Source organism: Canis lupus, chromosome 5, assembly GCF_048164855.1.
Source record: "Canis lupus baileyi chromosome 5, mCanLup2.hap1, whole genome shotgun sequence".
NCBI classification, from domain to species: domain Eukaryota; kingdom Metazoa; phylum Chordata; class Mammalia; order Carnivora; family Canidae; genus Canis; species Canis lupus.
The window spans coordinates 73,220,975-73,353,104 of record NC_132842.1 but is presented as its reverse complement, the minus strand read 5'-3'; the positions used below and the strand labels follow the sequence as shown (position 1 = coordinate 73,353,104).

The 132,130-nt window shown below is 42.1% G+C and overlaps 4 protein-coding genes, 1 long non-coding RNA gene and 1 other non-coding gene across 10 annotated transcripts; 4 read left to right on the top strand and 2 right to left on the bottom strand.

The window, feature by feature from the left end:
* Positions 1-4,474: 4,474 nt before the first annotated feature.
* IFI6 (interferon alpha inducible protein 6) lies at positions 4,475-8,450 on the bottom strand. Of its 2 annotated transcripts, none has more exons than XM_072827573.1 (5): positions 8,312-8,450; positions 6,627-6,727; positions 6,220-6,417; positions 5,990-6,139; positions 4,475-4,681 (listed from the first exon to the last, which is right to left on the bottom strand). In XM_072827573.1, exons 2-5 carry the CDS (start codon positions 6,694-6,696, stop codon positions 4,584-4,586), a joined length of 516 nt encoding a protein of 171 aa, XP_072683674.1. In that variant the 5' UTR covers positions 6,697-6,727; positions 8,312-8,450; the 3' UTR covers positions 4,475-4,583. The 2 variants fall into 2 exon arrangements, with proteins under 2 accessions (XP_072683674.1, XP_072683675.1); XM_072827574.1 differs by having other exon boundaries at positions 6,220-6,306.
* Positions 8,451-29,667: 21,217 nt separating this feature from the next.
* FAM76A (family with sequence similarity 76 member A) lies at positions 29,668-56,234 on the top strand. Its single transcript, XM_072827572.1, has 9 exons — positions 29,668-30,126; positions 31,411-31,475; positions 34,992-35,046; positions 35,761-35,913; positions 39,290-39,444; positions 44,415-44,501; positions 50,488-50,623; positions 53,329-53,430; positions 53,949-56,234. Exons 1-9 carry the CDS (start codon positions 30,046-30,048, stop codon positions 54,033-54,035), a joined length of 921 nt encoding a protein of 306 aa, XP_072683673.1. The 5' UTR covers positions 29,668-30,045; the 3' UTR covers positions 54,036-56,234.
* Positions 56,235-64,428: 8,194 nt separating this feature from the next.
* On the top strand, positions 64,429-101,783 carry STX12 (syntaxin 12). Its single transcript, XM_072827571.1, has 9 exons — positions 64,429-64,695; positions 79,825-79,894; positions 81,422-81,521; positions 86,657-86,794; positions 92,667-92,710; positions 94,220-94,325; positions 97,717-97,789; positions 98,489-98,571; positions 99,768-101,783. Exons 1-9 carry the CDS (start codon positions 64,578-64,580, stop codon positions 99,858-99,860), a joined length of 825 nt encoding a protein of 274 aa, XP_072683672.1. The 5' UTR covers positions 64,429-64,577; the 3' UTR covers positions 99,861-101,783.
* LOC140634091 (uncharacterized) lies at positions 89,231-109,682 on the bottom strand. 2 transcript variants are annotated; one of them, XR_012031640.1, is made up of 3 exons: positions 109,088-109,682; positions 98,586-98,734; positions 89,231-89,450 (listed from the first exon to the last, which is right to left on the bottom strand). It is a non-coding gene; the product is annotated as an uncharacterized lncRNA (long non-coding RNA). The 2 variants fall into 2 exon arrangements; XR_012031641.1 differs by lacking the exon at positions 109,088-109,682 and adding an exon at positions 106,453-106,836.
* On the top strand, positions 106,822-128,599 carry PPP1R8 (protein phosphatase 1 regulatory subunit 8). Of its 3 annotated transcripts, none has more exons than XM_072827568.1 (7): positions 106,822-106,953; positions 110,745-110,805; positions 116,571-116,724; positions 118,241-118,461; positions 119,966-120,110; positions 124,461-124,525; positions 127,142-128,599. In XM_072827568.1, exons 4-7 carry the CDS (start codon positions 118,396-118,398, stop codon positions 127,493-127,495), a joined length of 630 nt encoding a protein of 209 aa, XP_072683669.1. In that variant the 5' UTR covers positions 106,822-106,953; positions 110,745-110,805; positions 116,571-116,724; positions 118,241-118,395; the 3' UTR covers positions 127,496-128,599. The 3 variants fall into 3 exon arrangements, with proteins under 3 accessions (XP_072683669.1, XP_072683668.1, XP_072683670.1); XM_072827567.1 differs by lacking the exon at positions 106,822-106,953 and adding an exon at positions 108,639-108,793; XM_072827569.1 differs by lacking the exons at positions 106,822-106,953; positions 110,745-110,805 and adding an exon at positions 113,733-113,757.
* LOC140634551 (small Cajal body-specific RNA 1) lies at positions 112,293-112,458 on the top strand. Its single transcript, XR_012031990.1, has one exon.
* Positions 128,600-132,130: the final 3,531 nt, after the last annotated feature.

The following is a 132,130-nucleotide window of genomic DNA, read 5'->3' as shown; positions in this document are numbered from 1 at the left end:
TTCTCAGTCTTGATCCTCTTCATTTATGAAGCAAGGATCCTAATAACACCCAAGAGGGTTGTTGTCAGGATTAAATGAGTTAATATATCTAATACCTTGGATCTAGAGGTCTGGGACTGGACTCTGAGGCTTAGTACTTGGACTTGGCTACTTGGGGCTGAGTGCTTGGGATTGCTTCTCGAAGTAACCCAGGCTCCATTTCTTGACTGGCCTTAGACAAATGAGCCTGCCCCTAACCTGCCTCTTCTCTGTGGCTTCATAACACATGAGAAGAGTGTGACCCTACCTGTCTGCACTGTTTGCTCCATGGAAACCTCGGAGGGAAGGGAAGCCTGCTCCGAACTTCTATATGGGGCCTTCCTGGGGCCCCTTTCTTTTTCCCTTAAGCCAGGAAGCCCACACCTCCTACTCTTCTGCCCCTCCCCCACAGCAATCTGCTTAAAGGAAGTGGCTCTTTAGTTCTTCACAGGAAGCCACAGGCCTCCTCTGCCTCTGCTCCCTCCAGTTACTGCTGACCCAGGCCCTCTGCTGGCCCAGGCCCCTTTCAAGGTTGAATCCAGGGATACCCTGTATCTGACATCACTCTCTACTGCCCAGCCAAGGGGAAGTGTTTGTGGAGTGTTCTCATGTCATTTAAATCCCTGTAGCAGCGGTCTGGAAGCACAGGCTATAGGCCTGAAGGTGAGATCTGATTGCAGAGGGTCCCTAATGCTCTGTTGGGGAGTTTGGAGATCCTCAGATCCTCAGAGGGCTGAGGGCCTGCAGTGCAAGGGAGAGGAGGGGCAGGCCCTGCAGGGATCCTCAGGATTCACTACTCCTGCGAGCTTCAGGAGCTCCTGCGGAATAGCAGGGGCAAGGTCGATTCATTTTGGTCTTCAGCATCCACTGTGGGGTCTGCCCCTGGGAGGGCTGTTGGTAATTGTGGAGCAGCTAAAGGATGATTCAGGCTGAGGAAGATTCAGGGTGGGGCTGTACTGCCACCTGGTGGCCACAGTAGCACATCGCACCATGGGATGCGGGGAGGGCTGCCCTGAGAGGGACGGAGCTGGCTTTCCAGGGTCTGCGGGCCAGGGAGGCTCTTGAATAAAAGGAATCCCTACGTGAAGGGATTTTATTAAAGAGAAAGGCACCTCTCACTTGAGTACTAGGGAAAGACATTCGAGGTCTAGATGAGAGTCCAACTCCTCCCCTCCTCCATTTCATAGACTAGGATACTGAGAGGTCTGGAGAGAAATGAGGAGGACAGAGGACCTCAATGTTGTTTTCCATCAAGTCAGCCACACAGATGGGATCTATTTTTGGACTCGTCTTAGGGTGTGGTCTCAGAGTGAGGAACTGCCCTGTTGGTTTCTAGTCACCCTCATTTGTGACCAAACATGGCAGCCCTCGGCACCATCACCCACCTTAGTCACCAAAGTTGGCACCACAAGGTGGCTTTTGGCAGCTTCTAAAAATAAAATCCACTCTCAGAGGGCTGGGACCAGACAGGACTGAGAGGATTCTGAAGCATGTGCTTCAGGCTCAGCAGTTTTAGAGCAGGAAGTACCTCAGAGGCCATACTATCCAAGCCCCCTTGTTGTGAAAACGAGGAAGCTAAGACTCAGAGAAGGCAGGTAACCTGCCAGCAGCACCACCTATTGCTGGGCCAGGACTCAGTTTTTTGTCTCTTTGACGGCCATTGCCACGGCGGAGTCTAAAAATGCACTAGCATCTCCTGATTTGTTGAGTTAGTGAAATCTGGTTTGTGTTCATCATTCTGCCTCACACTTTGTAGACAGGATGATTGTGATCCATGATGGCTCACAAGGGTCAGGATGCGCGAAAGGAGATGGGGGCAAGGAGGTCGAAAGAGGTTGTAGATGCTTTGTGGAGGCTCCTAGTGTGTGCACTGTGGGCTCCAAGGAGGTAGGAACTGGGTCTCTTCCACCATTGTGTTCTCAGCAGCTGGCACAGTGCCTGACACAGACCGAGTGCCCAGTGAATGCCTGCAGAATGAAAGCAGGGAGTTATCCTGCACAGACCCAAGGGATCCTCTGATAAGAAGAGTGTCTCCTTAGAGACGGGTCATTTTCAGTGTCATTCAGCCTGAGAAGTGCTGAGGCCTCAAATCTGAAATCCTGGGGGCAGAGCTGTCTGTCTCTCTCTGGCCTTGAAGCTATCCAAGGGAATAAGATGCCAACGGAAGTGGCGCCTGGGTGACTTAGGTGGTTAAAGCATCCACTTGTGGTTTCAGCTCAGGTTATGATCTCAGGGTCCTGGGATTGAGCCCCAAATCAGGCTCCACACTCAGCATGGAGTCTGCTTAAGGATTCTTTCCCTCTTCCTCTGTCCCTCGTGTGTGTGTGTGTGTGTGTGTGTGTGTGTGTGTGTGTGTCAAATAAATGCTTTTTTTTAATGCCAAGGGAATAAGTGCGGGGCAGTATATGCTCTCCGGGGTAGGGTGCCCACCCTTGGGAGAAAGAAAGAACAGGGTCTGTGAGCTCCTGAAAATAAACCCTGACCCCAAGATCATGTGATCTAGTTCCTGGCTATTATTTGGCTTTTTCCTCTCTGCTTTTTTTTTTTTTTTCAAGATTATATTTATTTATTCATGAGAGACACAGAAAGAGAGGCAGAGACACAGGCAGAGGAAGGAGAAGCAAGCTCCATGCAGGGAGCCTGATGTGGGACTCGATCTTGGGAATTGGGGATCATGCCCTGAACAGAAGGTAGACACTCAACCACTGAGCCACCCAGGCATCCCTCCTCTCTGCTTTATGCTTTAATCTTAAAAAGGAAGAAACTGAGTAACATGAAGTGAAGGAACTCATGTTAGGTGTATAGGACTCCAGAGGAACTTCCTAACTATTATGTTCCACTGCTTTGTTTGAAAACCCCAGCCTTATCTATGCTGGAGGATGCTGATTAAAAGGTTTGAGGCCTGTGTTTACTCATACCACAGTGTAAAAGGGGTTTCAGGTCTCCCACCCCCACACCTACATGATAGTGACAGTGAGTATTATCAAGAGTCACCCAGGGAAAGAACAAGAGGTCCAGTCATCCTTCCCATGAACAGTGAGGAAGGTGAAGGGACAGGTAGATGGGAGGAGACTGACCTCAGGTTTGATTCTACCCACATATATTAGCACTTACTGTGTGCCAGGCCTGTGCCAGGCACCGGGGAGGAGAGATAAATTAGAGACAATGCCCTCCCTGAAGGTGTCAAGGGATACATAGTATGTCTCTGGGATGTCAACCTTATAGACAAACTGGGGTACAGGCCTCAGTAGAGTGTGATGCCTGAGATTCCACCTCCCTCCATAGGCAGAAGTCCACTCTCTGCTCCTCTGTGGATGGCCGTCACCAAGACAGGACTCTGCTGAGGCCCTCTGGTGAGTATCAGGTCAGGGGACTCAGCCCAGCTTTTGCTCTTGGACACAAGCCATGAGGAGTGTGTGAGGAGCAGGTGGTGCCTCTACCGCCTCTGGACCTCTTCCACAGGCAGTGCTTCTCTGGGGCCTGGGGCAAGCCAGCTGAGGCAAGCAATTGCCAGCTGCAGAGATGGCATTAGATCTGGGGGCAGGAGCAGGCAGGATGGGAACTCTTACCCATCCACCCGCCCACACACATCAGTAATTGAAGAAGAATTTCTGGACTATAAGTGGGGGGATGGCGCTGAGCACAGCTGCTGTGGCCCTTTGGTGACCAGCTTCTGTGGTTCACACATGACTACTTCCCAGGGTGGCCAATTTGGCATGGAGGCTGATGTGCCCGCTCAAAGACCAGAACTATGGTGCTGGCACAAGCCCTGTCTTCACTGCTATTTGATTTCCAGGACCTCTGTGCCCACCCCATCCCCACCCCCAGGTCCAGGCACCCTGGGTTCACCTGGACAGGCCTCGCTAACTTTGGATCTCCCCAAAGCTTTGGGTTGCCCTTCCTGTTCCACTCAGAAGGTGTAAAGGCTCCATATGCAAACTGTCCACTTTATCCTCAGAGTTCTTGGAGAGAAGGAAACCTTACTGAGCCCTCAGAAAGCTGCTGTTACACACTTTCCCCAAGGAAAATTTCTGGCCTTATATTCTCCATCTCAGGGAGACCACTCTAGAGCTTCTTCAGAGAATGGAGATCAGTCTTCTCCATCTCTGCCTAATCAGAAAAGTAGCTGGAAGCTTCTCCCACTGAGAACAGACTGAGCTCTGCCTCCCCAGGCACCCTGTGAAATCGAGCCTGAGTGTTCACGCTGTGGCAGGAGGCTCTGCTGGGAAGGAATCCCAGAGGAGGGGATGTCTCAGCTGGGTTATGAGCTTCAGAAGGACATTTGAGGCAGAGAGAACAGCATGTGCTGAGGCCCAGAGATAAAACCACTTGGTTGTGTTCTGGGAGCTATGGTTGGCTTTAGGGGAGAAGGGCTTGGAGGTGTGTGGATAAGACAAATCAGAGCCAGATCTTGCAGGGCTTCTCATAGCAAGGGTGACTCCAGAAGGGCAAAACGTTTTCTGATAGAATTTTATTCTGTGTTTTCACGCAGGTCACTGCTGAGTGTGACAGAGAAAGCTCTGGGCTATGACAGGAAGAGGGATTGGGTTCCTGGTAGGCACTGGCTACTCCTCATCCTCCTCGCTGTTTTCCAATTGTTTGTGGACGACGTAGCCCAGAAAGGCACCAATCTTGCCCATGAGGGCACTGCCACCACCAGTCCCTGGAAAGCAAATACAGCCAGGTCACTTGGGGCCCGGGGAACCAGAACTGGGAATTCAAACGCCTAGAAACCATTAGTTAAGTCCAGCCTCTTTATTTCCAGTTAGAGGAACAGGGGCCCTGAGAGGGAACAGGACTTCCACAAAGAGAATCCTAGCTCCCCCTTTACTTGCCATCTCAAATCAGAGATGTGTTTCAGAGATGGAAAATACACAAATCACAGCTCATTGTCACATCTGCTGTAAACACACTGTGTTTTTTTTTTTTTAAGATTATTTATTTATGTATTCATGAGAGACACACAGAGAGAGGCAGACGGAAAGCAGGCTTCCTGTGGGGAGCCTGACACGGGACTCAGGATCAGGACCTGAGCCAAAGGCAGGTGCTCAGCCACGAAGCCACCCAGGTATCCCCACACTGTATTATTAATAACGCTAATAGCAGCCACCTAGTGGAGACCTCCCTGTGGGGTCTGGGGGCTCACCAGTAAGAGCTTTCATCCTCCTCACCACCCTGTGAGCCACATGCAGGAGCACAAGCATCTTAAGCACAGGACTGTCCCTAGCTTTGCCCACACCCTTCACCTCCCACTGCTGGAGTGTGGCCTGATTTGTCTTCCCTTCTGCCCCTTCTGTGAAGGGCTCTATTTTTCTGGGCTGATTCTTTGAGCTTTTGTCATCAGGAATTGAGAGCAGATGGAAGATTCAGGAAGGCAGAGGGGAGCCTGTCAGGGACAACTTTTCTCTAGGATTTTGGAGGCCTCAGAGAGAGAGGGAGAGAAAGATAAAGGGGTGGGGGAGAGACAGAAGTGAACGCATCTTTTTTTTTTAATTAAAAAATTAAAAAAAAAATTAAGTGTAATCTCTACACCCAACACGAGGCTGGAACTCACAAGGGGGAGATCAGGAGTCACATGCTGTACTGACTGAACCAGCCAGGAACCCCTCTCCACCACCTTTTTTTTTTTTTTTGCCACTGCACCATCCTTCTTTGCTCCTCTGGCTCTCTGGGATGGGGCAGATTCATAAAATGTCATACTGAGGTTGGCCACCCCTGGGAACAGATGGGGAAACCGAGGCTTGTTGTGACCTGGCCGGAGCATCAGTGCAGCACGTGGCCTTAGTGGCTAACAGCGAGGAATAAGAAGAGGTTCGAATCCTGACTCTGGTGCGAATTAACTGGGAGAACCCGAGTACGTGACTCAATCCCTCGGAGCCTCCGTTTCCGCGCTGCAGGACCGGGACTGCCAACACCCACGCGGAGTCCCCCGGCCCCCGCGTCCCCGCCCGAGGGCGCGCCGCCCACTCACCGAGGCTCTGCAGCGTGGCCACCAGCCCCCCGGCGGGCACCCCGCCCGCGTTCGCCACCGCGGACCAGCTCATCAACGAGGCGGCCACCGAGTTGGCGGCGATGCCGGTGCTCATGAAGCCCAGCGCGGGCAGCACGGCGGCCAGGAGCCCTGCGGGAAGAGGCGGCGGTGAGGGGGCACCCGCAGGGGGCGCCCGCCCCCCTCCCCAGCCGGCCGCCCTCCCGACCCACCTCCTCCGACGGCCGTGTAGGTCAGCGCTCTCAGGAACCCGGAGCCTCCGCCTTCCGAGCCATCTTCCTTGTCTTTTTTTCTTTTGCCTATCGGGAGGGGACAGCGGGGTCCTCTGTGCCTGCTGCTCAGGACCAGCCCCAACCTCCCATTTCGGGGAGCCTTGCTGCAGGGAAGAGGCTTCACCCGCGGCGCCGCGCCTGGCACGTAAATGCACAGAGCACATTTCGGTGGGATGGAGGGATGGACGTGTAGGGATTCGAATCCGGGACTCTGGCCACAGCGACCCGGGGCTGTGCACTAGAATAGCCCTTCCCGTGTTGGAACCAGGGACCCGAGACCCTCTGTCGGGATTCCGAAACTCTCGGCTTCTTTATCCCGCAGCCCTCGGGTGTGCGCGGATCCCTACCTGCGTCCACCCCGCCGCAGGCGAAGAGTAGCAGGTAGCACAGGAAGAGCGACACCGCCTTCTGCCGCATGGTGGCGCCGCGCGCAGGCTCGGCCACAAGCCTAGAGAAGGGGGAGAGGGAGATGGTCCCCAGTGCCCTTTGGGACGCGCTCGGCAAGAACGAGGTGCTCCGGATGGAGCCCGGGATCCTTCTAAGGAGCCGGGGGCTTTCAGTTTCAGCGTGGCAACAACAGTCACACAGCAAATTGTGCAGCCTAGACACACACTCAACACTGTCAGATTCAAACCTTAGGCTCTTGGGGATCCCTGGGTGGCTCAGCGGTTTAGCGCCTGCCTTTGGCCCAGGGTGTGATCCCGGGAGGGATGGAGTCCCGGGATCGAGTCCCACATCGGGCTCCCTGCATGGAGCCTGCTTCTCCCTCTGCCTGTGTCTCTGCCTCTCTGTGTGTGTGTGTGTCTCTCATGAATGAATAAATAAGTCTTTAAAAACAAAACAAAAAAACACCTTATGCTCTTAATGTTATAGCACAGAATAGGAAAATACATATGCCCCCAAACTTACCTCTGATGTGATCTTTGTCAGCTCAAGGCATTTTCCTTGAATTAAAAACAAATAATCTCCCACATATTGAGGACTTAGCACTTTATGGCACAAGGTTACTTATAACAACTCCATGGGGTATGTACCATTGTTCTCAACCATGTGTTATAGATAAGGAAGGTGAAACTGGGGGAGGTCAAGTAATATTCCTAAGATTGCCCAGCAAGGAAGTCTCAGTCAGGATTTAAACCCACAGTTAACTGATGCCCAAACCCACACTTCTAACAACCACTCCAGATAACTTTATCCCCAAAGATGAATTCACTGTCACATCAGATCCTACATTAAAGGGGTTACAGGGATCCCTGGGTGGCACAGCGGTTTGGCGCCTGCCTTTGGCCCAGGGCTGGATCCTGGAGACCCGGGATCGAATCCCACGTCGGGCTCCCAGTGCATGGAGCCTGCTTCTCCCTCTGCCTATGTCTCTGCCTCTCTCTCTCTCTCTCTGTGTGTGACTATCATAAATAAATAAATAAATAAATTTATAAAAAAAAAATAAAGGGGTTACAGAAACCGTCCAGTCCTATAGGCAGGTAAGGTAGCTTGGGCTCCATTTTACAGATGACAAACTAAAGCCCAAAGAAATGAAGTGCCACGGTTAAGGCCACAGATTGCTGAGTTGGCACCTATAAACTAAGTTTCATGCCTTTTGGAGTTTTATACCACAAGCCCCTAAAAACCCCAACGCATCTCCTTGGATCAGTCTTAGCTCATGACACTACAAGGGACAAGGCATACCCTCCCTGAGGAATGGGTATCCTGGTTCTCGAGGTATGAGGCCCTGGCAAAGGTTGGCAGCTTGACATCCATTCTCCCTAGCTCCCTTTTTTTTTTTTTTTCAAAGATTTATTTATTTATTTGGGACACACAGAGAGAGACAGACAGACAGAGAGAATAAGTGGTGGGGAGGAGCAGAGGAAGAGAGAGAAGCAGATTCCCTGCTGAACAGGGACCCCCCCCCCCCCAGTGCGGGGATGCAGGGTGGGGGCTCGATCCCAGGACCCTGAGATCATGACCTGAGCTGAAGTCAGACACTTAACTGACTGAGCCACCCAGACACCCCTCCCCTAGCTTCTGAGATTACCTTGGAGGAGGGGAGAAGAGGACTCTTCCTTCCAGGAGCCTGATGTTAGATGGGAACAGCAGTGAGGTACAGTGAGGTAGCAGCTCTCTGGCTGCAGGCTGGTTTTATGTAATCACATTTGGACTGCCTCCTCTCCTCCCCCAGGCCACCAACCAATCCTAGTCTGAGTTTTCATTTACTACACTCATCCTGTGTTTTCTTTTCCCTTTCCCTTTCCTTCCACCCGGCTCACTGACAGCATCTCTGCCTAATCCACTGGCAGAAACCTGTAATTGAAGCCAGGGACTTTCTTTTCTTTTCTTTTTTTAAAAATTTTTATTTATTTATGATAGTCACAGAGAGAGAGAGAGAGAGAGAGAGAGAGAGAGAGAGAAGCAGGCTCCATGCACCAGGAGCCCGACGTGGGATTCAATCCCGGGTCTCCAGGATTGCGCCTTGGGCCAAAGGCAGGCGCTAAACCGCTGCGCCACCCAGGGATCCCCAGAAACATGTAATTGAAGCCAGGGACTTTCTGAACAGCTCAGAGTATTTCAAGCAGACCATGCTAGAGTAGGGATCCACGGCCCTGCTGGGTTTAGTGAAGCCCCACCACCAGCTCCTCTTGGGATGCAGAGGACTTTCACAATTCCATTCATAATAATGCCTCCCATTTATTGAATACTTTCTGCATACCAGGGCCTGTGTAAAATACTCTATATACATGATGTCTTTCCTGTCCCACAACAGTCCTGTGAAGTATCATCTATTGTTTATAATTCTACAGAGGAGATGAAAGCTTGTGGAAATGAAGCTCATTCAATTCCATGTGTTCTCAGGCTGGCTCCTTCTGGGTGATAGGCATCTGGTAAGACCAGTGAAGCCTATATGCATGACACCGTTGGCACACAGGTCCTCTGATCCTGGTAATGGATTGAGTATTCTTTAAACTTTTGGATAGTAATGCTTGCAGACACACTATGGGTAAGAAATACAACCGGTGTTTGGAGTACATAACAATTCCAATGAGGATGAATCATTGCCTTTTCCAAAGTGGAAGGGGGCTGACATAATTGATCTGCCACCAAGTGGCTGGCTGTTGTTCTCTCTGACCTATGTTGCAATACTGAAGCCTACTGCCCGCTGGTTGGCTATATTGGCAGTTGCTGGATTAACTTTGGTGAGAGGGAGTCAAGTTGCAGTGTCCCCTCATAGCCTCCATCTTTGCTACCATGGCCATTCTTTTATGGATCTTTCACAAAGCAATAGAGTTGCTAAGTTAGAGCCTGGTTGACATCCACAATACAGGACAAATGACCATCTGGCTGGACAAACTCCTCTGCAGTAGGTAGTCTCTGGTAAGTCGTTTTTTTTTTTTGTTTGTTTGTTTTTTTTAAGATTTATTTATTTGTTTGTTTATTATTTAATTATTTATTTATGAGAGACACACACAGAGAGAGGCAGAGACATAGAGGGAGAAGCAGGCTTCCTGTGGGGAGCCTGATGTGGGACTCCATCCCGGAACTCCGGGAGTGTCCCTCTGGTGAGTGTTAACATGAGACACAAAGATCCTCATGCCTAATGCCTACTCCTACCTATGCTCCCTATCCAGATATGCTTTTCTTTAAAATTCAAATCTTGCTCTTTCCAAGCCATTTGCCACTTTTAGGAATTAGTGTCTGTCTACACCTCAATTTGTCTCTTGCAAAAGGAGACAAGAGAGCACGCTGCTCATGGTTCTGCGCCTGAGTTTACACTGCCCAAGGCTACCCAACTGGGGCTATAGTAGAGTAGTCCATTTCCAGCTAGTGCCAAAATATCATACTGACCTGTCTGTGAAATGGATTTGACTCCTTTCCTTTTCTATAAATCGATTGCAGGGAATCCTTCATGAGACCATAGGTATGAGTTACAGGAGTGATGTCAGATCAACAGAGATACAATGGGAGTCTGAGCTTCCTGTTCATTTACTTCTGCCTTCTGAATCCTGTGGGTCCAGCCCTGAATATAACACTTCCATCATATTGGATTGCTGCTATTCCTGTCTGATAACATCTAGCTTAAGACATTTAAGTCACCTGGCATCTGGTGGTCACAGTGGGGCCTAGTTTCACATCAGGACTTTTTTGTTTAAATGGACCATGGTTGGGATCCTTGGGTGGCTCAGCGGTTTAGCACCTGCCTTTGGCCCAGGGCATGATCCTGGAGTCTCGGGATGGAGTCCCACACCAGGCTCCCTCCATGGGGCCTGCTTCTTCCTCTGCCTGTCTCTTTCTCTCTCTCTGATTAATAAATAAAATCTTTTAAAAAAATGGACCATGGTGAGTATATCCTTGCTGTAGATCTCAGGGGTCCTCACTGAAACTCTCCTTTTTGAGCTTCCATAGGCTCCCTACAGAAACTTTATCCATCACAGATGCCTCCAGCCACATTCAGGATCATTTCATCCACCGGATTTGGGCTAAACTCCATCTATTACCTGACCTCCATTAGTCCCTACTCTAACCAGAAAGCTGTCAGTATTTTGTGTCTCTTACTTTCTGTGTCAGCTCAGACTCCATGTCTTTAACAGTCTATGAAAATCTTGAATAGTCTTCTCTTTCCAATGCACAGTTACCCAAGCAAATGTCAGCAGATCCCTTTGGGGAAGGATTGGAGGGACATTTACTACTGTAGCGATGATAGCATTCACTGCAGAGTTGTTCCTTAATGGGGCATGGCCTCTCCTGTTTTCAAGTGTTCTGGTTATGTGAACTTAGATCTAGGATCTGGATGAGAGATTGTGATTTTTCCATTTGCGGCAGCTAATGTCAGTCTTCTGCTTATCACCTCTGAGTTTTTTTTTAATATAAAAATTGAGAGGAGCAACTGGCTGGCTTAATCTATAGAGCATGTGACTCTTGATCCCAGGGTTATAAGTTCAAGCCCCATATTGGGTATAGATATTACTTAAAAATAAAATCTTTTAGGCTTTTTAAAAAATTTTTTTAAAGATTTATTTTATTTATTTATTTTAGAGAGAAAGAGAGAGCGCATGCTGTCCATGAGAGTAGAGGGAGGGACAGAGGGAGAAAATCTCAAGCAGATTCCACATTGAGTGTACAGCCTGATATGGGACTTGATCTCACAACCCTGAGATCTTGACCTGAGTTGAAATCAAGAGTTAGATGCTTAACTGACTGAGCCATTCAGATGATAGCAAAATAAAATCTTTTAAATAAATAAAAATGAAGATTACCCAGTCAGCTGTCCATCCATCCCATCCCCATAGGCAACTTGCCATAGATCCATCCCTGGAGATCAAGGCACCCTCATTGTCACTTTGGCCTTGCTGCCCTTGACAGTAATCATACTCACCTGGCCTTGGATGCCACCTCTGCCATTCTGGAATCTCAACATTACTATTGATATTAGGGATCCCAGTTCCATGGCGGCATCTCTTATTCTTCATCTCAGCCTACCAAAGACAAACACCACTGAGCTACCCAGAGATGCTGATGCCCCCTTTCTCAGTGAACCCTTTATTGCCTTAGTAAAGAGAGTCCTCTGGGCTCTCCTAGAGAACATAGTCAGGGGCTGAGTTTTTGGATTTTACATTCCCACCTCCTTGAACTTTCTGACCTCTTCTTAAATAGTCTACTATGGAAGTTCTAGCATCTTGTAGGCCACCATCCTGCTTTAAGGAACCATCCTTGCAAACTATTAAGACCATATTTCAATTATTTATTGCTGAATAACAACCTCCCGTGCTTAAAGGCTTAAAGCAACAGCAATTTATTATTTCTCACAATTCTGCAGTCTGGGTTAGACTTAGTTGGGTGTCCGTATGCTTCATGTGGTATTTACAGGTATTTGTAGAAGAAATGTCTAAGATGTCCTTTCCACTTACCCAAATGACACTTCAGCTGGGATGGATAGAATACTCGGGGATTCGTCAATAATCTCTCTCTCTCTCTCTCTCTCTCTCTCTCAGATTTATTTATTTATGCGAGAGAGAGAGAGAGAGAGAGCAGGAAGGAAGGGCAGAGGGAGAGGGAGAGAGAATCCCAAGCAGACTCTATGCTGAGCATGGAGGCAATGTGGGGCTTGATCTCACAACCATGAGATCATGATCTGAGCTGAAACCAAGAGTTGGACATGGATGCTTAACCAACTGTACCATGCAGATTCCCCAGTCATCTTTCTTAATATGGTGTGTCCACGTGGCTAATTTATACTTTTTCAAAGGATGAGGAAGTGCCAGTTTCTTATATGGTGGCTGGCTTCCAAGAGGGAGGAAATGGAAGTTTCCTCTTGTTGAAGTTTACGTCTGAAACTGGAACAGTGTCACTTCAATCATATTCTGTTAGTTAAGGCAAGTCACAAGGCCAGTCTAGACTCAAGGAGAAGAGGAAAACAGACTCCCATCTCTTGATGTGAAGAGTGGCATGTATATAAGGGAAGGGAAAGAATTGATGGTGATCATCTTTGGAAACTATCTACCAGAGATGAAAGCTAGCCATCCTGGAAAGAATATTGGAGACTATGAGGTGTCTGGCTGGCCCAGTTGGTGGAGCATGGAACTCTTGATCTCAGGATTATGGCTTTGAGCCCTGCATTGTGTGTAGAGATTACTTAAAAATAAAATCTTAAGAAAAATATTGAAGTCTGAGCTATGGGACAGTGGTCCATGACATGATCCCTATTAGCTGGTCTTATATTCTGCGATGGCTGCCCCCTCACTGCCATGTCTAAAACCAAAATCTCTCCCACATATATTAGCTAGGTCTTTTGATTCCTTTGCTGTGTACCTTGTTTTTCCCAGGTAAGGACTAAAATTTTCCTACTCAGGACTTGCCAGGAACTGACCCTGGTTATTTGAGGAGGTGATGGGAGTAGGTCTTGAGGAGAATAAATATCATCTTATGAGGCACAGGCTTCATGTGAGATTATTTCACGTCTCTAGAGAAAGAGAAATTGTTCTTTCTTGGCAAGAGGACAGGGAAACCACCCAGGAAAACAGGAGAATTTATGAGGTAAAGATTCATAGGTTTGTCTTCCCTAATGTCCCTATTCCAGGTTTCAGGGTCCTACTCTTTCCCTGTCAGGACCTTGATTTTGACATAGGAGATCTACTAAAGTCGCACATTAAAAATTTTTATTTATTTATTTATTTATTTATTTATTTATTTATTTATTTATTTTAGAGAGCATGAGTGGAGGGGAGGGACAGAAGCAGAAGCAGACTCCCACTAAGCATGGAGCCCGATGCCAGGCTCCATCCCAAGACCCTGGGATTATGAACCAAGCTGAAGGCAAATGCTTAACTGACTGAGCCACCTAGGAGCCCCTAACACTGCACGTTTAAAGTCCTTTGCAACTGTGCCACTTATAACCAGCCTGATCTTGGATGTGGTTTGTTTTGTTCTGTTCTGTTGTTTTTTACCTAGTCTTCCCTTCACAAGAGAAAGCTTTCATATTTGCGATGCCAACTGAAGGCCAAGGTTATTATCACTCCACTTGCTACCATCAATGAGATTCCCTATTGCTTTCACATAAATGAGAAAAACAACCACAGAATCATACACTGAAGGTCTGTTTTCTAGGACTTCTTCTGGTACTAAATGTCAGCCTATGTTCCCTGGAAAACGGAGCCGGTATCTAAGGTTGTATGCTAATGCTTTCTTGGGAGTTACAATCTCCAAAGCCAGGGGAAAAAAGAAATGAAACAGAGAAGGAAGGAAGGAAATACAAGCTAGTGCATTACTTAGCTGGCCAGAGTCCCACAAATCTCAAAGCCAGTTGCTCAGTCACATGGGATCTCTTCAAAGAGGTTGCATAGAGCCACTATGTCTTAGAATAGTCTGTAAGAAGGTAAGAGGGAAGAAGAGTGAGGAATTTACCTCTCAGCAACTTTTCACTGTCTGGTCTCAGGGTCACCAACAGGGTCTTAACAGTCTGCACTTTGGAATTGTGTGAATTCATTCCACTGGGCTGTTTCTGGGCAAGCCAGAGCCTTTATGGGTCCAGTTGGGTCAGACATGAGTGCCAAAGCTTCTGTGCTTACCACTATAGCAGGCTTCATTGAGTTCATGCCAAAGACTAGCATTTGCCTCCTGATAATGCCGAGGCAACCAGTAACATTTGGAGACAGGAAAAGATATAAACTGCCGGGAGACATCTAAACTGAGTCTGGGACAGTGAGAATAAAGACTGGCATTAACTTAGAGTGAGATGGAAAGCTACTGCAAGGATTTGAGCAGAGCGACATATCTGACAAGTTTTAGCAGGATTACTCTGGCTACCCAGGGGTCAATTTCGAAAGTTCGGGTATATCAGTCAGGGTTCTATCAGAGAAGCAGAACCATTAGGGACAATATAAAATTAGGGATTTGTTTACGTATTTAACCTTATACAATTATGAGGGCTGCTTAAACTGATTATGCAGGTTGTTGCTTGTGTATCTGGTGTTGGGCTAGAAGTTAACAAGGAAGTTTTGAAAGATAGGTGTTCTCTTTCTTTTTTTTTTTTTAATATTTTATTTATTTATTCATGAGATACAGAGAGAGAGAGAGGCAGATACATAGGCAGAGGGAGAAGCAGGCTCCCCGCTAGGAACCCAGTGTGGGACTCGATCCTGGATCCCAGGACCAAGACCTGAGCTGAAGGCAGATGCTCAACTGCTGAGCCATCCAGGTGTCCCGAAAGATGAGTGTTCTGAAAGAAGGACATGAAGTGATGGATGTCAAGGTCAAATTGGACCCCTGAAGATGAACTGGAACCCATGAGGACAAACTAGATTTCCTGTTGGTCTCTCCACCTTCAAGCCTCCAATTTTGATGACCAACAATAGAAACTGATGCCCTTCATAGACACATACTTAACCCTGGGTTTGGAGAAGGCAGAGAACTGGGGGTTGCAGAGGAGCTGCTGCCTTATACCAACCAGGGAAGCCAGCAGATTAGTGAAAACATGCATGAGCTACAGCAGCATCTGACCCTGTATCAGTCTTCCAAGAGTAGGCCTGACTACAGCCTCACTTCTTCTTTTTTTTTTTTTTTTAAGATTTTATTTATTTATTCATGACACACACACACACACACACACAGAAGTGGGGACACAGAGAGAGAGGCTCCTGCAGGGAGCCTGATGTGGGACTCCATCCCAAGTCTCCAGGATCACACCCTGGACGGAAGGTGGGGCTGAACCGCTAAGCCACCCACGCTGCCCTACGGCCTCACTTCTGCCTCCAAATCCTGCTTGAGTCTTCTTCTGTGGCAAATTCTCACCCAAAACTACACAAGAAATGGAATTCTGGGAAACATAGTTCCAACTTAGCTAAGTTGACAAAATATAAAGTACTTGAAATCTGGAGGTATCAGGAATCCCTGGGTGGCTCAGCGGTTTAGCGTCTGCCTTTGGCCCAGGGCGCAGTCCTGAAGTCCCGGGATCGAGTCTCACGTCAGGCTCCCGGCATGGAGCCTGCTTCTCCCTCCTCCTGTGTCTCTGTCTCTCTCTCTCTCTCTCTCTCTGTCTATCATAAATAAATAAATAAATCTTTAAAAAAAAGAAATCTGGAGGTATCTTGAATATCTCTCACTACCTGAATCTGTTTGCTTGGAGCTTGGGTGGTGAGTTCTGATGCAAAAGTAGCATGTGTTGAGCAAAAAGCAAATGCCCACCACTCACATCTACAGACCCTGGGACAAAGGTGTAAACAGAGCTGCACCTATTACATGTAAATATTTAAAAACTCTAAATGAAGACATAACTTACCATTTTTAAAAATATTTTATTTATTTATCTACGACAGACACAGAGAGAAAGAGAGAGGCAGAGGGAGAAATGGGCTCCATGCAGGGAGCCCAACGTGGGACTTGATCCCAGGTCTCCAAGATCCAGGCTGAAGGCAGCGCTAAACCGCTGGGCTACCAGGGCTGCCCTAACTTACCATTTAAAATATATTCTAGCTTGGAGCAGCTAGGTGGCTCAGTTGATTGGGCTTTTGGGTCTTGATCGAGAGTAGTGGGTTCAAGTCCCACGTTGGGCTCTCTATTGGGCATGGAACCTACTTAAAACTAAATAAATAAATAATAAAAATAAAGTATATTCTATCTTTATACCTTAAATTTACCTTAATAATGACAAAACAAAAGATATGTGTAGGCCTATAGCTTTTATATGACCCAAAGTCTATCAGAATGAATGCTTTTCATTATCAGTCTACATATCTGTGTCCTAGTGATGGACTGGGAATATTTGGATAAGAAATAAAGAAAATATATAAATAATTAATACATTATTATATGTTTATTCCATATAAAAGAGAAAGAAAAAAGGGCTAGCCTGTAACTCACAGCTAGACCATGTTATTGAACATAAATGATCTCACAAAATACCAATCTCAGATGTTACTCTGAGACCATGATAAAATAAGACAAAACAAGGCCACTTTATATTTTATCTTAGCCCAGACAACAACAAGGTCACTGTGCTCCCTCAGAATATGAAGCTACCCTTTCCTCCTTAGCTAAAATGAGTGACTGCTACTTCTCAACAATTAGTTTTACCTTTGTGCGAGGCTCATTTCCCCATGGATAAGATTTATGTATTGAGATTCCTAATCATAGTATTGCCCTTGCTTTCTGACATCCAGAAAGTGAGAGCAATCCCTCACTATCTTAGACTTTCTCCTGTCATTCAATCCTAGTCCAGATCCTATAAAAGGCTGTTTGTAACACCCTGATTCCCAGTGTGTCTATTTTCCCTCACCACAAAGGATAATAAATCCAATTTGTTTATCTATAGTTTTTTTTTTCTGGTGGTCTTTGGTTAAAGAGCATTAACACATACATACACACACACTCACACACAAACAAAAGAGCATTAACACACCTAGAACATATTTTTCTTGACTTTTTTTCACCAAAATTACTAACCTTTCTTTTCCTTTTTTAAAAAGGTTTTTTTTTTTTTTTTAAAGATTTTATTTATTTATTCATGATAGTCACAGAGAGAGAGAGAGAGGCAGAGACACAGGCAGAGGGAGAAGCAGGCTCCATGCACCGGGAGCCCGACGTGGGACTCGATCCCGGGTCTCCAGGATCGCGCCCTGGGCCAAAGGCAGGCGCCAAACCGCTGCGCCACCCAGGGATCCCTTAAAAAGGTTTTTATTTAAATTCCAGTTAGTTGACATACAGTGTAGTTGCACTGCTTGTGCTTATGCTCAGCTTCTGGAAATCCCCTTGTGGCCTTTCCTATTCTGTTAGCCCTTATAGGTGGCTCTGAAGATGTGCCTGTTAATCCTGGGAGGGGAGGAGTGTGGTCAGCATCTGCTTTATACCTCCTCCAAAATGCCTAACTAACTGCTTAACATTAGTTTCAGGTGTACAATACAGTGATTCAGCCCTTCCATTCTACATCTGGTGCTCATCATAAGTGCATCCCGGGATCCCTGGGTGGCGCAGCGGTTTAGCGCCTGCCTTTGGCCCAGGGCGCGATCCTGGAGACCCGGGATCGAATCCCACGTCGGGCTCCCGGTGCATGGAGCCTGCTTCTCCCTCTGCCTGTGTCTCTGCCCCTCTCTCTCTCTCTGTGTGACTATCATAAATAAATGAAAAAAAAATTTAAAAAAAAGTGCATCTCAATCTTTTTTTTTTGAAAATATGCTAGCATTTTAAAAAAGATTTTATTTATGTATTCATGAGAGACACAGAGAGAGAGAGAGAGAGACAGAGAGAGACAGAGAGACAGAGAGAGAGGCAGAGACACAAGCAGAGGGAGAAGCAGGCTCCATGCAAGGAGCCGGATGTGAGACCTGATCCCAGTTCTCCAGGATCAGTCCCTGGGCTGAGGGCAGCGCTAAACTGCTGAGCCACTGGGGCTGCCCCCAATATTTCTTTTTTAAGTTTTATTCATTTATTTGAGAGAGAAGAGAGAGAGAGAGAGCGAGAGCATGAGCAGAGGGTCAGATGGAGAAGCAGACTCCCTACTCTCCAAAATATTTAAAACATCTATTAAAATAATCTATTAAAAATAAAAATCATCTAAAAAAGCAAACTATACACATTAATATAACATTTAAAAGGAAAATTTAAGGGGCACCTGGGTGGCTTAGTAGTTGAACGTCTGCCTTTGGCTCAGGTTGCGATCCCAGGGTCCTGGGATAAGTCCCACATCAGGCTCCTGGCAGGGATCCTGCTTCTCCCTCTGCCTATGTCTCTGTCTTTCTCTGTGCCTCTCACGAATAAATAAATAAAATCTTAAAAAAAATAAAATAAAACTTTCTGATATTTTAGTATTCAATATCCATCTAAATGCCAATAAAAAGAATTGGTACTGGGCAGCCCTGGTGGCTCAGCGGTTTAGCTTCCCCTTCAGCCCAGGGGCCTGATCCTGGAGACTTGGGATCAAGTCCCACCTCAGGCTCCCTGCATGGAGCCTGCTTCTCCCTCTGTCTGTGTCTCTGCCTCTCTCTCTCTCTCTCTGTGGGTCTCTCATGAATAAATAAATAAAATCTTAAAAAAAAAAAAAAGAATTGGTACTAAGCTTCACACACGTTACATCGAGATCTATGCATACTCAGATGAGTAATAAGATTTGTTCAATTGGAAAACATCCCTCAGCTGCCATGTGTGACTGTTGTGAATGCCGAGGTAATTTATGAGTATCTCCAGTTTGGAATTGAAATTGGAAGAGAAACAAGAAAATGGACACTGGGCACTACTGGGAAATGATACTTTGTTGTGCCATAATTTATTACATTCATGCTATCAGAGAGGAAAGTTTTGGCTAGGCAATTAATTTGTCTGTTCTCTTGCCTAAGCTCTATCTTTCAGTCTTCCACAGGCTCTAAAGCAGTGTCTGTTCTCTGATGTTGCAGTGACGCAACCTATAAACCTTTATAGCAATCAACACAATTCACTTTTGTTTTGGGAACACAGGACACAAGATTTTGGAAGCATTCCCTGGGGCCTGAATGGTGCTGGTCCTAGATGTTTATGATTTCAGGTTGTGCTGTGCCAGGGCTGAGCTTCAGATCCTGAGCCATGGAAGCATTCATGTGTTCTTTATCTGATTTGTGTTTGTGATATGCAGGGTTCTCTAAAACACAGGGCTTAGATCTAAGGATGGTAGTAGTAAGGTCTTGGATTTTGAAGGATATTCCAAAAATTTTATTTGTGGGGGCACCTGGGTAGCTCAGTGGTTCAGTGTCCGCCTTTGGCTCAGGGCATGATCCCGGGGTCCTGGGATCGAGTTCCACATCAGGCTCCCCATGGGGAGCCTGCTTCTCCCCTGCCTGTGTCTGTCTCTCATGAATGAATAAAAAAAATCTTTAAAAAAATTAGAACTAATCAATAGTATTTATAGACAGATCGGATGTGATATATGAGAGAAAGTGAAGTCAGGGATGACACCAAGACTTTTGAGCCAAACAACTGGGAAAATGGAACTGTTGTTAACTAAGGTGAGGACTGCAGAGGGAACTGGACATTTTTTGGAGATACCAAGTTTGAGATGTTTATCAGACATCCAAATAGAGATGTTAAGTTCAGGGGAGAGGCCAGACTAGAGATAATTTCAAAGTCATCAGTGGTTAAAAGCCAAGAGTTACATGAGACCTCATAGGATGAATGAAGAAAGAAAAAAAGTCCAAGGACTTTTTATATTCCCTGCCAGTTGTACCCCACATGAACTAGCCTCAACCATGCAGACTGTGGAGCAACTCACTAGAAGTCTGGGTGCCTGGATGACAACATGGAGCACAGCCACCAGTTGACCTAGAACATTAGTCCTTAGACCATTATTGTTAGTTTCAGCTGCTGTAACAGAATACCATAGACTGGGTGGCTTTTAAACAACAGAAATATATTTCCCACAGTTATGTAAACTGGAGAGTCCAAGATCAAGGTACCTGTAGATTTGGGGTCAGGTGAACCAGCTTCCTGGTTGCTCTCTTCCCCCTGTGTCCTCACTTGGTGGATGGGGAAGGGAGTTCTCTAGGACCCTTTTTTTTTTTTTTTTTAAACCAGGGCACTAATTCCATTCATGGGCCTAAGCCCTCATGAACTAATCGTGTCTCAGAGCCTTCACCTCCAAATACTGTCACGCTCGGGGTTAGGTTTCAACATGTGAATTTGGGGAGGACATAAACATTGTCCATTGCAATTATATTATTTTTAAAATTTTTATTTATTTATTCATGAGAGACACAGAGAGAGGCAGAGACATAGGCAGAGGGAGAAGCAGGCTCCATGCAAGGAGCCCAATGTAGGACTCAACCCCAGAACTCCAGGATCACACCCTGAGCCGAAGGCAGACACTCAACCACTGAGCCACCCAGGCGTCCCCACTGCAAATATATATATATATAAAAGATTTTATTTATTTATTTATTTATTTATTTATTTATTTATTTGAGACAGAGAGAGAGAGAGAGAGAGAGAGAGAGAGAGGCAGAGACATAGGCAGAAGGAGAAGCAGGCTCCATGCAGGGAGCCCAATGTGGGACTCGATCCCAGGACTCCGGGATCATGCCCTGAGCCAAAGGCAGACACTCAACCACTTAGCCACCCAGGCGTCCCCCTACTGCAATTATATTAGAGGAAAGTAGACATTTAGCTTAGTCAACCCACTGAATAATTGTTCATTCTTGTTACAGCAGCCAAGTCTTACCCTAGATGGCAAAGCTCATGGAAGTCCCTGCATCCAACACAGTCCAGGAGCAGTAGACAGGAATGATTGAAAGGAGTGTGGCTCCTTATGCTGGAGAGTGGCACAGGGAGCAGTGGAACATTGTCTCCAATCTCCTTGAGCAAAGCAGCTATGGTACATATTCCTGGCAGACATGAAGATGCCTTGTGGTCTAGATGAGGAGGACATGGCAGCGAGCCACATGGACAAATGACTTGACACCAGATGGGAAAGAGGACGTCAGTATGGACAGATGACAAAGACCAGATAATCCTTACCCTGCTCCATTCCACCTGTGCTTGTGGCTCAAAAAGTTCCCAGAATTTATTTATTTAAAATTTTATTTATTTATTCATGAGAGACACAGAGAGAAGGCAGAGACATAGGCAGAGGGAGAAGCAGGTTTCCCGCAGGGAGCCCAATATGGGACTCCATCCTGGATCTGGGATCATGACCCGAGCCAAAGGCAGGTGCCCAACCGCTGAGCCAACCAGGCATCCCCCCCCCCGCCCCGCTTTTTAAAAAGATTTTATTTATTTATTCATGAGTTACACAGAGAAGTTCCCAGAATTTAGATGCAGCCCATGGGGAATGTGTGGGGCAGACTCTACATTATACCTGCCGCTACTGTTCATGGCCATCTTTCAACTTGTACACTGGATCCCATTCCCCATTTATTTACTCAACGGCTTTGTTTCTTCCACTTTCTCCTGCATCATCAAGTTTCCCCTTTACCTTTAGCCCCCACTGAAGAAAAGAAAAAGATAAATCTTCCCTTGTCTCTCATAGCCTTTTAAAATTATCCTTTGTTGTTGTGTTCCAAATCCTCTAAATGCTTCTCTATAGTCATTGACTCCACTTCCTCACCTCTCATTCTCTCAATTTTTTTTCTCCTGTTCCATCTGTCCTCAGCCTCTCTCCATCAGGGTTTTCCTCCTGCAAGCCCAGTGCAACCACTCTTGTCAGGGTTACCAAACATCCATCCTGCCGAGGCTCTTAGCAGCCTTTACTGATGCTGATGACTTTTTTTCCTTAAAGTTTGCTTATTTATTTATTCAAGCAATCTCTACAGTCAACAGGGGGCTTGAACTCAAAACCCTGAGATTGAGTCATGTGCTCTTCCAATCGAGCTAGCCCGGGGCCCCAATGGTCACTTCTTTCTTGAAGACCTTTCTTTACTTGGCTTCTGAGACCCAACACTCTCCTGAGTTTCTTCCTAACCTCACTGACTGTACCTTCTAGTTTCATTTGCTGGATTACCACCTCTCCCTCTTCCATCCCATCCTTCATTTGGGTGCCCGTTCATGTGCCACTTCCTCAGGGAAGTCTTCCCTGATCATTCCATCTAAAATAGAGCCTTTCCCAATATTCTCTCTCCCTTTTCCCTGCTTCATTTTTATCTGAGCACTTAGCATCACCTGAGATTATATTATACATTTGCTTACTCATATATCACGTGTCTCTCCAATCCCTAAAATGGAAGCTTCATGACAGCAGGGACTTAGTTATATTTATTGCTGTACTTTTTAAGAGTAATCTCCATGCCCAGCATGGGGCTCAAACTCACAACTTCAAGATCAAGAGTTGCGTCCTCAAAATAAAATAAAATAAAAAGAGTTGCGTCCTCTACCGAATGAACCAGCCAGGTGCCCCTTGTCTATGTACTTTTAAGGCCTAGCACTGTGCCTGATACTTACTAGATTGTCAATGCATGTCTATTGGATAAATAGTATAGAGAGTAAATCCAGTTATATGTCAATATATCTCAATAAAGTCAGAAAAATAATTTAAGCCAGAAAAAAATTCTTTTTTTAAAGAAATTACAGTTTTTTAAAAAAATTTCATTTCAGAATTTGTGGACCAAGAAGTCATACCTGCAATAGAAGCCAGTTCTAATTTTTGTCAACTCCCCCTTCTCCACCTCAGATGTACACCATTCTCCTTAACATGAAGATTTTCTGGAGATTGTGACTAGGAGGTAAGTGGTCAACTGGGAGAGCTGATCCAGTCGAAGCTAAGTAAGCCCTCTCTGGACTTCCATGGTCCCCTAGGCACAGCACAATTTATTCATCCACTATTCTGTCAAGAGTTATTTCCTTCTTTCTCCCTTTCCTTTTGATACTATGAACAATATTGCTAGAAAATTGTCTTCTCCTTCTGCTCCCTCAGGAGCACACCCTGCTGCTGCCAAAGACACATGGAAGACTCGATAAGGGAAGAGGGACAAGTTTTGACAGGGCAGACGTTCAGCAAACACAGGTGTGTGTCCAGGTCAGTTCAGGAAACATCCATCACTGCCCTCACTTCAGTCTCCCAGTGGCTGATGACACTATTGACTAATGTCTCTAGCTTTTCTCTTGGCTTCTGTGAAATCACTCTCTCCTCTCTGCACTTTCTGGCTCATGGCTGCTCTGCAGGCATCTTCTCCTGAGCAGACCTCTGTGTTGGATGGACTTTCTCTTGACTCAGGAGGGGGAGCACTGCTCTCCTCTTCCTATGGGCTTCCAAGGTAACATCATCCAGTTTTAAGGCATTAAATAGTATATGTGTGTGTGTGTGTGTGTGTGTGTGTGTGTACACACACACACACACATACACATATATATACTGATAACATGCCTCAAACTCTATTTGTCCCAGACCTCTTCTATAAGATAATATAAAAACTATAGAATGTCTCCCCCTGGATGTCCCATAGGAATCTAGAACTTAATACAGGCACACCTTGGGGATATTGCCAGTTTGGTCCCAGACCTCCACTATAAAGTGAATATCACAATAAAGTGACTCAATATTATTGGCTATATTCCCTATGCTGTGCCTTTCATCCCCATGACTTATTTATAACTGGAAGTTTGTACCTTTTAATTCCCTTCACCTATGTTGCCCATTCTCCCAAGCCCTTCCCCTCTGGCAACCATCAGTTTGTTCTCTGTATTTATGATTCTGTTTCTGTTTGTTTGTTCATTTGTTTTGTTTTTCAGATTCCACATATAGGTGAAATCATATGGCATTTGTCTTTCTCTAACTTATTTTACTTATGTGTTAATAGCTGCTGACCAATCAGGATAGTGGGTGCTGAAGGTTGAGTGGCTGTGGCAATTTCCAAAACAATGAAGTTTGCCACATCAATTGCCTCTTCCTGTCACAAATGATTTCTCTGGAACATACGATGGTATTTGATGGTATTTTACCACAGCAGAACTTCTTTCAAAATTAGTCATCTGGGATGCCTGGGTGGCTTAGCAGTTGAGCGTCTGCCTTTGGCTTGGGCCGTAATACCGGGGTCTGGGATTGGGTCCTGCACTGGGTTCCCTGCATGGAGCCTGCTTCTCCCTCTGCCTGTGTCTCTGCCTCTGTCTGTGTCTTGTGAATAAATAAATAAAATCTTTTAAAAAAATTGGAGTCATTTCTTTCAAACCTTGCCACTGCTTTATCAACCCAGTTTATGTACTATTCTAAATTCTTTGTGTCATTTCAACGGTCTTCACAGCAAGAGTAGATTCTATCTCAAGAGACCACTTTCTTTGGTCATCCATAAGAAGCAACTTGTCCAAGTTGGAACATGAGGTTGTGGCCATTCTTCCATCTCCACTTGCTGTGAACACCACATCTGCAGCTACTTCCCCCAATGAAGTCTTGAACCCCTCACAGTCATCCACGAAGGTGGGAATCAACTTTTTCTAAACTCCTATCAATGTTGATACTTTGACCTCTTCCCATGAATCACAAATGTTTTTAATGACATATAGAGAGGTGAATCCTTTCCTGAAGGTTTTCAACTTACTTTTCACAGATCCACCAGAGGAATCACTTTATGGCAGTGATTTGACCTTAAGAAATGTATTTCTTAAATAATAACACCTAAAAGTTGAAATTACTCCTTGATCCATGGGCTGAAGCATGGACGATGTGTTAGCATGCATGAAAGCAACATTAATCTTGATGTGGTACATCTCCATTAGAGCTCTTGGGTAACCAGGTGGGTTGTCAATCAGCAGTAATATTTTGAAAGGAATCTTTTTTCTGAGCAGTAGGTTTCAAGAGTGGGCTTAAAATATTCAGTAAACCACATTGTAAACTGGCATCCTTTCATCTAGGCTTTGTTTTTGCATTTATAGAGCACAGGCAGAGTAGATTTGGCATAGTTTTTAAGGATTTTTGGAATGGAAATGAGCATTGGTTTCAACTTAAAGTCAACAGCTTGCATTAGCCCCTAAAACAAGAGAGTCAGCCTGTCCTCTGAAGCTTCAAAGCCAGGCATTGACTTCTCCTCTCTAGCTATGAAAGTCCTGAATGGCATCTGCTTCCGGTAGAAGGCCGTTTCATCTACACTGAACAACTTGTTGTTTAGTGTAGCCACCTTCATCAATTATCTGAGCTAGATCTTCTGGATAACTTGCTGCAGCTTCTACATCACCACTTGTTGCTTCACTATGCATTTGTATGCTATGGAAATGGCTTCCTTCCTTAAATCTCATGAACAAACTCAGCTAGCTTCTGACTTCCCTCTCTCACCTTCACAGAGTTAGGGTCTTGCTTTGCATTAGGCTTTCACTTAAAGGAATGGTGTGGCTGGTTTGATCTTTTATCCAGACCACTTGAACTTTCTCTAGCAATAAGGCTATATTGCTTTCTTATTATTCATGTGTTCACTGGAGTAGCAATATTAATTTCCTTTAAGAACTGAACCTTTGGGCATCCCGGGAGGGCTCAGCGGTTTAGCGCCGCCTTCAGCCCAGGGCTTGATCCTGGAGACCCAGGATCGAGTCCCATGTCAGGTTCCCTGCATGGAGCCTGCTTCTCCCTCTCCTGTGTCTCTGCCTCTCTCTCTCTCTCTCTGTGTGTGTGTGTGTGTGTGTCTCTCATGAATAAATAAAATCTTTGGGAAAAAAAAACTGAACTTTTCCTTTGTATTCACAACTTGGCTAACTGACACAAGAGGCCTAGCTTTCAGCCTATTTCAGTTTTTGACATGCCTTTCTCACTAAGCTCAGTCATTTTAAGCTTTTGATTTAAAGTGAGAGACATTTGGCTCTTCCTTTCACTTGAATATTTAAAGGCCATTGGAGGGTTATATATTGGTCTAATTCCAATAATTCTCCCTGTGTCTCACGGAACAGGGCGGCCTGAGAAGAAGGAGAAGGAACAGCCAGTTCATAAGCAGTCAGAACACACATTTATTGGGACACCTGGGTAGCTCAGTTGGTTAAGCATCTAACTCTTGATCTCAGCTCAAGTCTCGATCTCAGAGTCACAACTTCAAGTCGCATGTTGGGCTCCACACTGGATGTGGAGCTTACTTTAAAAAAACACACATGCATTTATCAATCAAGTTCATCCTCTTATATGAGTGTGGCTTGTGGCAGCCAAAACAATTACGATAATAACATGAAAGATCACTGATCACAGGCCACCATAACAAATATAATAATGAAAAGATTTGAAATATTGCAAGAATTACCAAAATATGAAGACATAAGAAGTAAACAAATATTGTTGGAAAAATGTTGCATACAGACTTGCTTGATGCAGTATTGCCATAAACTTTCAATTTGTAAACATGCAATACCTGCAAAGTGCAATAAAGCCAAGCTCAATAAAATGATGCATGCCTGTATGTCAAAAATAAAACACTTGATTTTGTCTCCAAAACCTGTTCTTCTTATCTTTTGCTGGAAATGAAACCATCATTCACATAACTGGGTATTTTGATCATAATTTTTTCCTTTCTCTTACTGCCTCCTAAATCCAATCCATCCCTAAATTCTGTTGACTCTCTTTCCAGAATATATCTTGATTCTATTTCTCTCACTGCAACATTTTAATTGTGACCTCTCACCTGGAAGAGGTAGCCTCCTCACCAGTCTCTGTGCTTTTATGCTGGTCCCCTACAGTCTATTTTCCTCATAGTAGCCAGACAAATCTTAAAAATACAAATCTGTCACTTATCTGCTTAAGACTGCCAATGACTTCTTTCCCATTATACTACATACATTGTACTTTGAAAAAAAAATCCATATCCATAACAGAGTCTACAGATTCTACACATCTGGCCCCTGCCAACCCCTCCCGACTCCTCTCTTCTTGCCTTTGTCCCACTAAGCTCTAGCTATAGTGGCTTCTTCTTCATTCTTGTACATGCCTAGCTCTATTCTACCTCAAGTTCTTCACTTTTCCCTCTGCCCAGAACATTCTTGGTTAAGTCATATGGCTAAGTTCTTCTTGATCTTCACGTCTTGGCAGCTCCTCAGAAAATTATGCCATGACCTTCTCTATCCAGGTGACTCCCTTTACCTTCTCCCCTACCCCAACATTGTTATCCCTGCAATATGTCTCATCATTCATGGTCCTTGCTATTTGGCTGTCCTTGTCATCAGACTTTTGTCTTCACAAGTGCAGGATTCACATTGTGCATCCCCAATGCCTAAGCCAGAGGCTGGTATATAGTGAATACTGAATAAAGATCTGCTGAAAGAATGGATTAGTTCACATACACTACTCGGTAAAGAGGATACAGAAATGACCTAGGTATGGTCCTTATATTCCATAATGCTATAGTCCGATGGGCAAAAAGTGTATAAATAGGCAATTAGAAAGCTGGTGAAGTAATACACTAGAAATTAGAACTAGAACACAGAGAGGCCCATATGTATGTGAGTAGAAGGGATGCTATATTTACATGACCCAAGGCACCAGGATCTCTCTAATAAGAAACACAGTTTTTTTTTTTTCTTCTTCTTCTTTTTAAAGATTTTATTTATTCACGAGAGACATAGAGAGGCAGAGACACAGGCAGAGGGAGAAGCAGGCTCCATGCAGGGAGCCCGATGCAAGACTCAATCCTGGGACCCCAGGATCACACTCTGGGCGGAAGGCAGGTGCTAAACCACTGAGCCACCCAGGGATCCCCATTTTTTTCTTCTAAAAATAAACATTTACCTAGCGTACCAAGTTCCATGTATGGTTTGGTTTTTACTGTTCCTTGTTTATTTTGTTTGTGTTTAATATGCCCAGAGTAATACAGCTTCTAAGCAATAGAGCTGGGATCCAAAGCCATGCAGTCTAGCTATCAAACCTACATTCTTCTTTTTTTAATGATTTGAGATGAAATTCACATAATATAAAATCAACCATTTTAAAGTGAACAATTCAGTGGCAGTTAGTACATTCACAATGTCATGCAACCGCTACCTCTATCTAATTCCAAAATATTTCCATCACTCCAAAGTAAAATCCCTTACTTTTTTTAATTTTTAAAAAGATTTATTCATGAGAGACACAGAGCGAGAGAGGCAGAGAGACGCAGAGGGAGAACCAGGCTTCAGGCAGGGAACCGGAAGTGGGACTCGATTTGGGGACCACTGGTTCACGCTTGGAGCTGAAGGTAGATGTTCAAGGCTGAGCCACCCAGGCATCCCCCTTACTTATTTTTAAAAGATTTTATTTATTTATTTGACAGAGAGAGAACTAGCACAAGCAGGGGGAGCTGCAGAGGGAGCAGACTCTGCTGAGCAGGGAGACTGATGTGGGACTCCATCCTAGGACCCTGGGAATAACCAACTGAGCCATCCAGGCACCCCTAAAGCCCTTTACTTACATACGTTCCCCTCATTACCCTCCATGTACTGTTTTTGATTCTCATAATGATCCAGTTGTACAACTGAGGAAAGTGAGGGTCTGAGAAGTTCAGTGAGAAGTCCAAGGTCACACAGCTAGTAAACGTGGAGTGGTGATTTTGAACCTTAGTTTTCTGACCCTAGAGCCTAAACCTTTGATTAACACACATCTTTGGGCAAACCCCCAAGAAGAGGGCTGGATTTGGGTCTCAGAGGTAAATTTTGTTGGGGCAGGGATTAGAAACTCTAAGCGCGTCCTCAATTGTAAAGAAACACACGTTGAAGTAATACTGCAATTAGTACTGTATAGGTGGTTAGCAGAACCCAAAACAGTCTAAGTCCAAGAGCAGTTATAGGGTAGGGACTTGGAAAGGTCAGCACTGCAGGAAACTTTGCCAAAGTCTCAAGAACAGGAAGTTCATAATTCCTTGGGCAGCCCCTATAAGTGCGAAGCTGAGAGCCGAAGAGAGGCGGCGGAGGAGCCAGGAGGGTGCGGCTTGCTTTGGGGTGGGGGTGGAGTCGGCGTCAGCCAGGAAACCTCAGGTGATTGTTTTGCAAGAGAAGCTGGGAGTGCAACTGGGGAACACAAGGTAGGAAACAGGTCTCAGGCCAAATATATCCCACTCTGAGAGAGGCCACCAAAGCAGGAAGACTGAGGGGTGGAGGGCCTCGCCTTAGTATTCTCCTACTTCGTCCTGGAGGGGCTGTCATCACTCTAGCGGCCCTCTTCCTCAAGATAGGGGTCCTCTCTCTGGAGCTTCCCCTTTCCTCTCTGGAGGTCAACGATCCTCGAATTCTTCTCCTTTTTAGGGATCTCCGACAGAGAGCACACTTCTTATATTGTCTCTCATGGTTTCCTCTTCTTCCTCCCTGTGTGTTCTCTTTACAAGACCCCCACCCACACACACACCTTTTTCAGGCACGGGATCTTGCCCGAGTTCTAGTTCAACAATGCCCAGCTTTCCGCCCAACCGCACCCCTCCGACTCCCAGAAGGCAGCTCCATGGAAACCAAAACATCACAACTCCGCGGAGGTATCGCGAGAGGCGCGATTGCGACCGCGACCGGGGGAGGCGGGGCGAGGGCGGGAACAAAGAGCGAGGTGGGCGGAGCCTGGGCGCTTCCGAGGTCCCGGGCGGGAGAAGGTACCTCCTAGTGGCGCCCCCGCGTGACTGCGCTTTACATAATCGAGGCCGCGCGCGTCAGAAGTGGCGTACTCCAGTCCCGACCCAATCAGGGGTGTCATAACCTCTGTGTTCCGCCCCTTCGTGCTTGATGGACGTCGAGGTGAACCAGTGACCGGGCGAAGAGCGCCGCCGCGCCCGCCCTGATCCGCCCGCACTCGCCGGCCCGCCCGCCCGCCGCAGCCGCAGCCTGCCGCCGCCGCCGCCGCCAGCTTGTCCCTCAGACTGTCAGATAAAGCGGCGGGCCGGGCCGGCTGGGCGGTGAGCGCGGCCCGGGCGGGACATGGCGGCGCTCTACGCCTGCACCAAGTGCCACCAGCGCTTCCCCTTCGAGGCGCTGTCTCAGGGGCAGCAGCTGTGCAAGGTGCGCGGGCTGGGGCGGCGGCCGGGAACTGGGACGCTGGAGGCGCGGCCCGGAGCCCCCTGTTCTGCGGGGCCGTTCGGCGGGGTCCCCCGGGCAGGGCGTGGCAGGCCCGCCTAGCTGAGGCGCCTCACCCGCTCCGCTGGGGGCCAGCGGGGCACGTGGGGACTCCCGGGCCCCCGCGGCCGGCGTGTCCGGCTGCTTAGCAACCGCGAGGGGATTGTTCTCGGACCCCTTGAGGTCCCGAGAGCGGACAGCGGGTCCTCTGCTCGCCCCCGACCAGCCGCACCGAGATCCATCCTGGGCTGGCTTCGCCGCCGCTGGTTGCAGACCGAGGGACCCCCTGCCCCGCCGGGAACTGAACTCCAGAGTTGGGTGCTGCCTGGGAGGAGAGTCTCCCAACTCGGGCGCCTCGCGGGCACTTTCCAGCCAGTCTCAGAGTTGGAGGTGGCGAGGCTTTATAGAAAAGCCCCACAGCGAAGCGTACAAAGCAAAAGGATTTTTCAGCATCCAGTTGATGACCTTCGCCCCTGGCCCTAACCAACTACTCTTCACTTTTTATTCCTGAAGGTCCAAGTTCTTTTTATCGTTTGAGTTGCTTCATCCTGCTTTGCCTATTTAATAGAAGTGCTGTGAGGCGACAGTTTAAAGTCACCAACCCGGCCTGAGAGTGATTTTGAGATAGTCCCAGATAATCCAGAGTTTGTGACTCTGATAGGGGTAACTCATCACTGTATGTCACTATTGCCTCAAATGGCCATGATTTTGTCACTGTTTACCCTGTAGGAGAGCTCAGATTTTATATGATTAAAATATATTATATATATATATATATATATGTGGCTTTTTTAGGCCATATATATATATATATATATATATATATATTTGAAATATATATATTGATTTTAAGGAACTTTGTTATAGGTAAGCAATAATGGTTTTAATTTAGCATTTTCATTTCACAAGTGAACCTGTTCAAAAAATCAAACAGTGCAAGTGGCAGAACCAGAACTAGAATCTGGGGCTTCTGATTTCTTGTCTGAGGCTTATTCATACATACTTTTGTTTTATAGTTTATGACTAGTTCCATATAAATTCTCAATTCTCACATCAGTGCAGCCTAGTAATGCCAATATGACAGAAGAGAAAAATAAGGCCCAGAAAGTTCAAGTGACTCACTCAAGCACAGTGGATATGCTGGGAATAGTACCTAGGTCTTCTGCCTCCTACTGAAGGCTGTTGCCATTTCTGACTGCCTTTTAAAATTATATCCTCATTTCATTTCAGGAATGTCGGATTGCACACCCTGTTGTGAAGTGCACCTACTGTAGAACTGAGTACCAGCAAGAGAGGTACAGTTTTTATTGACCATGAAGATGTTAGTTAATAGGCTTTTTCCTCTTAAAATCTGTAATTAGCTGCTTTTCAATGGACAGATGTGTAATTGATTGCATTATACACAGATTCTGCAGTTTTTCATTATAACACATTGACAAATACAAAATACACATATTGTTCCCTAGTTCTCCATTGATTGCTTAAATTTTTAAAGTTATCTTTTTTTTCAGATCCTTGATCATTTTACATTGTGTATATAATCTTTATGACACTAAGAAACCACAACAGTAAAATATGAGTCTCCTGTTTCAGTATGTTTATGTTCAGAGCTCCAAGAATTTATAAGCCAAAAGAAGATACTTTTGGAAATGTGATAATTGTTTTTTTTTTAATATTTTATTTATTTATTCATGAGAGACACAGAAGGAGAGAGGAAGAGACTTAGGCAGAGGGAGAAGCAGGCTCCATGCAGGGAGCCTGATGTGGGACTCGATCCCAGAAACAAAGGCAGAGGTTCAACCACTGAGCCACCCAGGCGTCCCAGAAATGTGACAATTGTGATAAAGGGTTTGTGAGCCCTAGTCACACTTGAAACTCATTTGCCTGATGTAAATCTCATTTTTAAAAATGTGAAAAACATTTAGGTGTGAGTAAACACAAATCTTTGGAAGACTTTCAATAGCAGCAAAGTAATTTATTGGTACAGTAAGTTCTGTGGGACTGCAACTGTAAATAAGTTCCTTAACTCAGGGTGAGACCTATTTGCTGGCTCACACATAGACCTAGAAACCTAGTTTTAATCAGTCTTATTTCAGTTCCAGGAACATTTTCCCCAACATTTTATTATGGATGTTTTCAAACCAGAAAAGGTTGAAAGAATTAGGCAGTAAACACTCATATACTCACCACTTAGATTCTACAATTTACATTTACTGTATTTGCATCTACGCATCAGTGTATTAACTTGTTTGTGATGCATTTTAAAGTTGTGGACATCAGTATATTTGATCCTAAGCAGTAAGCGTGCATATCACCAATGAAGTCTGATATTTGTTTATAGTTCATTTTTTTAGAGGTAAAATTTGCACACAGTGAAATGCTCAAATCTTGAGTACATCATTTGATGAGTTCTGCAAACAGTATACATCTGTATAACCCCAACCCCTTTCAAATGTAGAATATTACCATCACCCTCAGAGAATCTTCTCATCCCTCGTCCCACTCAATCCCTACTCTTCTTGCCTTTCCCATACAGCTACGGTTCTGATTTTCCTTTCCACCATAGATCAGTTTTACCTGTTCTAGCACTTCATAGAAATGGAAACATACAGGGCATACTCTAACAGCATACTCTAGAAGTTTTAGATTTTACATTTGGGTCTATGATCCATATTGAATTTATTTTTGGGTGTGGGGTGTGACGTGAAGTTTAACCATTAATTCACACCACATTTAAAAATTGATTGAAGAAGAGGGCACCTGGCTGGGTCAGTTGGTGGAGCATGCAACTCTTAATCTCCAGGTTGTAAGTTTGAGCCCCATCTTGGGTATAGAGATTACTTTAAAAAATTAAATAAAAAAAATGGATTCAAGATGGATCATAGAAATAGTTTTTTTTTTTTTTTAATTTCAGGAGTGTGTGTGTGTGTGTGTGTGTGTGTGTGTGTATCCCACTTCTTCAGTAATAAATGTAAGTATAAACCAAAATGTTCAACATCACAGAATCACTGAAGTGAATCTTCTTTCTAAAAGAGCGTCCTTTAGGTGGCTCAGTTGGTTAAGCATCTGACTTCGGCTCAGGTCATGATCCCAGGTTCTGGGATGGAGCCCTGCATCATGCTCCCTGCTCAGTGGGGAGTCTGCCCCTCCCTCTGCTTATGCTCGCACGCGCTCTCTCTCTCTCTCTCTCTCTCTCTCACATGCTCTCTTTCTCTCAAATAAATATTGAAATATTTATTGAATAAATAATGAAATCTTTTTTTAAAAAAGTTTCCTTTAAATACACTGCACTTCTTGTACTGCCTTTTTTTTTTTTCTAAGATTTATTTATTTATTCATGAGAGATAGAGGCAGAGACACAGGCAGAGGGAGAAGCAGGCTCCTTGCAGGGACTCCGATGCGGAATTCAATCCCGGATCCCGGGATCACAACCTGAGCCGAAGGCAGGCGCCCAACCATGGAGCCACCCAGGTGTCCCTTTGTACTGCCTCTTTAAAATGGTAGAAAATAGAAAATTGCCCTGGAAACTATTTCGTTTGAATATTTCATTTTATTTAAATATTTTCTACTTTGCGGTTTTTCTTTGTTTTAACTTTATGGTCACTTTTATAGGACTTTATGAGAAAATAATCACAAAATAGCTAATAGACTGGATTTTTATGTGATTTTATTTTCAGCCCCAGAATATTGTTTATTGTTGCACATCAAGCATTTGTGAAGAATTAGACTTTGTTTGAAGATGATTTTTTTCCCCAAGGCAGTTTATCAGTTTTGATATTTATTTAGGTCATGTTATGACCTCTGGACCTTCACAAGACAGAAGATGTTTTTATTTTTGTCAGTGCTTAGTTCTTAGAGAAATTGGAAATATTGACAAAATATTTGGTCATAGCATCTATTTCCTCACATCTGGGATTTTCCTATGCTTTTCCTTACAGAGGAGAGTGTAGACAGATTAAGGTCAACATGGATAGAATTACTAACTTTGTATTCCAAACATATATTATATTTTATTTCTCACCTCAGGTTTCTCAGATGTTTATCCAAATTGAGAATTACTGCTAGTCCATTTCAGTCTAACATAATATTCTTTTGAGAGTTGTGTCCATATTTGATCATTTTGTTTAGTAATACTTGGAGATGTGATAATCAGAAATAACTCACCACTTGGGATCCCTGGGTGGCTCAGGAGTTTAGCGCCTGCCTTCGGCTCAGGGCATGATCCTGGGGTCCCAGGATTGAATCCCACATTGGGCTTCCTGCATGGAGCCTGCTTCTCCCTCTGCCTGTATCTCTGCCGCTCTCTCTCTGTCTCTGTTTCTCATGAATAAATAAGTAAAATCTTTAGGAAAAAAAAAACACCATTTTTTTTTTAAGATTTTATTTATTCATGAGAGACACACAGAAAGAGAGAGAGAGATGCAGAGACCCAGCCAGAGGGAGAAACAGGCTCCTTGCAGGGAGCCTGATGTGGGATTTGATCCCAGGTCTCCAGGATCACGCCCTGGGCCGAAGGCGGCGCTAAACTGCTGAGCCACCCGGGCTGTCCCATAACTCACCATTTTAATGAAAGTCTCATTTTATCTGAGCTAATAAACTTAACAACCTGGATAATTAATAAAAGAGTTAGTGGCCAGATACTCAACCTTCAGTTAACCAAGTATCCAGACCACATATCTCCTTGGCACTTAGCAATGAGTAAATTCTGTGGGCTTAAGGAGGAATCAGTTTTCAGATGTTGTAAGTAAAACAAGTTTTTTTCTTATAAAAGCCTCTTTTTTTAAAAAAAGTGTCTCTTTTTTCCTTAACAGTAAAACCAATACAATATGCAAAAAATGTGCTCAGAATGTGCAGTTATATGGAACGGTAAGTAGAGTTTCTCTGTACTGAACAATGAATACTCAGGCCTCTTGGAACCTTACATTCTGTGGATTATTAATGTAATTATAATATCTTTAGTAGAACTGGTTATGGGTAAATATTTTCTCAGAGTTTATTTAGTGTTTGAGCTTTTAAGCTTAGCTAATACTTCAGATTGAGTTGTTCTGTGTTTATGGTCATGATGGCAAGATTGTCATCATAATTTTCTTTGAGAGCTTCAGTAATCAGTATGAAAAGAAGAATCCAAAGATGGATCTTACAATGTGACCTCTTTGGTAGCAGTTGACTATTTATTTTGATGAATGGATTTTTTTTCGTCTCTCAGTGTTAGGATTCTGGATACTATGTCCTTCCAGGCATTCTCCTAACCTATAATAAAATGATAATGGCAAAATGGCCTTTTGAGAAATTTGGAAGCACATGCTGATTTCTTCAAAGCATGGGTTCTGTTGAGTTTCTTATAGAAGTCCCAGTGTATACACTAATGGGATTTTGTTATTTTTTTGTTTGTTTTAAAATCAATAGCTGTGCAGAAAAACACTTTAAATAGTGTTAGGAATTTGATTGGTATAGAAGGAAATGTATGAAGTTGGGAATACATTTTTACAGTGACTAATGAACTGTGTAATAGGAATTATTGCTTTTAAAAATGCACTCATATTTTATAATGTACTTAGTTGACCTTTTTTTCTCTTTAAGCCCAAACCTTGTCAGTACTGCAACATAATTGCAGCATTTATTGGCAACAAATGCCAGCGATGCACGAATTCAGAGAAGAAGTATGGACCACCATATTCATGTGAACAGTGTAAACAACAGTGTGCATTTGACAGGAAAGATGATAGAAAGAAGGTAAATCTCTGTTTCTGTTGATTTTTTTTTTTTTTTTTTGTCTTTCAGAGAAATTAAGGTGGGTCACTTGTGTCAAACAGCGGTGCCTGTTGGGCTCAGTTGGTGGAACATGACTCTGGATCTTGGGATTATGGGTTTGAGCCCCATGTTGGGTGTAAAGATTTCTTAAAAATAAAATCTTTAAAAAGGGGGGGTGGGGTACCTGGGTGACTTAGTTGAGCATCTGGCTCTTAATCTCAGCTCAGGTCTTGATCTCAGGGTTATGAGTTCAAGCCCCATGTTAGGCTCCATGCTGGATGTGGAGCCTACTTAAAGCCTACTTAAGGGATCCCTGGGTGGCGCAGCGGTTTAGCGCTTGCCCTTGGCCCAGGGCGCGATCCTGGAGACCCGGGATCGAATCCCACGTCGGGCTCCCGGTGCATGGAGCCTGCTTCTCCCTCTGCCTCTGTCTCTGCCTCTCTCTCTTCTCTCTGTGTGACTATCATAAATAAATAAAATTAAAAAAAAAAAAAAAAGCCTACTTAAAAAAAAAAAAAAAAAAGCCTACTTAAAAAAAAAAAAAAAAAAGACCTATAATAGAGAATTCTCAGTTCTTCTAGTTTTTATTGACCTTGAAGATTTTCAGCCTTTGTTTTCTTCATTTACCAAATGTGGACAATTATATTCTTTTTTTAAAAAAAATTTAAATTCTTTTTAAAAAATATCTGTGTTTATGTTTAAGTATTTATTTAAGTAATTTCTGCATCCAAGGTAGGGCTTGAATTTATGACCTTGAGATCAGTAGTTGCATGTTCTTTTGACTGAGCCAGCCAGGCACCCCTGGGCCATTATATTCTAATATTTCATAAGTTAGTATTTCATAAGAATCTAAATGACAGTGGTCAATATCCCATATAAGTGAAGTGGTGATTCACAGAATTTTATTTAATTCTATAAAGGAGAGATTGTGACTTAAGCAAGATACATTACCAATTTCACTATATGACTCTTTAAATGTTTCTATCTGTTGGGGATCCCTGGGTGGTGCAGTGGTTTGGCGCCTGCCTTTGGCCCAGGGCGCGATCCTGGAGACCCGGGATCGAGTCCCACGTCAGGCTCCCGGTGCGTGGAGCCTGCTTCTCCCTCTGCCTGTATCTCTGCCTCTCTCTCTCTCTCTGTATGACTATCATAAATAAAAATAATAAAAAAAAAATTAAAAAAAAATGTTTCTATCTGTTGAAGTTAAAAATCACAAGATGACATAGAGGAGAGCCCTATGTGGAGTGATGATGATACGTTGGTAGAATAAAAGTGATATAGATTTGTTCTGTTAAAAACCCTCCAGTATAAAACCCAAACCTCTTTCCTGGCCTGCATGGCCCACACCTGCCTCTCAGTTTCATCTGACATCACATCTCCCACCCCTTGCCTATTTCGGCCACACTGGCTATCTTTCAGCCCTTCAGGTGTGCCAGTGTCATTCCCACCTTTGTGCTAGCTGTCATTTTGCCTGATAACATCATTTTCTAAAGCATCTTAATTGGTTTCTCAAACTCAGATGCCACTTCTTCACAGAGACCCTTACTAACTTACTCACCCCTTGTTATATTGCCTTCATAGCATGTAACATTGTGAGAAATTATCTTGTTTATTTGCTTCTATGTTTGTCCACCTGCACTAGAACATGAGCTCTTTGTCCATCTTGTTCTCTGCCACATTCCCAGTGATCTGGCACATAGAGAGTGCCCCCCTTGTATTATAGTATATAAATTATGTAAACAAATTTATACATGCATATTTAGATTGATAAGAGTGATACTTTTATTGAGACCTATTTCCTCTCCCTTTTAGTTGTTTTACCAAACATGGCCAAAATGTTAATCTGAAATATATCTCCAACTTGCTGTTATTTATTGTGAAAATTTGTACTTCTACTTTTTGAAAAGTGACTGAGGGAAGCCTGGATGGCTCAGTGGTTTAGCGCCGCCTTCGGCCCAGGACGTGATCCTGGAGTTCCTGGATCGAGTCCTGCGTTGGGCTCCCTGCATGGAGCCTGCTTCTCCCTCTCCCTGTCTCTATCTCTCTCTCTCTCTGTGTCTCTCATGAATAAATAGATAAAATCTTAAAAAAAAAAAAAAAGGAAAAAGTGATTATTTTATATATTTTTATTTTTATTTTTTTTTTAATTTTTATTTATGATAGTCAGAGAGAGAGAGAGGCAGAGACACAGGCAGAGGGAGAAGCAGGCTCCATGCACTGGGAGCCCGACGTGGGATTCGATCCCGGGTCTCCAGGATCGCGCCCTGGGCGGAAGGCAGGCGCTAAACCGCTGCGCCACCCAGGGATCCCCTATATTTTTAAATTTGAGGTATAATTGACATACACTAGCTTCATATATATAGCATAATGATTCAATATTTGTATGTATTGGAAATTGATCACCACAATAAATCCAGTTTACATCTATCACTATACACAGTTATAGAATTGCTTTTCTTGTGATGAAAACTTTTAAGATTTACTCTCTTAGCAACTTTCAAATATGCAATATAGTATTATTAACTATAGTCATCATACTGTATATTATAATCATTTTGTAAGTAGATATTTATACCTTTTCACTACTTTCACTCATTTCACCTATGTCCCACTCTCCACCCCTGGCAACTATCAATTTGTTCTCTTCAATAAATATTCTTTTAATGAAAGAATATAGTACAGAAACTTTTTCAGTGTCCAGAGGAACTCTTTGGAGATGCTTAGGCTCACAAGAGCCGATTCTTGCTAACCATATTCATTAATTTACAATGACTCTGCAATGATCAGAATACTTTTTTTTAAAGATTTTATTTATTCATGAGAGACAGGCAGAGAGAGAGGCAGAGACACAGGCAGAGGGAGAAGCAGGCTCCATGCAGGGAGCCTGATGCGGGACTTGATCCCAGGACTCCAGGATCACACCCTGGGCTGAAGGCAGATGTTAAACCTCTGAGCCACCCAGGGATCCGGATGATCAGAATACTCCTGCCTGACAACCAGAGCACCTTTCCCCTGAATCTGAAAAGCTGTTTTAGGAATCAGGAGGTAGCATATTATAATCATTGGAATATAAACTTTGCAATCCCATAGGCCTGGGCTAGCAAAATGATCCTGGGCAAGTTACTTACTTTTATTATGCATCAATTTCATAATTTTTCCAGTGGGAAATAACAGTAACTGCTTCACAGGACATAGGGAGATTTAATTGAGGTAGAAGACTTGCCTAAGTTCACATACCACATAAATGACAGAATTGGGACTTAACCCAGAGGTTCTAACTCCCAATACCTATATTCTGTAGTACCGATGTACTACATTCCCTCTTCTTTATCTTTATCTTTGTCTCTTTGTCTCTCAGGTAGATGGGAAATTGCTGTGTTGGCTGTGCACACTTTCATACAAACGGGTCCTTCAAAAGACCAAAGAGCAGAGGAAACATCTGAGCAGCTCTTCCCGTGCCAGCCACCAGGAGAAGGAACAGTATCGACTGAGTGGTGGCAGCCATTATAACAGGTAACCCCAAGATGCGTAAGATGGGGCTAGAGGTACTGGTTGGTCGGATAGAAACACAATTAGCCGGGATGATACCATTTGGTGTACATTTTCCTAGTCTTTTCTCTCTAGTTACTAGCCTTAGGAGGAATCTCCTTTACCGTAATTTACAGTTCATGTGTCTTCCAAGCGCCAGTGAGATTCATAAGGTATCAGGATTTCCTGACTTGGTTTGTATTGTGTCTAAAAAGTTTATGGAACTTGTTCTACTTTCCCTGTGATGTTCTCCTCACCCTTGGAGTGGGTTATCTCCTTAGAGGATTGGACATTTCACTTTCTGAGGGATGCAGCTTTTTTTTTTTTTTTTAAGATTTTATTTATTTATTCGTGAGAGACAGAGAGTGAGAGAGAGAGAGAGAGAGAGAGAGAGGCAGAGACACAGACAGAGGAGAAGCAGGCTCCATGCAGGAAGCCTGATGTGGGACTCGATCCCAGGATTCCAGGGTCACACCCTCGGCCGAAGGCAGGCGCCAAACTGCTGAGCCACCCAGGGATCCCCTGTATGCAGCTTTTTTTTTTTTTTAATTTTTATTTATTTATGATAGTTACACAGAGAGAGAGAGAGGCAGAGACACAGGCAGAGAGAGAAGCAGGCTCCATGCACCGGGAGCCCGACGTGGGATTTGATCCCGGGTCCCCAGGATCGCGCCCTGGGCCAAAGGCAGGCGCCAAACCGCTGCGCCACCCAGGGATCCCTGTATGCAGCTTTTTTAATGCACATTTGGCCAGGAGGTTAATGTTCTAGGTTTGTCCTGATGAGATCTAGTCAAAAAGATGTCCTTTCATTGCAGTCTTAGCTTCCTTTCAGAGTATCTGAAGTTTTTGTTAAGAGTTTTGGCTCTGAATTGAATCCCAACTCTACCAGGTTCTCTGTGTGGGATCTTGGGCAAGCTTTTTCATCTGTAAAATAGGGAAATAAGAATATCACCTGATAGAATTGTTGTGAAGATAAATTATATAGTGCGTGCATAGTGGTTAGTTTTATCACTGGCATAAAGGAAGCATTCAGTATATTTTAGTTACTGTTTGTTATTGTTACCATTATGATTTTGTTTGTTCATTTAGCAAACATTATTAAGTACTCCCATGGGCCAGGGATTCTGCTAGGAAGGCAGAGATGAATAAAAGAATCATGCTGCTTACCAAGAGTATGCAGTCTGGTAGGGAAGACAGGCTTGTAATCAAATCATTGCAATATAATTCAATGAACACCACAGTGGAAACATCAAGATACAGGCATGAGAGGCAGTAGTAATTAACTGCCTTGGGAAGTCAGGCAACAGACAGAGGCTCAGAGAGAGCTCTGAGCTGGTGTTGGAGCTGGATTTTAGGATGAGTTGGAATTGTCAGATGGAATGGGCAGAGGCATCCTAGGCTGAGGGAATAGTGTTTGCAGAGACACGGAGGGCATGAGACCATATGGAACCCTGGGGAACTGCAGTCCTTTTATGTTGCTGGACCTTATGTTTGGGAGCCAGGGAATGGGAGTAAAAGGGATTCTGCAGATGTGTTAAGGAGCATGAACCTGATCCTGTGGTCCATAAAAAAAATAACTCTGATTATTGTAGTGAATACATTGGAAGAAAAAGAGACTGGGGGCTAGTTAAGAAGCTTTTTTTGTAAGAGTCCAGGGTAAGAAATGTTAATATTAGAATCTCAACTCAGGCCATAGCACTACAGGTTAAAGACACAGATTCAGGAAAATAGTTTAGAGGGAAAATTATGAGAAATTTAGGTAATTTGATGAATAGGTAGATGGACCGGAGCTGGGTGAGCAAAGGATAATTCTGAGGTTTTTTTACTTGGATAAATAGTAGATTCCTAACCGAGAGAGAATATAGGAAGAAGAGAAGTTCAGTTTTAAAAAGTTGATTATGTGGGGCACCTAGGTGGCTTAGTCAGTTAAGTGTCTGACTTCAGCTCAGGTCATGATCCCGGGGTTCTGGGATCGAGCCCCACAAGGGGCTCCCTGCTCAGCTGGGAGCCTGCTTCTCTCTCTCCCTTTGCTCCCCACCCCACCCACTTGTGCTTTCTCTGTCTCTCTCTCAAATAAATAAAATATTTTTTTAAATTAAAAAAATAAAAAGTTGAATTTAGAGGATCAAGAGTTATTATTTTGTGGGAGCTCAGCTTAGAACTCAAAAGAAAGATTTGGATATGGCCCATTGGTAGCACATAAGAGTCGGTGGGAATAGAAGTTGTTATAAAGTGTGGATTCCTGCTGCTCTACTCCAGGCTTTAAATTCAATAGAATCTAGGATAGAGTCCATGAAATCACATTAAGGGAACACCCTTTCCAACCCATGTAAGTAGTTGTTAAAACCACGTTCTTGGATGATATAATTCAAGTTGGAGGCTGAGAACAGAACTCCAGAAGCACTCAAGAGGGATAGAGTATTTGCAAACCATATACCTGATAAAGGGTTAATATAAAAAATATATGAAGAATTCATACAACTCAATAATAAAGTGAATAACCCAATTTAAAAATGGACGGAGGACTTGAATAGACATTTTTCCAAAGAAGACATACAGATAGCCAATAAATGCATGCAAAGGTGCTAAACATCACTAATCATCAAGGAAATGCACATCAAAACCACAATGAGAAATCTCACATCTTTTAGGATGGCTCAGTCGGTAGAGCATGTGACTCTTGATCTGAGTCATGAGTTTGAGTTCCACTTTGGGTGTAGAGATTACTTTAAAAAAAAAAAAAGAAAGGAGGGAAAAGATAAGAAATAACAGATGTTGGTGATGTTGTGGAGAAAGGGAACCATTGGTAGGAATGTAAATTGGTACAGCCATTGTGCAGAATAGTATGATGGTTCCTCAAAAAATTAAAAACAGAACTATCATTTGATCCAATAGTCATTCCTGGGTATATATGCAAAGGAAATGAAATCAGTATCTTGAAGAGATATTTACACCCTATGTTCACTGCACCTTTATTCATAATAGCCAGGAGATGGAAACAATGTAAATGTTCTGCAGTGGTTGAATGGATAAAGAAAATATATTCACCCCCCCCCCCACACACACACACATACTGTGTGGTATCACTTCTACATGAAATCTTTTTAAAAGGCTAATTTCAGGGACGCCTGGGTGGCTCAGAGGTTGGGTGGCTGCCTTTGGCTCAGGTCGTGATCCCAGGATCTGGGATTGAGTCCCACATCGGGCTCCTATGAGGAGCCTACTTCTCCCTCTGCCTGTGTCTCTGCCTCTCTTTCTCTGTCTCTCTCATGAATAAATAAATAAATCTTAAAAAAAAAAAAAAAAAAGCCAATTTCATGGAAACAGAAACTGGAATGGTGGTTGCCAGGGGCTGAGGAAAGTGGGAAGTGGGGAGGTTAGGTCAAAGGATATATAAACTTTCAGTTATAAGAAGAAAAAGTTCTGGGAATGCCTGGGTGGCTCAGCGGTTGGGTGTCTGCCTTTGGCTCAGTGCATGATTCTGGAGTCCCAGGATCGAGTCCCACATTGGCTTCCTGCGTGGAGCCTGCTTCTCCCTCTTCCTGTGTCTCTGCCTCTCTCTCCGTGTGTCTCTCATGAATAAATAAATAAAATCTTAAAAAAAAGAAAAAGTTCTGAGGATCTAATGTACAGCAGAGTGACATTAATATGGTATTATAGGGACCCCTGGGTGGCTCAGTGGTTGAACATCTGCCTTCGGCTCAGGGCATGATCCCATGGTCCTGGGATCAGGTCCCATATTGGGCTCCTCACAGGGAGCCTGCTTCTTCTGCCTATGTCTCTGCCTCTCTCTGTGTATCTCTCATAAATAAATAAATAAAATATTTTTAAAAATGGTATTATATATTTGAAAATTGCTGAGAGTAGATTGCTATAAAAAGCAAGGTAACTGTGAGGTGATAGATGTGTTAATTATCTTTTTTTTTTTTTTAAGATTCTATTTATTTATTCATGATAGTCACACAGAGAGAGAGAGAGGCAGAGACACAGGCAGAGGGAGAAGCAGGCTCCATGCAGGGAGCCCAACATGGGATTCGATCCCAAGTCTCCAGGATCGTGCCCTGGGCCAAAGGCAGGCACCAAACCGCTGTGCCACCCAGGGATCCCTGTGTTAATTATCTTAATCTTGGTAATCATACCATAGCATATATGTATATCAAACTGTCGTATTACATACCTTACATATATAGTTTGTCAGTTACTCCTCGATGTAGTTGGAAGGGGAGAAGGTTAGCAAGGTCAGTGGTATCAATTATTGAAGAGATCAAGTAAGAAAAGGTCTTACTTGAGGATGAACTCACTGGGGCCAAAATGATTTTTAGTGGTGTTGTGGGACTCATTAGATTCACAGAACTGTAGTGAAGAAGAATTGGACTAGGAGTTCAACCTGGTGTCTAGTCCCAGCTTCACCGTTGACTAGCTGTATATCCTTGGGTAGTTCAGATAACCTTGATGAGCATCAGTTTCTGCAGACTAGAAATAGTACCTTGTATATACCTCACAGAATTGGAGGTGCATATGAATCATTAAATGTAAAAGTACTTTTTAAGGGGTGGCTGGCTCAGTTGGTGGAGTGTGTGACTCTTGATCTCAGGGTTATGAATTTGAGCCACACTTTAGGGATGGATCCTACATAAAATTAAAAAAATTTAAAAATGTTTTAGAAGATTACTTTTTAGCTATAAAGTAGATTATACTTCTTACTAAAATTTTAATAGGTTGTTAATAAAGTAGGTAATATTTAATTAAAGCTAAGAATTTGGGGGGGAGCCTGTGAAAGTGAGCTGCCCATGCACCTATAAGACCTATGAAATCAACACCGTGGTAGATTTTAGTAATCAAGAATAACTGTATGGAAGAGCTATGATATGTTGGTCCCATTTAACAAACTTTTATTGTGGTGTTTTATAAATCTTTGATTTCTAATATGTATCTCTCTATTTTTGCATTAAAAGCCAGAAAACACTTTCTACGTCTTCAATTCAAAATGAAATCCCAAAGAAAAAATCCAAGTTTGAGTCAATCACAACTAATGGAGACAGGTAAGCCAGTTGGTGTGTGTACATCCTTCCATTTGAGGTGCTGCATATACAGTTACTGAAACAGGGTATGCCTTGGACCTTATCTAGGATTGTTATTGAGGTTCTGAGGAACATTATTACATTAGCCACTTGATAGCTTATGAATAAGCAGCGCCAATATTGGTTTATAACTCTAATCCTGTCATTAAAAGACAAATACATATAACTGGATTTAACAGCAACTGAATTCTATTGTCCACAAATAACTCCCCCACACTAATTCTAAGAAGTTAGGAGCTATATGCTTTTTACTTTGATCTGTGCCTGTGGCCTCCTCCAGGCAGGGCAGGAGTTGGTCTTGAGAGGTGGAGCAGTGACAATTTGGAATTAAGGCAGTATTGCTTAGTCTATGAGTGCAGATACCAAATCAGCAGAGAACAAGATGTATTTAAATATTTTTACTTATTTTTAAACCTGTTTAAATGTATATTTTTATTTGTTGCTTTCCCTTCTCCGTCTGAGCAATGCTTTCTCTTGTAAGCTACTTTATCCCAATATCTAGAGTGCCCCATCCATGTTGGTGCAGTGACTGCTTCCCAACCAAGTCTTGGGGCCACCCATTTTTCTGTTTCTGCATCCCAGGCCCAGTGAGACACTGACATACTCTCCCCCAAAATCCTTGGAATCATCTCCATTCTGAAAACTCCCAGTGTCAGTTCTCCTTCCCAGCCAGTGGTAGGTATGGGAGTAGAGTAGCACATAGGCTTACCAGGGCTTTTGTTTAGGGGAGCACAGAGCACCTGTGAAATTTATTCTTTCCTATTACCTTTTTTATTAACTTGCTTTCAGATTCAGCAAGGTTTGTTTCTTTCTTCTTTCTTTCTTTCTTTCTTTCTTTCTTTCTTTCTTTCTTTCTTTCTTTTTTTTTTAAGATTTATTGATTTATTTGAGAGAGAGAGTGTGAAGTGAGGAGGGGCGGAGGGAGAAAATCTTCAAGCAGATTTCCCACTAAGCACAGGGCCAACACAAGACTCAATCCCAAAACCCCTGAGATCATGACCTGAGCCAAAACCAAGTCATGTGCTTAACCGACTGAGCCACCCAGTCACCACTACAAGGTCTTTTTATCCTCTAGTATCATTGATTTGTATTTCTTGAAATGAACCTTCTGGAAATGTTGGACAAATTATGAATTATGTATTCAAATTATATTGGGGAAGGAACTATGAAGACCATCTTTTCTGGTCAGCTTTAGTGTTCTCTCAGCAGATATTCTGGCCATTATGAAGATTGCCATCACTTCTGCCAGGGTGCATGATCCTCCAAAAACCATGTCTAGGGGTGAACCTTTCTGAGATTCCTGCCTTTGTAGAGGTCTAGGCCAAGACCCAGAGCATTTAGATTCATCATTTCTATTTTGTGCTCATTTATGACCCAGACTGTATATGAATGACCTGAAAAAAACCTTTAGTTGAGCCAATGAGCCCTTAAAGTTTACCTTTGAGCTTTTGTTCTTAAGATACTGCCATTATTCTTGTTGTCTATTGCTTTGGATATACAAAGCTAAACTTAAGTTTTCTTTTTTTTTTGAAGATTTATTTATTTATTCATGAGAGACACAGAGAAAGGCAGAGACATAGGCAGAGGGAGACACAGGCTCCTCACAGGGAGCCCTGTGTGGAGCTCGATCCTGGATCCCTGGATCATGCCCTGAGCCGAAGGCAGATGCTCAACCACTGAGCCACCCACGCGTCTCTGAAAACATTTTTTTTAAAGATTATTTTAGAGAGAGAGTGAGTGTGTGCATACACATAGTGGGAAGTAAAGCGGGAAAGAATCTCGAGCAGACTCCTCACTGAGCATGGAGCTCTGCATGGAGCTGGATTCCACAACCTGAGTGGAAACCAAGAGTGGGGACACCCAACTGACTGAGCCACCCAGGTGCCCCTTACTTTGAAAACATTCTGGCAAGCCTTTTTTTGATGGCCCCCTTTGTAATGTCATGTAAAGCCCTAGTCTTTTTTTTGAGTATCTGTCTTGAATTCACTTCTGTACCAGATGTAAACAGGCTCGCTTCTGAGCGCTCCACTGTAGCTGCCTCCCCATTTTCAGTGCATCACAGTCTACTTTCCTGGCCCCACTTTTAAAATATCCACATATGGGGACGCCTGGGTGGCTCAGCGGTTGAGCATCTGCCTTTGGCTCAGGGTGTGATCCTGGAGTCTGGGGATCGAGTCCCACATCAGGCTTCCTGCATGGAGCCTGCTTCTCCCTCTGCCTGTGTCACTGCCTCTCTCTCTCTCTTTCATGAATGAATAAATAAAATCTTAAAAAAAAAAGAAACATATAAAAATAATATCCACATATGCTCTTTTCTTTGCCCTTGTCATCCCCTCCTATCTTTTGCAGGCTTCTCCTGACAACTTTCCATTCACCTCGCTGTTCTCCCACATTCTCCTCTCTTAGTTTGTAAGGTTTTTTTTTGTTGTTTTTTTTTAGTTTGTAAGTTTTGAGGCATGTTTGATTTTTTTTTCTCTTCTTTTTACTTCTCCATTAGCCTTCCGTATCATACAGGAAGAATGCATCGCTTTAGGTTGGTTTTCTTTTTTTTTTTTAATATTTTATTATTTGAGAGAGAGAGCATATATGAGCAGGGGGTGGGGCAGAAGGAGAGGGAGAAAAAGAAGCAGATTCCACAGTAGCATGGAGCCTGACATGGGGCTTGATCCTAGGACCCTGAGATCATGCATGACCTGAGCTGAAGTCAGATGCTTAACCAATTGAGCTACCCAGGCACCCCTAGGTTTTTTAATAAAACCTTTAATTGAATAGTTTTATTTAATTTTTTAAAGATTTTTATTTATTTATTCAGGGGGCAGAGGGTCCAGAGGGAGAGAGTCCTAAGCAGACTCTGCATTGAGTGCAGACTTTGACATAGGGCTCAATCTCATGACCCCGAGATCAGGACCTGAGCTGAAACTAAGAGTCAGACACCCAACCAGCTGTGCCACCCAGGTACCTCTTGAATAGTTTTGTACTTCTAAAATGGGTTTTTGCCTTTTTTTTTTTTTAAGTATCTTGCAGAATTCATAGCCTCCCTCTCATATATTCTAGTTTGTTACATTGTAGGAAAAACTTCAATTTGAGGAAAATCTGAGTTCATTTCTATCTTTCCTTACCAGAGAAAATATACCAGCTACTTTTTTTGTTTGTTCTGTTGATGATAATAAAGCACTCTCAACAATGGGACGCCCAGGCTCACCTTGTGGTTTATTGTTTCTAAAGGATATTCCTTTCCTTTCCTCATAGTTTTTTAAAATTTTATTTATTTATTCATGAGAGACAGAGAGAGAGAGAAAGAGAGAGAGGCAGAGACACAGGCAGAGGGAGAAGCAGGCTCCATGCAGGGAGCCTGACGTGGGACTTGATCCTGGGTCTCCAGGATCAGGCCCTGGGCTGAAGGTGGCGCTAAACTGCTGAGCCTCCTGGGCTGCCTAGATTTTATTTTAAATAATCTCGGGATCCCTGGGTGGTGCAGCGGTTTGGCGCCTGCCTTGGGCCCAGGGCGCGATCCTGGAGACCTAGGATCGAATCCCACGTCAGGCTCCCAGTGCATGGAGCCTGCTTCTCCCTCTGCCTGTGTCTCTGCCTCTCTCTCTGTGTGTGTGTGACTATCATAAATTAAAAAAAAAAAAAAATTAAATAAATAAATAAATAAATAAATAATCTCTACACCCAGTGTGGCGCTTGAACTCTCAACCCCAAGATCAAGTCACATGTTCCACTGTCTGAGCCAACCAGGCACCCCTCTTCATTGTTTTATTTCATTCTGCATTTGAAGTATGCCTGAAAGATTAGCCTTACTTTGTGTGGTCTTTGAGGTCTTATATTAAAAGGTTTGGAAAAGACAAGAAGCTTCCTAGAGAAATAGTGAGTTCCTTCTCATTAGAGATACTTGGAAAGAGACTGAATCTGATTTTCTGCCTTGATAATCTAGCCATCTGCTTTCATTTGCTTTCCAGAAAAAAAAAAAAAAAAAAAAAAAAAGCTTAGAAAGTTAGAAAGGTCAGGCCGTAACATAGGATAAACACAACTGGTCTTGTCAGTAACATATTGGTATGGAAAGAATCCTCTCAAGAAGCAAATAGAGAAGGGCATTTTTGGGACCCCAAGATTTATACTACCCCATTACTCCGTTTCATTTTCATTCTGGTTATGGGTTTAAGTAAATTCTTTGGATTGAGGGAAGAAAGTCCCTTGGCAGGTATTGAAATTGGTGGAGACTTTGATGGGTTCCTTCAGTATTTTCTCCTGCGTGCCTTGTTTTATTATATGACATTTATTACTTTTTGTCACCCAGTAATTCTGGACATTCATCATTTATGAAAGCACTGGTACATTCTTCTGACATTCTCCTCGTGTGCTTCATGTATACCGAGAGAGAATATTCTTTTTTTTTTTTTTTTTTTTTTTAAGATTTTATTTATTCATGAGACACAGAGAGAGGCAGAAACAGGCAGAGGGACCCTGATGCAAGACTCAGTCCCAGGACCCTGGGATCACGACTTGAATCGAAGGCAGACGCTAAACCAATGAGCCACCCAGGCATCCCAAGAGAGAATATTCTTATCAACGGACTGTGTCTTCTAGTCATAGAAATGTTTGGTAACTATGAGGATGTCCAGTGATTCCGCTTGCTCTTTTGAGTTTCTACCTAAATAGAGAAGTACTGGTTATTAGATATAGTTCAAGAAGTAGGAACGAACCAACAGCAAGGGGGAACTAGAGTCATTGCTATATTGATATAGGGAGCTGGGAATTAATATTCCAGTGTCTGCTTAGGAAAAACAGGTTTGTGTTTTACTTTAAAGGTTGCCCTGGGAAGAGTAAGAACCACCTTTGGGAAGACTCTGGACACTGACAGTATATGACTTTCATGGCAATGATTCCTTAACTTGTTTTGAGTTTAAGACATCTCTGACCAACCGGGAAAGCTATGGAGTTTCACCCTAAAAACCACTCATTATATGTATACACTGAATTATATGTACAATTTCAGGGGTTTACAGGTTAGATTCCCTGGCACTGGGCCTGGTTAGAAGACACTGCTAAAAAGACAGAGTTCACTTGGCACTTTGAAAAAATGAAGTGCTCAGGTACTGTTACTGAGAAGAATCTGTTGCAAATCCAGGTTGTGGTGTGACTCTGGGTTTGCCACCTCTTTGTTCCTTTTCTAACTAAATATCACTGAATTCTTGATACTGGAAGTGGTGGTCAACAGGCCAGTTACAGTGTAGGGGAAGTTGGCTTCCTTCCTGTTAATTTAAAAGGGACTGACTGCTTCTGGTATGGAATGCAGTAGGGGTGTGTGTGTGTGTGTGTGTGTTTATTTATTTGAGAGAGAGAGAAAAAAAATGAGTTGGGAGAGGGACAGAGGGAGAAGTAGACACTCCACTGAGCCAGAAGCCCAACATCAAACACTTAACTGACTGAGCCACCCAGGCACCCCATGCAACAGCTTTTTAGCAGTTGTACCACATCATAAAAGCTTTGCGGCAGAAAATAACCAAAAGATGAGCTCTGTGGGGAGCTCTAAAAGAAAAATACATGAGCTTACAATTGATAACTTACCCAGATTCTAGGGTAATTATTTAATTACAAAAAAATGACTGTTTCACCCATGAATAATTGGGGATTTTCAATGCACCTGAAACAAAATGTCCTTGGCTTTTAGAAAATGCGTTTGTTTTCATCTTGAATGTGAGAGGAGATGCTGCAGAAATGCTATGGGTTTTGATTTGGTTGGTGTAGTTATGATCACCTTGCCTGTACAGTTTAGCAAAGTCTGTTGAGTCTGGCATATATGGAGCATTGTGCTTACCACTGGGAATTCAAATAGTTGTTCTTACCCTTGAGCTTGTAGTCAAGTGGCCTATGGTGTGTCCTCAAGTAGACAAAGGTTTATCCCTCCAAGTTACTATTTTTCCCCCTCTATATTTCTACTCAGCTTTTCCCCAGACCTGGCTCTGGACTCACCAGGCACTGACCACTTTGTCATCATTGCCCAGCTGAAGGAAGAAGTGGCCACTTTGAAGAAGATGCTGCATCAAAAGGATCAAATGATTTTAGAGAAAGAGAAGAAGGTACAGTTTTGTTAATACCTTTCAGGCCAGAATGATGCAAGGGTAAGCATGTGGTGCAATAGGGCACGGTGCTAACTGATGTTTATTTGGTACTGATACCAAATAACTGATATTTATTTGGTACTGACCAATTAAAACGACAGTGCCCCTCTTAATTCACAGTGGGGGCATAACTCACTACTATTCTCAGCATGAGTTGCTTTGGAAGGTTGTAATCAGAAGGTGCTGAATAAGCATGGAGTCGGGACAAGAGGAGGTAGTTATATAATTGGAATTTTTAATGCTCTCAGGCTAAGAGAATCTGATGTCTCCATCTCTATTATTGGGATGACCATATCTGTGGGACACTAATACTCAAAATATGTGGGCCAGGTCTCCCTCCTTCCTGGACAATGTTCAGGTAGGCCTTCCTCCATGACTCTTACATCACTTTGCTTCCATTACTGACAACTCCCTTCCTGAGTGACCCATTCTTTAAACACCTTAGTATCTTCAGTAAAGTCTTACTCTGGTCTAACAGTTATTCTCCCTCTTTAAGGGAATTTTTTAAAATCCTTCTTCTATTCAGGTCTATTTATCTTATTGGGTTTGTAAAGAATATCTCATTTTTGTCTTAATATATTAATAACAATAATAGCTAACTTTTATTGGATACTTAACTGTGTACCTAACACTTCTGCATACTTTCCATGTATTAACTCATTTATCCTCATAATAGCCCTTTGAGGGCAGCCCTGGTGGCTCAATGGTTTAGCGCCGCCTTTGGCCCGGGGTGTGGTCCTGGAGACCCGGGATCGAGTTCCACGTTGGGCTCCTGGCGTGGAGCCTGTTTCTCCCTCTACCTGTGTCTCTGCCTCCCTCTCACTCTCTCTCTCTGATGAATAAATAAAATCTTAAAAAAAAATAGCCCTTTAAGAGAGGAATTATTGTTATCATCATGTCATAGATGAAGGGAGCCTCCAATATTTTTCCTCTTAGGCTTCCTTCTCCTAGTTGTGTTTTCTTCCTTGAGGCTGTATGTTTTCTTGCTAGGATTCAATCTGAATGGCTAGCCAAAGGCATTTATAATATTAAAATATTTACATTCATTCTTTCAATCTAATTTCGACCTCATTTTACAGATGAGGAAACAGACCCAAAGATATTAAATGATGTACCAAATCACACAACTAGTAAATGGCAGAACAGAGTAACTCCAGTTTTTCTGACTACTGCTCTTTCTACTAGCCTGTGCTTTCTTCTGCTGGTAAGGTGGAGATTCATGGGGAGAGACCAGTATTCTTTCCACTTTACTACATGACTGTTAGATGAAAGTAGACTTAGGTATATTTTCTTCATGGACTAAGTGAAAATGGCACATAAAAGGATTTTGCAAAATAGAGATAAAATGAACACTTGTTTCTATTACTTTGCGAAGTTTGGGTTTTTAAAAGGGCCAAAAACAAATAGGTTGTTTCTCATCACTTTCAGGATCAAGGTCACACTCCTTGGCTTGGAACATAGGTCCTGCTACCTCATGCCTGCTTATCTGTAGCATCATCACCTGCCACTTTCCATGCTCATTAGTCATTCGAACAAGTTGTTGGTTACCTCAAACCTTCTGGCTACGCCCATATAGTTTCTTTTGCTTGGATGCCCTTCTCCTTGTCTTGTGTGCCAATTGTACCTCATGTACCTTAAAACTCAGCTCACACATCACTTCTCAACATAGACATCTCTCGGGCAGCCCAGGTGGCTCAGCAGTTTAGCGCCTGCCTTCATCCCAGGGTGTGACCCTGGAGACCCCATATTGAGTCCCACGTCGGGCTCCCTGCATGGAGCCTGCTTCTCCCTCCGCCTGTGCCTCTGCCTCTCTCTCTTTGTCTCCTCTCTGTGTATTCTCATGAATAAATAATAAAATCTAAAAAAACAAAAAACAAAAAACAAAAACAAAAACCTAGACATCTCTCTTTGCTCCTTGAATAGCATAGTCAATAGAAGAAGGCCTGGGGTTTGAATTCTAGCTCTGCCACTTGATAACATGTATGATCTTGGCCATGTTACTTAACCCTTTCTAAGCCTCAGTTTTCCCATCTATGAAATGGGAAAAATAATATTGCCTCCCCAAAGGTTTATCATAGGATAGAATGAAATAATATAATCAAACAGTTTAGGGCACCTGGCTGGCTCAGTTGGAGGAGCATGCAACTCTTGATCTTGAGGTCGTGAGTTCAAGCTCTATGCTGTGTATAGAGATTACTAAAACAAACAAACAAAAACTACATGTATATATGTATATATAGTATATATTCTCAAACATTTTGCCTAGAATAAGTTAAAAATTCAATAAATGGCAACAGCTGTTATTCTCCTGGCTTCTCTCAAACCGTCGGTCATATTGTATTATAATCACTGATTTTTTGGAGGATTATTGGCATGTATTAAATACATAAAATCTTTAAAACCTGCCAGTGATGAAATATGAGAGATGATATGTCAGGATTTTGTGTAATTTTCAGGAAATCTTTAGAAAAAATAGGATACAGAATCCCCTGGTTTTGATGTAGTTCTGGATCTTCAGGAGAGCCCTGGATTTCATTCATTTGGAAAACCGTTAGTTCTTTGGTATCAGAACATTTTTTGTTGACATTCTCACAAGTGGAGCCATGCACAGAATTGGACACAGCTTTCTTCTGGTCACTCTGCCTTTTTTGTTTCCCCCTCAGATCACAGAGTTGAAGGCTGATTTTCAATACCAAGAATCTCAGATGAGAGCCAAAATGAACCAGATGGAGAAAACTCACAAAGAAGTCACAGAGCAATTGCAGGTGAGTCTGCTTATTTTATGTGGTAGCCCTGGTGTATTTAGCTGATTGTGTTTTAAGTGATTATCTTTCAGACTTCTTTATCTCAGGGTATTGACAAATTCACATTAATCCACCTTGTAGCTGTCTTTTATTGTTTCATGGTTGGCTGTATTCTGATCTTTTTCCCTCAAAAAACAGTGGAATTAATAAATGTGTGTTTTGATTTTTGGGTAAGCCAGATGTGATTCCAGATGTCTGGTTTATGAATTCTGTTTATCCAGCATGTGAAGGCACTCTGGTTTGTTTGTGTTCATAAAGCACCCTTTTGTAACAGTGGATCCCAGGAGATTGAAGTGTGCTGATTAGCCTCCAGCAAACACTGTCTTCCCCTGAACCAAGCCCTAGAGCTTTCTGTTGTTTTCTATCTCTAGAACTTGTTCTCTTCCTGACCCTCTACATTGTATGCCTTAGCATCTGCATGAAAAACATGTCCTGTCCTGTTAAAACATCCTTCTTTTTCTGATTTTTTGTTTGTTTAGGCCAAAAACCGAGAACTCCTGAAGCAGGCAGCTGCCTTGTCCAAGAGCAAGAAGTCAGAGAAGTCAGGAGCTATAACTTCTCCATGAGAGACCATAAGGAGGCTTCCAGCCACAGCAAAGGGGTTTCCTGGGTTAGGGTTGGTGGCCTGGCTGTTATCTGGGAATTGCAAGCTTTCTTAAGAAATCTCTATTTTATTACAGTTATCCTTCTTTGTGGGATTGCAGTGGGCTGAATGGAAACACCTGGTTCATGCTGTGTCATGACTGCATGCTTGGATGTTTGGGGTTCCAAGCTCTCTGTCTCATACTCTCACTCCTCCCCCCGCCTACCCCCATACTACTCTGTCTCTCTCTTTGGGTACTACTGTGTGTGTGTGTGTGTGTGTGTGTGTGTGTGTGTGTGGTGGTCACTGCTCAGTGTTATGTGCAGAATAATTTTTTTTTTTCTGGTCCATCATTGCATCCTGCCATACCCATGAGCAAATCGTTTGGCATTAATTACATATCACTGCCATCCTCTGAACTTTGAAAACTGCCACCTTAAGACTTGGTACAAGGGAAGAGGCCTTCTCTCTCCAATAAATCTTTTGCTTCAGGGTATACTCTTGGGTTTTTCTCCAGGTATATTATGTATGAACTTTGTACTATGTATAGCCAGAGTTTTATTTATTTTTTAAAAAAAGAAACTTTTTCTTGATAAAGGAATAATGATTAGCCTAGCTTGTTCTTGTAAAAGTGATGCCTCTTTAAAAAAAAAAAAAGGTTCTACTCTCTACCTTTTAGTAAAGGAATAAGACCTTTTCTTGTTACCTTGGAGTCTTAAAAACTGATTGCTGAGGTGAAATAATTCAGTGTATAAGTATGAAGTTAAGTGCCTTTTGGAAGATTTCTTGGAAGAGCATTTAAGAAGATACTTAAGGGAGATTTGAACAGTCTGTCTTTTTAAATAAGGGCAGAAAGAAAGGTTGTCCAGGTTTTACTGGACATTTCCCTCCTCTACCCCTTTCTTGATTGTTTTATGTGACTGATTTTAAATTCTCACACTGCCACTTCTTTTTAAAAAAGAAAAATACCCTTGTATCAGTTGTTATATTGGGCTGTTGTTAGAGAACATTTTTTTTAATGAGCAGATCAAAATGAGATAATATTTGAACTACAGAGCATTTGGGGAGTCAGTGCAAGCTGCTCAAGTATGGATTCTGAATCTGATTGGGAGAAATAATATCACTGTATCTTCTCCCCACTCCTCCTCACCCACCCCAGCCTGTACACTCCCTGCTTTTAACGGAAATGTATTGAAAACAGGTGCTTGTCAGAAGCAGCTTGGCCTCAGCTAGAATTGTTTGTGTCCTGTTTTCCCTTCTTGACCCAATAGGCACATGGATTTACTTTTCCAGGAGAGGAGATAGATTTACACTTCTAGCCATTCTCTCAGGTCCTCTATGGGATGTTTGTGAAAGAAATGAGAGATGTGTAAGTGCCACGAAACACAGTAAAATCAACTACCTTGAAATTAGTGCACAGGGGAGGGGTACTATGGCTAGAGGTAACCACGAGGGCAGATGACATTTGTACCTCAGTGTACCAAAATTGTAAGCAGTCAGTGTAACGTGCTAGGCATTTCCTAGAGGCAGATGCTTATAATTTATGATGACATTCTCACAAGTGGAGCCATGCACAGAATTGGACAGAGATGTGGAAATAGGTAGCTTCTTTCTGAGAAGAAACAATGGACCATGTTGCTTCAATCTCACTCTAGTGGGGGAGGTCATTTTCCCTTCAAAGCAAGGGAAATGGCAGTGCTAAATAGTTTTGTAACTTTTTGAATGAGAAACTTTTAGGTAAAGATAAACTGTCAGATAATATTTTTCAGATGCATTTACGTTTAACTATGGGGAAATGATTGTGGAAAAATATTAACAGTCATGGTTTTTTGGGTTTTTTTAATTTGGAAGACTTGAGAAATTCTGTTTCATGAAGTGACAATATAAAAACACATACTTAGTTTTATACTAAATCTTTTTTTAAGGTCTTGGCATTTAATATAAAGCAGATTCACACATTTTCTAACTTTCCACAAGTTCCAAAAGGTGAAGGAAGAAACCTCAGTCTTGAAATTTTGGTTTTTAAAAATCATGACACTGTTTTACCATGAAATTGAGTAGCTAACTTTTGGTAACACCTTTTGTTCATTTGTATGTTTGTATAATGGACATTTTGAAACACAGGAATGTTTTGGTTTGTACAAACTTTGAAAAATGTGTGTTAATAAAAATATTGACTCAAGTACAATGGTTCGGTGATTGATTGCTGGTTTACCAATGGACATATCCCATTATGTCCTTCAGCCTAGAAAACATTTTGTCTTGTAGACTTAAACAATTAAAAGCATAACTGTGGCAGCGCCTGAGCGGCTCATTTGGTTGTGAACGCCTTTGGCTCAGATAATAATTCCAGGCTTCTAGGATTGAGCCCTGCCTGCTGCTTCCTTTCCCTCTGCCTGCTGCTCCCCCTGCTCGTATTCTCTCTGTCAAATAAATAATTAAATCTAATAAAAAAATAAGGGGCAGCCCAGGTGGCTCAGCAGTTTAGCACCACCTTCAGCCTGGAGGCCCAGGATCGAGTCCCATGTCGGGCTCCCTGCATGTAGCCTGCTTCTCCCTCTGCCTGTGTCTCTGCCTCTCTCTCTCTCTTTCTCTCTCTCTGTCTCTCATGAATAAATAAATAAAATATAAATAAATAAAAGAATAAAAGCTGACCTGTGGTAATAGGGAGTTTCATATCCATCAGAGAATAAACTCATTCTCTTTTTTGTTCTATGATTTTATTTTCCAGTTTAAGTGCTTGCTTTGTTATAAACCCTATGCTAGGCAGTGAAGATACAGAAGTGAAGAAAATTAACAAATTACTGTCCTCATGGGGCTTCCATTTATGAAATACTGGACAACATTGTTCCTTGATTTTGTATTCATTAATTTTTTTTAAGATTTTATTTATTCATGAGAGACGCAGAGAGAGAGTCAGGCAGAGACATAGGCAGAGGGAGAAGCAGGCTCCAATGCAGGGAGCCTGATGTGGGACTCGATCCTGGGACCGTGGGATCATGCCCTGAGCCGAAGGCAGATGCTCAACTGCCGAGCCACCCAGGCATCCCTCACCATTAATTTTCAAAATATAATACAGGATGAATCTTTATAAGGTATATGTGAAAGGATTTTGAGATGCCATCTCAAGAAGGAGAGGAATGTATTAGTTTGAAACTTTGGCACTGGTAAGTTTTAAAATTAATAATGGGTGTTCTCTCAGTGTCACTGTCACATCCTGGTCACTCTATAGTCTCTTTGACAACTTATTTTCTCTAAATTGAAGACAGTTTTATTTTGTAGGTACTATGGTCTGAATGTTTGTACCCCCCTAAACTGACATGCTGAAATTTTAAGCCCCAAAGATGATAGTGTTAGAAGGTGGGGCCTGCCTTTGGAAGGTGCTTAGGCTCTATCCTCATGAATGGAATTACCTTGCCTCTATGTGAGGACACAGCCGGAAGGCACTGACAGTGGCCTAGAAAGAAGGCCATCACTAGAATATAACCATGCTGGCACCTTGAACTTCCCAGACTCCAGAACTCTTGATAAATAAATGTCTGTTGTTTATAAGCAATGCAGTCTGCGATACTTTGTTACAGCAGCCTGGAAAGACTAAGACAGTAGGCTATGTTTATGGCCATCTATTGTGTGAATTAATTTAGCCATTTACTCTGCCTTAAAAACCAGTGTAGGGGGCAGTCCGGGTGGCTCAGTGGTTTAGCACCGCCTTCAGCCCAGGGCGAGATCCTGGAGACCCGGAATCGAGTCCCATGTCAGGCTCCCTGCATGGAGCCTGCTTCTCCCTCTGCCTGTGTCACTGCCTCTCTCTCTCTCTCTCTCTTTCTATCTCTCTCTCGAATAGGTGAAATCTTAAAAAAAAAAAAAAAAAGCCACTGTAGGGGAAGTATAAACAGTTTTTCAAAAGGTCTCCAACCACTTGAAATAACCCTCAAAATTTAGAACTTTGGTTCCATTTTTTGCAGTTTAATATCATATGTCACCTGTAGTATAGCCGTCTTCAACTGATGGCCAACTCAAGGGTCTTGGAGGAGTGCCCACTTCCGGGAAAGCCAAAACTGTCAGGAGTTGCAGGGTATCCTTGTTATTATTCCTACAAAAAAAACTACCTTCAAATTTAAATATGCCCATAGACCCTGTTGATCAAGTATTTGAACAGGGCACTGTGGGGATGACTGGTCTTTGTTCTACAATGTCTAGGTCCTCAGTTGGGAAGATTCAAAAGCCAAGGAATGCTTTCTGAGGCTGGAATCATCCCTAAAGCCTGTTTACATATATCTGGTGCCTGGGCTGGGATGACTGGAAGCCCAGTAATACTGACTGCAGCACTGTATGGGACCCCTCCATATATAACAGCTTTCTCCAGCATGGTGCTTCAAAGTAATCAGACTTCTTCCATGGTGGCTCTAAACTCCAAGCACAAGTGATCCAGTGAAAAAGTTGAAGATGCATTCATTTTCTGAACTATCTTCAGGGGTCACATTACCTTATTTGTGTAGTACTCTATTGGTTGAACAGTCAGAAGCCCATCCAGACTTGAGGGGGAAGGGGACATAGATCCCTTCTCTTTATGAGAGGATGACCAAGTATAAGAGCAATGTTGGATGGAAGCTATTGTGGTAACTAACTTAAAAAATATAATCTGCCACATAGGGAATAGATTCTGCAACCAAACCAAATCCAAGAGAGCAATGAGCAGAAGCTGTAAGATTTTTGATGGTCTACTTTCAGATGTGGCTCTCATGTCTGCAATACCTTACTGGTTACAGAGGTCAGATCACTGATACTATTCAAGGTGGAATGGTGCCACCCATGTGGGTCCATACCAGGAGGGAAAGATCATTGGGGTCTGTCTTGCAGAATGGCCACCACATTGCCCTTCAGCCTATAGGATTGGGTAAAAATGATGTGAAGCCAGAAATGAAAGCTGTCAGTTTGGGGAAAGTAGTTCATATACCTCAGCTCTTCCTGGAATCAATGACTACCTTCCCTACCCCACCCCGCCCAGTGTTTGCCAGGTTGTCACTGCAACTGATTATCACTCTACTTGAAAAGTGGCACTGTGTCATGCCATGGTTAGTTCTGAAGTCAGACTGCCTGGGTTTGAGTTGGGTCTCTTCTTACCTTATGGTTGTTGTGAGGATTAAGTAACATCTGTAGAAGTCATTAGAACAGTGCTTGGCACATAGTACATGCTAGATTTTGTAAGCAATTTTTATGCGTGACTTCTATTGAACCTACATTTTCTGTTTCTCAAGAGGGAAAGTAATAGTTGCAAATTAGAATAAACATGGATGTTCACTTGTTCTTGGCTTCATTATTAATTTATCCCAGGATGACATTTAGGCCCTCAGAACATTCATGCAACCCAGAACTGACATGTCCTTTTTTTTTTACTCCAAACCACCCACCTCATGCATGCCACATCACACTGGTTCTTAGACTGTCATTAAAAAAAAAAAGTTTAATAAGATATAGTTTGCATATACTAAAATTTACCCATCTTTATTTTTTTATTATTTTTAAAGATTTTATTTATTTATTCACAAAAGACAAACACACAGAGAGAGGCAGGCAGAGGGAGAAGCAGGCTCCACGCAAGGATCCCGACGTGGAACTTGATCCTGGGACTCCAGAATCACACCCTGGGCCAAAGGCAGGCGCTAAACCACTGAGCCACCCAGGGATCCCCTCCATCTTTATATATAAGGTTCAATTCGAAGGTTTTGATTTATAAACAGTTGTGTAATCATCACAATCAAGATATAAAACATTTCCACAAACCTTAAAACTTCCTTTATGGGGGCACCTGGGTGGCTCAGAGGTTGAGCATCTGCCTTCGGCTCAGGTTGTGATCCCAGGGTCCTGCGATTGAGTCCCACATCAGGCTCTCCACAGCAAGCCTGCTTCTCCCTCTGCCTATGTCTCCGCCTCTCTCTTTCTCTCTGTCTCTTGTGAATAAATAAATAAAATCTTAAAAAAAAAAGAAAAACCTTCCCTTCAGCCCCTTGGTAATTAATTCCGCTTTCCCAACTCCAGCCCATGGCAACCATTAATTTGATTTCTACCCTGGTAGCTTTGCCTTTTCCAGAATGTCTCATAAATGGAATCATACAATATGATTTTAGTGTCTGGCTTCTTTTCATTGAGCACATGCTTTTGAGATTTGTCCATGTTGTTGCATGTCCCAGTAACCAATTCCAAGGTTTAAGTAGTGTGTTGCTTTTTATAGCTGAATAGTTTTCCACTGTATGAACATACCACAATTTGTTTATTCAGTAGCTGTTGGACATTTGAGGTATTTCCAGCTTTTGGGCATTATGAATAAAGCTGCCTTACACATTTATGTACAGATTCTTTATATAAGCATGTGTTTTCATTTCTCTTGGGTGAAAGCCTAGGGATGAGATTGCTGGATTGCTGGATTGGACAGTAAATTTGTTTGATTCTCTAAGAAGCTACCAAACTATTTTTCCAAAGTGGCTCTACGGTTTTGCATTCCCACTAGCAATGTACAATGAGTGCTAATTTGAATGCAGTCTTCATTGCAACGTAAGTGAATTGTCTCCATTGACTCCTCCCTACCATTCCCAAGAAAGCTTTACATATTGGTGATAATGATACTTTATTTTTAAAATATGAAATTTATTTACGGACATATAGTATACTTCAGAAGAGGACACATCACACATCACACGTACATGACTTGATGAATTTTCATAAAGTAAACACACCTATGTAATCACCATCCGCATCAAGAAAGACTAATATCAGCATCCTAGAGGCTCACCTCATGTGCTCATTCCTGGTTACTCTCTCTGTGAAAACTAAGTACATACTATCCTAATTTTTAATAATTATTTGGCTGGTTATGAATCTAATAAAAATTATTAATACAGAATGTACTCAATTTTTTCTACCTTCTTCTGCTATGCATTGTGTTTGTTATTTTTTATTTTTTAAAGTAGGCTCCATGCCCAACATCGGACTTGAACTCATGACCCCAAGATCAAGGGTCACATGCTTAACTGACTGAGCCAGCCAGGCACCCCTCTATGCATTATGTTTGGGTGATTTCACCCACATTGCTCACATAGCAGTAGGACATTTATTTTTGTGTTCTATAACATTACTACAATCCTATTGTTGATGGACATTCAGATTGTTTCCAGTTTGGAATTAGTAAAAATAAATGCTGTTCTGGTCTTCATCATAATAGCCTCAAACTGGAAACAATTCAAATGTCCATCAATAAGAGAATGGATAATCAAATTGTATATTCATATGATAAAATAGTACACAGCAATAAAAAGACCAAACCACTGATTTATGCAACATGATGGATAAATCTCAAAAATATTATGTTAATTGAAGTAAGCCAAGCACTAAACAACACATAAAATATTATTCCATCTCCATGAAGTACAAGAATAGGAAAAACAAATACATAGTAATAAAAATTAGAGAGTAATTTCTGGGGATGAAATAAATTGATTAGAATGGAGCACAGTTTGATACAGCAATATGTACAAACCTGCAGGTTATAGGTGTTTTTGTGTAACCCTGACCCACTTGCTACATTCCTTCCCCCTGCCCCCTGCCCCTATAAAATATGTGATAAGAAGGGGCACAGTTCAAGGAAATTTCCCTGGGTGACGATGAATGGTCTATATCTTGATATCTTAGATGTATAGAAGTGTCAAAATTCATTGAATTGAACACTTAATATCTGTACATGATGTCAGTTATAAATCAATAAAAATAATTAATACAGAAAAACCCTGCTTAGGCTTAAAAATGCTATTATGAACATTCCTATACTCGTTTTTTAAAAATATTTTATTTATTTATTCATGAGAGACACAGAGAGAGAGAGAGGCAGAGACAGAGGGAGAAGCAGGTTCCATGCAGGGAGCCCAATGTGGGACTCGATCCTGGGACTCCAGGACCACGCCCTGGGCTGAAGGCAGGCTCCAAACCGCTGAGCCACCCAGGGATCCCCTTATACTTGGTTTTTGGAACACATAGGCGTTCATATCAGTCGAGTACTTAGGGGTAGAATTGCTGGGTCATAGAATATGTATGAATCACGGCTCCGCAACTTAATAGCTGTATAGCATTGGGCAAGTACCCAGAACCTCTAGAGAACACCAGATTCCTTATCTGTTACCGAGGAGCTAATATCACGTTGATGGATGCAAACCATGAAAACTGCTTTTGTCAATTAACAAAAGGACATAACGCTGAGAAAAATTACAGATTTTCAGAATATTTGCTATTTGAAATATCAGCAAGAATGGAATATTCCACTCCTGCCTGGAGGATTTGAGTTACTCTGACACAGAGGAGCAGGCTTAATTTCCAACCCAGGTGCAGAGCTTCAGATAAGGGGTTTCCAGATACAACATTCCACATTTATCTTCATGTTGTTGTTTCCAAGGAAACAAGATCCTGAATCCTCTTGTTAGCTCAGGACTGATGATAATCCCCCTACATGTAGCTTCATGTGCTTTGAGGCTATCAAAACACTGCTTTTAAATTTTACCTATACTCCATTTTTCCCCAAATCCTAGGATAACTCTATCTCCTCCTGTGCTTGGTGAGATGCCCCATGATTCCTCTGGTGTGCAGTCTCCCTTGTAGTATTAAGTTAATAAGCCTAATATTGTCAGACCACAGGTGGCCTTTATCAAATAGGCTTTATCTTGGGGGGCACCGATAAAGTTTGTAAAAGGTGTTCACATTGCCTGGATAGGCTTTTAAGAAATGGTAGTTATTTTTTATTATTCATGTATAAATATAATAAACGTTCATTTGACATTTAGTATTTGCAAGACATAAATGTATTGCTATGACAGATAGCACAAGATAGCACAAGGCACAGATGGAAAACCACTTTTTATTTTAGATAAAGAAAACAACAATAACAAAGCCCTATGTCTTCAATTACTAGGAGAAAAATACATTTACTGAACTTCACTTTAAATAGAGTCAAACGTAAATGAAAAAATACTCAAGGCTATTTTAGAAGTAAAAAAAAAAGTACAATTTACATGATTAGCCATAAGATTTTACATAAAACTATGGCTTCTAATAAATGGTCGTGTTTTAATAACCAGAACAAGAGCCCCCAATGTCATCTGTCCCTTTCTATAGAGAAATAAATGCTCTTATAAATGCCAAAAAGAAAATAGAAATAGCTTTTTAAATAAAATCTTTAAGGCTGAATGCAGGCTCATTCACTCATTTCGGGTCTCCTCCCAAACAGGCAAACAGCTTCCTCTCTTGCCATTCCCCAGAGATTGCAAAGTAGGCTGGGGTGGGGTTGGGTGGAGAACACATGAAACAAACACTGCCAGTTTCCCCTTCATTTCTTCCTATCTTGATCCCTTCCCAAACCCAAATCCTACCCACGTCTGTCCCTTTATGATAAGTTCACAAAATGCAGTCTTCTGTGGGAACATTGAGGTCATATGCTCAAAATTAGGGAATGATTTTTCTCCCATCCTCAAGGGAATGTTTTTTAAAATTTGAGAATCTAGTTCTCTAAAAAAAAAAAAAACCTGGTTTGGGATATACAGTAAATGAAGAGGCTGTTTGGGAAGGATTTAGATGGAGAATGAATTTGGGAATATGAGAATGCGTTTTAGGGAAGTAGCAAGATGAAGACGTAGTTAGCTTAGTGTTTGGGTTTTGCAGTCAAATCTCAGAAAAGCAAATTAACCCCTCTGGCCTTAGTTTTCTCCGTTTTGTAAAGGGGTAAATAACTCTTGACGAGTTACTTTGCTTCAACATTAAAAAAAAAATCGATTTTCCATTATCTATTCTGAACGTAAAGATAGTTAGAACATTGTCCCTTGTCTATGAACAAGTGAATTGCGGTGAAGATTGATACATAGCATGTGCTCAATAACTATTATTATCATCGCTTTATTGTTTGGATTAGAAGAGGGGTGGAGGGAGTAATGAAAGCGACCTGTACACCTTAGAGGTGCTCCGCAATTACTACCAAAGCCCTACAGGATGGAAGTAGAGTGGGGAATTTCAGGAGTTCGGTTACCGCTCTGAGTTACAGGGGTGTGGAATTCTCCCATATATGGGCCCGACTTCTCAGTATAGAACAGAATAGGATGCTAGGGCTGAGGTCATCTGGTACAGTATTATGCTAATCAAGAATCCTCGCCTCCCGTCGCCGTGCTCTCGGCGAGAAACAACACGGTCACACCGGCTCCTCCAATCCGAGCCCTAACCGCGTGACGTCATCGCCCCGCCCCATTTCCCCAAGGCCCAGGCGGCCAGTCTCTAAGCGCCTCTCCGCGGCACCAGTTCCAGCGGCGCCTGCGCACGCGCGGCGGGGCGGGGCGGACGCGTGCGCGCGGCGTGGGGGCGGAGCCAGTGCGCACGCATCCCGAGCCCCTTCCCCCGCCCTTTCTCTTCTCGGTTTCCCCGTCAGGCTGCGGGTTCAGTCTGGCGGCTGCTTCCGGTAGGAGCGCGGTGCCGGGAGAGTCGGTCTCAGTTCCTCGTCATGTCCTACGGTCCCTTAGACATGTATCGGAACCCGGGGTCCTCTGGGCCCCAGCTCCGGGACTTCAACAGCATCATACAGACGTGCAGTGGCAACATCCAGCGGATCAGCCAAGCCAGTGAGCTGGGGGACGGGGCTGGGGGGCGGGGGCCGTCCCGGGGCCGGGCCTGGGTGAGGTTGCCGGGATGCGGAGCCCGGCCGAGGCTACGGGCTACGGCCAAAGCCACACCTGAGGCAGTCTCGGGCTCTCCACTGCGGGGGCGGCAGCTGTCATCCTTGAGTGTGTCAGGCCCAGGCTCCCCGAGGGTCCCCAGCCCCAGCTGAAGCTTGAATTTCTTCTCAGGTGTCCTGCCCTCATGATATTGGGGCCGAAGCAGCAGTCCTGACAGCCCTGGGGTGGGAGGGGTGTGTGTGTCATCTCGGGAGTAGTGAGTGAGTTGACTTGGCGCAGTGGTCAGCCGAGTTTTTCCTGTCATTTGCCTTACCCCCACCCACCGCCCTTTCCTCTTTGGCCAGCTTGGATCAGGAGTTGTTTACTGATCTAGACTTTAAGTTTACATTCTGCTCAGCTTTTTGCTCCTTGGAAATCAGCTTTCAGTTAAGGGAAGTGGGGAGTGCATGTATTTGGGTGACTTAATACCCAGCTCTTCCTCTAATGAATTTGGAAATCAGATATAATGACTTGTGTTTGAGGAGTGAAATGACTTATGTTTTAATAAAGAGAATTCACCGAAAACATTCCCCTTGACATGGTTTTGTCTTTTGTAGCAAAGATTTGCACATTTATTTGGATTTCAAGCTGACGAAGCTTCTGCATTCCTTCCCTATTTAGCTGCTTTTTTGAACAAATCTCATACACAGAGAAGCTCAGGATCACAATCACACAGGAAGTAAGACATGGTAGAGTTAGTGGTGGATTTCAGAATGTCGTTGCTTGTCTTAAAACTACTCCCCCACCCCCATCATTGGGTCTGAGTAAGACTGAGCTGATTGAGACAAATACAGGCAGGTTCTTGTGCCTGAAGATCATTGCAGAGAGCCCTATAATCAGGTTAGTGGCACAACTTTACTTGGAAAGAATGGTGATCAGCATCCTTTATTATTGTGTTTTTGTGAGCTTGGCTCTACTCTGTTGATAGAACTCAGTTGGTCCTAAATTATAATTATGTTCTATATATAAAGAGGGGGAAAGTTTCTGATGGAAAGAGTGTGAGACCAGGTGAATTGGAAGTGGAAGGAAAAATATGTGGCCTGTTAGGATAGAAATTTAAAAACATTAATATGACCACTGATTTGAAAGTGTAGTACTTTGTGTTCCAATGTCTCCTTTTGTGAGGGAGCTGTAGTACCAGTTAGGTCAGGAAGATTCTGGTTCAAGGCTGAAAGTTTATTGTTGAGGCTAAATCTAACCTTAATGTCTGTTTGAGAAATTTTCATTCTACAAATGTTTGTTTGACTATTAGATATACTCATATTGAGTATAGGAACTGTCATAGCCTGGATTCTTTCAACAGGGAGCCTATGGAGTACGTAACAACTGAAGTATAAAGTTGAAAGGGTTCAGTACTGAAGAATAGGTATAACAACATTGAGTAGGTATTCAGGGGGAAAAGATACCAATTTCACTTGGGAGGGATCTGGGAAACCCATTGTGGCATTTGAGCAAGTCTGGAAAGTAGTAGAAAGGATTTGAACTTTTAACAGTGAGGAAGGGAAGAGGAGGGAATAAAATGAACAAGGCGTGGTAGTGGGAAAGCATGGGGTGTATATAGAAAAGTAGAGTGATTTAATTTGGCTAGAAGGGATTCTAGAAAGTTGTGGAAAATTGCGTTGGAAAGGTAAGTTGAGGGCAGCCCAGGTGGCTCAGCGGTTTAGCGCTGCCTTTGGCCCAGGGTGTGATCCTGGAGACTCGGGATCAGGTCCCACGTCGGGCTCCCTGCATGAAGCCTGCTTCTCCCTCTGCCTGTGTCTCTGCCTCTCTCTTTCTCTCTGTGTCTCTCATTAATAAATAAAATATTAGGAAAAAAAAAAAGGAAAGGTAAGTTGGGGCCCAAACATGAAGGGCTTTAAGCGCTAAACTAAAGGGGGGTGGATTTAGTCTTTTTTTTTTTTTTTTTTTTTTTGAGTATTTATTTGTGAGAGAGAAAATGAGTGGAGATGAGGGTGGGAGGAAGGGACAGAAGGAAGAGCAGACTCTCCACTGAGCAGGGCGCCTGACCCAGGGACCTTGAGACATGAACTGAGCCAAAGGCAGCTACTTAACCAGCTAAGCCACCCAGGAGTCCCTTGGATTTAGTTCTTTAGGAATGTATAAATTGAATTGGAAGGGAAAAACTGGAATTAGAGACACCAGTCAGGAACTGTGAAAATGAAAAGGAAGGAAAGGATAGGCTTCTGTGGTGACAGAATTGATAAGATTTAGCTGTTGGTTGGGTATTGGGCTCAAGGGATTATTGGAGTCAACCATTAATAACACTAATAGCTAACATTTGAGTACATTCTGTGTGCCAGGCAATTTGAAAAGTGCTTCATATGCATTATCTTACTTAATTTTTTAACAACTCCGTTTAAGTAATTACCAATATTATTTCTTTTTATGGGTTAGGAAACAGATTGATAAAGTTTAAATAATTACTGAGCAAACAAATGACAATTTCTGAATTTGAAACCAGATCTGTCTCTTATGACCAATAATTAGCCTTTTTATACTTTTTAATTAATATTATATTTGTAGCAGTTAGCACTTTTAAAAAAATATTTTATTTATTTATTCATGAGAGAGAGAGGCAGAGACCTAGGCAGAGGGAGAAGCAGGCTCCATTCAGGGAGCCCGATGTGGGACTCGATCCGGGATCCCGGGATCACACCATAAGCCAAAGGCAGATGCTCAACCGCTGAGGCAGGCATCCCAGCAGTTAGCACTTCAAGTTACAAGTGACATTTTTTCCTCTCCATAGAAAATTGGGGAATGCCTGAGGCTGTAGAACTTTCTCATGTGGTGTGTCTAACCTCCCCTGCTAGATTGTTAGCTCCTTTGAAGAAACATGGGGCATGACTTATTCATCTTTATATTTCTAGTACTTATCTCAGTCCCTAATATCTGATAGATTCATACATTTACTATTAACAAATATCCTTTGAGCCACCCTCTGTGTGCTGGGATTGGAGTGATGAATAAGACAGACGAAATCATTGCAAGAACGTGTGTGTACATATGTGTATACACACGTATACATATCCAGTAATGACAAATGCTGTGAACAAAATGGCAGGTTAAGGGGACGGAGGTGAGGAGACACAGAGGGTGGGTGTGCTATATTATAGATCAGATGGTTAAGGAAGGGCTGTGTGAAAAGGTGACATTTGAGTAGACTCCTGGCTGAAGTGAGGGAGAAAGCCATGTGAGTAGCTGGAGGAAGGCATTCTAGGCAGAGGGAATAGCAAGAGCAAAGATCTTAGTGTGTTCTTTTTTTTTTTTTTTTTTTTTTTTAAGAATTTATTTATTTGTTCATGAGAGACCAAGAGAGAGGCAGAGACACAGGCAGAGGGAGAAGCAGGTTCCGTGCAGGGAGCCTGATTGGGACTTGATCCCTGGACTCCAGGACCATGCCCCGAGCCCAAGGCAGGTGCTTAAACTGCTGAGCCACCCAGGGATCCCCCCCCCGCCTTTTTTTAAAGTAGGCTCAGTGCCCAGTGTGGAGCCCAACACAGGGCTTGAACTTACAACCCTGAGATCAAGACCTGAGCTGAGATCAAGAGTCACACGCTTAACCAACTGAGCCACCCAGGCACCCCTAAAGATTTTATTTTTAAGTAATCTGTATACTCAATGTGGGGGTCAAACTCACAACCCTGAGATCAAGAGCTGCATGCTCCACCAACTGAGCCAGTCAGGTACCCCCCTTAATGTATTCAAAGAATAGCAAGGAAGCTAGTGTAGCTAGACTGTAGTTAAAGAAGGAGAGCATAGTAAGAAGAGAAGTTAGGGAGGTAGCCAGGGATCATATCATTTAGAATCTTAATGCTTAATAAATAGTACATTTGAATAAATGAGGTTTTTCTCCCATCTTTGAAGTCTTCCTGCCTCGTTCTTGTACTGTGTGGTACCTACCACATCTTGTGACCCTAGGTAGTGTCAGTTGGAATTCTTCTCTTAGGGTTGTTTGATGAGGAATTGGGGATTTAAATTTGCAGGGTAACCCTCTTTCTACCCTGTTACCATAGGTTAGTGACTTTCCCCAAAATCTTCTCCAAGATGTGACAGGCATACTAAGTATACACTCTGCACGTGAGCTCACAGACATATACCCATGTCCACATAGTCCTGCAAGGACTGTACCCATTGAAAATTTGAGAGAATAATTGTTTTTTTTATCTGCTGTTCAGCCACAGTTGTGGGTTTGGAATTGCCAAGCATATCAGCTGAAATATGGCAGGGAACCACGTGGGTTGTTATAGATACAGCGAAGGTTGACTGCCTGGTACAGAAAGGGTTGTTATCAGTATGTGTAGGGTACAGAAGAAATATACTTGACTGCCTATTATGGAATGGAGGGTCTGGCAAGTATTGCTGTGTCAGATATAGGAAAAAATCTAATAGCCTCCAAGTTATCTCTGAAGAGATTAAAGAACGGCATTTCTGTTCTTTCTTTTTTTTTTTAAAGATTTTATTTATTTATTCATGAGAGACAGAGAGAGAAAGAGAAAGAGAGAGAGAGAGGAAGGCACAGACACAGGCAGAGGGAGAAGCAGGCTCCATGCAGGGAGCCCGACATGGGACTCGATCCCAGGTTTCCAGGATCACACCCTGGGCTGAAGGCGGCACTAAACCACTGAGCCACCCGGGCTGCCCTGCATTTCTGTTCTTTAATTTTACTTATTTATTGCTATGGTTTTTTAAACTAAAAAAATGAAAGACAGTTGAATTTGTAAAGCCAATTATCAGGAAATCCCATGCATTGTTCTTTCAAAGGTTATTTTCAGATTTGCCATTTGCTTTTAATTTCTTTGCCATCTCTTAAATCTTCATGATCTCAACATCTGTATCACAGCAGCATACTCTCTGTGTCTCTGTTTCCACTCTTGTTCATCCTGATAATAGTATCAGTGGTATGTCTAATAGTATCAGTGGTATGTTTTGATTATACCATTCACCTTCTCAAGAGCCTGCAGTGGCTCTTTCTTGGCTGTTGCATCAGATTGTAACTTTCTACCTTGTTTTCACTCTCTGTCATTTTTTTCAAAAAAATATTATAATTTTAAGATCTCTCTATGCCCAACATGGGGCTCAAACATACAACCCTGAGACCAAAGGTACACTCTACTACCTGAGCCAGCTAGGCACCCCTTACTCTCTGTCATCTTAACCCAGATTAGCTGTATTGTCTACTTCTCTTCACCCTTCATTGTAAGCAGACTGTTTTTCTTAACATCCTTAAACACTGGTTTTTCCTCCCAAGTTTTTGCTCATTCTGTTCCTCCTTTCATTAATATCTTTACCTAACTCACTAGCTATCTAAATTTACAAATCCTCTGAGTTGTGCTTAAATCCTGTGTCTTGTAATTCTGTATATCTTAGCTTTTGAAAGAAAGTGAAGTCAGAAAGAGATGGGCTTTAGGGTCAGTAGTTCTGTGACTGAGTTCTTGCCCCTCTATGCACTGTTAACCTTGGGCAGGTTATTTCCCCTTTTTGTCTGTAACTCTATCTGTAAAATGAATAGAATTTTTTTTTAGATTTATTTATGTATTTGAGAGAGAGCCAGAGAGCACAAATGTGTTGTGGGACGATGGTGAGGGGGAGAGAATTCCAAGTAGACCTTAGCTGAGTGTGGAGCCTGACTTGGAGCTCGGTCCCAGGACCCCAAGATCATGACCTAAGCCAAAATCAAGAGTTGGCCACCAAACCATCTGAGCCACCCAGGTGTTCCATGAATAGAATTGTTAAAATGGGATGTTTGAAAGTAGAGTGACTAGCGTATAGGAGACATTCAGTAACTGGTGATACTGAGTCTCTGACCCCACTATGGTTTAGTGATTAGGTGAGCAGGCTCGGGAGTCAGACTGTCTGGGTTTGAATCTTAGTCTGCTTCTTACTACCTGTGTAAGCATACTGCTTTACTTCTATATTTTTCAATTTCCTCATCTGTAAAGTTCAGTTAAAAATGATACCTACTTGGGGATCCCTGGGTGGCGCAGTGGTTTAGCGCCTGCCTTTGGCCCAGGGCATGATCCTGGAGACCTGGGATCGAATCCCATGTTGGGCTCCCGGTGCATGGAGCCTGCTTCTCCCTCTGCCTATGTCTCTGCCTCTCTCTCTCTCTCTCTGTGTGACTATCATAAATAAATTAAAAAAAAAATTTTTTTTAATGATACCTACTTTATAGAGTTGTATAGAATTAAATGAGATAATTATGTAAAGTGCTTAAAACAGTGCCCGCAACATAGTAAATGTTTAAGAAATGTTGGTTATCCTTTTGTTGTTTTTTCTTTGAATTTGCAAGCACTTTAACTCACAGTTTAGCACTTTTACTCAGTATTCATTAATTTTTTTTTGACCTTGTCATTGTAACTAGAGAGATTACTTTTAGTTTTCTAGGGATAGAGATAGCATGCATTGTATAGTTCTCTTTAGCTCCAGCACCTGGCACAGCAATGGATATGTAGTTGGCATTCAATATGTACTTAATTGATATTATCATTGCTGAGTATATTGTTCTTGGTCTTGAGTTTGATAATTCTAGCTATCCTTAATTGAGTTCTTTTATATGCCAGACACTGTTCTAAACTTAGCTCCATATTATCTCATTTTATCAGTTCAAAAACTGTATGAGAGTTTTCTTGCTATTCCCATTTTTTTAGGTGAGGAAACTGAGGCACAGAGAAATGAAGCCTTTTGCTCAAGATCAGAAAGCTAAGTTGGGGTGCCCAGCTGGCTTAGTCAATGGAGCATGTAACACATGATCTTGGCGTTGTGAGTTCAAGCCCCACATTGGGCATAGAGCTTACTTTAAAAAAAAAAAAATCATAAAGCTAAGAAGTAGTGGAACCAGGAATAACACACAGGCAGTCTTAATTCAGAGTATGTTCTTAACCATTACATGTTCTGTCTCTGGTAGGGTAAATGGAAGATTGTACTTTTGATATTTAGCACTCATGTTCAGTTTAGTTTAGACCTTATAATATAGTGGCTACTTTTTTAAAGTCAAGTAATTTTCATTGTAGCTTTATGAAAACAATATAAACCTGATTTTCAGAGTAGAACACTGGGATGACTTCGTTGACATAATCACCACATAGGCTATCATTTTCCCATTTGGTATAAATAATGTTTTTTTCTTTGAATTTATTTATTTATTTTTAATATGCTATGATGATAATTGCTTTGATATGACTAGACTTTATTTGGATTAAGGTTCATTTGGAAATTCAGGGGTGCCTGGGTGGCTCAGTTGGCTAAGCATCCAACTCTTGATTTCCACTCAGGTCATGGTCTCAAGGTGATAATGTTAGGGTTGTGAGACTGAGCTCTGCATCAGGCTCCATGCTCAGTGCAGAGTCTACTTGATATTCTCTCCCTCTGCCCCCCTCCAAGTAAATAAGTAAGTAAGTAAATAAATAAATAAACGCTTTAAAAAGTTTATTTAGGGATTCAGATTCTTTTTAAAGCTGATATCAGCTAAAAGCACACAAAGAGTGTTCAATTTTGAGTAGTTGATAATGTGGATATCAGCTGTAATGTACAATAAATTGATTTGTTTTGTAGTCTTCATAAAAGTTTTAGCCAAGACATGCTTTTAAAAATAGGAGGTCAATGATAGAAATTGAAGCCTAGTTTTAAAAATAACAAAATTGCTTACACAGAATTTTTTTTTTTTAAGATTTTACTTATTTATTAGAGACACACACGCAGGGAGACAGAGAGAGAGAGAGAGAGACGGGCAGAGGGAGAAGCACGCTCCATGCAGGGAGCCCGACATGGGACTCGATCCCAGGTCTCCAGGATCACGCCGTGGGCTGAAGGTGGTGCTAAACCGCCGAGCCACCCGGGCTGCCTGCTTACACAGAATTTAAGGACTTGTCTTTATGTTTGGCCTAGTCATCTGATTTCCAGGATATATAGCATTTCAGAGACTATTATTTTCATCCAAAATGTTGTAATAAGTCAATATAAGGGAAAGATTTTATTTACTAGAATGCTTATTAGAAAAGGAGTTTTTGGGATCCCTGGGTGGTTTGGCGTTTAGCGCCTGCCTTTGGCCCAGGGCATCATCCTGGAGTCCCAGGATCAAATCCCATATCAGACTCCTTGCATGCATGGAGCCTGCTTCTCCCTCTGCCTGTGTCTCTGCTTCTCTCTCGCTCTCTCTCTGTCTCTCATGAATAAATAAATAAAAATTTAAAAAAAAAGAAAAGAAGAGTTTTCTCATTAATCAAGTTGACCGCAAAACTCTTAGATTCAACCCATTTTTGTAAAAATCTTTCCAAAAAGTATCACTTCACTTCATTGTAAGTACACTCCAGTGAAAATAACTGTGTATGGGAACATTCTGTTCCTTTCTGTGTTTTAGGTTTACTAAGAGATACAATTCTTAGATATAAAATAGATGGGTCATCGAGTCATTATTTTTGAATAAATCCCTGGTAGTGGTGGTTATGGAGGGAAGTATACAAAAAGTTCTGTTTCTTTGGATTCCAGTAAAGTAAGATGCTACTATTCTTATGATTTGAGTTTTGGAGTATCTTATACTTGAATCTTGCTGGAAACTTTTAGGAAAATATCTTAATATTCAGAAATTTAGAAAAAGTTGATGGAGCCTTCGATTAATTCTGGTGTTTAGCTAGCAAATGACCCTATAAATCCCGTTCCCCCACACTTCTGTAACTACCCCCCCCCAACACATTCAGGTAACCTCAACAAAGTCAGAAAAGTCTAGATGAAAAATATTCTCAGCTGAGAAAACACAAAGAATAGCTGATTATTTTAAAAAAAGATCTATCTATCTGAGCACAAGCAGGGAGTGGGAGGCAGAGGGAGAGGGAGAAGCAAGCTCTGTGCAGAGCAGCTGCCTGAAGTGGGACTCGATCCCAGGACCCTAGGATCGTGACCTGAGCCGAAGCCAGATGCTCAACTGACTGAGCCACCCAGGTGCCCCAAGAATAGCTGATTTTTAATAGATTTTTTCCATGTTCTATAAAATCTCCATTGTTCTCTGGGGTATTTAATAAACTTTTTTTTTTAAGTTTATTTTATTTTATTTTTTAGTAATCTCTACACCCAGTGTGAGGCCCGAAATAACACTGAGATCAAGAGTCACATGCTCTTTCAACTGAGCCAGCCAGGCACTCTGGGTATTTAATAAATTTTCATAGATGATTAATACCTTGATACTTTGACATATCTCTAGAGTTTCTAAGGAGAGTTCTTTATAAAGACAGTCAATAAGATGAGATCTGTTTCCTTGAACTTTTTGTAAGATCTACCTTAATGTGTCTTCGTATATTCAACTAACTATTTTTTGGAGGGGTGTGTGTGTTGTTATACAAATTCAAAAATGAGTAGAATGTGGTCCAGGCCCTCCTGAGGCACATACTCTGTCCAGTCCCATTTGTACACAGGTGGAACCTCTCTAAGCCAAACTGTGGTTTGCAAAAAACATTCCTTGGTTGCATAGCATCATTCTGGTACTAGAGCTTATTTATTGTTAAATTTTAGCATTGAGCAGTTATGGGAGAACGTTTATTCCTCATATAAAGATTTAATGAGGAAAAAAACCTGAATCCCACAAATACTAAGTATAAAAATAGTAAGTACTCAGTTTATATTAGTTAAACCGGAATATCATATGTAATTGGTGAAAAGAGACCCAACAATATGAAATGACTTGCTTGGTACCATGCATCTAGTTAGTGGTCAAGTGTGGCTTAGAAGTCAGGTGTCATTATTCTTAGCACATGTTCATTCATATTTCTGCTTTAAAGAAAATGTCATTAAATAAAAGGAAGGTTAGTTCAACCAACAAGTGATTTATGTACCTATTGGTTGCCTGGCACTCTGCTGGACTCTGGTAAGTACACAGGAATGTTCCCAAAGGTAGGAGGGAGTTGGGGAAGAGAGTAGGTTAGAGCAAGGACGTCAGACTACCCCAGGGCAGACAGAGAGCTATTAAGTTAGGGAGGTAACAGATAAGCAGGGTGGGGCTAAGTGGAACACTGGAATTGAGGCCTGCCCTGTGTCACTACATTCTATTTCCTTAAAGTGTCAGCCTTTTGAGAAAACATAACGTGGCACAAAGAATATAGCCATTGGAATTTGACCTGGGGTTGAGTTCTGGTTATTACGACACTTTGTGGCTTCTTATTTCATTACAATTTCTCTAGCTTAGAAGGCCCTATTATAATCTGGCCTCTCTGCCTCTTCAGCCACTTCTCTTACCCCTCTCTTGCTTGCTCTACCGTAGGCACAGTGGCCTCCTCACTGTTCCTCCTTCAGAAGAAGAACTCTCTCTTGGGACTTTGACTTCCTACTCTGTTAGAAAGCTTCTCCGCCATTTATTTGTATGGCTTGATCTTTCACTTCCTTTAGATCCCTTCTCTGTGTTACATTCTCAGAGAGGTTTTCTCTAACCACATTATGTAAGCTAGTACCATCTGCCCACCCTGGTTTTCCAGCCCTTACCTGAATTTATTTTTCTTTATAGTACTTATCACCACCAGATATATGTTTATTGTCTATCTCTTTTCTTTAAAATGTTAGCTTTTTTTTTTTTTTTTAAGATTTTATTTATTTATTCGTGAGAGACACACACACAGAGGCAGAGACACAGGCTGAGGGAGAAGCAGGCTCCCTGCGGGGAACCTGATGCGGGACTCGATCCCAGGACCCTGGGTCATGACCTGAGCCAAAGGCAGATGCTCAACCACTGAGCCACCCACGTGCCCCAAAATGTTACCTTTTAAAGAGCAGTTGTCTTCTACAGCACAGGACAATGTAGAGTAGGTACTCTGAATGAATGAATGATAGAATGAGTTCTGTAACATTCATGAGCCTCAGTGCGCCCATCTATAATATTGAGATAACAGTGCTTATTTAGGGATGCCTGGGGCTCAGGTACCCTCCAACAACCTCTCTGTATCTTTGCCTGTTGACCAACCCAAAAAGCTCATCAGATGTAGTTCAAGAGTTTTTATAGTGCTTAATCTAAATCTGCAGTGCCTATCATTCTCCACCCCCACCACCATTTCTCTGAAATCAGTGTGTGGGGCTGAAAGTTCCATTGTAATCACTTGGTAGTTCTGATGACTAGCCCCACCCAACTTAAGGCTATCTAGCTCTAACTCACCCTAGGAGCATAAACTCCTTGTGCTCAGAAGTGGCTCCTTATGGGGCACCTCAGTAGCTCAGTCTGTTAAGCAGTCGACTCTTAGCTTTGGTTCAGGTCATGAGCTCAGGACCCTGGGTTCTAGCCCTGCATGGGACTCCCTCCTCAGGGGGTAGTCTGCTTGAGGATTCTCGTGTTCCCTCTCCCTCTGCCCCTCCCTGTCACTTGTGCATGTGCACGCTGTCTCTCTCAAATATGTAAGTAAATCTTTTTTTTTTTTTTTTTTGTAAATCTTTTTTTAAAAAGGAAGTCTCGGGGATCCCTGGGTGGCGCAGCGGTTTGGCGCCTGCCTTTGGCCCAGGGCGCGATTCTGGAGACCCAGGATCGAATCCCACATCGGGCTCCCGGTGCATGGAGCCTGCTTCTCCCTCTGCCTATGTCTCTGCCTCTCTCTCTCTCTCTGTGACTATCATAAATAAATAAAAAATTAAAAAAAAATTAAAATAAAATAAAAAGGAAGTCTCTATGAATAACAAAAGACACTCTTATTGTACACAAAATTCCAAGGGTTTTAGGTGCTTTTTGCCAGGAACTGGGGACAAAGACCAAATACATTTTAAAAATTTTTTTATTTATTTATGATAGTCACAGAGAGAGAGAGAGAGAGGCAGAGACACAGGCAGAGAGAGAAGCAGGCTCCATGCACCGGGAGCCTGACGTGGGATTCGATCCCGGGTCTCCAGGATTGCGCCCTGGGCCAAAGGCAGGCGCCAAACTGCTGCGCCACCCAGGGATCCCTACATTTTTTATTATATCATGTCAAGTTCCTAGCCCAGTGTCTCTCATGTAATAAATGCTCAATTAATGCTAATGTCTGCCCTCTAATAAATTATTTGTATGGCTAGCCAGTTGATAGCTCTAGTGGTATTCTGATTCCAATTTGAGATAAGAGGGGAAATCCCACATGTTAGTGATGAAAAATTGTTATTTATATCTTATAGAATGCTGTCTTAGCAAAATGCATTCATTATAAGGCATACATGTTTCTGCAGAACCATGAAGCTAAAAGTAACCCTCACTTAATAAAAATAACTGATATATTTTAGGAAAATGGGTAAAAAGGCAAAATTTTAGTCACTTGAACACTATTTCCATTATAAAACAAAACAAAGAATGGTCTCAAAATAAGATAAAACCATAATTTGAGGTGCTACAAGTTTATATATTTTTGACTTTGGAATTTTTGCTTTGTAACACCCATGATGCAGTAATTTTGGCTAAAGAGAAATAACTTGTATATATTTCTAAGGATTAGGTTGTTCAATTTATTCTTGGTAGAGTCACCTAGCATTCAATTATATTTTGCTTAATCGTTTATCAGACTTAGAAACTGTTAGCTTGTGAGTGTTTTGGTAAGGTAACTGGTACTTAATAAACTTCAGCTTGTCTTTTTACTACTCTCTTTTTTTAAAAGATTTATGTATTTATTTTAGAGAGCGAGAGAGAGAGAGCGAGAGAGAGAGAGCGAGCATGAGTGTGGGGAGGGACAGAAGGAGAGGGAGATAGAAGCAGACTTCTCGCTAAGTTCAGAGCCCATTGTGGGATTCCATCTCAGGACCTTAAATAAGATCATGACCTGAGCCAAAATTAAGAGTTGGACTCTTAAATGATGCCCACTGTTTTACTACTCTTGGTGACCAAATTAGGAACAAGATTATGATTGAACCTCAAATTTTGTTATTTTAAAGAATATCCTATCATAAAGAACTACTAATTTTTAAAGTTCAAAGTTCTAAAAAGTAAAAGTTTATTTTTACTAGATAAGGAAGCATTGTATGTATGTTGTTTCCTTAACATATACACATGATGTTACATAATATCCATCAGTTTCCTCCTCATCTCCCAGTAAGCCAGTCATTTGGCAGTCTGATCTCACAAGTGAAATTTGACCCTTTCCAAGGAGACTGTGTTTTGGCTGGAGGAGTCATATGCCTATTGTGTTATCTCTTGAAGTTCTGGTGAAACTTGAAGAATATCCTGTTTCCTCTGGGCAAGGAGTATTCTATTATTATTTTCTGTATTCTAGCAACTTGGAATAGAAGATAGTGAATGGTCTTAAAAAGCAAGCAAGGGCAGCCCCCGGTGGCGCAGCGGTTTGGCGCCGCCTGCAGCCCAGGGCGTGATTCTGGAGACCAGGGATGGAGTCCCACATCAGGCTCCCTGCATGGTGCCTGCTTCTCCCTCTGCCTGTGTCTCTGCCTCTCTCTCTCTCTAGCTGTGTCTCTATGAATAAATAAATAAAATCTTTAAAAAAATATTAAAAAAAAAAAAAAGCAAGCAAGCAGGGGTACCTGAGTGGCACAGTCAGATGCACATCTGACTTGGTTTCAGCTCAGGTCGTGATCTCAGACTCATGAGATCAAGCTCTGCATCAAACCCCATGTCAGACTCCGGGCTCTTCACATTCCTCCCAGAGTCTGCTTGGAATTCTCTCTCCCTCTGCCCCCCACCCCCATATGCACATGTTCTCTCTCTCTCTCTCTCTCTCTCTCTCTCTCAAGTAAATACATTTTTTAAAAAAAAGCAAAGATCAACAAAAAAATACAACAAAATTCCAACCTCTATAAATGAATGAATGAATGAATGAATGAATCTAGCTCCTTCATCGTTCTGCCAACCAGAAAAAGAACAGAAAGCAGGACACAAAAGAAATCAAAAAGTTAATTACACTTTTAAAAAAGCTCAGAAAGCCCAAAAATATTTAGACTAAGAAAAAAAAAAAAAAAAGAAATCAATGCTCTATTTGTGGTGCACAGATTAGTGAGGTACAGGACTTTTTATATTCCCAGGCAGGCTGGTGTTAAGAGTGTTTCCCCTTATTGATAGATGATCAGTTCCTCTGGACCTCTGCTTTCCTAGTCCAGGGCTGGAGGCCTAAACATCTAGAATTGAAACATGACCATTTCCAGTCTTAGCAAAGTATCTAGGAAAAGACAGAGAATGTTATCTGAATGAAACCATGTATTTGTAGACAACATAGTTAAAAGAACATGGAGTTCAGTGTATCTGGGATTGAATTTTTTGCCCTGTTACTTATTGTGTACCCTTACATAATTAACTTCTGTAAATTTAACTTATAGAACTTATTTAAATGTATTTCTTCATCTGCAAAATGAAGATATACTTACTTCAGACTGTTGCTGTGAAAATTAATAAAATAATGTATTAAAGCTCCTAATATAGAAGTTCCTGACAGGGGCACCTGGGTGATTCAGTCAGTTAAGCATCTGCTTTTGGCTCAGGTCTTGATCCTGGGGTCCTGGAATCAAGCCCCATATTGGGCTCTCTGCTCAGCAGAGTCTGCTTCTCACTCTCCCCCTCCTCCTGGTCATGTTTGTGAGCTCTCTCTCCCACTCTCTCTCTGAAATAAATAAAATCTTAAAAAGAAAAGTCTCCTGGCACATGGCAGTGCTCAGTTAATGGTAATTTATTATTATTTTTAATCGTAATTTATTATTAATAACAAATGTACATTGTCTTTACAAAAGCGTTTGCTATAGAAAAATTATTGTATATTATGAATTTAAATTTTAATTGTAATGAGTTAATATTTGGTAGTAAGGCCCTTCCAAAGGTGTTGAAATTTTAAGCCAGCACCATGGGAAATCTGGAAAATTTTGGAAGTTCTTTGGGAATGATGAACAAAACTGCCATCCTCTACTTGGTGGCATAATTATCTATAGCAGAGAGGTGAACCTTGTAATTAGTTTTAGAAGAGAATATATATATCAAATTTTTGGTCATAACATGCTTTCTCTTAGTTGCATGAACTTATACAGGATGTGCAGAGAGACTAGTGATCTGAGAATTAGGATGCTCATGATAAATGTATTTTTCTTTTAAATAAATCTTTCCCCCCCTCTTCCCAGCTGCTCAGATAAAGAATTTGATGAGCCAACTAGGAACTAAGCAGGACTCAAGCAAACTACAGGAAAATCTGTGAGTAGCTTCCTAACATGGTTGCGTTCTATGAGGGCCCTTTGAGGACACACCTACTATCTTTGCTGTGTGGCAGCTTGGGTTTCCAGCCTGTGTAGTCAGAATGACAGGCAGTAGGCCATGCAGTAGGCCATGAAGTAATAGCTGGATCTAGAAGAGGGGCAACAAAATATATTCATGGGTTGTGATCTCTGCTGCCTTTCAAAATCCTTGAGCTCAGATTCTTTCTTCCCATGGGCAATTTAGCAGAACACTTTGAGGAAGTAGAGAAGGGAACTCCTACCACTATGAAACTGTATTCTGCCTAAATGAGCCTCCTTGTTGGCACAGGACTCTAGATGATCTGCAGACAACATCTAGTCTAGTGGGATTTCCAACTGTAAATATTAGCGAAACGTATTCAGAATGACATGAGGGGTGTCGGAGGGAGAGGAGAGTGGACTGGTAGTAGGGACTCATAATTCTTTTTATTAGATCCTTCTTGACCCCATTTCTGCTTTTAGAAGTTCTATTCTTCATCTTTAAAGTATCTTGAATGGTATTGTTTCCTGTCCTAGACAGTGTGAAGTGAGAGAATGACTTACTACTTGGGGTTTTTTCCAGGGATATGTGAAAAACCTTTGGATGTGTTAGTAATTTCTGGGAGGTACAGGTCCCTGATTGATTCCCTCTTGTTTTTGACTACCCCCTCCCCCCCTTTTTTTTTAATCTGGGAGGCCTCTTTGCAGTGGAAAAATAATAATGATTAAGTAGTAGTTTCTCTGTCCTCTTTTTAAAACCTTTGTAGAAATGGCCACAGAGTGGAGGAAACCATGACTAAAAGGGGCTCTTTTGTGTTTCCACTACTTTCCAGTCCCACTGAATATAATGCATATTCTTCCCTCTTTCATTTTCTTCCCCTTATACTCCTTACGTGTTTTTACACAGTACAGGGCTTCTTTGTTTTGGAGGGAAGAGCCAGAAAGTCAAGCATGAAGGACGATAGGGAGCCAAGAATAAAGCTGAAAAAGCTCCAGCTTTAAGCAAGAATGTGGGAGTAGATCTTTGGAGGCTGTTCTCTAGGGTAGAAGCCGTGCTTTTAATGCACATTTCATCCAACTCCCAGTGTCTGGATTCTGTCTCTAGTCAGTGGCCTGTGACAGACAGCAGCTATGCAGCACTGCCAGGCAATTCTACATGAGTTTTGTGAGACCTCAGTGTGTTCAAACTATTAGATTTAGATGTGGGGGCAGTTGTTCTTATATTTCTAACAGAATGGCCAATAGGCATTTCTTTTCTCCCCAAGGTTAAAATACCTAATCAGCAGATTTCCACTGAGGCAGGTTCTTTCTGCTGAGTAACATGAAGTGGGTTTGACGGAGTAGTATTTCTAGAATTTCTTTTTGTGAACCTGTGCCTCTGGGAACCCATTCCTTGAGGTACCCCTTTTATTCCTTGCACTGTGAGGCACTCTGAGAACAAGCTGGTACTAACTGTAACAGCTCTCTAGCAGTGGGGATATCCTGAAACATGTCTTTTCTCTCTTAGGCAACAGTTACAGCACTCTACAAATCAGCTCGCCAAGGAAACAAATGAATTACTGAAGGAATTAGGGTCTTTGCCTCTTCCCTTATCTGCTTCAGAACAGGTTGGTATTTTCTGGTGTGTGTGTGTGTGTGTGTGTGTGAGAGAGAGAGAGAGAGAGAGAGAGAGAGAGAGAGGACTTTGTTTTAATGGGAAGGCAATGTGTGAAACAAAAATAACTTGGTCTTTGGTGCTAGGTAGACCTTTTGTGATGCTCAGTTTCCTTATCTGTAATATGCAGTTACGTGACTGTTGTGACAATAGAAAGATTGCATGCACCAGATCTTGCAAAGTGCCGGGAATTTAGTAGGTACTCAGTATCTGCTGCTATTGTTAATAATAACTTACTAACATATTAATAAAATGAGTTTAACTGGTAAAGAAAGTTTGCATCTCTGGGGTTTGGCCAGTAGCTTATGTTTGCAGGCTTGATCCTAGTTTGTTTTGTAGTCAGTTTCTATAAATTACAATAAAATATTTTTGCTTTGTATTTTGTAGTAACTTTCACGTCCCATCATGAGTCATTCATAGGTCTCAGATTGAAGAAGTGCTCAGAGGAAAAGATTTCTCTTTTCAAGTTGTTTTATTCAGTGGTCATTGAAATCCTTTAAAAACACACAATTTTTAACCGAAGTTCATTGTTTTCTTGATGTGCCAAGGGCCTTTTCTTCACACATTCCTGAAGTCTGTGTGCCTCCTCCTTTATTGTGGCTTGACCTGGTTTACTTATCATTCATGGTCTATCTCAAATCCTCTCTCTTCCAGAAAAAAAGCCTTCTCCATCTACCTTAGGCTACTGTGATTTCATTTTTCTTTTAGCTTCTCTACCGTTTCTGGGAGTGCTTGACTCATTTTGCTTTTTATTATTGAGTTTTTTTCTGATGATGTTCCATCTCGGATGGCTTTAAAGACAAAGCCTACAACTTCCCAGTCTGGGTTGTTTTTCATTCTGCAAGTTGTGGCTAGTTGGAACATGAAATAATTTTAGTGTGCTGTGATTATCATTTAAAAAAACAGTAGGAATATCAGAATGTATACCATGTAACAAAGGGAACTATTATGACAGAAAGCTTTCGTTTCATACCTTTGTGTATATATGGTACTAGGTCAAGATGTCACATTTGTACTGCATGCCTCTATCAAAAAAAGTCTGAAAATACTAGTTTAACCCATACCTGGCAAGCTGTTTAGTGAAGCATGTTTAGTGGTTGGAGTTTTGGCGCCCCCTTGCACAAAAGAGAGGAACCAAGACTCTATGCTTTGTCATCTTACAAAGTAGCTATGATAAAAAGTAGTCTTAATGTACTCACCTTTGGCTGTCCATATATGTGCTGTTGTTATTCATGCTGATATTTCACTTAGGGACCAGTTTTCATTGACATCCAATATCTCCAATAAAAATTACCCCTTTCCTCCTCTCAGCTGGGCACTTAAGGAATACACACTTGTGGATGGTTTTAGTAGTAATAAAAAATGAATCTAAGGGTCTTGATGAAAGCAGAGTGTTGAAAGTACTTAAGAATTAAATAGTAGCCGGGGATCCCTGGGTGGCGCAGCGGTTTAGCGCCTGCCTTTGGCCCAGGGCGCAATCCTGGAGACCTGGGATCGAATCCCACGTCGGGCTCCCAGTGCATGGAGCCTGCTTCTCCCTCTGCCTGTGTCTCTGCCTCTCTCTCTCTCTCTCTCTGTGTGACTATCATAAAAAAAAAAAAAAAAAAAAAAATTAAAAAAAAAAAGAATTAAATAGTAGCCTAAGCAAAAATAAATAGAAAGTTAAATCTGCTATCAGAGAGAGAGAGAGAAGGATTTAATGTATTCCAAAATCAAATAGAAGTTATTTTTGTATCATGCATGCTGTCATTCCCTTCCATTATCTTGGATCATTAAGACTATGAAATAGATCTGCAAATAATTCTTTGATTCCTCTCCTCTGTTGTGCTGAGTATCGTTTGCCCTTTTGATTCTTTCTTCATCAGATCAATCTTAGCCTTACCACCATTTTTTTTTCTGCTGCTGTCTTTTTTTTTTAAGATTTTATTTATTAAAAAAAAAAAGATTTTATTTATTCATGAGAGACACAGAGAGAGAAAGAGAGGCAGAGACACAGGCAGAGGCAGAAGCAGGCTCCATGCAGGAAGCCCGATGTGGGACTTGATCCCAGGACTCCAGGATCATGTCCTGAGCTGAAGGCAGGTGCTAAACTGCTGAGGCACCCAGATCCATATATTCTCTTTTCAGTCTTTTTTTATATTCATGTGCTATTATCCATGATCTTGTTGCCAAATCCAAAGGGGTTGAGGTTTTATTCACTTTTCTGTCTCATTTGAAACAGCCCATCCTTTCTACTGAAACTGTCTTCATTCCGAGATCCCCTTTCAGTGTATCTCCCAACTCTGGTATCCCTTGCTAGCCCTTTTTTCTCCGTATGTGAGTCTCAGCCTCCTCCTCTGACTCTTGGTCTTCCTAGAAGTGGGTGTGTCCCAAGGCTCTGCCATTGACCCTCTCATTTTCTTTGTCTTTGCTTTCTCCCTTAGGAGGCTTATCTATTTCTATGAGCTTCCTGTCACCTTTATTTTACTTACTTATTTATTTATTTGTTTATTTATTTATTTATTTTTATTTTTTTATTTTTTTAGTTAATTAATTAATTAATTTATGATAGTCACACACACAGAGAGAGAGAGGCAGAGACATAGGCAGAGGGAGAAGCAGGCTCCATGCACCGGGAGCCCGACTTGGGATTCGATCCTGGGTCTCCAGGATCACGCCCTGGGCCAAAGGCAGGCGCTAAACCGCTGCGCCACCCAGGGATCCCCTCTCCCTGCCACCTTTATGAACATGACCCCTAGATCTTTTCCTAGCCCTAGCCCTAACTGCTAATCTCTAAGGACTAGGCCCATATTGCCAATTCCTACTCTAATATCTCCTCTTGAATATACTGCCTTCATCTAAAATTTAATGTGTTTTCTTGTACTGAATTCCTCCCATCTCATCCAAACCCCTTAACTAAGCAGATTGATAATACTAATTGTCATAAAAAACTCTGTGCCTTGGAATGCTTGAGTGGCTCAGCAGTTTAGTGCCTGCTTTTGACCCAGGGCATAATCCTAGAGTCCCAGATTGAGTCCTGGATTGAGTCCCACATTGAGCTTCCTGCATGGAGTCTGCTTCTCCCTCTGCCTGTATCTCTGCCTCTCTCTCTCTGTGTGCGTCTCTCATGAATAAATAAATAAAATTAAAAAAAAAAAGTTTGTGCCTTTTGACCTAATATTCCCATTCCTGCAGATTTGTCCTAAGGAAAAATACTAGTCTGGAAACAAATTTCCTGTATTTAAATTCCACCCCTGCCACTTACTATGTGATCCTAGGCAAATTACTTAACTTCTCTGTGCCTCGGTTTTCTGATCTGTAAAAATAGGGACTATAATAATACCTAATTTATAGATTGTTGTGTGGATTAAAGTGAATTATTATGTTAAAGTGCTTATAACCGTACTGGTACATGGTAAGCACTGTATTAACATTAGCAATTATAGTGGGACTCACATTAGTTTTATTTACGATAGTTAAAAACTGGGAACAATCTAGAAGGAATGTTGACATAAAATTTACTAGATCAACTTGATAGAGTATTATGTAACAAAGACCATAATTGTGAAGAGTATGATAACATGGAAAATGTTTATGATATACTTAAAGATAGTATTTTTGTGGGGCACCTGGCTGGCTTAGTCAGTGGAACACGCAACTCTTGAGCTCAAGATTGTGAGTTCAAGCTCCACACTAAACATGGACCCTACTCAAAAAAAAAAAAAAAAAAAAAAAGATAGTGTTTTTCAATAGTGAGACTATAGAATGATGATTTTTCCTTCTAATTGTTATGTTTATGTGAAAATAAAAAATCCCAGAAAAGGGGGAAAAAGTTCTTCATCTAAATTTGCTTTCAGTATTACCATAATTCTCCCAGGTGTGATATTTAAGTCATTCTTGACTTTAGTCCCCTTGCAGCTCTATAGCCAGTCACTAAGTCATAATGTTTCTTAAATTCATGTCTTTGTGTTCCCATTACTGATAGTGTCCCTCCCAACCTTTAACCTAGAATATTGCAATAGTCTTTTTGACATATTTCTTTCTTCCATCCTGTTCTGTACATCATGACAGACTACTTTTTCTAAATTAGCATTTTGTACCCATCATGTTTCCTTCTCAGAAATCTTTGTTGCTCTTTGTTCTTTAGGGGTTGAATCCCAAGCTCATTAACTTGGCATTTAAAGTCTGCTCTGGGCAGCCCCTTCTGTGTCTTTCCAGTTCTGTCTTTTAGCCATTCTCATGAAAAAACCTTTGGTTCTAGCCAAACTATCTCCTTATAGATCCTCTTCAATTTTTTATTGCGATGCCTTTGCTCACACTGTTTTCTTTCTTGGATTTGCCTTACTCCTTCCATCTGCTTATTCAGATCTTTTTCTTCTTTCAGTGTCCACTTTCTCTTGAGGCCTTTTTAACCACTTGAGTCCTTACTGATTATATTTGCCTTTGAACTCCTGTAGTACTGATTGGATATAGCAGTTATTTATAATGACTTGTAACTTATGTGTCTATATCCCTTATCTATAAGTAGTTGGTAAGCTGTTTGAGGTCAGGGATGAGTTTTTACTTCTGTGTTCTCAGCACATAGCAGGTGCTCTCAGTGTGTGTTTTTTGAGACATAGAGTCAGTAAGTTTAGTAAAGATAGCCTGTAATAGTATTCAGGTTCTGAAAAACTTTAAACCTCACTACAGTACAAAGGAAAATGATTCTGCAGTTTTCAGGGAAGCTATGAGCTCAGGGTAGATGAATAGTTTTATGTTAAATAAAACGATCTATTTGGGGTTCAGTCTGAGCCTAAAGTTATTTATTCTGCTTTTAGGTTCTCCAGGGAACCAAAATTCTCAATTGCAGTTCCCTCTGAGATTACCTTACAAAGTAAATGACACAGTTCCCAGGTTTGTCAGAATGAAAGAAGGAAAATTCAGACTTGGCCTATGACACTAATGAGGGGTTTGAGTTAGCAAAGAGCAAATTTATTGATTTAAGAGTCTATTTTATAGTAATTTTCCTGGTTAGAAATCTTTAGGGAGAATAATTTTGCTTTTAATGGAAATTAAAACTAAATTATTCAGGGTTAATATGAAATTTCAAGTCCTTGTTTATTTCTTTAGCGCCAGCAGAAACTTCAGAAAGAACGCCTCATGAATGACTTTTCTGCAGCCTTAAATAATTTTCAGGCTGTGCAGAGAAGGGTATCTGAAAAGGAAAAGGAGAGTATTGCCAGAGCAAGAGCTGGATCTCGTCTCTCGGTAAGTTTATTCCCAAAAGAAGATGACCGTTGCAATTTCAGTACATTCTTTCACACATTGTTGGGTTTTTTCTTCCCCTCCTAATTTTGACCATTTTGACCATTAGCTTTTATTATCCCCCCCCCCATAATAACAAACATAGACATTAGCTGTTGTGAAGATGCCAGATTGGTACAACCTATATAAAAAAGTATGTATGCAGGGTGCTGCCTGGCTCAGTTGGTAGAGCATGTGATTCCTGATCTCAGGGTCATGAGTTCAAGCCCCACATTGGGAAAGGAGCCTACTTAAAAAAAATTTTTTTAATAAAAATAAATTTAAAAAAATATGTATGCCTGTGGTCTAAGACTAGAAAGGAATATGCACAAAGCTTTAAAAAAGTGACAGGTAGGAGTATATGTAATTTCTTTTTTATGATTATATTTGTCTTACATTAAAAACAGAAACCATGAATCTATTTCCTAGAATGTAGCAGGCTAGGTTATTTGGACTAGACCTTCGTGTGAAACAAATTAACAAATGCTAAATTTTAATAACCCAACTTCTCAAAAGTATCAAAGAGCCATGAAAATACTAAGGTCAAAATCTAATAGAAGATGTGAACTCCTAGAGAGTTAAGCTGAGCAACTGCTTTTGCATGGAGTTTACTGAGGGCAAACTTGAACTTCAGTTTTGATGTCCTTATGACATGAGGGGGAAGAAAAGCCCAGGGTCCACACAAGGTGAAAAATCTAAAAGAAGACACTTCTTCAATTAAACTGGACCCCAAAAGGCTATATTCTTTGGGTATGGGTAAACCAAAAGTAAGCCCTTCTTGCCAATGAAAAGATTGCATCAGCACTGAGCTGAGCAAGTGGTGAAACACAGCAGGAGAGAGGGGAAATCCAGACAATAAGTGTACCACAAAGCAACCTTGAGGCAAATTTACTGCCCAAATTCATACTACATGAGTGATCCAAAAGCCTCAAACTTTAAGTAGTTCTGGATTGGTAGAGTACCAGGTGCCAGGCAGAAGCAAATACAAATCCTCTCTGGTTAGACCACGTTATCCTAGCCCTGAAATAATACCCTCAAACAATTTTTGAAGTATTACAAGCAGCACAGTGTTAAAAATACTCAAGTACACGAAGAAACAACTCTAAACAAGAACCAGTAGAAATAACAGTGAGGTGAAATGGTCATACAGAAACTTCATGTATTAGAATAAGATAACTGTCCTTATTGTATTTAAAGAAAATCTTGGAAACATGTGCAGGAAGCAGGAGACTACAAAAAACTTCGGAAAGGAGTCAAAATATTATCTAGAATTGAAAAATATAATATGGAAACTAAAAACTTTATGGATAGATGATTTAACTAGAAAATAGAATATATTTTCTAAACTAGAAAATAGAGTATATTTTCTAAACTAGAAAATAGAGTATATTTTCTAAACTAGAAAATAGAGTATATTTTCTAAACTAGAAAATAGAGTATATTTTCTAAACTAGAAAATAGAGTATATTTTCTATTATGTATCAGCATGTAGGACAGGGGGTTAAGAAGTTAAATAGGAAGAAAGATTATGAGAAATGGAGAATGAAGAGAAAGGATCTGACTTAGTTTTAATTGGAGTTTCAGAATAAGAGTGGAGCAAACATAGAACAGAGGTGTTATTTAAAGAAGTAATGGCTGGTAATATTTTAGGACTCATGAGAGACACTGATCTGCAGTTTCAAGAAGCCCAACAAATCTCAAAAGGAATAAATAGGCTGTCATCTAGATGCATCAGAGAGAAACTTCAAGACCAAAGACAAAGGGGAAATCATAAAAATAGCCAGGGAAACAATAGAATACCTTCAAAGATGCAGTAGTTGAATTGGCAGTTGACTTCTCAAAAAGCAGCAGTGGAAGCCAGTTGAGGGCGATCTTTAACGTTCTAAAGGACAATAACTGTCTACCTAGGATTCTAAACCCAGTGAAAGATATCCAGAATGAGGGCTAATTAAAGACATTTTCAGTTAGAAGTGGGTTTGCTCTCAGCACACCTTACTTAAGAACATTCTGGAAAATGTACTTCAGGCAGAAGGAAGGTGATCCCAGATGGGAAGGCAGAAAAGCAGAAAAGAATGAAGAGCAAAGAAAGTGGTAAATATGTGAAAAGGCAAACTACAGACAGGGTGAAGATACTGCTATATATATAATTGACAAGGGATTAGTAACCAGAATATATACAGAATATATAAAGAATTTCTATGAATCAGTATGAAAAAGATACAACCCAGTAGAAGAGTATTTTCTAAGATTTTTCGATCTCAGGACCCTATTACACTTAAACATTATTAGGGACACCAAAGAGCTTTTACTTGTACGAGTGGTATCTATTGATACATATTAGAAATTAAAAGTGTGAAGTTTTTTAAATGTTTATTCATTTACAAATAATAATAAACCAGTATATATTAACATAAATATATGTGACATTTTAATTAAAAATAACTGCTTTTCCAAAACAAAAATTTAGTGGGAAGAGTGGTATTGTTTTCATTTTTGCAAATATTTTGAAAATTTGGCTTAACAGAAGGAAGCTAGATTTTCATATAGGCTTCTGTATTCAGTCTGTTGTGCTATGTTGTTTTGGTTGAGGTATCTGAAGAAAATCCAGCCTGACAGCGATCTGCAATTAGAAAAGGAAGGAGTATTTTAATTAACCTCTTCAGATCATTGTTTATATTATTCTTTGACGCATCAAAATTTGACAAAAGTTAGTGGAATTGTAGAGTCTAAAACCATGTTAATGACTTTTTCATACTCTACTATATCCAAATCTGTTGATATGTCTTATATTTTGATTGGATCTTTTTTCCATGTATGATTTTTATATCATGTATCTATCATTTGGAAAATACTGATTCCCTGAGTTATGAAGGTCTTCCAAATGTTGATATATTTCATTATACAATATCAAAAGGTATAGTATCTTTAGTTTTATCAGAAAAGTCTTTTGGAGACTTAAAGAGAGTTGTGAATTTCTTAAGTTCACAAGTGATAGATAAAAGTTTTCCAGCATTCTGTTTTTTAATTTGAAAGCTAGTTTTCTATCACTGGCAACACACACTGTCCATTGTTTTCCTTGAAGTGACAGGCTTACATTGTTTATGTTCAAGAACTTATCTGCCAAATACCCATTTGAATAACCATAGGTTGTCAGTTATTCCTTATATGTATCATATATATAGGAGTTTGTGTGTGTGTGTGTGTGTATAAACAAATTTTTTAAAAAATTTATTGATTTATTTATTGGAGAGGGAGAGAGAAGGAGTGCACAGAGGGAGAAGGAGAAACAGACTCCCTGCTCATCAGGGAGCCTGATATGAGGCTCAATCCCAGGACCCTGGGATCATGATCTGAGCCGAAGGCAGACACTTAACCAACTGAAGCACCCGGGTGCCCTAATATAAACAGATTTTATTTTAAAAGCTTATGTATTTTTTAAAGCTTATAAAAGTTTTATTTATAAACTATATTAAATAAGTAAAATTATGTTCCCTAAAAGAAAGTAGGTAGTTTACCCAGCAACTCAATTACATGCATTCTTTTCCTGGAGATAAGCTTTGTATTTCTGTAGGCAGCAGAAGTGCTTTATGTGTATTTCCCATCTCATCATACAGGACTTTTTTTTTTTTTTGAGACCTGTATTGAAGTGTTGAGATTTACTTAATCTATAATTTTAATGGCTTTGTTAAGGACAAATTGGCTTTTTCACCTCTTGTGTATAGTGATGAATATAGTAACCCTAGAACAGTTTGGTGTCACTGCCTTGGATTTGTGTTAAAATGCCAGCAGTTAGGAGTGCCTGGGTGCCTCAGTTGGTTGAGTATTCAGGTCTTGATCTCAGGCTCTTTTTTTTTTTTTTTTTTTTTTTTTTTTAGATTTTATTTATTTATGTGTGTGTGAGAGAGAGAGAGAGAGAGAGAGGCAGAGACATAGGCAGAGGGAGAAGCAGGCTCCATGCAGGGAGCCCGATGTGGGACTCGATCCCGGGACTCCAGAATCACGCCCCGGGCTGAACGCAGGCTCTAAACCATTGAGCCACCCAGGCATCCATTTGATCTCAGGCTCTTGAGTTTAAGCCCCACATTGGGGCTTGACATACTTTAAAAAAAGTTTTATCCACCACTGCTGTGGTTTGTTTGTTTGTTTGTTTGAAGTAGGCTCCATGTGATGGGGTGCCTGGGTGGCTGAGTCGGTTAAGTGTCAGACTCTTGATTTCGGCTCAGATTGTGATCTCAAGGTCCCGGGATTGATCCCTGCATCAGGCTCTGTGCTCAGCAAGGAATCTGCGGGAGATCCTCTCCCTCTTCCTCTGCTCCTCCCCCTGCTCACGTGTGCGTTCTCTCTCTCTCTCTCTCTCTGAAATAAATAAATATGGTCTTTAAAAAAAAAAAAGTAGGCTCCACACGAGCCCAATGTGGGGCTTGGACTTATGATGCTGAGATCAAGAATCAGACACTCAACTGACTGAGCCACCCAGTCTCCACCACTCTTTGTTCCATGGATGTAAATATCAACACAGTGAAAACGGCAGATAACATTTTAGTATTATTTTGAGTAATGGTCAAACAGATGGAAAAATACTCAACTTAATAGTCATGAAATTACAAGTTAAAACCACAATGAGGTACTATTTCATATCCAAATGTAGGGCAAAATTTTAAAATTCTGTGAACACTAAGGGTGGTTGTTATGATGCAACAGGAACTTTCCTCCCTGGATGGTTATAGTGTAAATGGGAACAATCACTGGAAAACATTTTGGTTGTAACTTCAGAACACATTAGTTCTACCCTAGAGAAAACTGTAAATGTTTATAACAGGATATAAGAATGTTTATAGCAGCATTATTTGTCTAGTCAAAAATTGGAAGCATTTGAATGTCCATCAGCAGAATAGATAAATGTGCTGTGGTATATTCACATACTATAATATCATACAGCAAAGAAAATAAATGACCCACAGTTACATTCAGCATCAGGGACGGATCTGGCACAATCAGGCATGATCCAGTCAAAGCATGAAAGAATACGGACAGTATAATTCCACTCACGTGATGTTCAAAAGCATGTAAAGTGTTATAGTAAATAGGGATACATATATCACTATATTAAAAATACAGGAAAATGATCACTACAGTCAGGGTAGTGGTTACTTTAAGGGTGCAGGAGGGGGCATTGTAATTGGAGGAGAGCACAGAGGTAGACTTGAGGACACTAGCAGTGTTTTGTCTCGATTTGGGAAAAAAGTAAAAGTTAAAAAACAATAAGAAAACCTCATGGTGTTCCTCTAGGGGGGTAAAATTTTGAAATTTTCTTCGTTTTGCTTGTTTTTTTTTTATTACTGCTATTTTAAGGAAGGAAAGACTTTAATGGGAATAGATTGCTCTTTTAACTTTTTTTAATACATGCATTAGACTGATTTTTGAAATGAGTCTGCCACTTTAGTGCCTGATATGCCATAAATGTCCATTTTTTTTAATGTTTACATATTCTGAAAATTTATTTCCTTGCAAGTTTTCAACTCTTTCCCTTATTTTACCCCCCTGAAGATTATAAAATAAGTTATCACTATTACTGTTGTTTACTCCTCTCTCCGATCCGTGTTATCTCCATCCTATTCAGTAAGGTTACCATTCTGAGCCCAGATTTGATTTCAACTACTTCACACCCATTTTCTAGTTGAGACAGATTGCCAGAGCCCTGTGTCATCTTACAGATCCTGTTGGAGCCAAGGGAATGTTGCTTCTTTATACTGTAGCGAAAGGAAGCCATTGTTTTATGTGTCTGTCTGTGGCATGTTTCTGGATAACAGCAGCAATAATGCCATCTGCTTTCTAGGCGGAGGAGAGGCAAAGAGAGGAGCAGCTCGTCTCATTTGATGGGTAAGGAATTTTCCGTACAACCTGCTGGCTAGTTGAGATGGGATTCTATACTTTCTACTTACTTCTAATTTTCAAAATCATGTGGAAAAGAATGAAAAATAAAGGGAGACCTGGGGTGGGTGACTTATAATCCACCAAATAAAATAAAAGTCAAAACCTTGGGCTTTTCCAAGATATTTGAATATGGAAGGAACAATTTCAAGGTGAGTAAAAAAGCCAGGGAAATCCCCGATGTCTTTGTGTTGGGGTGAGAGCTTGCCTCACTAGGAATAAGTACAAATACACAAATCTACAGATGAAGATTTTACCTCTAATTCAGAAGTAAGTTTTTCAAAGTTCTTGGATCTCTGTTTACCATATCCATCCAAAATGGAGGCAACTCGTTCTTTTAGGAGTAGTACAAGACGAAGCAAACAGTTTGCATCTGAAAGACATCTTCTTTCTTAATTTCTCCAAACTGAATTAACTAATTCCATAGAAATGTATTGGTGATATTAATTCAGAATGTAAATTGCTTTATCAAAGATACGTATCTCTCTCCCCACTACACTGTGAGCACCTCAAAGGGGTGCCTGCAGGGTGCTGTCTTACTCCGTTTTTGTTTTTTGTTTTTGTTTTTAAAGATTTTATTTATTCATTCATAAGAGAGACAGAGAGAGAGAGGCAGAGACATAGGCAGAGGGAGAAGCAGGCTCCCTGTGGGGAACCCAATGTGGGACTCGATCCCAGACTCCAGGATCATTTGACCTGAGCCAAAGGCAGAGGCTCAACCACTGAGCCGCCAAGGCACCCTCTTAACTCCGTTTTGTATCTCCAGCGCATGGAGGAAATACTGTGGAGATGATGTCTGCTTTATGAACATTGTTGGGAAAATGCTTAATACTGAATTTTCAAAGTGTTGTCTAGCATCATAGCATTTCTTCTAAATATGGTACCTGAAAGAAGAGTTATAACATTTCAGTAGCTTTTTATTTTAGTTTTCTCTTAAGAGGCATTTAACCGAAAGCATACACCCTCAAGGAATGTTCTGAAAACCAGAAGGTGTAAATCTGTTAGACTAATTGGAGATGCATTGACAGGTCGCTTAGCCTGCTCTCCTCCACCCATTTAGTACCCAAGAGACCATCTCAGCTTGCACTTTGAGAGTGCTCTAGAAGAGGATGGACCAGTATGTTTCATTGACTTCAAGTCTCTGTTTTCCTTGTCTAGCAAACCCTAGCAAGATTGCAGAGTGCACCCCTGACTGGAAAACAGCAAGGAGTCCCATCCCTCATAATCCTGCTGTATCTCAGTTTTGCTCAGGGAAGCTGAGACTTTGTTTTCTAGGTATTATCAACTCTTTGCCTCCAGTTATGAAAACTGTGACCCTCAAGTACTTTGTATTGTTACCAGAGGAAGTGGAGCCATGTAATGTCCTTGGATAAGTCCTGCTGGTAGTAGAAATGTTGTAAAGTGTCTCATGCACACTTTACAGAGGAAGAATCAACTAGTGTGCTTGTCTCCTTGCAGCCATGAGGAGTGGAACCAGATGCAGAGCCAGGAGGATGAGGTGGCCATCACTGAACAGGATCTGGAACTTATTAAAGAGAGAGAAACAGCCATTCGGCAGCTGGAGGTGAGAGCCAGGTTGTGTCTTTTGACTCCATGTATCTACACTCTAATCCACCTGGATTTTCTCTCATTTATTATGAAAAAGCATGAAATGAATTCTTATTGATTTGCATATTATATCTTAATGTAATTATGGTGAATATGAACTACTCTTATGATGGTACTGGTCACGGTGCCTGAGAAGACTCAAATCCTTTCCTCAGTTACCATATCTTACATGGTTTCTGTGAGAATATGCATGAAGAACAGAGTAAGGCAAACAAATATTTTATTCCTCATTAAGACTTTGACCCCATGGCACCTGGGTAGCTCAGTTAGATAAGCATCTGTCTTTGGCTCAGGTCATGATCCCAGAGTCCTAGGATGGAGCCCCTCATTGAGCTCCCTGCTCAGCAGGGGGTCTGCTTCTCCCTTTCCCTCTGCCCCGCACCCTATTCATGCTCACTCTCCCCAGCTCTCTCTCTCTCTCTCAGATAAATAAATAAAATCTTTGTTTTTTAAGATTGTATTTATTTATTCATGAGAGACATAGAGAGAGGCAGAGGGAGAAGCAGGCTCCATGCAGGGAGCCTGATGTGGGACTCAACCCCGGCACTCCAGGATCATGCCCTGAGCTGAAGGCAGACTCACATAACCGTTGAGCCACCCAGGCATCTCAATAAGTAAAATCTTTTTTTTTTTTTTTTTTTTTTTTTTAAATTTTTTTTTTTTTTTTTTTTTTTAATTTTTATTTATTTATGATAGTCACACACAGATAGAGAGAGAGAGGCAGAGACACAGGCAGAGGGAGAAGCAGGCTCCATGCACCGGGAGCCCGATGTGGGATTCGATCCCGGGTCTCCAGGATCGCGCCCTGGGCCAAAGGCAGGCGCCAAACCGCTGCGCCACCCAGGGATCCCTCAATAAGTAAAATCTTAAAAAAAAAAAGACCTCCCCCCACCCAGACCTCAATGCCAACTTCAGGTGGGATTCTATGGAGAGAGCCCCTTTGCTTTGTCTGAATAGCTCAGAATAAAGGCAGGCCAAAAAGTTGGCTTAATTTTTGTGCATCCCAAAGTCGAATCCCAAGTTGTGGATATGACTTTAGAGCAGAGAAACAGGAACAGTTTTTGAGGTGAGGGTTGAGGGAAAGGTCTTGAGGATTTTCTAACCTGATTTTCCAACCTTTAACTTTATATAATGACTAGTATATTCTTAAACCTGAAGAATTTAATCCTCCATGCAGCTAGAATGTCATCCTTGAGGGCAGTGAGGAGAAGGGGCTTGCAAAGGGGAGAAACTTGGAGTTCCTCAATGACCTTCATCTGTGGTAGTGGCTCTGAACTCTGAAAATGCCTTAGAGTCACTTAGAGATTTATTTTCCAGATACTCAGCTGTTCTCCCTCATTCATCAACTGTTATTTTAGGCTCTGTGAAATTCCTATTTTTCTAGGCTAGAAATGGACGAATAGCCATAAGTTTTTTTTCTTAAGATTTTATTTATTTATTCCTGAGAGAGACACACACACACACACAGAGAGGCAGAGACACAGGCAGAGGGAGAAGGAGGCTCCATGTAGGGAGCCCAATGTGGGACTCGATGGATTAAATCTGGCTGTTGATGGTTGATTTCAGCCTCTAGCCCTCTGATAACAGAGGCTTTCCAAAAGACTTGTTCTTTAACTTCAAGTGTGGTTGAACAGGATTTGTTAGAAGCACCAAAAGATAGTTTCCTTTCTTTTACCACTTAGGAAACTTCAAGGAATTTAGGATCTTTGCTCCAGGAGTGGGATGAAGACTAAATATAATTATTTATTTTTGAGAGAGAGAGAACCAGGAAGAGAGCACGAGCGGGTTGGGGGTGGGGGCAGAGGGAGAGGGAGAAGCTGACTCCTTGCTGAGTAGGGAACTCTATGTGAGGCTTGAACCTAGGACCCTAGGATCATAACCCAGGCCAAAGGCAGATGCTTAATTGATCGACCCACTCAGGCGCCCTGTATATTTCTTATAAATCCCAGTTTCACATGCATGTTACATCCAAGCTGGGCTGTTTGCTCTTTTTTTTTTTTTTTTTTTTTTTTTTGGCTGTTTGCTCTTTAACTCAATCATCTGCTTGTTTATATGGCTTCTCTTTTGCTGTAAGGTATACCTCAAGTTGTACCTCTCCTGCAAGCCTTCCTGTGCACACTTTCCTTTACCATTTACCAGTCACTTCTATATAATGACTTTTCTTATTTATCTTGTTGTGTACTGACTCCACCCCTGTTAGTCAGCAAGCAACTCCTCCTATTATGTTAGTCAGCAAGCAACTAGTAGACTGTCCTGATTCCAGCAGACTCTTAGTGGGTAATTGATGTGCTGGTAAGCTCTTGCCAAGTTATGGTTGGGAAGCTGTGGCTTTCAAGGCATTGTTTTTATCCTAGCCTTCTAAGAGGCAGTGTATTTCAATTGCAAGAGCAAGTGCTTTAGAGATACTCTGGCTGCAATGCTTAGTTTCTTCACTGACAAGGGTTGTGACTAGACAGGTAGATAACCTTCCTGAGTGTTATTATCCTCAAAGATACTTGACTTCGTAGAGTGGCTGGTTAATGTAACTATCAAAGAGGCATAGTAATGTAATGAAAACATCATGAACTTTTCATTCTGAGCTCTGCCACTTGCTAGCTTTGAGACCTTGGGATAAGTCATCAAACTTTTCTGAGCCCCAGTTTTCTCTTATTTATTTATTTTTTTTAAGATTTTATTTATTTATGAGAGACACAGAGAGGGAGAGAGGCAGAGACACAGGCAGAGGGAAAGCAGGCGCCATGTGGGAGCCTGACATGGGACTCGATCCTGAGGTCTCCAGGATCACACCCTGGGCTGAAGGCTGCGCTAAACTGCTGAGCCACCAGGGCTGCCCCCCAGTTTTCTCTTGTGTATGATGGGGATAATATATGTCTCATTGTGTTGTCATGAGGACCAACTAATGATTAGTAATAGCTGACACTTAGGAAGTGCTTATTGCACAGTTCTAAGAACTTTAAATATATCAATTTATTTAGTGCTTCTGCGCTTTAGTATGAGATAGGTACTGTCATTGTCCACATTTTAGAGGGGGCAACCCAGAGAGTTTCTTAACCTAAGATGGTACAACAGGACGGTGGAAGATTAACTTCACACAGCAAGACTCTGGATCCTCTCTACTAGGCTCCAAAAGTCTGTGTTTAATTACCTACCTGGTATAGTTCTTAGCACATAATAGGCATTTAGTAGCTATTAATTAACTTTATTTTCATTTTCAGTTTATGGAGAAAGGGTGATTTATAAGCCTTAGAAACATCTGTGTTATGTTTACAGCCAAAATTTTAGCTAAGTAGAAGGAATTGAATTGTCTAACGTGTTGCTTAATGTTAATTGTTTTTTGTGTTCTTTAGGCTGATATTTTGGATGTCAATCAAATATTTAAAGATTTGGCCATGATGATCCATGATCAAGGTGATCTAATTGGTATGTATCGTTGATACTTTTAACCTCAAGGTGAGTTGATAGTTGGTACTGAAGAAGTACCAACTTCTTGGTGTGAAGAAGTCAGTAAGACATGTCTTAGGAATTTAGGAATGCCATTTAAAAATTATAAAATTCATTTTTTAGTCCCCTTTTTATATTGTCAAATATAGACACTAGTGACATGGGCATGATTACTCAGCTCACTTGCCATAGCCTCTTTTTAGGTCTTTGGCTGTTTAGGGAAATAGCTGTTGTCTTCCCAGCTTTTATCTCCGGAAACTTGCACAATTTTGGGATTAGTAACCTTTTTTTTCTAAGCTTTTTATTTGGAAATGATTTCAAGGTTAGAAAAGTTACAAAAATAGACTACAAGGAATTCCTTAAAACCTTTACCCAGATTTACCTCTTAACATTCTACCCTCATTTGGTTTAGATTTGCCCTCTATATTTCTCCAAATATACATGTGTATACATAATTTTTCCTGAACCATTTTGTGGTGAGTTGCCTACTTCATAATCCTTTATTCCCAAAGAACAGAGTTATTCTCTTACCCGGTTAGTAATTTTGATTACATGGCTGGCTAGTTGGAATGGTGGTGGTGAAACCAGGACCAATGACATAAGGAGTATGTTTAATTTACAATCTTGAAACATCAGTTATGATAAAAAATATCCACTGCCCTTCTTTGTTTTTTGCAGACAGCATAGAAGCCAATGTGGAAAGCTCAGAGGTACATGTAGAGAGAGCCACGGATCAGTTACAGCGAGCTGCTTACTATCAGGTAAAAGCACTTACCAAAGAAAGTCACTGTGCTGTATACTTCATGAGCTGTCACATCTCATTGACACATTGAGAGCAGCTGCAGCCTTTTGCTTAGGCTAAAGCTGGAGGCAGGTGGTCATAATTGCACTCCAGTCCATTTTTAATATTTTCTTCAGAGAAATCTACAAAAAGATATCAGTCCTTGAATAAATTTACAGAGAAGTCTCAGCTACAAAGCTAACCCCGTAAGCTGGCATAGTACCTAAATCTGGTAGAAGGCTAATTTTATATTCTTAACAGCTAAAATTTGTTTCAATTAGTATAGGAATAGGTACAAAGTATGACTTTGCAGGTACTTTATGTTGACTACAGCCATAGAGGATAGACATAAAATCAATTCCAACTGCTATTGTGAATAAATAGGGAGTTATCCTGTGGAGGTTATTTTTCTATGAATAAATGGAAGTTAATTGTTCTATGTTGTAAGAAGTGATATTCTTTTACATATTAGATGAAACTCTGGTTTTATGACCCTTACTTGGGTCTTTATCTCAAGTATTGCAAATATTGTGAATGCGGTCCTTTTCATTTCCCATCTCTTTGGTGCTATATGGCTTTTTAGAAATAAGCAGCATTTCGGTCATTTCCCATGTTCCTAGGATTGTTGTATTTTACCTGGAAATGTTCTTGAAGAAATTTGTATTTAATAATAGTGTTTCCTTTTAAAAACTGAGTGATGATGTTGGTGTCAGACAGTAAAGGAATTATGAAGTAAATTATATACATTCACTCAATATTATATTATGCGGGAATTACAAGAGATGTTTATGAAGAATTTTTAATATTTTTATGCTAAAATGTTAAGTGAGAAAAACATCGAACATCATACAGTATGATACCAATTCTGTCAAATAACAATATGCATAGATAAAAGATGATGAGAAAACACATTCAGAATGTCAACAGTTTTATCTGTAGGTGATTATTTTCTTTCTGCATGTCTGTATTTTTTATAATGAACATAACATTTTATAATAGATATAAAACCTTTATTAAAATACACATGAACAAATAACTTATTTTGTTACAAATACTGCCTAGATAGGGTTAATGCTGAATTACAAGGAGGCAAATTTATGAAGCACTCTTGGAGTCTTAGATATGAGAAATTTTACTTGTTTCATGAGGGTCTTTTTTATATATTTTTCTCCTCAGAAAAAATCTCGCAAGAAGATCTGTATCCTGGTGCTTGTCCTGTCCGTGATTATTGTAATCTTGGTATTTATTATCTGGCAAATTTATAAATGAAGTGATTGCCTCAGAGCTGCCTTCTGCTGAGCTGTTTTCAAGGGCACGTGCTTATTGGAGTCTTGCCAGAACAAACTGATCACAAGAAGAGAGCATACACCAGAATGTCCTGTAATAATTTAGTTAGAAAATAACTACTAACTAGTCCTTGGAATTAGTGACCTATGGAGACAGTATTTATCAATTTATGTATACATTTTATTGATTTCTCAAATTAGGAATTAATTTATGTGGATTTTGCTTTCTCTTGTATTCTGATTGCCCTTCATCTCAAGTGTTTACTGAAAATTCCATTCTTGATATTCTTGTTTTGACAGGTGACACTACAGTCTTGTAATATTGTCATTTTATGTGTCTACTCGATTCACCTTTTTGCTAACAACTGAGATAGAATTACTTTCTCATGGCCAGCACATTGGAGTCTATCAGAAACTGTATAATAAGCTGGTACTTTTTATTATTTAACATTTTAATTTGTATTTCCAAGGAGCCTATTCTCTATCTGCTTTGAAAGATTTTGGCAATGTATTTAACTGGAAAGTAAAAAATTACACATTTGATCTGGATTAAAAGTATCTATTAGAGCTGGCCATTTGGCAAGGTACCTGTTAACAGGGTTTAAAGTTTACTTTATTATCCACTAATGTCATCCACGGCAGTTCATCTGTACAGATACTAAACCATCTTGTTCAATTTTTTTTAAGAGGTTAATTTAATTAACATTATTATGCTCTCTGGGGTCCCTCTCCCCCTGTCTGTATAGAAAGGGAGAATTAGACAAAGCATGCTTTTGGAAAGCAAATAGGAATTGTTTGGAATGATTTAAACTTTTTGTTGTTGTTCACTTGTGGTTCTACATTCCTGGTGAATGATGAATATTGCTGTCAAAAGGCTGCTCCTTCCCCATAAGGGTTGCTGGGCATTTGATGGCAGGAAGATTTTAAAAGCTAGACTGAAGTTGGTCTAAAATTTAGTTCTGTGAACCTGGTGATAAAGCAAAGAAAAGGTTCATTTTTGTAAATACTGCTGGTTTGGAATAGTGATGTTAGACTTACCCTAATTTATGAACAAGAGATTAATCTCCGTGCATAGTTTTAGACAAAAAAGATGTTTCAATAAAATATTGTTGTCTTGTAATAGAAATGTTGTCCACTTCCCTTTTTCACACAGGTCTAGAGCAGTTAAAGGCAATGTAATTTCTGTAGGCTCTCACATAAGAGTGAATTGGGCCAAGAATTTCAGTTCATCCTTTGGTGAATTAGAGGACTGAGCTACCCTGGATATATTTATATTCATTTCTTCCACTCCCTTTAATGTTACTTAATCTCCTTTTTCCCTAACTAATGTGAATAATAGGGAAACAAGGGCCCAAATGCCTACGTTTCTTTGTACTCTTGCACCATTCCACTCCTTAATACAAATAAACATTTTAAAAGCTTTTGTAGTAGGTTTTTATGAGTTAACATGCAGCAGCTATTAGATAATGTGCTGTCCTGGGAAAAATTGAGATTGGCAAGAAGGCTGGAGATCAGGTGAGGATTGGCTTCGGGGTGGAATAAGGGCGCTGCCGCCCCTTCCTTGAAAAATAGGATGGAGCTGTTGGGGTGTCACAGTGGCCTGTGCAGCAGCTTCAGGGCTAATTCCTTGGTTCTACAATCATGGCCCCTTCAGCTCAAATTATAGACAGGCTTGGATACATCATTTGTAACATTCAAGAAAAAATTCTTGATTGTGAAAAACTATCTCAATCTGGGTTAAATGAAGCTATCAGAATTCTGTTCTATAATACTGTGTAGTCCAGTGGTGGTGATAATAGTGGTCATGGGTAGCAAATACGACCTTGGCTTAGAATTTGAATGGCCTGGAGTTTACGGGGTTGCCAAGAGGTTCTGCTAGATGATCTTAATAAACCTGCTCACAGAATCCTCCTTATCTGTGCTTTGTTTGTCTTTGGTGGGGAGGGGCACCATGCCCTAAGACAGTGGTTCTTTTTTTTTTTTTTTTTTTAAGATTTTATTTATTTATTCATGAGAGACACAGAGAGAGAGACAGAAACACAGGCAGAGGGAGAAGCAGGCTCCACACAGGAAGCCCGATGTAGGACTTGATCCCGGATCCTGGGATCATGCCCTGAGCCAAAGGCAGACGCTCAACTGCTGAGCCACCCAGGCGTCCCAAGGACAGTGATGCTTAACCATGGATTCATATTAGAAGCTAAAAAAAATACTGATACGTATGTGCCCCTGCCACAAGATTCTATTTTTTTTTTTTTTTTTTTTTTTTAAGATTTCATTTATTTGGGCAGCCCCGGTGGCACAGCGGTTTAGCACCGCCTGCAGCCCAGGGTGTGATCCTGGAGACGCGGGATCGAGTCCCACGTCTGGCTTCCTGCATGGAGCCTGCTTCTCCCTCTGCCTGTGTCTCTGCCTCTCTCTCGCTCTCTCTGAATAAATAAATAAATCTTTAAAAAAAAAGATTTTATTTATTTATTCATGAGAGACACACACAGAGAGGCAGAGACACAGGCAGAGGGAGAAGCAGGCTCCCCTTGGGGAGCCCAATATGGGACTTGATCCCAGGACCCCCGGGATCATGACCTGAGCCGAAGGCAGATGCTCAGCCACTGAACTACCGAGGTGTTCTGTGCCACAAGATTCTAATTCAGTTAGTTTGGAGTTTAGGCTGGGCATCTAAAAGCTCTGGATAATTCTCATGCATAACCATGGTTGAGAAGCATTAGTTTGAAGGTCAAAAACTAGACTGGAACACAGAAAGCCTGAAGAATCTTGGCTTGCCATTAACTTGAGGTAGATATTTGGACAAGTCATTTAACCCGAAGGCCTCAAGTTTTGTCAGTAGCTGTCTTCTAGCTATAAAATTTTCTGATTATAAAAGTCACGGGGGAGGGGAGGTGGCTGGGTGACTCAGTTAGGCGTCTGCCTTTGGCTCAGGTAATGATCCCAGGGTCCTGGGATTGAGCCCTGCAACAGGCTCCCTGCTCCACAAGGAGCCTGCTTCTCCCTCTCCCTCTGCCTGCCACTCCCCCTACTTGTGTGCATGTTCGCACTCTCTCTCTCTCTCTCAAATTAAGTCTTTAAAAAAAATCACAGGAGTTTGGCTTGAACATACAAATTCTGTTTGCCTCTATATTCCTGTCCTTTTCTCTTCCCCTTTATCCTTCCTTTATGGAATGTTCTAGAAGGACTAAATCTACCATTCTCTCAAGTGAATTAAAACCATAGTACTATAGAGACGTCTAGGTGGCTCAATGGTTGAGTGTCTGCCTTCAGCTCAGGGCATGGTTCTGGAGTCCTGTGATCGAGTCCCACATTCGGCTCCCTGCAAGGAGCCTACTTCTCCCTCTGCCTCTCTCTGTGTGTCTCTCATGAATAAATAAGTAAAATCTTAAAAAAAAAAAAAAAACTATAGTACTATATAGGGTAAAGCAGAAATGTCATTCTGGGCCCTTCCTCTGGGAATGTTCCAGAACAAGAACTTGTAGCTGCTAGACTGTTGCTTCCAGGGCAGGTTTTGTCTTATTTGCTAAGGGATGGTGATGCCACTGCCTTATACCATTGGGCAAACATATCAAATTGGAATTGCCATTGTGTCAGCGCAAAGTAAAACACCCTAATCCTCCTCTTTTTTTTTTTAATTTTTAGATTTGTTTATTTATTCATGAGAGACACAGGCAGAGACACAGGCAGAGGGAGAAGCAGGCTCCTCACAGGGAGCCTGATGTGGGACTTGATCCCCGAACTGGGATCACGCCCTAAGCCAAAGGCAGTCGCTCAACTGCTGAGCCACCTAGGGGTCCTGCTCCTCCATTTTTAAAATTTAAGTATAGTTGACATATAATATTAGATAGTTTCAAGTATATACAACATAGTGATTTGATATCTATATACATTATGAAATGGCCACCACAGAAGTCTTGTTATCATCTGTCACCAGAGTTTTTACATTATTGATATTACCTATGCTATATATCCCCATGAGTTATTTTATAACTGGAAGTTTGTGCCTCTTAATCCACCTATGTTGTCTGCCTCTGATCCTTCCTCACTTTGATAACCAGCAGTTTGCCTCCTGTATATATGAGTCTGTTTCTGTTTTGTTTGCTTTCTTCATTTGTTTTGTTTTCTAGATTCCATAAAAGTGAAAAGTATTTGTCTTTCTCTGACCTAATTTTATTTTATTTTTTGAAGATTTTATTTATTTATTCATGAGAAAAAGAGAGGCAGAGACATAGCCCTGATGTGGGACTCGACCCCAGGACCTCCAGCATCACAACCTGAGCCAAAGGCAGATGCTCAACCACTGAACCACCCAGGTGCCCCTGACCTATTTTTATTTAGCCTAATACCCTCTAAGTCTGTCCGTGTCAAAATAGCAAGATTTTATTCTTTTTCATGGCTAATATTCTATTGCATATGTATATGTACCCCATTTTCTTTATCCATTCATCTATCGATGAATACTAGGGTTGCTTCCATGCCTTGCCTATTGTAAATAATGCGATGAACATAGGGGTGCATATGTCTTTTTGAATTAGTGTTTCCATTTTCTTCAGATAAATCCCCAGAAGTGGAATTGCTGGATCATATGGTAGTTCTATTTTTATTTTTTTCTATTTTTAATTGAGGAAACTCCGAACTGTTTTCCATAGAGACTATGCCAATTTGCATTCCACCAGTGCACAAGGATTCCCTTTTCTCCACATTCTCACCAACACTTGTTATTTCTTGTCTTTTGATACTTGTCTTTTGATACATTCTAACAGGTGTGAGGTGATGCCTCATCGTGGTTTTGCTTTGTATTTCCCTGATGATTGTGATGTTAAGTATCTTTTCATGTGTCTATTGACCATCTGTTTCCTTGGAAAAATGTCTACTCAGGTCTTCTGCCAATTTCTTAATTGAATTTTTTTTTTATATTGAGTTGCATGAGTTCTTTATATATTTTGGTTGTTAACCCCTTATTGGGTATATCATTAGCAAATATCTTCTCTGCCTGCCTCTCTCTCTCTCTTTCTCTCTCTCTCATGAATAAATAAAATCTTTTAAAAAATATTTAATTTATTTATTCATGAGAGGGATCCCTGGGTGGTGCAGCGGTTTAGCGCCTGCCTTTGGCCCAGGGCGCGATCCTGGAGACCTGGGATCGAATCCCACGTCGGGCTCCCGGTGCATGGAGCCTGCTTCTCCCTCTGCCTGTGTCTCTGCCTCTCTCTCTCTCTGTGTGACTATCATAAATAAATTTTAAAAAAATTAAAAAAAAAACTGTTATTTATTCATGAGAGACACACAGAGACACAGGGAGAAGCAGGCTCCATGCAGGGAGCCTGATGTGGGAATCAATCCCGGGACTCTGGAATCATGCCCTGAGCCAAAGGCAGACGCTCAACCGCTGAGCCACTCCGGGATCCCCCAAAGCTTTTGTTTTTCATCACTAAATGCAGACCAGAACCCAACTCATATTTCAGTCTATCCTGTTTCCTAGGGCTAGGAATCACCTGCTTCTTCCTGCTTTTCTAAACATGTTAAGTGTATCTCTAAGTTTCACAGGATATTTCAGTATTGTTTTCCAGTGCTATGAAATACAACTTTAGACTCTCCATTTAACTAGGATATAGTGTGAAGGGTTTTGATACCCAACACCTGATCTACTTTTAGGCCAATTGAGTAGTTTATTTTAATACTGAAGCAAGGGCAGCCTGGGTGGCTCAGTGGTTTAGCACCACCTTCAGTCCAGGGCATGATCCTGGAGTCCCAGGATCAAATCCCACATCAGGCTCCCTGTGTGGAGCCTGCTTCTCCCTCTCCCTCTGCCTATGTCTCTGCCTCTCTCTCTGTTTCTCTCATGAATAAATAAAATCTTTAAAAAAAAATAATACTTAAGCAAAATGAAATTTGGTTGAGTACAATGTAGCACTTAATTTTTAAGAGGTAAACTTGAAATGATAGGATTTTTTTAATGTTGGATTCTGATTATGGACTAAGTTTTGACCAGCCCATGAAGAAATGAGAAAAATGTAGTGGGCTTTTTAAAGTACTGTCTTGAGTCTGAGATAATTTGACCTTCCAACTTTTTAAAAAGGACATTTCAAGACTATAAAAATGAATAGGTGGTGATGTCAGAAGTCTTCATTTTTAAATCTCCTTAGTTGACAAAATAAAAGTTGGCACCACTATATTACTTTTTTCCCCCTGGTCCATGACATCTTTAATGTCTATGAGACACTCATTTAGACTAGCCCATCACTTTACAATTGAAGCAGCTGAAGCCAGGAATGGTAGTCTAATACAAGAATTTAAAGGCTAGAGGAAATGCTCTACATGTGCATGGTCATTTGTGAAAATATTTGAGCCCTTACTACCAGTAATTTACTATGTTAAATATAAAATTTATATGTTCCTGCCTCCTTTTTATGGATCAGGAAAATGAGGCATAGTAAGTAATCTGCCCATAGGGCCACACAGTTTAGGAATGATGGAACCAGGATTTGATCTCAAGCACTCAGACTTTAAATCCACACCTTGAGACATACTACACTGCATTTTTGCATCACTGATAGAACTGTCCTGCTCACCTCCTCTTTCATGAAGCATTCTCTAAAAATCTGGAGTAGTGACAATTTCTGCCCAATCTTTTCTTTGGTCAGCACCCTGTGAACTTTTCATTCACCACCCTGCTAAATGAAGCCTCTTGTTTGTAGTATCCATTTACAATCACAATTTTTTTCAGCATCTCCATTTGATCACTCATAAATAAAAGATGTTTTAAGAAAGTTTTCTGACATCAATATGCTTCTAATATCTCTAGGTTCTCTTCTACAGAGGTCTCAAAGTCTAAGAAATTAATCTTAGTTGAGATACCAAAATCCCAAGGCAGCTGGCCCATCAGGTTTTCCATTTCAGGGACTGCTGCCCTTCAGTTTGCTGATCTATACTGACATCATTGGCGCCCAAACAAAGAGCATTTTGCTTTATAAGACCTAGGTAAATGTAAGGTGCCATTACATCAGAAGCCAGTGTGAATGTCAGCTGTGCTGGAAACAAGAAACATGGCCAAGGAGTGAAGAATTATAAGGGTAAGAATATAGCTTTAGGTTTCTTAGGTGTATAATCAGCACTAGAAGGAATTAAATAATGGACTACAGACAAACTGAGTAATTGAAAGGCAGAGTTGATAAGATGTTATCATGTCACTGTTACCTAGAAGTGGCTTCAGTACCACCTTATGCCTGAAAAGGGCATGGAACCTAAAAGTCCTGGACAATCTCTGTAGATAAAAATACCTCATTATTTTCTGTACACTCAAAACACTTGAGAATAATTCCTTCTCAAGAATCATGTACTTGTGCTCAAAGGACGACTGATAGCCTGTTTTCTTGAAACTAAGTTTAGAATGTGTATTTTTCTTATAAGCCTGGTTTTTGGAATCATGTCTGAAAAAGAGAGTATTAACAGGCCATTTGATAAGTGATCCAATCAGCATCCTTGCTGGATAAGTTTACTGTGCTTTTGAAGGTCAGAGGAAGAGATAAGTCTTCTGCCTGCCTAAGAATTTAAAAATCCAAGTTAACATAATGCTGCAGTTAAAGTTTGATGCCTTGGAGATGTCAAAAGGGCAAACATCAGGCTGATGTTTGATTTAAAAATCCAAAGGACCAGTGGCAGGGAATCAAAAGTAACTCCATCATAAAGATAACTTGTGGTGCAGTGCCTGTTTTTGGGTGAACAATAATTTTGCAATTGGTGTCTTTAAAAAAGGCCAGGTGATCCTCTCATGTTTTCTACAAAAATGAAAGTGTTGGGAATCAGTCGTGTGCTAATAACAAATCTAACTATCAACATCTAAGTATAAGAGACAGTGGTGATTTAAAAGCATCGCCTTTGGCATCATACAGATTTAGGTTCGAATCCCACTCACCACTTGTTCTAGGGTTAGACTGGATAACTCAATTTCTCTGAGCCTCCCCTCAGGAATCGTTATACCTATCTCAACAGTGTTTGAGAATTAAATGAGACGATCTATATAAAACACCTACTTGAAAAAAACAAGCAAGCAAACAAACACCTACTTGCCCAGATAAGTCAGCACTCAATAAACCCATTACAACGAGACCCCCTGCTACTGGTCTCTCTCAGACAGCGGTAGGCCTAGGGCAGGCCTGAATCCCAGCGTTTCCTTGCACTCTCTAATGACTATGACCAAAATTTTAAAATCCAAAGGGGCCACAGTTTAACTATTTCATTCATGCACAGTTAAGATTTGGACGTCTTCCTTCTGATAGGATCCACCCTTTGCTGCAGTTTGTCCAGTTTTCATAAACAAACTAGATGATCCCCTAAAGTGGCCTCCCAGACAATCTACAGAAATCCTCAGACCCAGATTTGCATTAGAAAGGGGAAGAGCGTGCATGCAGCTCTGCGGAGAAGGTCCAGAAGAAGAGAAATGATCACCCCATTCTCTTAAATTCTGCCCTCTAGCTTCTCTCCAGATTGGGGTGGAAACGCTGATGGTGCAAGGGCAGGGTCCCAAGAGTTTAGAGCCCAGGAGCGTGTCTGGAGAACGCAGGGAGACTGATACACCTTCTTACAAGCCCCTTTCCTTAGACACTTCCCGGCCAAGGAAAGCCCTAGCCTGCCAAGACTTTCAGAGAAGGCCAGCGATCTCAAAATACCAAAAAAGAACTTAAAAATCAGTCCCCAGCCTCCACTACCACTCAGACACGTCCCGTGCGTGCGTAGGTGTACGTGCGCGCGCGCGCGAGTGCGTCCGCACAGACTGATGGGATGCCGCCTCTCCCCTCTGGGTCTTCCAGTTTCCCGGCGTGCTTAGGGCCCGCCAAATGGGAGGGGGAGACGCAAGATGGCGGCAGCCGCGAACTCCGGCTCAAGCCTCCCGCTGTTCGACTGTCCGACCTGGTGAGTGGCGGGGCGGCCAGGGCTGGAGTGGCCTGGCCTGGCCTGGCCTGGCTTGGCCCGGACTGGCGGGGCTACTCATTTCTCGCAGCAACCCGAACGGTTCAGAGACCCTGGAACTGATTGAGGGAGAACTGTCCGTCGGGCCGGGCGGCGTGTGGAGGAACCGGGAGCCTGGAGCCCGGGCCCAGAAACTGAGGAAACCCGGACTTGGGGGCTCTGAGGTGCTCGCTTAGGCAGTCCCTTGGGCGATCAGCCGGCTGCCGGGGCGCTTCGGGGCCTTGGCCGCGAACTTACCCCAACTCCTGACTGAGTGCCTGGTGCTCTTGTGGAGCGCCGTACCTGCCCCGCTGCTCTCCGTCCCGAGCGCGCCCGAGCCAGCTTCCCGGCCCCAGCCCAGGCTCAGTGCCCCGCATCCCTCTGTGGTCGCTGCATCTCCCGTGCGGTACTTGTTTCCCGCAGACTGGAAGCGCCCTGAGGGCAGGGACGGCTCTGACCCACCTCGCAGCCGGACACAAGTGGGCATCAGTCATTGTTGGGATGAACCCCTTTCAAGCCCTTTCAAGCTCTCGGAAATGATGGGATGATTTAATTTAGTCTTTGAGCGGAGTATGAGGTGAATAAATATGAATTGCCCTACAAGGAGACCGTCCGAGTTAGAGCTATTTCTGCTGTAGCTCATCACAGTTTATGCATTATGCGTTTCCCTTTCCCATTATATTGAGATCCTCAAGGGCAAGGGCTGTCTGATGCATCTTTGTGTTCCCAGCTCCCAGGCCTAAGCCAGGCACATAGTAGGAGTTCAGAAAAGCATATTTTGGATGTAACATTTAACATTCCTTTCCCTTTTCAGGACAAAATGGGCTTTTGTCGAATGCACTGCCCTTTCAGCAGCTGCCATAGAGGAGTTGGGGCAGGATTGTGAGATTATTATGTTGCATCTTCAGTTAGATGGATGAGGATGCGTATTGTGTGTGTGTGTGCGCGCGCGTGTCTGTGCGCGCGCGTGCACGGGGCGGTGGGGGGCAAATGTAGGGACTCTGGCAAGATTGTTCTTTCTTCAAACTTAAAAGGAGCAAAGGTCAGAAGCAAGTGAGAGTGTGGCTGTTTTCTGGGTCCCTCTGCGTTTTTTGGTTTTTGTTTTTTGGTTTTTTTTTTCACCCAGTTGCTTCAGTCTACAAATTGTATGTCCGTTTTGGTCCCTTGCTGCATTGATTTCAGAAGTTAGACCAGATCTGTAAACTTATATTTGGGAGGGACTATTTGAGAATCACCTACCATTTCTTTAGAGTCTGGTATGTACCAGGCACTGTTTGGTGCTTTGACATATCATGCAATACCTTGAATAGTATTATAGAAATATAGAGAACAGTTCCCCTTAAACATGCCGTTGTAGAAAGACCTGTTCAAGGGTAACAAATATCTCTTGTATTTATTGGTACCTGGTTTTATGGGCATGCTTTTGGATTGCCCTAGCCCCCTAAATATGCACCTCTGATTTGGTCTCAAAGCTCAGGATAGAACCTTATGTTTATTCTGTGATAAGACTAATCTTGATCAGCCCCAAACATCAACTGATTTATTCTACCTTTATATGGTATTAGTGGTCCTGGTAAATCAGATTCAAACTCTAAGTAACCAGACTACCCCAGCAATAGTACTTGGACTCTCTGTGCTGCTTTTTCTCTGAGGTAGATACTCAGTGTTAAAATATAGGTTTCTTTGGTGCTGCTCTAAATACAGATCCAGTAAAGTCTGTTTTAGAGCAATTGAATCACTGGGGAAGTGTCAAATGTAGAAAGGAGCTGTAATAACAGTGAAGTAGATGACATTTCTGCTTGAACATGAACTAATTATAGGCTGGTAGGAGAGCTGCATTGTTGAATGGGACAGTGATTGTAAATGGCATTTACAAACTTATGCTGAAAATACTTTTCTCACTCTTATTTTTCAGGGCAGGTAAACCCCCACCTGGTTTACATCTGGATGTAGTCAAAGGAGACAAGCTAATTGAGGTATGGAAATACATGTCTTCCTTTTTTTTCTCATCACACTAAACATTTTTGCCAATGACTCACTTTTCCACCCCCTCTCCTGTGCTTTGTTTTCCAGCAATGCTACTTTCGTTCATCCTGATTTTTTTTTCCTATTAAAAGCACATGGTGATATAACACATTCAAACCTGGTATCTCCCACAGACACTGAGTTTTTTGTGACTTCTCTCACCTTCCAGATGAAGGATTTTAATTGATCATAGGCTTATAGATCCCCATCACACTGGACTTTGTGAATTCTGAGTATATGGAGTTGTATAGAAATTCCAAGATATGCGGTAACTGAAGAAGAAAGAATGATGTAGATTGTGTTTCACTTTTAAGTTGCATTTATGCAATTCAGGCCCAAGCCCTTCAAAGAAGTATAGTAAGCTAAGATGCTTGCTCAAAAAAGAGAATGGCATGGTGATGAAACTGATTCATTCATTCAAAACACTTATTGAATGAATGCTTACTGTGTGCCAGTCATTGTACTCAGCAGAGGGACTACAGCAGTTAACACATCAAACATGGTTTCTGTCTTCAGATTATCCGGTAGGAAACACAGTCACACAAAAATTACATGATTATGATTGAAATAAGTACTAAACAGGAAAAGTTTAGCAGAATTCCAGCTTTTATACAAGTTTTTAGAATGAACATCACATGGCACTTCATGTATTTTGATTAGCTATTAGGTTGTATACATTTCTTTTAATCCTCATGGTACCATTTACTTACCAAGAAATGGAGATTAAACCCAGTATGACCATGGAGTTGTGAGTCTTCATGTCTTAGAGCAGTTTTATGTTTACTTACTCAGAATTCAGGTTCAAGGCCCTGTTATTTAATGCAGTTGTTTTTCTTTAGCATGTATAGCAAAAATCAAGATATTCCATGGTTAAGCCATCTGTGAGATCTCCTGAAGGAGACCCAGATGTTTTGCAAAGTATTAAGGTAGGATTTGTGAGGAATTCTGTTAACTCATCATGCCCTTTGCCAGTCTCTTTAAAGAGGCCTTTTGTCCTGGGTACTTCTATCTTAAAGGTTCTAAAACATCCAGGTTGTTCAAGGAAATAATTTATCTAAAATGTCTGTAAAATCTTTTTTTACTATAAACTATTCTATAAAATATGGTTGCTAAATAACATGAAGCTTTGAAGATGTATAGGGATTTATTTTGTTACTAGATTAAGTAAATCTTTAATTTGCAATAGAAAGAAGCAGACAATGAGGCATAGCCTTAATGCTAATATCACCTTCCTTTGTAAAATAATTTATATTTTCAAAGCACTCTAATTTGTCAGACACCCCTCTGATTACTGGTTTCCATTAACTGATCATGTTTTCTTTTAGTGCTCTTAGGTATGCTGAATTGCCATACAGTTGTCAAGTTACAATCCTTAGACATCACTGTATTGCTTCTGAGAGGAATAGACATAAGATGTGCTTATTTTTAAGGATTTAGGCAGCACTTGATACTAACCGAGCTATCTATATCCTAGCCTTGTGCCAAAGGCTTGTGATGTGTTGTGATAGCTGGGTTTAAGAAGTGCAATATTAAAACAAAAGCCATGAGTCTTTTAAGCCCAGTGTGTAAAGACACACTCTGAGTTATAACTCAGAGGCACAACTGGATAGTGGTATTAGCCATACCTAGTGAAGAAATTGTGGTGTTAGTGACTTTTAAAGGCCAGTGCATTATTTCATTCACTTGACATTGTTGAAGAATTAACACATTTCCTTCTTTTTTTTTTTTTTTTTAAGATTTTATTCATTTATTTGTAAGAGACACACAGAGAGAGAGAGGCAGAGACATAGAAGAGGGAGAAGCAGGCTCCTTATTATAGGGAGCCCGATGTGAGACTCAATCCCCCGACCTGGGATCACGCCCTGAGCCAAAGGCAGGTGCTCAACCTCTGAGCTACCCAGGCGTCCTCATTTCCTTGATTCTAAAACATACTATTATCCTCATATATTTGAACTTTTTGTAATTGAGGTGTCTTTAGTAATGAATGTATATATATATATATTTAATTTAGAGGCCCTTTCTCCTCTTTTCCCTCTCTTAATACTTAAGAGAGGTATGTCTGGTATGTCTTTGGCTCCTTACAATTATAGAAATTTGGTCAATATTATAGTAGAACCCAGGAGTGGGTGATGTTATACATTGTTTCCTTGAGACTAGCCTATGAGCAATGTAGTTAGCAAATCTAAGTTTTTGCAGACATAATCTGCGTGCATATAAATATGAATGAGAAATGCCATGAGATTCAGCCTGTGTAGACACTAGCTGGAGAGAACAAAATGTTGAAATTTCAGGGCTCTCTCAGTTCTAAATCAATGTCTTATTTGTAACCCAAATCTTAATTTGGAGATGACATGGGGATGGTTGAATGAGCTGTCAGGCTGTTGTTAAATCTTGGTGCTCCATAGTGGTACGGACCTGGGACAGGCTCTGCTAGCAGCAGATGGGCACTGTGGGACAGTTTCCCAAAGGTGACCCACATACCTAGGCTAGCTTGAACCAATTGAGCCTTAAGGCTAAACTTGAAAGAGACTAGATAAGTGATAGTTAACAGAAAAATTAAGAATGTGACCCATAGTTCTTATTCATTTCTTAAAATGTTCCTTGCCTTATGGTGCATTTTTTTTTATGTAGGTAGAGTGAAGAAAATCTATAATGTAGTGCTTAAAAGAGCTTGGACTCAAGTAAGACAGACCTGAGTTTCTAATCCAGCTTACAAATACAATAGTGTCCCCCCTTATCCAGTTTTGCTTCCATGGTTTCAAGTACTGACACAGATGATGATCCTCCTGACATGTTGTCAGAAGGTCAGTAGTGGCCTCATGCTGTGTCACAGTGCCTGTTTCATTCACCTCACCTCATCTCATCACATAGGCATTTCATCATCTTACATCATTACAAGAAGGGTGAGTACAGTACTATAAAATATTTTGAGAGAGATACCACATTCACCTTAACTTTTACTACAGTATATTGTTATAATTGTTCTATTTTATTATTGTTAATTTCTTACTATGTCTGATTGATAAATTAAACTTTATCATAGATATGTATGTATAGGAAAAGACCCAATATATGTAGGGTTTGAGATTATATGAGGTTTCAGGCATCCACTGGGGATCTTGCAATGTATCCCCCATGGATAAGGGGGCAACTACTGTGTTTAGCTGTGTGAACTTGAATATGTTACTTACTTTCTTTGTCAAATTGAATTTGCCTCAATTTCGTCATCATAAAAATAAGAATAAAAGTATGGACCCACCCCACGGAGTAGTTGTGGAGATGAAGTGACAGCAGGAAACTTAGCAGAGTGTATGGCACTTAAGTGCTCAGCAGTTGTTACAGTATCAGTTTGAGGTATATTTCTGGATTCATAAGGGGAACACTAAAACATAGAGGAGAATAGTGGCCCACTGTGAGTTCAGTGACACAGCTAGGAATGAAATCTAAGCCTCTTGAGTCCTAGCCTGGTACCATACTAACTTGACTATTTCTTTCTTTTTTTTTTTTTCTCTAAATTTTTAAAAAGATTTTATTTACTTATTCATGAGAGACATCGAGAGAGAGAGAGAGAGGCAGAGACACAGGCAGAGGGAGAATCAGGCCCTATGCAGAGAGCCTGATGTGGGACTCGATCCCGGGTCTCCAGGATCACACCCTGGGCCGAAGGCGGTGCTAAACCGCTGAGCCACCCGGGCTGCCCTAACTTGAATTTCTTTACTCAGCTTTGTGCTTTCTTCTTTTGGGGATTTTAGGAGGAGTGTAGTGTGAAATATGAACTAGAGCTTAAGGAGACATTGTGTGTAAAGGAAAAACATAACATATTCAAGTTGTAGATTTCTAGTACTGGGAGAAGTGTTAGCAATAATTCATTTAGAATCCTTCATCTATAACAGCCCAATCTACAACCAATCAGCAAAGGCTTTACTGATCCAGGATTAAAAGAAAAATAAGAGTGGGGCACCTGGCTGGCTTGGTGGTGGAGCATGCAACTCTGGATCTTGGGGTTGTGAGTTCAAGCCCCATGTTGGGTCTAGAGATTACGTAAATGAATTTTTTTTTTTAATTAAAAGAAAAATAAGGACAATATTGTGAGTGTTCCATAAAGCTAAAATGAGCTCAAAGAATGTCCTTTATCTTTACTCTTCCTACTTATCTGGTGTTGAAATGACCTTTCTTTTATAAAATGATTTTTTTTTTAAATTTTTATTTATTTATGATAGTCACACAGAGAGAGATAGAGAGAGGCAGAGACACAGGCAGAGGGAGAAGCAGGCTCCATGCACCGGGAGCCTGACGTGGGATTCGATCCCGGGTCTCCAGGATTGCGCCCTGGGCCAAAGGCAGGCGCTAAGCCACTGCGCCACCCAGGGATCCCTATAAAATGATTATGATGATACTAATTGGTGACAGTTTTTTTTAATGTCCTTATTTGGCAAAATAAAAAGTTAACAATGTTACATCAGCTTCTTCTCCCCATATAATTTTTTTACTAATAGTCTGCTGGTCTGTGAAATCCTCCTTTCTGCTATGATATTGGGGCATTCTATAGTTTTGGGTTCTTTTTAGTGGCATAGCAGTGTCTAGAAACATTTTAGAGCTCTTCTCTTAGAATTGTTTTAGACCCATTGCACATTGTTTAGAATAATGGCATTGCATGCAGGTCATTAACACTTGAGTTCAAATCCCAGCTCTGCTGCTTAACCAGCAGAGCCATCTTGGATGAGTGACTTCATCTCTCTCAATCTGTTTCTTGTCTTTAACAGTAGAGGTGATACTTGTTTCACAGAGATGTTTTGAAAATTAGATGAGTTCATGCTTAAAATGCCTAGCAGTAAATAGTCTGTCAATACATGTTAACACCAATACGTTTCTCCCCCAAACCTAGACAGTCTTTGCCCCATGAAGTAGTTCTATGTTTTGACACAGCAGATACTCATGTAGAGTTAACTTAGAATAATATTTTTTTTGTAGCCAATGGAGTTAGATTTAGGTGCTCATACAATGATATCTAATGTAATTGCACTTTCTAAAGAGGGTTCCGAAAATACTTTGGGGCTATGGCAGCATGATTAAAATATGCATAAGTATTTATACCCTTTTCCTTTCCTAGCCAATTGTTAATACTCATTTGAATGTAAATTTTCTAAACAGTTTTATTACTTTGTAGACACGCTTTTTTTTTTTTTTTTAAGATTTTATTTATTCATGAGAGAGAGGCAGAGATACAGGCAGAGGGAGAAGCAGGCTCCATGCAGGAAGCCTGACGTGGGACTTGATCCCGGGTCTCCAGGATCATGCCCTGGGCTGAAGGCAGCGCTAAACCACTGAGCCACCCTGGCTGCCCTGTGGACATGCTTTGTACTTGTTTCCTGGTTGACCTAAAATTAAGATCCAGTGAAATCTTAAATTCCTAATGGATAGAAGATAGCCACTCCCACAGGCCACATTCATCTAATAGAATTAAGAAAAGTTCTTTTCATACCAACATAAGACATTAAACCACTGCATTTGGGGAGATTAATTGCCATCCATCCCCCAAAAATGCTAGTAAATTGTTCTGAGCTCTTTATCTTGAAGAATAGTGGGAAATAGTTTTGTTTTTACCTTGGTAAGAAATTTTATCTATTCAAGATTCTCTGCTTACTAGATTAGAAGAATTTTTGTTAAATCCTGTTGAAACAAGATTTAAGTAATATTTAATTTAATATTTATTTAGAAACTGATTATTGATGAGAAGAAGTATTACTTATTTGGGAGAAACCCTGATTTGTGTGACTTTACCATTGACCACCAGTCTTGCTCTCGGGTCCACGCTGCCTTGGTCTACCACAAGCATCTGAAGAGAGTTTTCCTAATAGATCTCAACAGTAGTAAGTAACTCACATCCTATCCTTTTTCACACATTCCCTTTGGGGTAATGTGAAAATGCTCTTTGGGTTCTTCAGTTTTGAAATCATGTTTTATTGTTTATAGGGAAGAAGTTTATGTTTGGTTTTTAAATCAGCTCTTCTCTCTTTCTGAGGTATCTCCTATTTTCCTGAAATAATTGATGACTGGAAAGAGAAGAGGGTTTTGGGGAGTCATGTCCTGGAAAAGGCAATAGGTATATTCAGAGAACCCCAAAAAAGATACCCAGGAACCAGGGGCTATGGGAATTCAGGTGTTTATAGGACTGCAGTAAAACTGTCCAGTTAAAGCAGAAGCTAAGGAGGGTTCCATTAGAATTAGTATTAGAATTAGTGGTGCAGAACATTAAAAAATACTTGCTTTCAGTGAAATTAAAATTTTAATTTTAAAATTTCAGTTTTTAATTTTTTTATGATGGGTTCTTTATTCCAGCTACATTTTGCTTTGACTTGCTAATAATACCAATTTTTATTCCATGAGCATATTCCAAGTTAAGATTTTCAACTTTGCCAAAGATAATCCCAGAAAAGCAATTGAGACTTAACTGCATGGGGCTCTAAAGTTTGTTCATTCTGCCCATGTATCAATAGAGTGTAAAATGTAAAGGCTCAGGAGGTGGGGGGTAGGGGGTGGGGTAACTAGTGACAGACATTAAGGAAAGCACGTGATGTGATGAGCACTGGTTGTTACACACAACTGATGAATTATTGAACTCTGCATCTGAAACTAATGATGTACTATATGTTGGCTAATTGAATTTAAATTAAAAAAACAAGTGTAAAGTCCCCTGCTCCTGGGCTGATCATGTGCTGCTATTTATCCCCTCTCTAATACACACACACACACACACACACACACACACCCAATCTGCTTATATAATGGCGCCTTGTCTCACAAGTACTTACTTGCAAATTTATCTCATCTTTCTCTCCATTTTATAACATGCAGAATGCAGACATGGAAAAATATTCACACTCTCCAGTAGGATATTGGCTTTCCTTGGCATTCATATTGGGCCTATTTTAGCCAACATCCTTTATTGTCCTGGAGAAAACCCAAATATAACTGCCACCAGACCAGAAGTTCTTATATTCCTTATACTTGGGGATGGAGAGGTCAGAGCACAGCAATGTCTGTCTTCTGCCTTGTGGGGCATGGCTGTTGCTGGGTTGGAGCCATTTCTGCTGGAGCCAGAATGAAGCCAAAGCTGTCTGGCAGCAGAGAGCAAGCAGTGGTCTTTGTTATATGGGGTAAGGACATGTCTGAAGATGTGTAAGAAATCCACTGAAGAGATTTAAGACTCAGTGAAGAATTTCCTTTTCATTGTGACCAATGACAAGAGATGCAAAGTGGACCCAGTGCTATTTTCATTTAAAAAAACAAAACTAATGTGCTGGGAGGAGCTACTCACCCTCCTACAACTCTGGTTGGTTTTTGTTTCTGTTTTCTCTCTTATATTTCTGATTTGATTATTCCCAGCACACGGCACTTTCTTGGGTCACATTCGGTTGGAACCTCACAAGCCTCAGCAAATTCCCATCGATTCCACAGTCTCGTTTGGCGCATCCACAAGGGCCTACACTCTACGTGAGAAGCCTCAGACACTGCCGTCAGCTGTGAAGGGAGATGAGAAGATGGGTGGAGAGGATGATGAGCTCAAGGGCCTCCTGGGGCTTCCAGAGGAGGAGACCGAGCTTGATGTAATTCCACGTCCGTCTATGGCATTATTTTGTCTTTTGGGACTCTGGTTTTTGCAGTATGTAGCTGTTCTGAGTAGCTTGAAATACCAGTGACTTAGAATCAGGAGGTTTTTCTTGAGCCCAGTAGTGAGCTTTGCCATTTTGCCAGGACATTGTGGCCTGATGTGACACACCTGGAACAGCTCTGCTGTGTACACTTGGCTGTGTCCAGCCAGACCTCACAAGGAGTTCCTAACAGTAGACCTTCATGGTCTTCTCTGCATCCTCACTGGATATTAGAAGCCAAGGCTGGGAGTTACATTTCTAGAGCTGCACGGTCCTATGCAGTAGCTACTAACCACACTTCTGGTACTCAGTAGTTACATGTGGCAGGTGACTACCATATTGAATGGCAAGGATATAGAACATTTCCATCACCCAGAAAGCTTGGTTGGATAGCACAGGCTTAGAGAAACTGAAGCTTTCATTCAGTTATGTTGTTTTTGTTTTTGTTTTTTTGATATGGTTCAAATAACCTAAGAATCTTCTGAATAGAACTAGGCTGCTTTTGGTCTTAGAGGCCTAGCTGCCCTCAAAGGCCATGAATTTTATAAGATGTAATTTTAAAGTGCTAAAGTTTTCCTTTTCTAGAGGCCAGCCCCAGTGGTTTGTGATGCAACTGTTGTCCTTTACATGTCTGTTGCTACACTGGTGTGATTGGTCTATTCAGGTGGACCAAATGCCAGCATGTCCTTAACTTTCTTCATGCATTTACCTGTTGTTCATCAAGGCAGTTTCCCAGCTCTTGGGAAGAAAAGTACAGCAGAATCGTTATAATTTAGAAGTTACTTTGTTCAAAAGAAGTAGCCTCATAGCAGGGCACCTTGCTGACAGTCACTCTTACCCATTTCTCCTCCAGGTTGCTTCTGTGCTTCCCTGTCTTTTAGGTTCAGTTTGTTAGGTCCTCCCTGGGTCTTGATTCTCAAGACATTTGGAATGTCTCTGACTGCAGTGCAGATTGGAATAAGTCCAGAGGTTTGGGAAGAGGCAGGCAGCAGTGCTGAGGCCAAGTTAATCATTGAAATAGATAGGTGGTTATGAATAGAAATGGGGCCATATACAGGGACAGGGAGTGACAAACTATTAGTGCCAAATATTAAATGCACTGACCCTGTACTTCTGAGCTTTAGTAGGGAGGGCTGCGGAAAGAACCTGTCAGTTGCCCTCTCTCATCTCTGTTTCATTACTTGAAGGCAGTTCAGGGAGTTCATTCTGGTCACATTCTTTAATTTGCAGCATGAATACATGATAGTCTTTCTTTCCCCCCAAGACACAGAACCTCAACTCAAAGATATTTGCACAGACAATCTGTTCTCAATCCAAGGTTCTTTTTTGTCTCTTTGTGACCATCACTGCCCCCTAGTCAGTGAGGATGTTCCATAGTCTGTCAAAAGAGGCTTGTTAATAGTATCCTTCAGATTTCCTGTGTACTGACTCCTGTCTGTCTGTGTGAACCCTGGCCCAGAACCTGACAGAGTTCAACACTGCCCACAACAAGCGGATTTCCACCCTGACCATTGAGGAGGGGAATCTCGACATTCAGAGACCAAAGAGGAAGAGGAAGAACTCGCGGGTGACTTTCAGTGAGGATGATGAGATCATCAACCCAGGTGAGGTGTCTTCCTAGTTTCTTCCAATGAAAAGGTTGTGATCTCAGAGAGTAGTGTGCACAATGTGTAGGTTAGTTGTAATGTTTCTCAACAAGGTGTAGGATAACTAGTGCTATATAAAGGAGAGAGGATTCTTACAGGTCGTTGATGGAGTACCCTCAAACACTCAAGCATTATCCAGTTGCCTTTTGAAAGAAGTACCCAAAGGAAGGACCCGTGTAATTCAGCAGACAGTGCGAGGCTGTAATTCCCACCTGCTGATCCTGCAAGTCTATATCATAGTGGAGGTTGAAGTAGAGTTGTTTGTTGTCTTACTGTCTGTGGAGTTCTGAGTATGATTGGTAACTCTAAGATTGGAAAACCTATCACCATCAACCGCACTGAAGACTTGCCTCTCTATAAGGATTTAATGCATAGTTTGTATGGAAATGTCAGCAAGCTGAGAGAGCATCTGCTTATGGAAAGGTCATCAAGTTCACCAGTTTGTTCCATCATTCAACATCCATTTATTGGGCTCACATAGTATGTCAAGTTCTCTGGTAGGTAGATGACATCGAGCCAGGAGGTATCGTTTGTATGATAAGGATAGAATTGAGATTCCGAAAACCTTGTTTGAAGTCAGTCTCATTGGATGGAAACAAGGATCCCAAACTAACAAGTTGTTTTACTTCCCAAATGAAATACAATGAGAATAACTTTCAGGTCTTGCACTTAGGTTCAAAATATCAATTATTTAAATGCAGAAGATCCATTCCAGTGATAGCTCATGGGGAAAAAATGATCTAGGGAGTTTAGTTAATTGACTGAGTCATCAGGGGGATGTGGAAACTAATCAAGTGCAGCTTAAGTTGCATTAATAGAAGAGTAAAGTTGCATTAATAGACAGTAACCCCACTCACCTATGTTCTGGGCAGACTTCACCCAAACGGGTTACCAAATGCAAGTGCGGCCTCAACTACCAAATGTGTTATGTAGTCCTGAGGGAGGAGGAGACTCACAGCTATGGAAAACCATCCCCCAAATGCTGAGAATGTAGGGGAGCCATGCTTGAGGAGGCACAGCCACTGTAGTTTGGATATTTGCAGGACTGACCTTAGAGGAAAAGGAATAAACAAAGCCAGAGCCAGTGAGTAGAAGTATTTAGCTCAGCATAAAAAGCAACAAGGGCAGCCCCAGTGGCACAGCAGTTTGGCGCCGCCTGCAGCCCGGGGTGTGATCCTGGAGACCCAGGATCAAGTCCCATGTCGGGCTTCCTGCACGGAGCCTGCCTCTCCCTCTGCCTGTCTCTGCCTCTCTCTCACTCTCTCTGAATAAATAAATAAATAAACCTTTAAAAAAAAAAAAAAAGGCAACAACAAATCCTTCATATATTTAGAAGAATTTAAAAAGAGTCCTATGAAAGATCAAGGCATTCGCTCGTTTGGTGTGTGGATAGAGAGGATTACTCTCCAGGCAGTGAATGCCCAACGGAAGTGTTCAGGCAGGGGCTGAGTGACCTATTGGGGAAATTTATTCCTGGGCCCCAGAACCTATTGAATAAGAATTCCTAGGGGTTGGACCTAAAAATTTATAGTTTTAAACAAGCTCTTATTTGTACTGATGAATAGCCAGCAATTTGGGAATCACTGGACTGGTCAATCTTAAATATGTTTCAGAACTCAGAGTCTGATTTGCTCTGTTTTTCTCTTTGAGAATTATTGCCCTGAGGGAACCTGGATGGTTCAGTCAGTTAAGCATCCTACTCTTGGTTTGGGCTCAGGTTATGTTCTCAGGATCGTGGGATCAAGCCCCTTGTTGGGCTCTGTACTGAGTGTGGAGTCTGCTGGCATTTCTCCCCCTCTGTCCCTGCCATCACTGTGGTTACACTGTCTCCTCCCTTCAAATAAAAATAAATAAATATAAATAAGTAAGTAAATAAATAATCATCTATCTTTTTTAAAAATTAAAAAAAAGAAAAAAATATTGCCCTGGAGCAGAATGTGTATTCAGACAGAGCCTAACATAGCCGTTAAGAGGACCTGAGTGTGAAATGGACCTTTCCACTTAGTAGCTCTGTGACCTTGACCAAGTAACTGAACAGATATTGGCCTCACAGGATTGGTGAGGCTAAACGATTAATATATGTACAAATGTACAAATACTTTAGATCAGTGCTCGGCAATCTGTAAGCCCTTGGCAAATGTTAGCCATTATCCCCATTGTCCTCAATTACCACTTTTGTGTTTTATCCACACAACCTTTTCCTATACCAGAAGTAGACTTAGCAGGGAATTTGTCAGTAGATCTTTAGGGGCAGACATCTCATGAAATGGGTGTATCCTCTTTCTTGGAGTGGAATGACTAAACATGAGGAGAAGGTGAGAAGCCTGAGCACCATTCAGCCAGCACGGCACAGGACAAGGAGCCCTCAGAGAGTTAGCCCCACCTCTCCAGAGGCCTGTTGAACATGTGGAGTGCATACTCCATTAGCCACTCCTCTTGGGCTCCGGTTGCTATTGTGCTTCATTTAGCTTTCCTTGCTGAAGGGATGATTGGAACAGGGCTCCTATGGGGATGAGAAAAAAGGTAAGGATGCCTTTTATAGAAACCTCATCTCTTTCCTGATGAGCCTGGATCTTTTCTTCTTTCTTCATATAAAAGTCATTCATTTGTTCATTCACTGAACAAAGATTTGTTGTGAATGTAATGCCAGGGTATATTCTTTGGAGGCATCCTAATATGTGAAAAACCAGACTTATTAAATAAGCCAGGGATTAATTATTCAAATAATGAATCTTTGTTTTCCAAAGGGATTCGTAGGAGTGTTTCTTTGAATAGCAGACACCCTTTCTGCATTTAAAATAAGATCTACAGCCCCTATAAGGGAAACTGCTCCTTTCCATCACTATATTAAGACAAAGGGGGCTTGGAGTAGTTTTTTTTTTTTTTTTAAAGGAATTTTATTTTATTTTTTTTTAATTTTTATTTATTTATGATAGTTATACAGAGGGAGAGAGAGAGAGAGAGGCAGAGACATAGGCAGAGGGAGAAGCAGGCTCCATGCACCGGGAGCCCAATGTGGGATTCGATCCCGGGTCTCCAGGATCGCGCCCTGGGCCAAAGGCAGGCGCTAAACCGCTGCGCCACCCAGGGATCCCATAGTTTTTAAATTAATGATAGTAATTTTACCTGCCCGTTTCCACGATTTCAGCCTTCATCGAGAAAGGTCCTGGTCATCCTAGGTTATCCAGCCCAGTTGTCCCCTCTGTACTCCAGGAACACTTTTGCCCCCTTCATTGTACTGTAGCCTGCCCAGCTTTTCAACTGTAAACTCCTTAAAGGCAGGACAGTATCTTGCTCTTTATTCCTGTGCTTGATGTGCAATAAATGAGGCATGAGAGAGTTACAAGCATGTCCCTTACTTGGTCTTAGCACTTTCTTCCTGCAGTGAATGAGGCTAGAAACTTTGTAGGACACAATAACGTGTGTGTAACTTGTGAAAAGGAGCTGCTCCCCGGGCAGCCCCGGTGGCGCAGCGGTTTAGCGCCACCTTGCAGCCTAGGGCGTGATCCTGGAGGCCCTGGATCTAGTCCCACGTCAGGCTCTCTGCATGGTGCCTGCTTCTCCATCTGCCTGTGTCTCTGCCCGCCCCCCCCTCCCCCGTGTGTGTCTCTATCAATAAATAAATAAATAATCTTTAAAAAAAAAAAAAAAAAAGGGAGCTGCTCCCCATTCTGCCCAGATAGGGGGCTTCAGATCCCCTGTCTTGATTGTATACAGTTGTTCAGGTCGGAAGGCCAGTTAACTTGGAAGCCCTGGGTCTGAATCTCAATTTCTGTCATTTGGTAATGAGCAGTGGGCATCGTCAAGGTGCATGGTATGTGACTACTCCTCATGTGTCACATGTCATTGTTTTATCACTAACATGGGATTGATGAAATCTGCTCTTTGGTTTCTTCCTTCAGAGAGGGACATATATGGAATAGGAAAGAACTTGGGAAGGCAGTACACTGCAGTGTTCCAGAGCCCAGGCCTGTTTCTGACTGCTTTGACTCAAATCCTGGTCTGTCCAGTAATCATACTGGGGAGTCTGCTGGGGAGTCATGCTGAACCTTGCATGGTGACTGGACCAGGCACTTCACTCCTCTATGCCTGAGCATGTGTGTTAGATGTTAGATATTGACTCTAGTCGTCCTCATCTTGTGGAGTTGTGAGGATTTAATGCAGTGCCAGCACTCAGTAAGCACTTGAAGTGTTAGCTGTATTTTACTGTTTTAATATGAGTTGTGATTACTTTGTTTGCAGTGGGCCCTATTGCCTTAATCTTCCCAGCAGAGTATCAAACTAACCCAGCTCTTGTGTCTTCTGCAGAGGATGTGGATCCCTCAGTCGGTCGCTTCCGGAACATGGTGCAGACTGCTGTGGTCCCCGTCAAGGTAGGAAGCACATTGTAACAGGATTTGAAATGCCATACAGTCTAGTTTAAAAACCCACTCTATTACACGTGTAGGTAAATGTTAGTTTTAAGCACGTTCTCTATAGGGCATCTGGGTGGCTCAGTTGGTTAAGCATTTATCTTCAGCTCAGGTCATGATCCCAGGGTCCTGAGATTGAGCCCTGTATTGGGCTCTCTGCTTAATGGGGAGTCTGCTTCTCCCTCTGCCTGCTGCTTCCCCTGCTTGTATGTACATGGGTGTGTGCTCTCTCTCTCTCTCTTTCTGTCAAATAAATAAAATCTTAAGAAACAACAACACACATTCTTTGCTCTTCTCCTATTTTTCATCATGTGGAAATACTTTCATTCCACCTGAATCTAAGGGATCTGGAATGCCATAGAAAGACTGCAGGTGACGGGCCAGCTTTATGCTGCGTGTAAATTATGGTGTGCTGGGAGTCTCAGCTTACCTCCCAGCAGGGTGCAGAGAGGCCCACTTTTTTTTTAGCCTTCCCTTTTGACTCCAAGTAAGCTATTAGGCGAGGAAGAGGCATTGTTGCATTTCTGCACAGCACCTCCAGCTTTGGCCATGCCTTTGTGTTGTGATTGGGAATGACACAGATAGGAAAGGCAGCCCAGATCTGGATTAGGCTGAAAGATCAGGTGTGTTGAAGAACCAAGAGGTGGAAGTTACAGAGATGGTCTGATTGCTCAACATGTGGAAGAATTATTTGACAATGTAGACTGTCCAAAGGGGGCAGATGGCCCATTGAAGTAGTGAGATCCTTGGGAATTAGAGATATTCAGGAAGTGATTGGAAGATGCTAGTCAGATGTACTATAGAAAGGTTTATTAAAACAAAAAACAAAAAAACTTCAGGGGCATCTGGGTGTCTCAGTCAGTTAAGTGTGCAACTGTTGATCTTGGCTTAGGTCTTGATCTCAGGGTTGTGAGTTCAAGCCCTGCATTGGGCTTCATGCTGGGGGTAGAGCCTAGTTTGTTTGTTTTAAAATTATTTATTTATTTTTTTTTTTAAAGATTTTATTTATCCATTCATGAGAGACAGAGAGAGGCAGAGACACAGGTAGAGGGAGAAGTAGGTTCCATGTAGAGAGCCCTATGTGGGACTCGATCCCAGGACTCCGGGATCATGCCCTGGGCCAAAGGCAGACGCTCAACCACTGAGCCACCCAAGCGTCCCTAGAGCCTACTTAAAAAAAAAAAAAAATCTTTATGGATTGTATCAAACTAGATTGATTAACTATGTCAAATTTTTGGTTAGTCTTTTTTAATCCAAAAGGGGTAGAGGGTGGAGGGGGATCTTGCGTGAACATTCATAAGGCAGTGTGAAAAAGTACAGATGGAATGTTTTTCCATCTTCATAGCATTCATGTGACATTTCTCCTAGAGCTCTTTTTCTCTTTTTGCTTCTTCCTTTGAAATGTTCTGTTGTCATTAAAGTATAAAACCAGGGCCTCCTGGGTGGCTCGTTCAGTTAAGTGTCTGACTCTTGATTTCAGCTCAGGTCATGATCTCAGGGTTGTGGGATTGAGCCCCTAGTCGGGAGCTTGCCTATGATTTCTTCTCTCCCTTGACCCCTCTCTCCACCAACCCAAAAAAGTATAAAACCAGCAACGGGGCAGGCACCTGGCTGGCTTGGTCAGTAGAGCATGGGACTCCTGATCTCAGGGTCGTGAGTTTGAGCCCTACTTTGGGTGTAGAGATTACTTTTTTAAAAAAGTATAAAAGCAGCAGATATTTTTACTTGTTTGTCAATTTTATTATGATATAATTTATATACAATAAAATGCATACATTTTAAGTTTGTAGTTTAAGTTTTGACAAATATATACATGTGGGTAACCACCACTATACTTCATATATAGATTTACATCACTCCAGAAAGTTCCCTTATGTTCTCTTGCTGTCAGCCCCCGGCACCCAGTAAACTACTTCCCATCACTGCAGATTTGTTTTTGTTTCAGATTAATGTTTAAAAATCAGGCAGTCAACAAGATACTTTTTATTTAAGTACTTAACTATCACCTATTATCACCTCTGCTTCCTAAAAGGGTGTTTTAATGTCAAAAGGAGAGGGAGGCTATGACTTTGAGATAAAGAGCAATCACTTAAACTGGACAAGTTTTTTTTTTTTTTTTTTTTTTTTTTATTTATGATAGTCACACACACAGAGAGAGAGAGAGAGGCAGAGACACAGGCAGAGGGAGAGGCAGGCTCCATGCACCGGGAGCCTGATGTGGGATTCGATCCCGGGTCTCCAGGATCACACCCTGGGCCAAAGGCAGGCGCCAAACCGCTGCGCCACCCAGGGATCCCTAAACTGGACAAGTTTTATGAAAAGCTTATACATTGTCTTCACTTTTCTCAGGATGGTGAGCCCTTTGTGGGGAGCAGTGTTTGGGGGCCACCATGTTAGACAACAACTGTCCCATCTCTTCAGACCCTGAGATTTCAGGATAGTGAAATAAGTTGTCCTGGGAAGAGCAAGCCAAGGGATTGGGGCCTTCTCCCAAGTTTCTAGGGATGGCTTAAAGAAGGCTAACTAACACCCTCTTGTGCCTCACCTCTTGCCTCCTTTGTTCCTTCTGAACCACAGAAGAAGCGGGTGGAAGGCCCTGGCTCCCTGGGCCTGGAGGAATCGGGGAACAGGCGCATGCAGAACTTTGCATTCAGTGGAGGACTCTATGGGGGCCTGCCCCCCACACACAGCGAAGCCGGCTCCCAGCCGCATGGTATCCACGGGACAGCACTCATCGGTGGCTTGCCCATGCCATACCCGAACCTCGCCCCTGACGTGGACTTGACTCCCGTCGTGCCGTCAGCAGTGAACATGAACCCTGCACCAAACCCTGCAGTCTATAACCCTGAAGCCGTCAACGAACCCAAGAAGAAAAAATATGCAAAAGAGGCTTGGCCGGGCAAGAAGCCCACACCTTCCTTACTGATTTGATATTTTTGGTCATGGAGAAGGGTGGGATTGGGTGGGAATTGGGTGGAAGGGTGAGGGGGGAGCTAATGAACTAGGGAGAAAAACTTTCCATGTGTGCGGTCTCGTCTTTCAGAATGTCTCCTGGGGCCCTAACCATGTACTATTAAAGCTGGGGGTGGGGTTGAAATATCCCATAAAGACCTGTCTTCAGAACACTTTGAGTATAGAGCAGTATTTCCTATTTCCTGCTAGGTAGGCTGCCCTGGCTCTTTCCCAGTCCTTCCATTACCTCCTTTTCTTTTCTCCCTCGTTCTAGGGTCATTTTGATTTAAAGTCCCGTACCGTGGGGGGAAACTCCAGGCCCTCAGGTGGGATCTAGAGCCGTGGCGGTGGCAGCAGCATCAACCAGCCTGTGGGTCCAGCAGCCTGATTTCTGTTTATTGTCCCTGTAAGTCCCAGATAGCGAAGGGGTTGCCATGGATCCCAGGTCGGTCAGAAGAGGGTTTAGAATTCTTTAGTTAAACTAAGGTTTCGACTCTATGTTTGCCTAAGTCACTGGTTTTGAGGTCCAATAGTTAGGCTTTTTTCTCTTTTGTCCTTTCTGTTGGAATGAGAACATTTTGATTTTCCTTCATCTGTGACCAGCGCCCATAGACATGGGTGGGTAGTTTGAAACTTGAGTATTGTTGGCACTTCACCTGTTTCTCTTGTCATACCTGAGTGCTCTACTTGCCGAAGTTTCTTGTTTGATCCCAGAGTACTGTCCTCTAAGGTGTTGCTTTCCTTTTCAAGTGTGTTGTGAAGGCAATTTTTTAAGGATATGACCAGTTAGAGCAACAATTCCAATTAAAAAGGAAAAGATTTTACTTTGCAAGTAACTGATGTCTTTAAGAGGACATTTTTAAGTGTTGGTTCAGAGGCTCTCCCCTCCTCTACTGAGAGCTCTCCTAACCCAGAGCTCCAGGACTCGGCCCAGCTAACAAACGTAGGAGACGAAGGTAGCAAACAGTGATATGAGCTTTGTACAGAGATTTGTACATTTGTGTAATAGGCCTTTTCACGCTTTATGTGTAGCTTTTTACCTGTAACCTTTATTACATTGTAAATTAAACGTAACTTTTGTCATTTCGTGCAGTCTGTGATTTGTCACCATCAAGGATTCCCGCTACCATCGGGAATGTTTGTCAGAGGTACAGCTATCGGGCTTGGGAGGTGATGCTCTGGCCCCATTTTATTGCCACAAATAAAGATGCCCCCTGCTGAATGTGGAAATTCTAATTAGAGATTCCAGTCCCCAGACTGAAGCCTCACTGAGCAAAGTGGGTTAAGAGGTGCCTGGTGCCCTTCATCAGGAGGCAGAGCCACAGAACTGACACCAGGAGCCTGGGCTTCAGGGCGCCTGTCCCGGGTGGGCATTGCATGAGTCGCCAGCTCTCTGCCTCCGGCTGCTCTGCCCACCAGCTCTCCAGCTCAGGAGGCTCAAGTTGTGTAGGTTTGTAGGGGTTTCAGCCAGAGTTTGGATCACATGTGTGTGTCTTGCACAGCAGGACCTCATAGGCAGGGAGTGGCTTTGTGGTGAAGATGCCAACTAGCTTCCAGATCGCTTGGGCTGAGAGTGGCCTTGGGGCCGGAGCAGCCAGTGGAGAAACGGATCCGTAAGGTCTCAGCTGTGTAAGAAGTTGACTTGTTATCTTCTGTAAAGATGAGGGTCCCCATCTTACCAGGACACCTCCCTTGTACTGTAGTGAAGGTGATGTGTTAGTGCTCCCCACAGTCCTTCACCCAGCACTTGTCCACCCTGCCCACCATTTACAGCAAGTCATTTAACTTCCACAGGCCTAAGGAGAAGCCTGTTTTTATCCCCACTTTACAGACGAGAAACAGATAAACTTCCCTGTGATCCCACTGCAGCAAAACTTTAGTCTGAATCCAGAGCCTGAGCGTGGGCTTCCACAACTTCCGGGAGGTGTGAGGGTGAGGGACGTGCTTGGCCTGTGGGTAGCACACCCACCATCGTGCTCGGTAGGCCAGAGCTCTTTCTATGCCTAGGTTTGTTTTGGAGTTAAAGTTTTCTGACCTGAACAACTTACTGCAAGTTACATGTGGGCTTAGATCTAGTTTAAATAATAAAATAAACCCTTCCTGGTGAGGGAGCCTATAGTGTGTGTTATTTGGTTTCAGAATCTGAGTCACAGAGGGAAACTTGCAGTGTTGTCTCAAAAACTCAGCAGAGAATATCCACGCCTGCCAAGTTCCACCTTTCCCTGCAAGTGCCCATTTGACTTTAGTGGAAGGAGGACTTTGGTAGTTCCGTGACACAAAGGAGTGTGTATGTGTGTAGGGCTCACCTGGCACCATATGTCCGATTCATCCCAGTCATGTTGTAGAGCCTCTCAAAGATGAGCACTGCAGACAAGGGCTCAGCTGCCTCTCGCCCTTAATGCAGCTCTAGACGGGACCTCTGGTGGATAAGCCCCTCCTGTTCACCACAAGGACTGGCAGATGGTTATCACTCTAGTGAGCACGACACTGCTGTGGGACACAGTATCTCCTAAGCCTGGGACACAGACCTACTCTGGAGGAGAAGCAATTGCAAGGTTTCCTTAGAGGCCTGTGCCCACTCATGGGCCATCCATTAAGGAGGGAGGGGATGACCCTTGTTCCCTTTCCCAGGGTGAGAGTGGGTGGTGAACCCTGTGGTGAAAGACACCTGTGGACAGGAAGCAACCTACCCTGGGGTGCCTGGGTGGCTCAGTCAGTTAAGCATCTGCCTTTGGCTCAGGTCATGATTTCAGGGTCCTGGGATCAATCTCCACATCAGGCTCCCTGCTCAGTGCTCAGTGGGGAGTCAGCTTCTCCCTCTCCCTCTGCATCTCCCCCTGCTCTATCTCTGTCTCTCACAAATAAATAAAATCTAAAAAAAAAAAAAAAAAAAAAAAAAAATTCCCCAGGTGTTTCTGGCTTAAAATTAGCTTTTGGTGACAGCTTGCTTAAAATATGTCCTCTAGCTGCAAATCAGAATTCTAGAGTCCAAAGGACTTACGAGATCCTGTCTGGATCCTTCATTTTGCTTGTGAGCAAACCATGACAGTGGGGACCCACTTCTTGCAACTAACATGGATGGAAATGTGGGACCAGGCACACAGAAGTGCACCACCCTGTCTGCAAGAGGCCTGCCTTCTGGAAGGAGGCACTCATGTGCACACACACTAGCGGTGCTGTCACGGCTGAGCGCTTTAGTGGAAGGACAGACAGGGTGAGGACAGTAGAGAAGGGCAAGGAGGTCAGGGAGACGGCATTTGACACATTTGAGCGGAGCACTGAAGAACTAGTAGGGAATTGCCATAGGGAGGAGTGTGGATCAAGCTTCTCCAGGCAGAGGAAACTGCGTGAGAGGGAGGACTCAGAACTGTGGGGGTGGCGGGTAGGGGTAGCAGGCAATCAGAAAGGCAGAGGCCAGATCCCACCCCTAAGCTTCGCGGGGCAATTGGAAAGTTTCAAGTTACGCAAGGTGTTTTTTTCTCCTCCTCCTTTTTTTAAGGTTTTATTTATTCATGAGAGACACAGAAAGAGAAGCAGAGACACAGGAAGAAGCAGGCTCCATGCAGGGAGCCCGACGTGGGACTCGATCCCAAATCCCGGCATCACGACCGAGCCAAAGGCAGACGCTCAACCACTGAGCCACCCAGGTGCCCTTCCGTAGTTTGTTTTAAAAAAGAAGAGAGAAAGGAAGAGGAAAGAAGGAGAGGGAAGGAGGGAGGAGGGAGGAAGGAATAGCAGAGTTAGTAGAGACAGGCTCCTGTAGAAATACTAGAAAATCCAGAGCACGGGCATCTCGCCCCACCCCCACCCAGAGTCCGGGAGGGACTTCCAGGGGCGGAGGGGAGGGGGGGGAGGGTTTCAGGATTCGGATGTTAGAAAAATGCCTCTGGCCGCAGGTGAATAAGGTTGTCCCCGAGCACAGGTGAGTCTCCCTGGTTCGAATGCTCCCTCGCTCACGGTTTAGCAAACCGAAAGTTAAGTCGGAATGTTGGGAAAATATGGAGGAGAGAGTTTTGCCATAATTGTCTCCGCAGGGGCGGCGGGGCTGGGGTGCGGAGAAAGCTTCAGAGGGGCGGGCTTTGCTGCTGCCGGGAGGCCGCGGGGAGGGCGCGCCAAGCGGGGGCAGCCTCGGGAGCAGCGCGGGCGGGTGATTAAAGGCCCCAGCACAAGATGGGGGTGGCGGGAAGGCGCTGGGGCGCTCACCCACGGCGCCTGGACGGAGATTGGAGTGGGAGGCCCCCCTCTGACCCCGGGCGAGGCGCAGTCCCGGAGTCGGCCAGCAGGCGGGGCCCGCTCGCCTCCTTGGAGCGGCCGTGGGCGCGGGGCGACCTCCCGGGGCCGGGGGAGGCAGCGGGAGGAGGAACCGGCTGGCTCGTCCTGCGTCCTGCCCGCGCTTGTCTTCGCTGTTCCCCTAACTCTCCCAACAGCCCCGAGAGCAGGTCGGCGGTGCGCCCGTCACAGCTGGGGGCGTCGAGGCTCGGAGAGCACACAGGCCAAGGCCAGCGCTGACCAGTGGCGGAGCCGCGGCCCCGTGTCTTGGACTGTGACCCGCACGGGGAACCTCCTGACCTGGGTGGCGCCCTGCCCGCGCCGGGGGTCCGGGAGGCACCGGAG

Bases quoted from the DNA above. Each gene is read 5' to 3' on its own strand.
- IFI6 (XM_072827573.1), bottom strand. From the start codon at position 6,696: ATGCGGCAGAAGGCGGTGTCGCTCTTCCTGTGCTACCTGCTACTCTTC. The intron at 6,418-6,626 runs GTAGGGATCCGC...TTTACGTGCCAG, and splicing joins CTGCGGCGGGGTGGACGCAG to GCGCGGCGCCGCGGGTGAAG. The intron at 4,682-5,989 runs GTGAGTGGGCGG...TTTGCTTTCCAG, and splicing joins GGCCACGCTGCAGAGCCTCG to GGACTGGTGGTGGCAGTGCC.
- FAM76A (XM_072827572.1), top strand. From the start codon at position 30,046: ATGGCGGCGCTCTACGCCTGCACCAAGTGCCACCAGCGCTTCCCCTTC. The intron at 44,502-50,487 runs GTAAGCCAGTTG...ATTTCTACTCAG, and splicing joins ATCACAACTAATGGAGACAG to CTTTTCCCCAGACCTGGCTC. The intron at 50,624-53,328 runs GTACAGTTTTGT...TTTCCCCCTCAG, and splicing joins TTTTAGAGAAAGAGAAGAAG to ATCACAGAGTTGAAGGCTGA.
- STX12 (XM_072827571.1), top strand. From the start codon at position 64,578: ATGTCCTACGGTCCCTTAGACATGTATCGGAACCCGGGGTCCTCTGGG. The intron at 92,711-94,219 runs GTAAGGAATTTT...GTCTCCTTGCAG, and splicing joins CAGCTCGTCTCATTTGATGG to CCATGAGGAGTGGAACCAGA. The intron at 94,326-97,716 runs GTGAGAGCCAGG...TGTGTTCTTTAG, and splicing joins CAGCCATTCGGCAGCTGGAG to GCTGATATTTTGGATGTCAA.
- PPP1R8 (XM_072827567.1), top strand. From the start codon at position 108,738: ATGGCGGCAGCCGCGAACTCCGGCTCAAGCCTCCCGCTGTTCGACTGT. The intron at 118,462-119,965 runs GTAATTCCACGT...ACCCTGGCCCAG, and splicing joins AGGAGGAGACCGAGCTTGAT to AACCTGACAGAGTTCAACAC. The intron at 120,111-124,460 runs GTGAGGTGTCTT...TGTCTTCTGCAG, and splicing joins TGATGAGATCATCAACCCAG to AGGATGTGGATCCCTCAGTC.